This window comes from Anguilla rostrata, chromosome 15 (assembly GCF_018555375.3).
Source record: "Anguilla rostrata isolate EN2019 chromosome 15, ASM1855537v3, whole genome shotgun sequence".
Taxonomy (NCBI): domain Eukaryota; kingdom Metazoa; phylum Chordata; class Actinopteri; order Anguilliformes; family Anguillidae; genus Anguilla; species Anguilla rostrata.
In genome coordinates this window covers 32,682,898-32,803,945 of record NC_057947.1, presented here as the reverse complement: position 1 = coordinate 32,803,945, position 121,048 = coordinate 32,682,898, and the positions used below count along the sequence as shown (strand labels likewise).

The window sequence follows — 121,048 nt, the reverse complement described above, 5'->3', positions numbered from 1 at the left end:
AAATTAGACTTGGGGAGAAAAGACAGACAGAACATATTGTGAAGTGTGTGTATATGTGTATGTGTGAGATAAAAGGTGTCTCCAATTACTAGCCAGTACTGGTTATTTGGTAAGGAGTTATTTGTCATTAGGTCCTAGACTTGAGCTGTTGTTGTTCATCATTGGTAACTGTGTCTGTAACAGAATACAGGCTCATATACCTTAGTCTCTCACTGTAAGGACTGCATTGCTTTGCTAATTACACATGATTGGTAGCCTTTGGTTAGCCCTGGTTCCTGAAGGCAATAATCATTTTGTAAGATAAGTTTTTTTTTTTTTTTTTTTTACAATTAAATTTGGTAAAAGGTACAGGCAAGTACTTCAAAAGCAATATACTGTAATGGCCAGACACAGTACCCTTACCACAACTCTTCTTCGCAAAGACAGATTCACTGTTTTGGCACTGCATTGACTGTATATTTTGTTAATGAGGCACTGAGCTCATGTCCAAAGTTGGTAATGAATTGATCATCATCACAATGCGTCCTTCACTGAAACCATCAGCATGGCAACACGCTGGATGGGAGAAGCCTGCTTCTCTTCCACTGCTCCCAGTGTCTGCTCTTATCTCATCTCTAATCACTGCATGCTTTTTATCATACATTAGCATGTATTATCACTAAGTAAGCATAATAAGCATACAGTCAGAGTATGAATAGGCTTAACCCCCCCGCCCCCCCCCCCACCACCCTCCCCCCACCCCCCGCTCTTCAGCAGAATTAAATGTGTGCTTTATGAAAGCATGACCAATATACTCTGATAGCCCATGTGCATGAATATCCTGAATTTCCCTAAGGGAACTTCCCTACGGGATCAATAAAGTTTCTATCTATCTATCTATCTATCCTCCATATATGGCTCTCACTTGAACGCAGTGTTCGCGCGCACCTGTGTTACATGCATTGTGCATAATAATAATAGCATAATAATAATAATAATAATTTTTCAAAATGCACTAATACTGTCTTAGACCCATATGTAATGTCGGGACAGTAAGAATTGAATTAAAATGTGTTTATGTTCTGAATCCAGCGGTTTTAATGGCCAACACATTCGATTAGCATTCAGCACTGTGAATACCGAACACAAGTGCATCAACAGTTAGAAATTCTCACTCATCCAACATAGCAATTATATTTATTTGATTTAATTAAAGATATTCATTATCAATTAATAACAAACCACTGTTTTTTTTTCTCCGAAGATTGTCCCAAGAAAACCACGATCAAAGTTCAAAAAACCAAAAGACATTCCAAAACGTTAAATATTCCAAAATGCCAGGTATGAAAATTCCGGGTGACCTGTAAGACAAAAGCGTCAGACCCTGTGCCCACCAAACACCAAGAAACACCAAGTGCAAGTGTTTGTTTTCTGTCCATAATTACTGTGCATCAAGTTCAGCAATCAAAAGGATCAACGGAAGAAAAAAACAAAAAAAAAAACAATTTTGAGTAGTTCATTCATTTTTAGGTCAAAGTTAGGGGATGAATGTGTGATTGAGCCCGGGGGGGGGGGGGCACACATGGTGGGGCTACAGCACGAAGGTGAGGCCAACCTGACTGTTGGTTGGATGACAGATTGCTCCCTCCTTTCTTCATTGTTGCCCCGAGGTCAGAATGCGTTTCCGGTTCGGTCTGGGAACGGGGGGGGGGTCTGCAATGGTTCAAGGGGGTGGGAAGCAGCCATGTCGCTGTGTGGTGGGGTGCGGTTGACTGATGACCCCCCCAAGGCTTGGGGAGAGGGGGTCTGGTGTTGGACTAAATGTGCCGACCTATGACAGGACACTTCATCAACAAACCTTGTTCAAAGACTGTTTCCCTAGAGACGTCTGGCTGAGGGGGTAATGGGAGGGGGGGTTATTTTTGTGGGGTGTTGGTGTTCCTGTGACCATGTGGCTTTTGGGGGGCAGGGTGGGGGCTAATGTGTGTCTGTGGGTAGATTTTGACGGCCACAGAGGTGGTCTGCGCAGAGGGAAAATGAAAGAGAAAATTTCATAACTTGAGGGAGGAATTGTTTTAGTGCTCGGGGCTGTAATGAATTTATATCTGTCATATGATTTTTTTTCCCAGATGAAATTGGTTTTCGTACCCAGCTCGATATCATTCAACCCATATTGCCCAGCAAAGCCCTCCGACAGGTAAGAAAGAAAAACAAAAGCAATGCTAGTGCTACGGTCTTTGCTGTTTTCTCTGTTTTGATTAAGCCTTTGCTAAAGCTAAATAGCTGACATCTTATTTTAGGGATAAATACCTGTAATTAGGCAGAGCTTCCCAGGTATAGTTTGAACCTGCACAAACCAGCCACCCACCCACCCATCACAAAGACAGAGGGGCTGCGTGGACATCAGCGAGAGATGTTTAACCTTTGACCCACAGCGACGTTAGTCTGACGCGCGATGACGGCAGAGAAGAGGCGCTATTAGGTCATCTAACTCCTCCTCCCATTACCACCTCCCATTACCACCTCCGCCCCCAACGCTGCGTTTCAGAGCTCATCCTGGCCCCAAAATGGCCGTTTCTGTTTCGCTGGGTTCCTTCATGTCCGAAACTCACCTCTCCCTCTCCACAAAAGGTGTTGGGATGTCAGGACTGGGTTTAAGCAGAGTGGAGGTGATCGGGGACTGATTGCTCCTGGGATATGTCAGACATCCCAACTGCAGGCTGTCATGCTCCAGCTCTCAGTGAGATGCAAGTTTGAGACACTCAGACAGTTCAGCAATCTGCTCTATATGGTTTCCATGATCATTTCAGCATATATTATATATTTTTTTATAATGTATCTCAACAATTCCAAAGTTCATATGAAGCTGTAAGGGTTTCAATTGAAATCCAAAAATTGTTGACTTAAAAAACGTTATGTCACATTATATGAACTATAAAGTAAGATGCTTTATAAAAGGTGTTCATCTGCTTTAAGTGCATCCAGTATATCTTGATCTAGAATCAAGATGCTATATTATGGAAGCCATATGTGTTTGCTTGTGTAATTCAGTTTTTCCTTGTCTAAATATAGGTTATCTGTCTTTGTCCTGCAACATTAAATATAGATGTGATTTCTCTTATTAGTACAACATCAAATCCAGCCAGTTTACGAAGTAGAAACGCCTATTTCAGACCAGCCATGTTTGATGTTGTAATAATTTTCCAGGATATTAACTTAGAGCCCTTTCCGAGGCAGTGGTCAGAATGGTGGGACTGGCTTGACTAACTTGTCAAAATTCTCAGCCTCCAGCAAGCCACAGTGGTTTCCCTTAATGATGGTCACTGCCCCGCTGTCCTCCTGCTTCTGTGTGGTCAAGGCGCCATTGTAAAAAAAGAGCCCTGTTCTCAACCGGCCTTCCCCGATTAAATAAATAAAGGTAATTGAATATGTTAAAAATATATCATCATAAAAAGTAGCAGACAGGAATGTAATTGAACGTTAAAACTTGCGGCCAAAGGCAATATGATATTACCCCGCTGATGACATATGGCAAAACAAAGGATGTGGGTTTTAAAAAGTGTTTTTTTGTTGCCTTGCGATGTGTGTGCTCCTCTCTCACGCCAAATAAAATACAGCAAGTTCTCTCCGGCATCGTGATGTCATTTCAGGAATTTATTAAATTATATTTTACCCAGCGTGAACCCACTCCACTCGAAAGGGTTAAATTAGCCCATGTCACTGCTCTGGTTATATATGCTCTCAAAGCTCCCAGCAGTTGTGAACATTACTCATCTTTTTCTTTTTTCTTTTGTTTTGGTGGGGAGATGGGGCTGGCCTGTATAATTCATCTGAGAATTAGGAGTCAGGTATAGGTTTGGGATGTTACAGAATGCTGTCCGTCTAGCATGTCTGCTTCTTCTGAGTAGCAGAAGAGACGAAACCCTGAAAGCTGCAAGCATGGTTTTCTTTCATTTTATATCCACAATCTCTGCGTAGCCCCAATGGGAACTCATAAATCATCATACATTTGAATGTTTAATATAATCTCAATTTCCATTTTGCATAAAAAGCAGCTTCCAGTATTCCATCTCATTTTATGTGTCCCAAAAGCCTCATTAGAAAATGCATCATAATACAGGGAGCCATTATACACAGAGTGTACCCGAGCCTGTGCCAGACAAGCATAGCGTTAAAATTTAAAAAAATTAAACAGCCAGTAAACAGTCCATATGTCTGCCATTAATATTTCACATTTCAATGCGTGCATCGTAGGGAGCCAAAAAAAATTAATGTAAAACAGATAATCCAATCAATTATTAATATTTTCTAATGCGCGAGGGAGAGGAAAGCTATCCCCGCGTATCCCGCATTTGAGTTAAAGCCGAATATGAAATTCATATGCCCTCGGGGAAATTTCCTGGCAAGCCCTTCCCTCTCTGGGTGTAGCCTGCGGCCTGTCACGCATTGATTTGCTCATTTAAAAAAAAAAAAAAACTCTGCCAAAGAGGTTCGAAAGAATCCGCCCGGATCTGTTCGCAATTTTTCTCCGCGGGAGTCGCGGATAGGACTGTAGGTCACGCGCCCTGTACATTTTCACGCGGTCTTTTTGGGCTATAAATCAACCCCAATGTACGTTTTTGCAGCCCGGACATCAAAGGCTCGCATGGAATGCTGCATTCCTAAAAACCACCGGAAAGAATATCTTGCTGTGCTAAAATCTGATGCAATGCACTGTCGCAATAAATTTCTGAATTTATTATGCATATGGCCAGATTGACTAAATGGACTAGATAATTTACTTTTGGTTCAGATAATGTTAAAATAATTTTGCTTCATATAATTTCTGTGTTCTGAGGTAGGGATATTGATTGTAGTATTGAGTGACATATGGGAAACCCCAAGAGGGTTGGTGTAGATCTAATTCATCTCAGTCGTGTTGGGCAGTCGTGTTATGAATCTGTGTCTGCCTTAGACCCACAATTGCCATTGAGCCAAGCAGCCAGTTAAATCACATCTGTTAAATGGCATTAATGTAATGTTATATTGCCTGCATGTCAGGATCATACAAATACTTATACACACATACACACACACATACATGCGCTCACACACACACACACACACACTCGTAATTATACAACCGCTTTACGTTTCTAGTGCACTACATTTAATACATTTTTGCATGTTTAAACTTGAATTTTGGGCCTTTTGTGCACACCAGTATCATAAGTGGGAACTGTTCATTTTCCTTTGATTTACCGTCACCTGAAACTGTAGCTGGGTTTGTTTACAATCAGGAGGAAAAAAAATTAAAAGACATCTGAAGCACTGCAGAATTCCAGTTCTGTGCCAGCTCCCCCAGCTACCTGCAGAACATTCCGTCTATTTCACAAAGCATGTTTGACCTCCTCAGTGACATAATATTCCTGGAGTTTAAACTGAAAGGGAGTGTTTTTCTCCACCACCCTGAGCTGGAGCCTCCATATTAGTTATGGCTGTTATTGAGCACCTCACCCAGGCCTGGCTGCTGTTTCAGGTCCCTCAGGCTGGAAGTTGAAAAATTGAATTTTTTGTGCCCTGGACCTCTGAAACATGCCCTGGACCTCTGAAACGCGTTCGTCATGCTGATATTAATGTTAAAAACCATTGCTATGGTTAGTCCTGTGCACACGATAGATGAAAACAATCACCTGCATTGATTAGGGGGAAGAAGCGCACATATCCGAGTTTGCGCAAATTATTGTTTCATAAATAATATATTTAATTTTTACATTTTTCTTTTTTGTGGATTTTCACATTCCTCATGCAAAAACATCCGGGTCTGTAAATATTAGTAAATAAACACTGGTGTTTGCATTTGGGCGTGATGATGATGAGTCATGGATTCTTTCAGACGATTCCATATCCCAGAATGCTTTGCCCACCCTTCTGTGAAAAACAAATCCTCCCTTCGGCAGCCCCAGTGCTCTGAGATAATTCGGCTGCTGTACTGAACCGTCTGTCTGGCGCATATTTTAGTTCACTGGGTTTATCCTTCATAAATGTGAATTGCTAGTTGAGACTGTGTGCATCTCACCACCCATATACCACCTGATATGTGATCATTCAAATTCATCTTACAGTTATTGTGTTCATTGTCACTATACTAATTGCCACATGTATCATGCTCAGTCTCCATTTTTTAATTAAAAAACAATTTGGACCGAGTTATATTCAAATTCATCTTACAGTGCATGTGTTCATTGCCACAAACCAGGTGTTACACCATATGAGTGGCCCAAAGTGATTTACCCCTTTAAATGATGTCCTGAATATGTATGACTATACTAATTGCCATATTTATCATGCTCAGTCTCCATTTTGAAAATCAATTTGGGGCAGGCTATGTTCAAGTTTATCTTACGGTGCATGTGCTCATTGTCACATATCAGATGGTATATGGGTGGCCCAATGTGAGTTAAGTTCTCACAACAGCAACGAGCATTTAAAACAGACACTGCTGTCTAATAATCATTTTAAACAGACTGAGCAAAAATGGGATTATCTCTTTAGACGATGCCCTGAATGGACATGTTCAACTGTACTTAGTCTCCATTTTGAAATGGAAAGTCAAGCTGGGCTATGCTAAATTCAAATGTCATCCTCAAATAATAAGTAATAATAGTGGCCCAAAGGTGAGAATTAGTCTGTTTACAAATGAAAACAGGAAACCTGCGTCAGCTACAGTGGTTTAAGGTGGAACCAGAATTGTGACCGTCAAGCTGTGAATATCAAACCAGCTTCAGCCTTGTGGTGTTCTGGACAATTCTAGCAAAAAGACTTTAAATTACCTTCGCCCTTTTAATAAGTCCTGGATCAAATACTGTACATTCCTGTTGTATTTCTGTTATTATACAGTTGGCCATCTGGCTGAGCAGCTAGCCCATAAATCAGAGCAGAGCTGTTTGTAAAAGCGCTATATGGAGAGAAACTGCAGGGACCTAGCCCAACCCGCCCTCCTCCCCTCCCCCCCTATCACATTCCACTGGAATGGGTGCCGTGGAGATAAATAATGATCAATTTGAAAGATTTGAAATAATCATTACAAAATTATCACTAGCGTCTGTAGCTAGCCGTTACTCAAGAGCTACAGTAATGGCGAATCAAGTTGTAATCATTTTGATTTAGCTGTGCTCGTGTTCACATTATTTATCTTCAAGCGCGTCTGGTTTCCACAGAGGGGAAGATTGTGTTTCCCAACACTAGATACATCACTTTAAAACTTGCAAGCACCCCCATTTTTGCTTGTTACGTGCAAAAAAATCCATCAGGATATGGAAGAATTTTGAGCTGTGTAACCCCATTCCCGTAAAGAAGACTGATTTATGGTGCTTGTGTAGTACTCCCTGACAGGGTGAGCATTAGCCTATCCTTAGCGAGTTCTTCGTCCTCACAGTAACTTTTCAACTGACTGGCTGTGACTCCATCATAACCCCTACAGTGAACCCAACTGAACCTCAATGTGACAGACAGATGAATTACATTACATAAATTATATTTCAGGCTTATTACCAGACCTGGGTCAAGTATGTATTTGTTTTGGATTCAAATACTTTTCTGTGCTCTGTTGATCTTGCCTTGTGTAATTGAGTGAAGCAACCGATCATTGATGATCAGCTGAACTGGTTCAACAGTATTTGTAAAAATAATTCTGGCCTCAGTAGCATCATTTGAATGTCAGACTAATTTGTCCACTGTCTTCTCCTGGTTGAATGGCCACAATTGTGTTATTAAACAAGAACTAAGAAAAGCTGAACACAAATGGAAAACCTTTTTTATGAGATGATGAGAGATCTGCTCAGAAATGACAATACTGTAATTTCTGAGCAGATCCCTTAAAGATCCAAGAGTGGAATATTTCTCCACCCTGGTCACTGAAAACAGTCACAACTCATCTGTTTAACATTATCAAGCATGGTATCAGTGCCCCCATAACCTTGGCATGCTATTGGATTATATGCATTATAACAGAAACCGGTGGAGGGCGCCCTTTTTTACTCGGTGTGCCTTTCTAGCGAATGGCTTCTGTCTATGTGTGTGGAAACGAGGGGCGTGTACAACTTTTTCAAAGTAAGGTGATTGGTTCACGCGCTGCTATATAAGTGGAAAACCTGCTTTTTCTGAAGCAGATTGAGATTATGTGTTGGTGGATGTGCGCTGACGTCTATTCGCTGTCTCGTTTGACTTTGGAGCCGCTGTCCTGAATTTTTCGTTTTGGTTGTGCGTGTCTTTTTGAAGTCACTGCTCGGATTGCTCAAAAACAAAAATCAATGAAGGAGAGAAGAGCCAGTGAGAAATTAGTACTTAAATCCAGGATGGATCCCAATCAGAGTATGAAATGCAAAATAGTGGTCGTGGGGGACAGTCAATGTGGCAAAACAGCTTTGTTGCACGTATTTGCTAAGGACTGCTTTCCAGAGGTACGTTCATTGATTTCGGCAAATGTCGTGAGGGTTGATAGCCGAAGAAACCGGAGTGTGTTCGTGAGCTAGCAATATGAGATTTACATGAATTAGCAGAAAGGCGTATAGATTTTAGTGGAGGTTATAATTGGTGGTATAACCGAGCTGTTTTTTTGAGAAACTTCGTTCAGCTGTCTAATTTTTGCCTGTCACCGGGGAACCAAATCTAATTCAGAACAAACTTTGTGCGTTGCGTTTATAACCTGCCGCCCAGCCTAGCCTGCTTTTTTTTACTTGACTGTAAGGGATTTTCTAGTTCTTGCTGCGTTATGTTTGTTACCACCGCCAGCAGATGTTGTAACACGTTTTGCTGTTTCTGTTTAGAACTACGTCCCCACCGTCTTTGAAAATTACACGGCCAGTTTTGAAATCGACACGCAAAGAATCGAACTCAGTTTGTGGGATACTTCAGGTAAGACGATATGATAAGTTAACCATTCATTTAAAATAGCCTTGTGTCACTGTGCTGTACAATTGCATCAGATGGTACAATATCTGATTGTTTTTATTTCGAACTTTTTGGTCTCAGTTGTATCACTTAGTCTGTTCATGGCAAAGTAGAAACGAGGAGTTGTGTCGTTCTTGGGCAATGTACATCTGCTTTGCATTTTTTTTTTTTTGATTTCCAAAGTGCTTAAATATGTTTTATTATCATAATAACCTGTGCAGAATTTCACGAACAATATGGGCTTGTTGCGCGAGTGCTTATAGTTGGTCTGCACACATAATCACCTATATTTTTGTCCATAGACTGTTAACAATATAGCTAAATAAGGCTAATATAGTTTTCCCCCCTCTATCTGCCTGTGGAACGTCCGTTATGCTGTGACCGACATCCTAGGGAATTTGCTGGTTAGGCGTGCAATCTAAATCTGAGGGGGGCCGCCCAGTTTTAAGCGAGTCCTTCCCTCGCCGTGTACGAAGAAACGGTCCGGGTTTGGCGAAGGGGTTGGCTTTGCCTCTACGGAATGTTAGGAACGAGCCGGCTGGACGAGCAGGCGGACGGGTATTAAATCTTTGTGCGCACCACCCGGGGCCCCCACCAGTCATCCACCCTCCTCAAAGCATGGAGTAAGGAGTATAAATAAACAATTTCGCACGCTAGTAGGGATGGGTCTGGTTATGGATTACACTGGGAGAGCGAAGGCATTTCACCAGATGTGTGAAATTGGCCATACGGTATGCACACTTTGATGCAGGCCTGCTTTTTCTTTTTTTTTTAACCGTTTTTCTCTCTCAACGGCCACATTACTAAACACATTTTCAGTTCTCACAAGTGATTGATTGTCCCCGTTTCCAATGGAAAAACAACCCAACAGAATCCCGTGTAGCGTACCTTACCCGCACTTCGAGTGCAGAGATGCATCGTCTTTGTATTTGGTTGGAAGGAGGTCGTTTCTTTTTTTGGAACACGGCCAAAGAAATGTTCCACACGCATTGCGCGGCACAGCTTTGCCTGTCTTACCTGTTTCATGTAAAGATTGTTTACAAGTGTGGCAGGAAAACCCCAGGGACTCCCAGTCTGGAGTCTGGAAGTAATTATGCACTGTTGCCAAACTCTTCCCCCAACCCTGTGATTGGGCACAGCTCTCCAGCAGCCTGCTGCCTTGCATTTGTTTGTAGCTTCCCTGGGGGGTGGGGGTGCTCCTGGGGGCTGTCTGCGTGACTGCCAGCTGATTTTAGGGGATTTGAGCCTTTCCAGGTTTAGCAGTGATTCTCTTCCCCCCCACCCCCACCCCCCACCCCCTTCCGCCAGCTCTGAAAACCACCAGCTTCACCTTAAAATGTGCCTCTCAACAAGCAGGCTATTCCTACCAATAGCCCTTTTATACCATTGGATGCCTTGGACTTGGGAGCCTGTATTTAAGCATGTACGCACAAGCTTTGAGACATTTGGTCTAATCAATTAATACTTAGCATTTTCTGTTTGAAGCGAGAGACGTTGAAATTGTGCCGTTTGAATGTTTTGCTAACGCGTTGCATTGTGGGATGTTAGTTGGGAAGGCTGTAGCCGACCCTATACCTGGCTCGAAGGGTTTCTGGGGTGGAGCGTGGTGGTCTTTGCGCTCTGGGTAGAGACAGCTGCCGCCTTCTTGGCATTGTGCTCATTCTACAGAGAGCAGTGGTCCGGTGGCAGCAAATCTGCTGCCCAATCAATCACTGCCCTGGCTCTGGCTGCCACGGCGACCGTGGTGCGGCGGGTCCTAATGATGCAGCTGTTGAAGGCTGTGATTACTGAAAGGCTGAGGAATTTCTGAAATGCGGAGTGGAACTCGCTGGTGTAAGTTGCTGGGCACAGGATAGAAACTGGCTGATCGAGAGGAGGGGGGCGTATAGGAGGCATAGGCTTGGATTTGTTTTGGTTTTTTAAAATAAAATTAATAAACCCCAGCAGACTGACTGTACCAGCATTAGCTGGTATATGTTGGTCGGATTTCACTAATACTCCATACCGTGGAGTCTGTTTTAATAGCTAAATTGTTTTTTTTGTGTTTTTTTATTAAAGCACCCCTCAATTACTATCAGGGGCTTGTCTTTGTCTGTTAAAGCAAGCAGACCACTTACCCATTGTAACCTCTGTTTGTCTGTGGTTTCAACTGTGAGCCAAACACCTGGAGCCTTTTACCTCTCAGATCTCCTGGCTGAATCCAGAGGGGGCATTAAATACCCCCCCAACATTTTCACCCCCCTCCAGCGCCAGTGTAATTACTATGGGACTGCCTGCAGGTCTGCAGCTGTTGGATTGGCTCCCTCTTTGAAGGCTCCCCGAAAAGCTGCATGGTCCAAATCGATATCTGTCCCCCAGATCTCAGCCTCGGAGGTGTAGGGGAAGGTGTCTGGGGAGACCTACTCTCACCCCCCCCCCCCCCCACCCCCCTGCTGCCCCCTCCCCTGCTGGGCCAGTCCCCCCCTCCCACCCCCCTGCTGCCCCCTTCCCTGCTGGGACAGTCTCTTTTGTTCTCTGATTATCTCTGAAGGAGTTAATGAGCCTGCTCCATCAGTCAGCGGCTAATGACAAAATGAAGGTAATTAAGGAAATGCCTGGATGTCACGAGCTTCCGTTCACTCCGATTTAAACTAGCTGGTCACTGATTGGGGGGGAGGTTAAACTAGCTGGTGACTGATTGGGGGGGAGGGGGTGGCACAATTCAGTCCCTTTAATCTGTCTTGTTTTTTTATTTTTTGTTTTATTTAAGGCCCCTTAAAATTTTAGGTCTGTGTACAGGTCGTAAGCTACAGGCTTCAATGGAGATGGGTTTTTACAAACTTCTATATGGAAAACTCTTGTAGGCTTGAGATTGCAAGGCCCTGTGTGTTTCAGCAAAATCTGGTCTCTGGTAAACAGTATGAATTCCTCCCTCCCATTAATCAAATATGAAACAATATGAGTCCTTTCTCTGGGCCGTTCAGGAGAGGGTGACTGGTTTCTTTCGGTGGCTTACTGGACAGTAGCTGTACTCCTGACCAGATGCAGATAGTTACTGCCTGGCATCTGAGACTCGCAAGATCAGGGTTCTCCTGTGGCATTGAGCTTGCAGGATCAGGGTTCTCCTGTGGCATCGGGCTTGCACGATCAGGGTTCTCCTGTGGCATCAGACTTGCACGATCAGGGTTCTCCTGTGGCATCAGATTCGCAGGATCAGGGTTCTCCTGTGGCATTGGACTTGCAGGATCAGGGTTCTCCTGTGGCATCAGACCTACAGGATCAGGGTTCTCCTGTGGCATCAGACCTGCAGGAACCAGGGTTCTCCTCTGGCATCAGACCTGCAGGATCAGGGTTCTCCTCTGGCATCAGACTTGCAGGATCAGGGTTCTCCTGTGGCATTGGGCTTGCAGGATCAGGGTTCTCCTCTGGCATCAGACCTGCAGGATCAGGGTTCTCCTCTGGCATCAGACCTGCAGGATCAGGGTTCTCCTGTGGCATTGGCCTTGCAGGATCAGGGTTCTCCTGTGGCATTGGGCTTGCAGGATCAGGGTTCTCCTGTGGCATCAGGCCTGCAGGATCAGGGTTCTCCTGTGGCATTGGGCTTGCACGATCAGGGTTCTCCTGTGGCATTGGGCTTGCAGGATCAGGGTTCTCCTGTGGCGTTGGGCTTGCAGGATCAGGGTTCTCCTGTGGCATCGGCGGCCATTGTTGCTGGACTGTGTTTGTGCACGGAGTGAACTGGAGCCGCATGTTTCACATTCCTCCAATGAGAAGTCAAAGCTCTTTCTGCAGAAAGGATCTATTGTGAGCTTGTCTGGCTGTTGGAATGAATGAATGCACCTTTTTTTTCCCCCAACCCCCCCAAGGAATTTTTATTTTGTTAGTACTGATGGAAATTAAATTAGAAATTTGACTTGATGCAGGATCAGTGACCTGTTGGTACAGGACTGTGCAGTGGCCTGTGACTGCCTCCACAAGTTCTGCTTCCACAAGGTGCATTCGATTCATCAATGGCTGTTTTTGTATTTGCTTTAGCTGCTGGTTTCCTAAAGCCCGGAAGGATAATTTTTTTTTCCCCTCATAAGTGGATCCGTTTCCTTCAGACAGTTTAATTGAATTTGTAATTGTGGAGAGACCATTCCAGTTGGCCATAGTAGCCCAACCTTAATGCTGTGAGGGAATTCTGGTTCAGCTGAATGCTTTCCAAGTCTACAATCGTCCAGTAATGCCTGGATAATTATGGATGCTGAGATTCTGGCTACGCTTGCACAGTGATGAGGATTGCTTATTAAGGACAAAGTTTGGGCTGTATCTCTAGGTATGCCTGGGTCGCATGTAATGGTCAAGTGCAGGTCATGGATCATCTACGACCTGTATTTAATACACAAGTGCAGGTCATGGATCATCTATGACCTGTATTTAATACACAAGTGCAGGTCATGGATCATCTACGACCTGTATTTAACACAAGTGCAGGTCATGGATCATTTATGACCTGAATTTGATATACAAGTGCAGGTCATGGATCATCTGTAGAGGGATCTCGGAGGGATTCTTACCCGCTGAGGGATCCCTCTGTGAAGTATGAGTGTCTGTGACACTGGGCCTCCTTAAGGCAGGGTGGGGACCCACTGCGCGTGCTTTAAATGCTCCTTGCAGTTGTGTTTGTGCAGGTGCCTCCAGACAAGGCTAGCCCTCGTAAATCACACCTGTCTGGAGGTGGTGGTGGTGGGGTGGGGTGGGGTGGTGTTGGGGGGGGGGGTGTGAGCTGCTTTCACTGGGCTTGTAGTTAGACCTGCCTACTTCCTGTCAGACTGAAGGGAGCAACTGCCTCGTCTGCCCTGTCATTTATGGGGCTCCGGTTTGTTTACATACAGACTGAGAGACTGAGGGTGAGTGGGGGTGGGGCAGTAGGCAGGTGTTTTTGGTGTGAAGGAATGAAGAAGTTCACCCTACAAAGGGGAGGGGGGGGAACCCATCCCATTTACATGTTTCATCTAAGATTCAGTAAAATATTAGTCTTCAGATTTGATTTGCGAATAATGTTGCACAGTTTTATTGTAACAAAGGTTTTAATTGACCTTTAATTATGATTCAACATTAAAGAAACTTTTATTCAGATGGACAGTGCGGCTTCTGTGGGAGGTTAGTTAAATTCTTATTATGTTGATATGCACACAGGGCTGCTGTGACTGGCAACGGACATCAATAAGTTTATTGCTTGATTATGGAAATGATCACACTTACAAAAGTATGAGAACAGTGAGCACTGCCAACCAGACCCGAAAGCATTCAATCTTTGTTTGGTATTTATAATGGATTGTTGCCAGAGGGATTAGGGAAGTTTGTCGCAATATTCTGTGAGAATAAAAAAAGGTTTTGTCTGGAAGTATGACCCAAATTCTGACACAATGGCCATGGGTTTGAAGCTCTTTTGTCCTAGTTGATTTATTCTTATTATCATTATTATTGCTTTTTTATTATTAATGCTCATTTTATTAAACATATTGTATGTTCGCTTTAAGACTGAATTGTCTCAGAGGGGTGAATCCACTGGAGGGTGGCAGTAGCTAATTGTGTGCTCATTCAACCATTGCAAGTAGCAGAAAAGGTTCTGTGCATTTCATAATGCACATGCAGTGGGTGGAGTCTGTGCACATCTGCACCAGCAGGGAAATCTGCATACATTTACATTGAAATAAATGGCAGTGCCAAAATGAAAATCTTGACACAGGGTGTGTCTGATTGGACATGCAATAAGCATGGATTTTAAAAAACAACCTGAAACCTTGTGCAGTATTTTTCAGTGCCATGGTATTCAGTGACCACGTCAAAGACAAACTATGACCTGTCAGAGTTGCCAAAGGAAGATGGCATGAGCATGGCAAGAGAGCAGATCCTCAGTACAAGGGTATCCCAGTTTGGATTAATGGGGGGAAATTGATTCTTACATGGAGAGTCATTTTATACTTTGATTTCTTGATGCGGAAGATGGCACTGAACTTCCCACCTGAAATTTCTTTTCTGACAGTTTCCGCAGGCTCTTTCAATGTATGGATAAAAATTATATGGGTGGAGATTTTAATTTTATTTAATTTCTTAACTTTTTTTGGTAATTTTTTCAATGAATATTTTGCAGGTCAATTTTTCTGGATAGTCATCAAGTTTCACACGTAAATTCATTTGGAAAGTGCAATTTGCCGTTTAATGGAATGGTAGAACCAACACGGCAGTGGAATGTGGGTAGAGCTCAGTTTCAGACAGCTTCTGTGAACCCTGTCTGAACACAGTGGCAATGGAATTCTCAGCTAGGCGTGTGCTGCTTTTGTGCTTTTGTGCAGTTGAATTTATTTGCATGAAAGTACTCCACTGAATTAGTCATTTTGTCTGGCACAGAGGACGTTCGCAACATGTTGAGCAACACTTTTTTTCTTTTTCTTTCTTCTTAGCGGATCTATCCCTGTTTGATTCTAGTTATTAGCATTAGCGAGACTTCCAGTTAGTATGTGATGTAGAATGCTTGTGGTTGCGCAGTTGTTCCTGTTTGCTATCTATCCTTGTTTGATTCTAGTTATGAGCGTCAGTGAGATTTCCAAGTAAGTGTGTGTTATAAAATGCTTGGTTGCTCAGTCATTCCTGTTGATTGAGCTCACTTCCCGCCAGGTTTTAGTACTGTAAATGACACTGACTTTTGTGTTCAGAAGAACGGTTTACTTGCCCGTGATAGGGCAGTGTTCCTGTAAAGATGCTGGGTCTTTGTGCTCAGCGCAGTGTTGGCCCTGGGACCTCTGAAGGCCAGGCTGCGTGTGTCGCCTGTTCAAGATGAAACGCAGCTCGCTTACAGTTTTGATTACATTTGCACAGTTATGAAGGGTTTGGGCGGGGGGTAGCCAGAGACTTCTCACTCCGAATGTTCCGAGCTGAGCTTGCAAAAAAAAAAAAAAAAAAAGGCCTCCCGGAGGTAACGTAATTGTTGGGAAAACAAACTTCCCGGGATTCCGAGCAGCGCGGGGGGGAGGCTAACGTGCGGAAAGTTCGGGTTTTCCACAGCCCCACACCGCGGCCTGTGCACCTTGTAACTCTTTACTCCCGCCACACCTTTGGGAACGTTGTTTTTGTTGGAATGATCCACCACCTATTCCCGCACAAAAACATGCTATGTGCCATCTTGGATTGCTGCCACTGTGTTCTTTTGCTGTTCAAACATTTGATAGCACTTTGTTGACATTAAACCAGGCACCTCTAACTTCGTTCCTGGAGTGCTGCAGTTCCTACTGGTTTTTTTTTTTGGTTTTTTTTGTGTGACTTCCTTTTGGTATTCGTGACCAGTTTAGGCCCTTGGAAACCAGGTCTGCAGACTTAAATTAAGCATTTAGCCTGAGTGCTGAAATGCATCACATTCCAGCAGGCACAGTGGCCCTACATGATTTGAGTACGATAATCCCTGCTTTCAACCAGTGACCATCAGCCTTAAAGTGTGTGACATTGTATTAACATAATTGCAGGATTCCCTGATCACGAAGGCTTTCCTCCATGCAAATTTCAATCTGTTGTATACCGCTGATTGGACATGGGCCAATCAGAGGTAGTTTAGCAGATGCTATCCATCCCACTCCCCCCCCCCCCCCAACATTTAAACGGTTTAATCTCAATAATGTTTTCACCTCTAAAGTGCTTTCATTTATGCACGCTCAGGACTTTGGCTGTCAGTGAAGAGGGATTGTAATCCTGAAACTAATAGAGTGCCCGATTCATTATTCTTTTGTGTCATGATGTTCCCAGCTGGAGTTCGACTTTACTGTGCATTGCTTTATTATCATGCACTTGTAGCTCACTTTCTGCAGTTTTACCCCAGGCAGGTTTTGCATGCAGTAATATTATGTGCAGGCTCTGGAAACATGACATTACTGTACAAGCTGCTTTGAACGTGGAAGTGTACAGTATTCTGTTTCTGTTTCTAAAATATCATTCATTGCATCTGGGCCAATCGAAAACATGGTGACTGAAAGTGAGCCTGAAAGTCAGTACTCAGGCTGCTTGTGGGTATTGTATAATTATATAAAGGACATGTATTGTTGCAATCCTTTAAAAAATGAAATAAATCTGGTGCAAAGCTGGTGGAAATTCTTTTGTCCCAGAACACAAATCTGAATTCAGAATAAAGTCTATATTAACAAAAGGTTGTTATTTTTTTTTTAAATGAGACGAGAGATGAAGGGGTGTTCCGAGTGTATCTCTGCTTGCTCTCTGTTCTGGGGTCCAGATGTGCACTCGCGTCTGCCATTGCAGGCAGTTGTGGGCATTTAGTAAACAGAGCTTTGCACATCTTTTCATTATCAAATTTTTTGAAGATATGCAGAGGCCTGCTTTAATGCATTTGCCAACTTTTTGTATCACTTTTTTTTCTCCCCTCAGTGATTAAAATGGATTTTCCAATTCTGTTGTAGAGCTTTATAAGCTTTTAATTCCTACAGTTGGTTTGATAAGATGCGTATAAGAATTGTTCTGTGGGCATGTCCTGTTTATCAGTATGATTTTTTTTTTTTAAAAGAGAATGCTTCATGTTGAAGTGACATTGCTTTTTGGCTGGCTCGCAACAGCATGAATGTCTGTGACTGAGTGACTGACTGATGAAGTTACACCATTGGTCGGCCGGTTCGGTCCAGCCGTATACTAGGTTTTGACCTGGTCTTGTTTTGTTTTTTTTGTGTTCAGGGTCACCGTATTATGACAACGTCAGGCCGCTCTCCTACCCCGACTGCGACGCCGTTCTCATCTGCTTCGACATCAGCCGGCCAGAGACCTTGGACAGCATCCTGAAGAAGGTTAAAGACCCTTTCATTCCCCCAGTTTCCTTTTCTCTTCTCCCGCTGTTCTCATTACCATTTCTGTGAAATCCTGCCATCAGTTTGAGAGGCTGTACACTGGCAGTTTTCCCCATTCCACAATTTTTTTTTTCTTTCAGAAGATTGTGCTTAAATAAAAATATATTTTTAGACGAGAAATTTTTTAATTTAACTGGTTCCAACTTGTTGTGTACAGCATTGTATTGGTATGATTGACAGCAACAGCAGACGTTGACTGTGTGCAGCTGTGATAAAGACTGATCCCCCTCCCTCCCTCTCTCCCTCTTCCGTACAGTGGAAAGGGGAGATCCAGGAGTTCTGTCCCAACACCAAGATGCTGCTGGTGGGGTGCAAGTCAGACCTGCGCACGGACCTCTCAACGCTGGTGGGACTGTCCAATCACAGGCAGGCACCGGTGTCATATGATCAGGTTGGCCTCACGCTCGCTTTTCCCAGCAGCCTTTGCTCTTCAGCATGTAAGGGTTGAGGTTTATTGTGATTAACCCAAAATTGGGTGGAGCTAACACATACGATCAATGACAGAACTATTGCTTGATGCAAAGTGATTGACACCTCAATGTAGCTCCACTCACTATGGGGTTTAAAACTCTCATTCTCCTGTTACTTGTTAAAGCGATGTTGACAAGCTTCCTTAAACACATATATGTTCTTTGAAACCTTGCTTGTGTACAACACTTGTGTACAACACAAGAAAAAAACTTGTTCCATTGTTGAAGGAATACTTAATGTATAAAACTGATGATTGGAGGGGAAGATTTGTTTCATTTAAGGGTTTAATTCTGGCAGTTAAAACAGGCTTCATATTGGATATGCTGTAAGCTTTCTTGAGGATTTTTCTTTTTTTAAATCACTAAATCTTTATAAAAGAACATTTTTAAGCCTTTCTCATTAACATAGCCTACATTACCCTGGCAGTCATTTTTACAATCAGTTTATAATCTTTCTATATAGTCCATATTAATATTTCATTCACGCTATTGGCTGACTTGTTTGCAGGACCATTAAGTTTCTGAATTGGTAATTTAATTAGTTCCATACCCATTACTGTTCCTCTTGCATCAGCACCTTAATATGAAATGATCAAGTGCAATGTCTTCATTAAGCTCACTATGGATTACACGTCAAAGAACATTGCCTGGCTCTTGCTTTTACGTCCAGTGCAAAATAGCTGATTGAGCATTGACCTTCCACATAAAGGTTCAGTCATTTTATTTCTGCACTTTATAATTGCTGCTTGTGTGGCTGTATGCAGCCTGTTGCCCTGGTCCTAGAGAGATGAACAGTGTTATGGGTCTTGTTTTTACTCCGCGCTTCCTTGATCAGTTGAAGCGGCTATTTTCTATGATAGAATTTGCCTGTCTTTGGTCTGAATTTGTTGCTGAAAAGTCGACCCATGCCTCTAATAAAAAATTCAGGAATGTAAATGTATCCAGGAATATCATCGTACACAAATATCTTTGCCTTCTGTTGATCGAGCTGTGTCCTGTAAAAAGCAATTCGAACATTGTCAGTTTAGAAAATGGCTGCCATCACTCTGATGTGGGCACCTCTGAATATGATTGGCTGAAATCTGGGGTGGGGCGAGTGGGGCGACATAGCTCAGGAGGTAAGACCGATTGTCTGGCAGTCGGAGGGTTGCCGGTTCAAACCTGGGTGTGTCGAAGTGTCCTTGAGCAAGACACCTAACCCCTAACCCCTAACTGCTCTGGCGAATGAGAGGCATCAATTGTAAAGCGCTTTGGATAAAAGCGCTATATAAATGCAGTCCATTTACAAATCTCCCAGTTTGGACTAAGGACCGCGATGCCTCTGCCCCGACAGGGTTCGCACATGGCCAAGCAGATCTCCGCCCCCTACATCGAGTGCTCGGCCCTGCAGTCGGAGAACAGCGTGCGCGACATCTTCCACCTGGCCACGCTGGCCTGCGTCAGCAAGGGCAAGAAGACCGTCAAGCGCCACAAGTCCTCCCGCTCCACCGCCAAGCGCATCTCGCACATGTGCAGTCGCCCCGACCTGACGTCCGTGGGGACGGACCTGCGCAAGGACAAGGCCAAGAGCTGCTCGGTCATGTGACGCGGGAACGCCCCGCCGACGCTTTGGGTTTTTGCGGACGCCCGGGGGAGACCGAGCGAGATGTTGAGGGGAACCCCCCTCAACGCACTCGAAGATGTGCTCAGCGGCAGTGACTGTGGCGGTGATTGGGGGGGGTGGGGGCGGGGTGCAGGGATGGGGATTTGGATTTGGATTTGGGGGGGGCGGGGGGGTGTCGTTTCTGCACTTTAAAAGCATTTGTGCTTCGCGTTGGGTTTGGGTTTACACACGCTGCGCAACCGGAAATGTGAGCCACTACACTGTGCCATGGGAAAAATATGAAGAAATGCGTAGAAGTGCCATGTCATGTTTGAGGTCCCAAGGGGGGGACCTCAAAGGCTTGTGAAACGGTTTGTCATGTGTCTGACTTGGGTCTCGCCTTCCTCCCCCACAACCTCGTGAGCGGTGGGGTGGGGTGGGGGGGGTTTGAAGCCATCTGTCAGTGTGTCCAAGTGGTCTGGAGGAAGTCAAGGTCACGTGTGTGGAATACAAGGCAAGGAAACTGTCACCAAAAGTTTTATTTATAATATCTTCAGAGAAAATGTTAAAAAAAAAAAAAAAAAAAAAACATTAAAAAAATGGCAGTGGCCTCCCCCCCCCGCCTTTTAAGGCTTGCTTTTTGGCGGGAGTGATGCTCTCTTCCTGGAAATGCTACAGCAGCTGATTTCTTGCAGTGAACCCCTGGCCCTTGCACTTCAGACGGGAGCGATGGATGGAAGTTTAACACAAAAAAAAACAAGCAAATCACTGTGGTTTTAAATCAGAAATTTTCTGGCTTTCCATTCACATGCCCTGTTGTTGTTGCTGCCAAAAACAATTTTGTCAGACAGAATTGGGGAGCTTCTCCTTTGCAACCAAAGCTGTTTGTGCAAGTCTGAAAGCCTTTTCATGTTTCTGAGCTTCTGCCGTTTTTCATGTACTGCTACAGCATCAAAGCATATCCTTCCCTCCTGATTTGTAACCAAAGAAAATCCTGACGGTGTTGTTGAAACCCCAGGACTTTGGCCGCTCTATGTTCGCATCTTCTATGGTTGCAGGGATCTTAAACAGGGTATTCTTTAATCACTTGGATTGTTCCCGTGTGTCGCCCCCCCCACACCCCGCCTGTCCCTGGGCATTTTTCGGCAGTGCTGTCGACACCAGTGCCTGACTAAACGCAGTTAACCTGTGCGCTCAGTCTTACCTTAGTTTAGGAGGTCAAAGGGGACGCCTGTACATAGAATGTGACGCACCTCATAGACGGTATGGACCCGAAGGCCCCCTGTCACATGATCGCTCGTGCTCCTTTGCGAGGATGGCTATGCAACGCATTCATTTTTTTTCCTTCTCTCCTGACAACCCCAGCAAGGGAATCAGAGGGAGAGAGAAAACCCAGGTCAGCTTAATTTACATTTCTATTTTTTTTTTTTTTTTTTCCCCCGATGGAACCACATCATCATGCTGCACTGCTTTTTACAAACTGGTTTATTTAAAAAAAAAAAAAAAAGAAAAAAAAAAAAAAAAAACCTTGCAAGTTGAATGGGCTGGGTACTGAAATGCAAGAACAGGTTGTGCAGTTGGCCTTTGCAGGTGGTTTACTCCACGCTGCAGGAGATGTTTCTGCTCTGCTTTCAGAACGGCGTATTGGTGTCCTCAAGGGCAGCATTATCAGCTAGCTGGCGCATGCATCTGTATTTATTTTTTATCCATTAGAAATTTGTTACGACAACAGTGTTAACTGTAGAACGTCGCCCCTTTTGAATGTTGAAGGCGTTTGTAAGTCTGTTCTGTTGATTTTTTTTTTCAGCAGTATTTATTGAACAGTGTATATATATATTTTTTTCTCTTTTTTGGAATAAATGCAGAATAAAACTTCATTGTCTTGGCACTTCAGTCTCTTGGACGGTTTATTTATTTTTGTTGAATAAGATTTGAGATTCACGCATCACCATAACATAGGACATCAGCACTTGTCACAGGGTTCTGCTCTGCAATTAAATGTAAAAAAAAATAAATAAATAATAGGGCTGTAATTTGTACACAATTCACCCACTACGGATGGAAATATCTTGTTCAAATACTTATGGACTGGATATAGTTAACACCCTCATCAAAAAAGTACTGCGTATGGTTTTAATTTTAATTGCAGGAAAGAGCATCTGGCTTTGTTTTGGCACTTGGAGGTCAGTCTAAAAGTATGTGGCATACATTGACAAAATCAAAATGAATGGATGGAAATTAATCATTAAAAAAAATCTTATTTCAGACCGCATTGGGGACAGCAGAATGTGAGAAATGGCACAGAAGGAACTACGTCTCGGCCCGGCAGGTATTCTCCATAGCTGATTAATTGGCCTCTTTTTTTAAAATCTGGTTTACACCCAAGAGGGATCCATTCTTTTTCGCCCACAATCCCCTTTTTTAATGCCACCCGAGGAGATGAATCACCAACGGTGACTGTACAAGTAGGGAGTAAAGACGTCATCCATTGCCAAGGCATAGAAATTTCTTTTTCGGTCTGAACCATTCGGCGAGAGAACATATGGAATGGTAACAATGACAACGGACTGCCCTTTCAGGGCCAATGTAGCATTCTGATCTGTGTGATGCAACGGCAAACACACACACACGGTACATTACAGGCATTAAGCAGACGCTCTTATACAACATTATACATAGCATCCATTCATACAGCTGGATACATGAAGCAATGCAGGTTAGGTACCTTGGCTCAAGGGTACAACAACAGTGTCCAACCTGGGAATTGACCCTGTGACCATTAGGTGACAAGACCAGTTCCTTACCCATTATAGTACACTGCCAGTTGAAAAGCAGCCAGCCTCCTGTCCACCCGAAAAATTATCAGTGAAAACAAGCCGCCTGCCCCCTTTCCCCGCACTGCTGGCATCTCCCAAAGAAAGAAAGAAAATTTTTTTTTCCCAGTACACCCTCTAATTTCCATAAGAAGTGCACGATATGGGGCCAAGTATCTTCCACAACAGTAAATCCATTCACCACAGATGTACTGTAGTGAATGCCTGAAAAAAGTAAATGTCATTAAATCAATCTACCCTCTTGCATTTTACAAGGTAACATCAATGGAAGTAGACCAAGGGTCTAATTAGAAGTTTGTTTGCCTTGCTCTGTGAGACAATTAAGTGTGTGGATAAAATGTGGATAAAAAATGTGCATGCACACTCCCCCGCCCCCCCTTTCCCAAACTGCATAGCACAGGCTTAATGAAGGATCACCGGCTTTTGGGAATCTTTCAGGGAGAAGGAATATCTTTTTTAACTTTGGAAGAGAAGTGGGCTGGTCTTTCAGAGTTCTTTCATGAGAAATAGTACGAATGGATTACGACAAATTAATTCCCCCCCCTATTAAAACAAGGAATATCACAAGCAACATGAGAAAACATGCTGGGGAAAAGAGAAAAGGAAAATTAATCTGAAAAGAAACTCCTGAAATTTCTAGGCCTTGCAATAACACGCGACTGCGCGGGAGTCAGAGTTTCAAGAATGCTTGAAATCCATCGAGGGAAAAACAACAAAGAAGAGGCTTGTACTGTATTATCTTCAGGTATTAAGTCAGAGAATGTTACGTGTAAGAAAAGTATTTTTATGAAAAAAGAAACAGACATATTTATTAATAAATATATTATAAATATCTTATAAAATCTATTGTAAATTTATTATACAGTAGCAAGGACAGTAGCTGTTTTATAACAGATTTTTGGAGGTATTTGTGCAGTTGGGAGTCCAGCTTCATACATTTGAGAACGGGATCTGTGTTCCTCGGTGAATTCCTGTGAGAAAAGGCTCTTGCGCCAACGCCCAAGGGCGTGTTACTGAATGCAGATTGGGATGTCGGGTATGCCATCCCGCCAAGGCACGGCTTGGCGAGGCAGCATGCCGCATACCTATACAGCACCGAGGGTTCGGCGCTTCCCGAGGTTTTCTACAGAAGCAACCGCAATGACGACAGACTCTCAGCCCTTAAGGACATTGACCTCTGTACCTTCTGACCTCATGTAAACAGACAGAGTTCACAAACAGCTGCACACGTTCACACAACAAAGCCCCAAACTTACGGGATTTTGTATTGTTTTCTTTCTTCTTTTCCCTGCCGATTGCATCATCGAAAACATTCCGGTACCACGATCAATAATTCTCCCCATTGGGCATTTAGCTGCATCTGCCAATTACAAAATCTGATGAAAGTAGCCAATTGCAGAGCACTAATACACAGGCAAAAGGACGTTGTAAAACGTTGTAGTTGCTGTTTTGGTTCTGTGTGGAATGGAAGTTAGTTTGCTGGCTAACTAATAATAATTGCCCAAAAATTAAAAATGTTGCTTTTGCAGTCACATAATCTTTGTTGGAAACTCATTTATATTTAATTCAAGTGCATTCTCTATCGTTTCTTGTGCAAACCCCACAGCACTGACATATGGCATCAATGACGGACTAGACGGCTAACTATCCGCCTGCTTCACTAGCTACCTAGCTATTATTTGGATGTTTACAACAGTGCACTAACTAGCAACCTTCTGTGCTGGCAATTTATCATTGAAACTAAAAATACTGAACAATAGCTAGCTAGCTAGTGACATGAACTATAGCTGTTTTTATTTATTTATTTTGAGTTTCTGCCGCTACATTCTAATGCTACTACGAGCGATTCCACTTCTGCTGGCTTTCCAATTAGTAGGCCTACACCAAACACAATGGGACAGCAATGCCTTTATATCGACGGACAAGTCGGATCTTGTCAGGAAGCTGGAATTCGAGTACAGCCTGTGTGACAGGTGACGCTTCTGGTAGGAGGAAGAAGACCTTCGAGGGTAAGACACATTTTATTTATATCATGGTGGTGGTATATTTTGCATAGTCTAATATGCTAGTGGTGATGCTTTGCTGTGCCTTCGGTTTTGTCGGTGAAAATGAGTAGGCCAGTCAGTGCATGTTTTAAGCAAGTCACCATGCTGTTGCTCGATTGGATAAAAATTAAGCTGGGCGGATCTGAGTGGATTTGTTGGTGCAAACCGCGCTAATTACTATCTCTCAATGTGGAGGCAGTCGTGGTTAATACATCAGTCAAAAGGAATGTGCATCTCAGAGAATGACTACTGCACAACTAAAAAAAAAAAACTGTTCACTTTACCCATGTTTATTATTATTTTCGAAATGAACACGGTCACAAATAGGTTTTGAGACAGGCTACTAGTCTGGTTTCGATGTTCGCCAGGTGGGAGAAAATTGATCTTTTTTTTTTTTTTTTCGTTCCGGTCAGCAGGTCAGTTTCTCACCGTTCCTCTTTTTCCACTTTAATGTCTATTTTCTACCCCGCCTCCCCAACCTGACCAACAATAGCAGCACACCGCTTGTGACAGAAATGGGAATAAGGTATCCATTAAGTCCAGTGCCCTACAATGCCAATGCCCGTCAGTGCGTCAGTAGGTCAGACACCAGAGTCAGTAAAATGATGGGAGTTTTAGAGAGAGAGAGAGAGAGTGGGGAGTTAGAGGGCAGGCCTGTGTCAGTGTCACATCCCCAGACGCCGCAGTCAGTAAATTCTGGGAATTTTAGAGAGAGTGGGGTGTAAGAGGGCAGTGGTGAGGGCAGGCCTACTACAGCAGTGTCACATCCCAGAGGCCAGTCAACTCTGACACGCGTGACAGTCATGGAATGTAGTTTGGGCTTTTTCCATGCCGCAACAATGCGATTCGTGGTGCTGTGGAGGACAATGCAGGGAAAATCACCCATTCAATGGAGGACAAAGACACAGCCAATGGGCTGGGAGGGGAATACGGCGAATATGGAGGCGGGGCGACACAAAACATTCCTGCGCTCATCAGGTAGTCAAACAAGGATGCTAATTAAAAAAAAAAAAAAAAGAAAGATGAATTCCTTACGCTACAAATATTTTGAAAGATAGAATGACAAGCTGGGCTATACGGTAGGTTTTGGTATCCTGGAATTCTGAAGACTTCAAGCTCAGTCTGCTTTGCACTAATAAACTGCACGAGGAGAAAAAAAATGTTTTAAAGTCCAGGAATAAATGGTGTTTCTTAGCAACAGAATGATTATGAACAACTAAGAAGAAGAAGAAGAAAAAAATACGTTCATAGTCAGGAGGACCCTGACCTGTGAGAAACACGATTGTTAATTTACAAGCAGAAGCTTCCCCCTGGTCATTGTGTATTGATCTGCAGAAGAAAGAATAGGTTTCCAAATTCCACTTGTGCTCTTGGGAAATTAAAGCTGGTTGTCTTTGTTGATAGCCAAATAGACCTACTGAAGACCAGAAACTACACAAATGAGCTGTATAGAAGAACAGAGAACAATGTGTCTGTGTCATTTAAAAAAGAGTGCATTTCATTTGATCATAAATAACTTTCATAAATCAGTTACCCAGCTAGTACAAAAGCTACAACTGTCCAGCTATGTTGTCAATGGGTCCAGATAATACATACGTATACCTTTATACTTCTTTTCTTTTTTCTTTTTTCTAGGAACATATCATATTGTCAACAGCACTTACAATTTTGAGTATTTTCCAAAACAAAAAGCATTTTAAACTCCTTTTTGGTGATTTCAAGTTATTTAATTGCACAAAAATACAGCACAGCTCCCCGCTGAACATCTACCAGTCATGGCAAGAACAGAATCTTTGAAAGATACCGTCTTACTTCAGTAACTGTCTTACATTCCTCCTCCATGTCAATTTCATTCCTGAAAGTAACACGATGTAGTTTCGGTGTGATGCAACAGACCTGTTTAAGCAAGCTGAACTCCGGCTCACATGCATTCTTTGTGCTTCTGTGAATGCAGGTCATGAGTAATGCTCTCTCTGTGCAATAGGCAAGCCTCAACATAGAAACATTCGGAGGCTATCAACAAACACAGATACTGTATGATGGAGAATAATTGTTTAAATCAATCATTACGTACTAAAAGCAGAATATATATATATAATTTAAAAAAAAAATATTCTGCTGTTAATATGTAATGAGTGAATTAAACAATGATTCTCCATCATATATATATATATATATATATATAGTCATAATGATTTTATTTGATAGATTCCATATGTGTTGGTAGAGGGTTTGGATGGGTGGAAAGGTGGATAGGAGGGAAGGTGGTGCTGAGGTGTAGAGCAGTGAAGAAGAGCTTCCTCAGTCTTGTTCAGTTGGCATTCCTCAGCTGCACCCAGTACTCTCTGTAAAACACATTTACTGCACATTTATTATCATGTGCATTTAGTTATGTGTCTAAAAACAGAACGTCTGTGATGTATTTAATTCAGGCAGTTCAATTATTTACAAGGGTTAATAAGAGTTGCATACGGTTTAATTAAGTTGATTAGACATGATACTTTCATTCTTGTGCCCTCTTGAGGGTGACTAGGAGATATCTTGAATACATACAGAATAGAGAAACAACAAAGCCAGCTCTCGCAGGTGAGAATGAATGAGGCTAACATGTTTCTGCATCTTCAATGCAAATAGCTGGCTCTGGTGGAACCAATTAACTTTTACAGTATAATATTTATTGTGTGGGCAGGCTGGGGTAGTGGCTGGGGAGCAAATGTGATGTTTCCTTCAAGTGTGAAATTATGATTACTGAAATATTAAACTGATTTATTACCTTTATTTCTATCACAATATTTTCCTCAGAATGTCTTGCACTTGTTTCAGAATCGACAGCACGGGCTCTTGGGTGCAATTTCAAGCATCATTTGTTCCTACATTCACCTCAGGTTAATACTCTGTAGAACTGGTTAATGGGCCCTTGGCATCTCAGCTATAAAATTCCATCCATCCGTCATCTATACCAGCTTAACCTGAGCAGGGTCACCTGGGGGTGCCGGGGCCTATCCCAGCATGCATTGGGCGAGAGGCAGGAATACACCCTGGACAGGCCGCCAGTCTATCGCAGGGCACATGCACCATTCGCTCACCGTTCACTTACGCAAGAGTCGGAGTCTCCAGTTAGCCTACCTGCATGTCTTTGGTCTGTGGGAGGGGACCAGAGTACCCGGAGAAAACTCACACAGACACGGGGAGAACTTGCAAACTCCACACAGAAAGGCCCAGGCCCGGGATTTGAACCCGGGACAGTGCTACCCACTGCACCACAGTGCCGCCCTCTGTAAAAGTCCTTATATAATAAAGCAGCAACGTAAAAACAACAACAACAAAGGCTCAAATACACTGCTATTAGTCTTGGCTTTGGAAAATTGTACACACATCCGTACGTACAGTTCTCCACCCGGTCGTACTCTGTCCAAAAACTCCCTATCCGATTACCACAAAGCAAAACAGTTGTAAATTATTTGTGCTCTTGCGGCGTTTTAATTGGAGGACTCGGGGGAGTACTCTGTATGGCCAGCATGGGATCAGTACGTCAGTTACTGTTACCGTGAAGTTTTCGGGAACCCACCTGCCGTTTTTAAGGGTTAAAGCTGCTGCTGTGTGTGATGCCAGCCCTCGCCTCAAGGCCTGTGGCAGTCTTCAGCACGCTCAGTCTCCACAGCTGCACACCACTCTCGTTAGCTTATTAGCTTATTAGCACTGCCTTTCATAACGCAATCCCAGGGTGTAGGACATCCGTGTGACACATTCCGAGTCTCTTCCAAAAAAAAAATCCTACCTCAGTTTATCTCGGGCCAAGGGGCCCGCCCGTTCCCAGAAGCACATTTCGTGGTTTTTCGCTTGGCGAAAGGACAGCTGCGAGCCGGAATTCACGTTTTATTTTTTAAAAAGAAAGATCGAGTGTTTTTGTGGAATTCCTTGATTGCCCAGACTGTCTGGGAAGTCAGTGTGTGAAGCTGATTCACTTTGAAGGACTTTAACCTCAGTAAATATTAACTCAGTTAATATGGGGAAAACAGCAAACCGTAAATAGAATATATTATTCAGATTAGACTGGAAATGCACACTTTGTTTGACCCTTGAGTGTCAGAGTGCCAAATGCAGTGCCTTCACGTACTGAAAGAGGTGGCATGTTTAAACAGAATTTAGGACATAGCAGAGAGCAAATATATGTATTAACTCAACTGTTTTAAAAATGTAAAAATAGGAATTTCTCACAATGACCTTAAATCATTGGCTGTTGAAATTTCAGTTACAGATCATGATTTCTCCCAGCATGCAAAGCACGGGGATACATTGATTGCCATTGCCTTGACCACCACTGCGTGCTTCAACTGATGTTCAGTCGTGCGATGACACACAAGGCCTACAGTGTTCGCAGAGACAAGTGATATTTACCTCTCAGTCAGGTCCTACGGTTATGATCCTGTTACAGCTCTGTTCCGGTCTGTTCTGGTCTAGTATCAAATCCAGATCGTGCCGGTTCTGATACGTAAGTGGCAGCCACACTGCAGGGGATTGCCCGCAGTGCGCTTGCTCATGTCGAGGGAGAAGTGTTCTCCTGCAGTTCATGTCTGTATTGAGCCCGGCTTTGCTGACTGCAGTATGAAAAAGAAGCAATGTCATGACATCATATGTTTCCATGGAGATCATGCCTGCGCAGTTGATATTGTTCACTGCAGCAATGGGTGGATACAGTTGGACTGCAATTGGGCAATCCAAATTGGGAGCAATAAAAATTAAATTAAAATAAAATGATGCCCCATGGTGACGCATGGTAATGGTAATGTGTAAAACACAATAAGCAAAACTCAATTTCACTGCCTGTCCCAGGACCCTGGATCACACAACTGAAGTGTGAAGTAGGCAGCAGCAGGAGTCGCGGGTACCACACTCACAAAGATTGATCGCCAAGCGGATTTTTCAATTTATTTCAGGTTTTACTCGACCGCGCCAAGTCGTCGCTCACCGACGTCAGGAGTCCCACCTCAACAAAATGAGCCTTTAGATCGTTCGCGTCAACGTCAAAGCGGCACGTCCTCTGCTCCTCCTTGCCCGTTTCGGCTACGTCGTAGCATAAAAACACGGGAAATACCCATTTCTGATTTGTTCAGTGCCATTAACTCCGCGCGCTCCCAGGACGGTGTCTGGAATCTGGGCTCAGCTGTGCATTTGCCGGGGCGAGCACAGAGGCACGGGCAAAAGCGTGTCAGTCATGTGCCATCAGTCCCGTCGTCCATGTTTAACGGGGCTCGGGGGACAAAGCAGAGCTCGGTTAAGAGGCTCTGTTTGAATCCGTTTCTGATTTACGCACACGCGTGGTCTCCATGTTGTTCTGGGGTTACACTGAGACGGGGCATTGCAGTCCCGTTGGCATCCGGAAGAGTGCGGCTGTGCAGCCGTGTGTACGCACCCATTTATTTACAGCGGACTCCAGCTTCACTGTCGCCGTGGTTACTGCTACATGCTAACACGCTAACTCCCTCTGCCGGGTCACTGAGAAGCCACGGCTTTCAGCTTCGGCTCAGATTTCACACTTAGACTGCAGACTCCATGACAGCGGTGGTCAGTGTATTATTTTATGGTTAGGGCATGGTGGGCTAAGGAAGGGCCTTGTCATGGCTTGGCTCACTGTAACAATCCCCTCACCCCCCCCGCCCTCCCTCCCCCCATCAAAAAAAGCAATATTGAATATGACTGTCTGCTTCCTTAGGATCAAAGGTCCATATCCAAATGATTACTGCAACATGTCACTTTACCATGGCCTTAACGTTCAAAGTGCTTATTAATGTGCATGTAACAATAACGTTAGGATGGAGTGTAGCACAGTGGGTAAGGAACTGGGCTTGTAACCGAAAGGTCGCAGGTTCGATTCCCGGGTAAGGGCACTGCCGTTGTACCCTTGAGCAAGGTACCTAACCTGCATTGCTTCAGTACATATCCAGCTGTATAAATGGATACAATGTAAAAATGCTATGTAAAAGTTGTGTAAGTCGCTCTGGATAAGAGCGTCTGCTAAATGCCTGTAATATAATATATAATATACTAAACACATGAAACATTTTTATGTACTGTAGGTGTGATTGTTTCATTGCAAGAGCATCAGAGAGCTGAGAATGTGGAAGTTGCAGATGGTTTCTATGGAGATTTTGAGGCGTGGGATATGCACAGTATGACTACCATCCTACCGCAGGCTAGCCAGTACAAATCTTGAAGGAACTTCAGCGAAAGCCAAAATTCTCCACTGCTGAACGTAAGAGTTTAACAAAGGTGTGGGCGGACGCTTACTCAGTACATTTGGGAGAAATAAATCCAGCAGAGCCTCTGTTTCTGAAACCGAGTTCCATCACGAATACATCGAACGTTGTTATGGGTCGGCAAGAAGAGAAAACGTCTTCTCAGTGTGAGCAGCTCCGAGCTCTGTTCTAAAGCAATGCCACCCAGTGTTTCCTAAATTATTTTCCAGCAATGAGCTGCTGTGTGTTCAGATGGGGCCTCAGTGAACAGCAGTGTTTGACTGTGTGAGAACAGAGCACACCTAGATCAATGGAAATGGCCGGTGGGACTCTGTTCCTCTAAATCCTCGTGCTTGTGGGGAACCAGTCATGCACAGCTGTGCTCCTGAGAGGAGCTGTGAAATGGGCTGTTTTTGGACAAACCCTTGAGCCCTTTTGCCAAAAAAAAGACATATTTAAAAAAATGTTCTTCCAGTACTTTTGTGGCTTGTTGATGGAGTGGAGTGACAGGACTTAAAAGCTGTGGCAGGATTTGTGGGGGGGCGACACAGCTCAGGAGGTAAGAGCGGTTGTCTGGCAGTCGGAGGGTTGCTGGTTCGATTCCCCGCCTTGGGCCTGTCGAAGTGTCCCTGAGCAAGACACCTAACCCCTAATTGCGCCCAATGAGCTGATTGGTACCTTGCATGGTAGCATTTCAACGTGAATGTGTGTGTGAATGGGTGAATTGAGAGGCATCAATTGTAAAGCGCTTTGGATAAAAAATAAATGTAGTCCATTTACCATTTTATTTTGATCTTATGCAGATGCATTGTACAGCATGCATACCATGCATTCTTGGTACGTGGCGGATAAGGGCTACCTTTGTGTAACATGTCAATCAAAACACCAGCGTGTAACTGGCAATTCTCTCATCGTCTTATTCACACACAACTGGTGTAAGTTATTGTATTCAGCTAGGAAACAGGACATATGTTTTATGCAATGTTTTGGCGCATAGGTTCGGGCCCCTGTGGTGTAGTATCTTAGCAACCGGTTGTGATCTGATTAGACATGCTTCGCTAGGGAAAACGGTATAAAAGTACATTTGTATGGAACAGTATATATATATATATGGGTGACAGTATCAGTATGTAGATATTAGCATTTTTTAAAATGTTTCAGCTACATTATTTTATTTATTTGTTGTTTTGCTGTAAAGATGTCGTAAAACATGTCGTTAAAAACAGTAGGCTTAGTTATGGATGTAGCCTACAGGATGGGGTTCTTGTTTTTCATTAAAAGACACAGGCCACCGGGGAGAAGCGGTCTTCAAGTGGCATACAGTAGCAGTGGCTTACGACAACCCAGCTGAGCTGCTCCTAGCGCTGTTAATTAATAAACGCGTCTGCCGGTCTGTCGAGAAATGCGTTAAAACGCGCGTTTCATTGTGCGCGAGAAATAACCCTTCATTGTGCTCCTCCGTTGGATCCCGCCGATTTTAAGTGGGACCCGGTTGGCGGTTATACCGTGAGGCAAGTATTTCCAGTTTTTCAACACTGGGAGGTGTGACTCATTCCTGTTTAATTTAATGCTCAACTTTTGGCAACGAACCACCAGCTTTTCCCTGTATTAACCTGGGGTTTTCCATGACATACCAACAACTGAAAAAAGAATCTTCTGAATATTATATTATCAACTTCAAGACAGATACATTTTTGTATACAATACAGTTATGCGTGGATTTCCAAATAGGGTATTTGGTTTTTTTTTGTATTTTTTTAAAACCCATAAATATAGGTTGTTAATCTAATGAATGGACTCTCCTTACTGCATGGCAGTAGATCTTCTTAAAAAGATGAGGATTGATGTTCCTTTTATATGAAGCTGCAGCCTATCCCAGCATTCACTGGGCGAGAGGCAGGAATACACCGTGGACCACTCCCAGTAAAGCACACTTGAATTTGAATTTGATGGTGAGAAAAGAATTATGTTTCTGACCTGCCGTTTCTCGGAGGTGAACCTGCATTTAAAATAACTCCAGTGCCAGGCTCCCCGTGGGTAGCAATGCCAATTTGCTGAGCAGGGGGCCCCCCAATGCTGCCACTCTCCACTCTTACCCCCCCCCCCATCTCCTGTCACCATATGCTGTGCTCCTGTGCCGGCTCAGCCTGGCCCCTGGGCCCCGCTCCTCCACTGGCCATCTGGCCCCCAAGCATCGCCGCCGTCCCGCGGCACTCCTGTGCTAAGTAAAGGGGCACCAGCTCGTACCCTGTGTCTCCGGCAGCCCCTCAGACGGCCTTAGACTTGGCCAGGCCTCTGGCCCCTAAAACAGAGCCAGACCCGTCAGCTCTTATCCACAGGGGCCCTTTTGTCTGTTTGTTTTGATGGCGCCACTGGAGAGGGAACACTGCTTGCCAATGGCAGGAGATCCCCCTCAAGCCAAAAATCAAATTAGCCCACGGGCAGGTTGGACCAAAGCCATGGCCCCAAAAGCTGGCCCTATCACACCCCCCACCCCCCACCTAATTTCTTTCATATTAGGAGCAATCCCCTTTACTACCTATCTGCAATTGAGATGGGAAGGACACAGTGACACCTAGAGGCTTGTACATCTTCCTGTAGGTTCTCCCCCCCCCCCCCCCATAGCCTGAAGCTACTTCTTTTTTGTAATAAATATGTGATTTTCATAATTTTCAAATTTAAAAAAAATGTTTTAGAAGACATTTAAAAATGAACGACCTGCTTATTTCACATTGTCTGAAAACGAAAACACGTTCCTCACTTTTCTGTGCTGTAATTAATTAAAAATGAATCTGGGAGGACAAACAAACCTCAGGACCCCCCTCCCCCACCCCCCATAGCTGTAGCTATTGTAGGGGCCAGACCCTGCCGGGGCAGAGACACTGTACAATGAGGAAGGAGCAAGAGGTGGAACTGGGAGGACAGTATGTGATGTCTCCTCTTCTCCCTCAGCCTGTTGGGGAACACACAGGAATAATTATCTCTCCCACAGGCTTGCTGTATTTAAATCACTGACAATAAACGACAAGCTCTATTGTATAAATCGCCATCTCTTATTTAACAGCGTGGGCCAGTCAGCTTAAACGAAGAATTTATAAAACAGGTCTTGTGTACTGTGTACTGTGTACTGTGTACTGTGTACTGTTTGGGGTCATTTTGTGCCCTCGTTTTGAGAACGGAAAGAGATGCGGACATTGAGGAGTCCTTTCTGACTGATAATATAAAGAATAGACTCCCTATACATCCCTATACACTGGGTAAAAGTGTGTGGCAATAGGCACAGGGATTAAATGGCCTTTGCTTCACCCCTTGTGGAGAAAGAATATCATTTTATTTTTCTGCAATGAATAAACTATTGCATTTATTTCATGTTGGATAAACAGCCTGTTGTTAAGAGCCGAGGAAATAATTAGATGTTATTCTGAGCACATTTTGTAGCTGACATTTGACATTTTTTTGCGACCGTTTTATGTCAGTACTCTCCTGTATCGACCTATTATCCTCTGTAGTTAGTTCGTGTTTTAAAATGATTAATTTCGGCGAGGTCGCGAAAATGAATGGAAGTGAACTGGGAACCGGAGAACCGTGGGAGGAACGACACTGCGGTTAACAGTCAACCGAGACGTCTGATGTTGCTAGTATTCATGCTACGCAAACGCAATGGGGGAAGCTCCACAAAATGACTCGTGTTATACCAAAGTAAAATATCCCTCTAATGAGTCATTATGATCATGAAGTGGCTAATTTCAATATGTTGTCATTTTCATTTGGCCCTAGTTGCATTATAAAATTTTGTTTGGTTTATTTATTTATTTATTTATTTTAAAGACAATGAAAAAATGTATTAAAAAGTTTATCACATACAGTGCCCTCCAAAATTATTGTCTTAATGAACGAAGAAGGCTGAAGTAATTGAAGAAGGATGAAGTAATTTAAAATATTACTAGTACTGCGCCATATTGTAATTCTTAAATGTGGAATATATTTATACTTTAATAATAATTCAAAAGGAATCAACTAAAATGAGAGGTTTCTCAAACTATAAATGTGTTTCCCCAGAAAGTTAACATCCCTGCTTTGTGTACCCTCTTTTACAAGGACCCTTCTTCTAGAGATTCTAGATTCTTACTGCACGGAACACTGAGGGTGCGACAATGGTGCGGTTCTCTCATGTTAGCATTCCACTACTAGTTCATATCATTTGCTTACTCTGTCAGTTGTCAGGTCCTGTCACATTCGAAGACCTTCCATAGCCCTTGGTAGCCTCTAGTCCTGTATTGGTCCATAATTACATTTATTTGTATTTGTTTATTTAGATTTTTAAGGCCTTTAGACTGGAACATTTGCCCTCCTTGTTTTCTCCAATTATTTAATGTGTATGAGGAAACATGTGGGTGTGAGTTCTTAGCAGGAAGTTGTTCTGTAAATCAAAATATTAAATTAACCGAGCAATTAAGCAAATTGACTTGCTCTTTTGATTGCTTTTTTTTGTTTTGTTTGGATATTAATGAGGTATGAAAGAGCAGATGTTGTCCGACGGAAATTATAGCAATCGAGGTAATGCAGCATTAGGAGGAAATTATCAAATGATCTGCTTATTTCTGTTCATCTCATGCAACAAAAAATATTTCATTGTGAGTGAGAGAGTGCAACATGAAAACACCTGAGTGTCCAGTAGAAATGCAGTGTAGTGTAATGGCTACAGAGTTGGGCTTGTAACCTAAACGTTGCAAGTTCAATTCCCCGGTAGGACACTGCTGTTATACCCTTGAGCAAGATACTTATCCTGCATTGCTCCAGTATATATCCAGCTGTATAATTACAATGTATCTTGCTCGGGATAAGAGCGTCTGCTAAATGCCTGTAATGTAAATTAACAATATTTTTATTTTGTGCATTTCTATTGGTTTAACATTTCTATTGATGAATGCTTCAGAGGCTTTAGTTATTGTGATAACTAGTCTATGCTATTCATGGTGACTTTGTTCCCTCCAACTTGACATCTGAGGGATGAATAGGTCTTTTATTGGTGTTGCAACCCGTAGTCTGATTGGAATTGCATCAGATTTGCATGATTCAGAATTCAATTCACTTCTGGTTTTGTCCAATCAGGACAGTCAGTGAAGGAGGACAGATAGTTATGTTGGGGTTTTTTTGAATGGGAAAATGTTCCTCTAGCCCAGGGGTCCTCAATCTTATCCAGAAAGGGCCGGTGTGGGTGCAGGCTTTTGTTCCAACTGAGCAGTTACACACCTGATTCTACTAATCAACCACTAGAGTAGTCTTTGCTAAGGACCTTGATTAGTGGAATCAAGTGTGTCACTGCTTGGCCGGAACAAAAGCCTGCACCCACACCGGCCCTTTCTGGGTAAGATTGAGGACCACTGCTCTAGCCTGTCCAGGCTGTCTAAGTTTGCTAGCCAGGCACATAGACTAGGCTGTCATTTTCTAGGATGGCAGCTGGCTGGGCTGCCTGGTTAGTTAGTTATGTGTCTAGTTGGCTATCTCAACATCTGTTTAAACATCTGGCAACCAAGGGTAGGGTAATGTAACATGGAAGGGCATTGTCGATAATCTGATAATGATAATTTCCAAATACAGGGTTTAGAGAGGGATGTAGGGCCAGCTCATGAGTACAGGGGGAGAAGGATGGAGGCTTGGCTGCCCAGAAACACAGACAGGTTGTGAATCCAATGTAAGTAGTATTAGTAAGCCAGTGAAAGGTGACAAAGAGTGGCACCCTTCTGCGTGCAGCTCTGGGACCCCAGGCATGCAGGAACAATGCGGCAGCAGGGCGGCGTAATGTGTAAAGAACTGGTCTTGTAACCTGAAGGTCACGGGTTCGATTCCTGAGTTAGGACCCTTTTTTTTTTTTTTTAGTTTTTTTGTTTGTTTGTACTCTTGAGCAAGGTACTTAACCTGCATTGCTATTCTTCAGTATATATCCAGCTGTATAAATAGATTCAATGTTAAATGCTATGTAAAAAGTTGTGTAAGTCGCTCAGGGTAAGAGCGTCATCTAAATGGTTGTAATGTGATGTAATGAACCTAAATGTGGGCTACTTACAGGGGCACAGGCCAGGAACTGGGAGGAAATTATTTGTATAATGTTGTTGAACAGCAAAAAAAAAGGACCATGTCACCACTGTGATGCTCTATACTATAGACTGCCCTTTACTGTAAATGGAAGGTTGTCATGTAATGGCAAAATTGTTTTATAGAACTTTGGTGACATCAAGTGGACAAAAGCCAGTGCACCATGCTTGAAGCATGATTATTCAAATAAAGGTTTTCATTGTTATTTCAATAACTCTATTTTGTACATGAGGAATCTTCTACAGTCTGATGTCCAAAATGTGAAAAAAATGGGAAAATTCCAATTATGATATTTCTTCATTGATATTGTGTCAGGAATTCAGCCTGATTCTCTTCGTTTATTTCTTATTTTTTATTTTTTTATTTTCGGTTTACTTTGTTTCGTTTGCGTTTGTGTTTTCTGTGTTCGTGTGCGTTGGTTATTTTTTCCCCCTTAGGTTCCTGGTTCCTGCCCACGCCCCGCCCCAGTCCCGCCTGTTACCTCATCATCAATCAAGCCTCCACAAGCCATCTTCACCTGCGTCCCATCATCCACTCATTACTGTTGCTATTTAGTTTCTGTTAGCACTTTAGTTTTTGGGCCAGATCGTGCCTCTGTTCTTCTGAGTAGCCTTTCGAGCCTTTCTAGTGTGTTGTCTTTCCCCGGTTTCGACTTTTTGCCAGTTCTGTTTTTGACTACGAGATTAGCCTGCCTGCTCTGCCCGTAGATTTGGATTTTCGACTCTCGCCTGTATTTTCTGACCTGTTCCCGGCTCCTGTTTTGTACCTCTGCCTGATTGTGTTGATTTCCTGGATTTTGACCCTTGCCTGTACCCTGACTTCGAGACTGCCTCTGATTCTGTACTTTGGAAATAAATCGCCACGTCTTTTTAGCTCTGGTCTGCTTCTGAGTCCTACCCCAGACCCTGACATATTGAAGCACAATCATATTAATTCAAAGACCCTGCTGCAATAAATCAGTAAAAATGTATTTGAAGACATTTATGATGAAAAACATTTTATATGGAGAATCATAAAAATATATAAGACTATAGTCTTATGTCCAAAATGTGAAAAAAATGGGAAAATTCCAAATATGATATTTTTTCATTGATATTGAAGCACAATCATGTTTATTCAAAGACCCTGCTGCTATAAATCAGTAAAAATGCATTTGCAGGCATTTATAACAATAAAACATTTTATATGGAGAATCATAAAAATACATAAGACTATAGTCTTATGTCCAAAATGTGAAAAAAATGGGAAAATTCCAAATATGATATTTCTTCATTGATATTGAAGCACAATCATGTTTATTCAAAGACCCTGCTGCTATAAATCAGTAAAAATGTATTTGAAGACATTTATGATGAAAAACATTTTATATGGAGAATCATAAAAATACATAAGACTATAGTCTTATGTCCAAAATGTAAAAAAAATGGGAAAATTCCAAATATGATATTTTTTCATTGATATTGAAGCACAATCATGTTTATTCAAAGACCCTGCTAGCTGCTATAAATCAGTAAAAATGCATTTGCAGGCATTTATAACAATAAAACATTTTATATGGAGAATCATATAAATACATAAGACTATAGTCTTATGTCCAAAATGTGAAAAAAATGGGAAAATTCCAATTAAGATATTTTTTCATTGATATTGAACCACAATCATGTTTATTCAAAGACCCTGCTGCTATAAATCAGTAAAAATGTATTTGAAGACATTTATGATGAAAAACATTTTATATGGAGAATCATAAAAATACATAAGACTATAGTCTTATGTCCAAAATGTGAAAAAAAGGGAAAATTCCAAATATGATATTTTTTTATTGATATTGAAGCACAATCATGTTTATTCAAAGACCCTGCTGCTATAAATCAGTAAAAATGTATTTGAAGACATTTATGATGAAAAACATTTTATATGGAGAATTATAAACGTACATAAGACTATAGTCTTATGTCCAAAATGTAAAAAAAAATGGGAAAATTCAAAATATGATATTTTTTCATTGATATTGAAGCAAAATCATGTTTATTCAAAGACCCTGCTGCAATAAATCAGTAAAAATGTATTTGAAGACATTTATGATGAAAAACATTTTATATGGAGAATCATAAAAATACATAAGACTATAGTCTTATGTCCAAAATGTGAAAAAAATGGGAAAATTCCAAATATGATATTTTTTCATTGATATTGAAGCACAATCATGTTTATTCAAAGACCCTGCTGCAATAAATCAGTAAAAATGCATTTGCAGGCATTTATAACAATAAAACATTTTATATGGAGAATCATATAAATACATAAGATTATAGTCTTCTGTCCAAAATGTGAAAAAATGGGAAAATTCCAAATATGATATTTTTTCATTGATCTTGAAGGACAATCATGTTTATTCAAAGACCCTGCTGCTATAAATCAGTAAAATTGTATTTGAAGACATTTATGATGAAAAACATTTTATATGGAGAATCATAAAAATACATGACTATAGTCTTATGTCCAAAATGTGAAAAAAATGGGAAAATTCCAAATATGATATTTTTTCATTGATATTGAAGCACAATCATGTTTATTCAAAGACCCTGCTGCAATAAATCAGTAAAAATGTATTTGAAGACATTTATGATGAAAAACATTTCATATGGAGAAACATAAAAATACATAAGACTATAGTCTTATGTCCAAAATGTGAAAAAAATGGGAAAATTCCAAATATGATATTTCTTCATTGATATTGAAGCACAATCATGTTTATTCAAAGACCCTGCTGCTATAAATCAGTAAAAATGCATTTGCAGGCATTTATAACAATAAAACATTTTATATGGAGAATCATAAAAATACATAAGACTATAGCCTTATGTCTAAAATGTGAAAAAAATGGGAAAATTCCAAATATGATATTTTTTCATTGATATTGAAGCACAATCATGTTTATTCAAAGACCCTGCTGCTATAAATCAGTAAAAATGTATTTGAAGACATTTATGATGAAAAACATTTCATATGGAGAAACATAAAAATACATAAGACTATAGTCTTATGTCCAAAATGTGAAAAAAATGGGAAAATTCCAAATATGATATTTCTTCATTGATATTGAAGCACAATCATGTCTATTCAAAGACCCTGCTGCTATAAATCAGTAAAAATGTATTTGAAGACATTTATGATGAAAAACATTTCATATGGAGAATCATAAAAATACATAAGACTATAGTCTTATGTCCAAAATGTGAAAAAAATGGGAAAATTCCAAATATTATATTTTTTCATTGATATTGAAGCACAATCATGTTATCAAAGACCCTGCTGCTATAAATCAGTAAAAAGTATTGAAGACATTTATGATGAAAAACATTTATATGGAGAATCATAAAAATACATAAGACTATAGTCTTATGTCCAAATGTGAAAAAATGGGAAAATTCCAAATATGATATTTTTCATTGATATGAAGCACAATCATGTTATTCAAAGACCCTGCTGCTATAAATCATAAAAATGCATTTGCAGCATTATACAATAAAACATTTTATATGGAGAATCATAAAATAATAAGACTATAGCTTATGTCAAATGTGAAAAAATGGAAAATTCCAAATATGTATTTTTCATGATATTGAAGCACATCATGTTATTCAAAGACCCTGCTGCATAAATCAGTAAAAATGTATTTGAGACATTTATGATGAAAAACATTTATATGGAGAATCATAAAAATACATAAGACTATAGTCTTATGTCCAAAATGAAAAAAAATGGGAAAATTCCAAATATGATATTTTTCATTGATATTGAAGCACAATCATGTTTATCAAGACCTGCTGCATAATCAGTAAAATGTATTTGAAGACATTTATGATGAAAAACATTTATAGGAGATCATAAAAATACATAAGACTATAGTCTTATGTCCAAAATGTGAAAAAATGGGAAAATTCCAAATATGATATTTTTCATTGATATGAAGCACAATCATGTTTATTCAAGACCTGCTGCATAAATCAGTAAAAATGATTGAAGGCATTTATAACAAAAACATTTATATGGAGAATCATAAAATACATAAGACTATAGTCTTATGTCCAAAATGTGAAAAAAATGGGAAAATTCCAAATATATTTTTCATTGATATTGAAGCACAATCATGTTATTCAAAGACCTGTGCAAAATCAGTAAAATGATTGAACATTTATGATGAAAAATTTATATGGAGAATCATAAAATACTAAACTATAGTCTTAGTCCAAAATGTGAAAAAAATGGAAAATTCCAAATGAAAGTTGATATTGAAGCACAATCATGATTATTCAAAGACCCTGCTGCTATAAATCAGTAAAAATGCATTTGCAGGCATTTATAACAATAAAACATTTCATATGGAGAATCATAAAAATACATAAGACTATAGCCTTATGTCTATAATGGGAAAAAAATTGGAAAATTCCAAATATGATATTTCTTCATTGATATTGAAGCACAATCATGTCTATTCAAAGACCCTGCTGCTATAAATCAGTAAAAATGTATTTGAAGACATTTATGATGAAAAACATTTATATGGATAACATAAAATACATAAGACTATAGTCTTATGTCAAAATGTGAAAAAATGGGAAAATTCCAAATATATTTCTTCATTGATATTGAACACAATCAATGTTATTCAAAGACCCTGCTGCTATAAATAAGTAAAAATGTATTTGAAGACATTTATGATGAAAAACATTTATATGGAGAATCATAAAAATACATAAGACTATAGCTTATGTCCAAAATGTAAAAAAATGGGAAAATTCCAAATATGATATTTTTCATTAATATTGAAGCACAATCATGTTATTCAAAGACCCTGCTGCTATAATCATTAAAAATGCATTTGCAGGCATTTATAACATAAATTATATGAGAATCATAAAATATAAGACTATAGCTTAGTCAAATTGAAAAAATGAAATTCAAATGATACTTTTCATTGTCTTGAAGCACAATCAGTTAAATTCAAATTGTGAAATAATCAAAATATGCATTTCATTATATAAAAACATTTATATGGAATATAAAATTAGACCCTGCTGCAATAAATCAGTAAAAATGTATTTGAAGTATTTGAATAATGGGTTCCTACCATGCACATGTCAGTATAACCAAACAGCAGACATCTTACCCTTCATCGTATGCATGCAGAAGGCCTATAATTTTTATCTGGCTACATGGTTATTGTTTCACCATTTCTACAGATGATCGGCAACTCTGATGGTCTCTTCACTGAGCCAAATTGCTCAGCTTAAGTTTGATTTTTGTTTTGGTCCTTTTTGTTCCGCTGGTATTGCTGCCAAATTCACAATGAAAATACTATTTAAAAAAAAAAAAAAATTTGTGGAAGAGCACAGTACTAATTGCAGAATAGGACTAACTTAGGCATTTATGTGCCTATCAATCGATTCCCAGGCTACACACCTCATGCTTATTAATTACTGGTGTTTCCTTTTTTGTATTCATAGACTTGGAATTTTCACTCTAGAACTCCAGAATAAAACAACCGTAAAAACATTTCTTTTGCCATTTCACTCTGATCGAATGTTTCAATCGACATTAAGTAACACGTGCTGTTTAAGTAGTCCATGAACTTAATTGCCCAAATCTGTCTCTCATCAGGCTTGAATTAGCTTCAGGTCTTGAGCCACAATCTAGCTTTGTGAAACTGACCTGATCTAGGGTATGTAATCTGGCTAATTCTAGTCAAGTTCATTTCAGTAAGCCCGGATTTTCTTATCCAGCTTTGCGAAATACCCCAATGTGTCTCCAGAAATCCAAATCCAAGGTCACCTACCCCAGGTACAGTAACACAGCTTCTCAATTATTACCATCCTCCTGTGACTCAATAAAAAAAGTTTAAGTATAATAATTTTTTTTTTTTTTACACAATCTTGGATAAAAGAACATTGCAGTGAAAATATATTTTTTTAGATATTTTCTTTTTATTGAATGTCCCTTGAATAACAGGTTTCAGCATAGTAGAACACATGGTTCATGAGATTAAGACCGGAGACATACCCCGTACGGGAGATGCTGGGTCTCATGAGGTTATAGAGAAGAAAAGGAAGAGAAGGTACTAACGTGAAGGTCCAGTAACTAATGTGCGAAATACTGCAACACAGCTTTTAAAATATACTTTATTTACATAAAGTATAAATTCCAAAAAAAAGAAATGGCAACATTTGGCAAATATAATATAATATGGCTACGCATTCAGGGGTGTGGCCTCTGAATTGAGGACATGTGAACATGATCTATGTACATGGAAAAATTCCTGCTCACAATTACAGTCTTTCCCTCAAACTTATTTCTGAACGTCAAATTAAGGTAGGTAATCTATCCTGGTCCCGGCTATATTTTACTTTGAAGTGAAACAGATTAGAAGTAAAATATTTTATACCTGTCAAAATATGGATTGAATCCCCCCCGACCAAAAAAAAAAAAAAAAAAATCTTCAATTTCAATTTTAGCATAGATTAGTATGTTGCACATAACTAAAATGCCCATTCAGATATTTGGAAAATTAAAAAAAAAAAAAAAACAGCTTTTTGTTGCAGTTTTTTTGATCAAATCATTTCAATGACAGGTTCTAAGTTAATGTGTATTTTTTTTGTAAATAACTGAATATCAGAAATGACTTCAAGTATAATATTGAACAGTGTATCTTGCATATAGTTAGTTAAAAGGGGTTCATTTCTCATGGCATATATGTTCAGACCATATACATTTTTTAAAGTACAAAAATACATGAGGAGTGGGAAAAACCATAAATAAAATTTAAAAAAACAAGGCATCTATGAATCTCCATGTCCCCTTACTGTCACTGTAATTCTGCCAAGCTATTTCCAAATAGAGAAAATTAAAATAGCGTAGTTATAGATCACACACATAAATACTAGTCATAAGAACACCCTTGCACCCGTCCTCCTTACTTTAAGATGCAAAAGATATGAAAGTGTTCAGATTTTTTATTTTATTTATTTTTTTAATCATGCCACTCTCAATGAGAATCTACAAATGTGCAAAATTATTACTGCATACAACAGCAAAATGGCAATGACCAAGAAATTATACTGTCAGTTGGAAGGGGAAAAAAAGGCAATAAGGGAGTACTGTTCGCATTAAGTCACCAGGAAAGCCTTGTTTTGGTTCTGCTGGAACAAAAAAAGAACCATTAATTACAATACTGATCAAATTTTCATATACGTTTAATTTAAAGGAGTGCTCCACTTAATTGATACTGTAAGTACATTATTCATTACCTTTAATAAGCTTTTTTTTAATATATATATTATTCTTGAATCACCGACTGTAATCCTCAGCAAAAATAAATACTCGGTATCTACAGTACAGGAAAAAGAAAAGAAAACCACCTCAGCACACTGCGATGATGGAACTGGATGCGAGATGCATTCTGGGATATGATAACTGAGCAGAAACGTTTCAAATATTTCAAACTGCCAATCTGCTTCTGTTGAGAAAAAGGATTCTGAATGCAATTATATTGAATTATAATACTTACACCCATTTTTCCCTGTAAGCATGAGTGTCATTAATCTGAATATTTAATAATACGGAAAAGGGTAGATGTTCCAAGATTAGGGCTAGTCATTTTGAGATGAATATCTGCTGAGACATTAAATAATATGCACCAATGTGTAAGTACAGGATAACCTTTACTGTAGAAACGTTCCTTTACAAAAAGAAATGATATCAGTTGTTGCAACCTCTTGTTTTTTGGACTGAAAAAAAAAAGAAGTGAATTTTGGCACCTTAGAGCTTTCCTTGACCAAAATCAAATACAGTAAACTGCAGTGCTTCCTTGCGTTGCTAATAGCTAACAAGTTTGTATCAAATGGCCCTGTGAATTTTAAAATCAAGTGATAGTGTTAGAAAAGACTGATTTTCATGGGTTTGAAAACAAAACAAAAAAACCTAAAAAAAAAATAAAAATAAAAAAAAACTTGATTTTGGATAGTTTTACAAACAGGCAAACACAGAGAATACAAAGCCTTTTTGACTATGTTGTTATTAAAGAAAGCCATCTTATTTCCTACAGTAAAAATAAAAGTTGGCAAACAACTTTAATCCTCCACAATGTACACCACAAATCCATCTGAATCATCCCCCCCCCCCGCCCCGCCCCGCCACTCATCCGGACTTGACCGCAGCAGGTTTGGAGTGCTAAATCACATGCTCACTCTTCCGGCCCTTATCGACAAGCAAAAATGTTAAATTTGGATGCTACTCAACTACAAGCCCCTCCCCACAAGCCAATTCCATGAGGGGAGTCTAACCTCCTGACTCAGGTTCTCACAACCTTTGGTTCCTCCTTGAATTTTTCAAAAATTAAAAACTCAATTTAAAAAGGTACTAAATAATCATACTGTGGCACAACACTAGTGACAAAGACAAAGTCTGTCAAACGAAGCGGATGTCAAAGGACCTGCAGTCAAGAACTATTCTCTGCAAGCTTTTTTTTTTTTGAAGAAGATAAATCTTTTCAAGATTCTACAAATAATTGTTATTGTTACTATAATTTTGTTTGTTTTGTTTTTTTTGTTTTTTCATTAGAAAAAGAAAAAGGGGGGCCATTGCTGGAAGCTCGGCAGGGCGGGCCTACGAGGCCGGCTTCTTCAGGTCCCGGATCTGTTTGATCAGGTACGTCTTCTCGTCGTTGAACTGCTCGTCGTCCGTGCGGTCCTTCTGGAAGTTGCTGAGGAAGTCGATCAGTTTGGTCTGGTTCTTCAGGAGGATGTCCACAATCGGCTGGGTCTTGTTGGGATTGGCCACAAACACCTGGCAAATTTTTTGGTCAGAGAAAGAAAATGCGTCACCAAACCCATTTACTTCTCAGCCGGAGATGATGACTCATTTCTGCGACCAATTTACCGAGGAAAACAAAAAACTGCGTTGTTCGACTAAAAGTATTTCACGTTTAAAGGGAACAGAGAGACGAGTTGTTCTACGGGAGCCTTGTGTGCCCAAAAAAGTAGACACCGCAAAACACTTAATTTTGTCATGGCAAAATAAATATTTTTTTTGTACGGTCTCTCAAACACACTAGCAATTAATAAAAACTGTAAATCGTCAGCATTGTCACCATTTACATTCACTAAGAAATATATAGTGGTATTAATGATCACCTCACACTACACACACTGATATGGGCTGTCAATCAAGAGGTATTACGCAGTATTAAGACTACATTACGTTATTTTAGGTTGCAGTTGTGTTCAGCTAATGCAGAATTTTCTTTGCTCAAGAGTTTTATTATGCATTTTACGTTATTCTTTTTTTATTGATTTATTGTGCTTTGAACATGTGGCCATGGAAGAACTCTCTAAAAGCAGATTATCGGTATATTTACATCTATCCATCACAGCGGGGGAAAAAAGGTTTTAAGCTAAAGAGACAGCAAGAACAGGACTCTACCTTGAAAACGTGGAAGGCCTCAAACTGGATGTTTTGACTCTTGTCCCTCAGCAGGTTCATCATGAGTTTGAGGTTCTCGGGCTTGCTGATGTACCGCGTCATTACCGTGAAGTTGTGTCTGTCCAGCAGCAGTTCTCCCAGCAGCTGTGCCACAAAAACACAAACTCCCAATGTTAGTGGATGGGGGTTGCCTGTTCCAATCCCTGGACTCAGGAGCTACATTTTTCTCCAAAAAGTCAATTAAAAAAAAAACCTTCCTACACTCAGTGTGTGACAGGAGTGGAATTATTACTGATTTGCAGCTGAAACGCTTGTTGCACTAGGACTGGCAGTAAAAATCTCAGGAGGAACACATTTAATGTACACTTGAACAAACTGAAGAAAGAAACACTGAAATGTACGAGCCACAGACACAGGACATATGTGAAGAAAACAAGTGAATGATACATGGTGCTCAGACCATCTAAGCTTGTCAGTTGGCGTACACTCAAGATCAAGATCTGGACAAACTGTTATGAATACAGCTATATGTGATGCAAGTTTAAATGTACTCAATGATTATGACATGAGAACCAGTATCATTTATAATCTTGCACAGATATAAATAAGAAACGGTCTTCACATGTACACTGGATTACTTCCCACTACACCTCTAATGACTGTATTATCTGGATTTGGAATGCATGCGCAATCAATTCACAATCAATCATTCGGGTAAAAAAGGCTGACTGCACTAACCCTGCAAACAGATTTCTCAACAAAACACTGAGCTGTTTGGTCTAACCGCAGCATAAAGGCTATATTTAATTTAACGATAGCAGAGCCAAAAGGAGAAAGGGTTACCTTCAGTGACTGCCTCTTTGTGACATAGTTCTCAGAGTGGAGCAGCTTCTCATAGTCTGCAAAAACCTAAGGAGACGAAGCGGAGAATGAGAGGCCGCCATCATCCCCACGCAGAATGACATTCTGAGCAGATTAGCTGAGGCAGAGGTTCATTCGATCATTTTTATTTTACTGGATGGAACTCTCCAATGAACTTGAGGCTTCGTTGCCCCCTGAAAACAGCACCCCTCATGAGTGTTTGGGACATCGTAGTTCTGTTTTAAAGCAGTACGAGGAATCACGGAACTTAAAGCATCATAGTTCTGTTCTAAAGCATACCTATGAATCAAGGAATTTACCGCATCATAGATCTGTTCTAAAGCAGTACTAGGAACCAAAGAACTTACAGCATCATAGTTCTGTTCTAAAGTAGTACTATGAAATAAGCAACTTACAGCATCATAGTTCTGTTCTAAAGCAGTACTAGGAACCAAAGAACTTACAGAATCGTAGTTCTGTACTAAAGCACTACTAGGAACCAAACAACTTACAGCATCGTAGTTCTGTTCTAAAGCAGTACTAGGAACCAAGGAACTTACAGCATCGTAGTTTTCTGAAGCAGTACTAGGAACTAAGGAACTTACAACATCGTAGTTCTGTTCTAAAGCAGTACTAGGAACTATGGAACTTACCGCATCGTAGTTCTGTTCTAAAGCAGTACTAGGAACCAAGGAACTTACAGCATCGTAGTTTTCTGAAGCAGTACTAGGAACTAAGGAACTTACAACATCGTAGTTCTGTTCTAAAGCAGTACTAGGAACTATGGAACTTACCGCATCGTAGTTCTGTTCTAAAAATTCCGCCACCAGAATCTTGTGCCTCGTGAGCAAGTCCTGTCAAAGAAAAGTAAATATTTTACAATTATTTATGCTCTGCAAGTGATTTTAAAATTGTGAAAATTATGACTTCCCCCTACGATACATCAGTATGGGGTAAAATAAAACCACTTGCTGTTTACAGTACAAATTCTGTATTTTTGAACCCAAGCCCTATTTTGGATAGGCTTAGATGATCGTGAAGAGTACAGAAAAATATTTTGATGCATCGTCAGACACAGCTCCAAACGGAATATACTGAAGCAAATTTTGCAGACTTCAAAAATCATGACAAAAGTCAGAAAAAGAAAAAAGAGTATCTGTACTACAAACTAAATATTTCAACAAAATTATTTCAAAAGCCCAATCAGTTTAGCTAACTAGGTTACTGCAGCAAGGTGCAAACTGGCTGCTAGCCACAGCTGCAGCTTTGTAAACAAACAAGCTACCTTAGTTTCAACCACACCCCTTAACAAGCACAAAGTCCAGCATGGATGTAGCAAGACGAAAGTAACTGCACACGCCCACAACTTTTCATAGAATGCGGTTTGTGGTCATTTTTTCAGTAGAACACGGTAAGACAGGTATGAATACACTGTGAGCTTTCACTGACAGTAAAAATCCATTTATCACGGTTTTGGAAGGCTGCAGAATTTGCCCCAGTATATTCCTACAGCAGCCTTGTCTGAACATGCAGCAACTAGGCATCAAACTCAAGTTCTACGTGAGCAGCAAACTTTTGCTATTCACGATCATCCAAAGAGGGGTCTGGGTCCAAAAACACCAAACTGATCCTGGTTCCTCCCTAAACAGCAGTCAAGGGGGGGGGGGACCTTGAAGGTGGCGAAGGCGTCGGATGCGATGTCGAAGGTGGACATCTCCACGTAGCCGAAGAAGTCGCGGAACCTGTCGGAGTGGAGCAGGGCCTTGGCCAGGGGCTCGTGCCGAATGCACTCCCTCAGCATGATGCCGCAGTTCAGCGCCACCTGGGCGGTCTCGTACCTGCAGGGCAGAGCGGGGGGGGGGGCAGGGTTACACACGGCACACACCGACATATAGCCGTACACGCATGTACGCGCATAAACACGCATGTACTGGCGCACACAGTCACACACACACACAGTCATACACGCATGTACGCAGCATAAACACGCATGTACAGGCCCACACAGACACATTGACAAAAACAAGCACATACACGCACAAGTGCACGCATGGGCATGCACGTGCATACAAGCACACATGTACACACACACACACAGGCACACACATGCATGTGCACACAACACACACACATGTGCATACAAGCACACACACACACAGACATGTGCACACAAAGCTCAGCTGTCTTGGAGGCAAACCGAGCATGACAGGGGAAGTACACAGCACACTAGGGAAAGTCTAAAACTAAAACCCTGCATGGTGAGGAGGGCCTCAATCCCTAGTAACACTGGGGGGGATTGAAACAGGCACTGTGGGGGCTGCTCACCCTTTCAGCAGGATGAACAGCACCTCCTGGTGGGAGCAGAAGTACTCCACGGTCGGGCTGCGGGTGCCGATCTGTCGCCGCAGGATGTTGTTGAAGATCTGACACACGTCCTTCTTCCCCTGCGGACCCAGATTCCAGAACCTGTCACTGCAGCTCCGAGGCTTTCTGGGCCAATCATACGTCAGCCACCATGGCAACCACTACCGCTCTCCAATATTCCTCTCTCTCTCTCCGTCTCTCTCTCAGCCTGCTTCTCCCTTTCTCTCTCTCTCCCTCCCTCTGTCTCTCTCTCTGTCCCTCCCTCTCCCTCTCTCTATACATCTATCTACACATATATATATTAGAGTCGGACGGCTGATCGAGGATCAGATTTGACTTTAAGCTAACATGGCTGAGGTTAGGATAAGGACAGGGGGACTCCCGACCCCCAGGATCAGCCCTCCCAACTCTGAAATACGTTTACGAACACGGGGCGCTGACCTGCACCCCCTCTCTGAAGCGCCCGGAGGCGGGCTGGGGTCTCACCTCGAAGTCGATGACCTGCAGGTTCTCCACCAGCTGGATGAGCAGGCCGCTGTTGTACAGCTCCTGGGACAGCTGGGCCACCGTCTCCGTGTGCGGCTCCTTGTCGTTGGTCCCGTACAGGATCTCCTTCATCGCCACCAGACACTTGGACACCTCCTCGGAGGCCTTGGGGGGAAACATCCAGAGACACGGAGACGGAGACACAGACACAGACACAGAGACAGAGACACAGACACAGACACAGACGGAGACAGACACCCAGGGACACACACACACACACGGAGACGGAGACACAGACAGAGACAGACACCCAGGGACACACACACAGAGACAGAGACAGAGACAGAGACAGAGACAGAGACAGAGACAGAGACAGAGACACAGACGGAGACATGCACACGCACACAACAGTTGAATATAAATTAATTCCTGCCACTTTAAACGGATGTCTGCACCATCAGCTGTACAGGACCATTACCAGCTTGGTTCTGGATCCTAATCGCTATGGATACGCACTAAAGTGTTTCGACTGCCAATCAGTCAAGACCAGAATGCACTCCAGCCCTCCCTGACGGTGAGTATTTACTGAGTGGGCTAACCACCGCAGGACGCAGAGAAGGAGAGAGGATGCTGCTCCTTTCAGGGGCGAGCAAAGCGTCGTGTGTATTTTTACCGCACCTTCTCGGTCTTCTTGTCCTGCTTGACCAAGACGGCCATGTTCTCCTTCAGGGTCCGCACGATGTCGGCGGGGGTCTTGTGTGATTTCCCGAAAAGCGGCATTGCGGAAGGTCTTCCCCAGGTCTCAGGCCAGAGCCAAGCCTGTGGGGGGGGGGGCAGCCAAAAAAGCAGGGTATAAGACCACGTATTTCATATGCAAGCAGGCTCTCTCTTGGCTCTCTTTTTGGTTAATACCTCAGTGTCACCTGAAAACAAACACCACACCTTCACCACATTGACTGAACTTTCTAGATGTTTTTAGATGTTTCATTGCTGGTATTCCTCTGTGTGCACTTCGGGAAGCAAAACATTGTATGAAAGGTTGTATAAATGGTCATTTTTATTACTATTATTGTTATTATGATATAACTTCTTACTGAATTGTACATATACACACATATTGGTATAGAGATTAATATATAACAGGGTGTGTTATTTGTACCGTTAACCCAGAAAGGAATGTGTTTATATATATTGTGTATATATTGTGTATGTGTATATAAATATATATATACATATATTATTTTTATATACACAAACAAAATGGTACCTTCTTTATAAATTGTGAAATGCTGTGTTAAGTATGCGTTTTTAAAAGTAGTAGTAATGTATGCGTGATGACAAAGCAATTCAGCATTTTTTTAACAAAATGAATTAGATTGTTATTGCTATTTGTACCAATACCCAGGAGTATTACACAACAGTGAATAACCCATAAACGTGTCGCATTCAGTGCTTGCTGGGTTTATGGGTTAGGGTAAGGATTGTGCAATATTGGGAGGAGTGCCACCTGTATTGTCCTAATCGCTCACATATGGACCTTTCTGTGGGGGTACGTGGAAAAACAGGAGGTTCCTGCATATTTGTGCAAAAACCTCCAATTCCAGATCAGCTCCTCCCTCTCTCACCCACAAACTTCCCAAATGTGTAAGAATGGTTCAGTGCCCCACAGTCTGGGTGTATTTTGTCAGAGGGGAGAGACATTTCAGAGTTAGAGATTTTTTTTTAGAGTGACATAAGCCTATTGTTAATAATGGAAGGTTCACTTAAGACATCTGTTGGATCATTTCCAACATCACACCCCATGGAATGTGTGGTGTGTGATTTGCCCCGATTTACCTGCCCTAAAATAGCCAATTTCTTAGTTTGGAGTGGTAGCGACCATATTGGAGGCACATCAACTGTAACTCAAGCTGAACCACCTAAAGGAGGCATAACAGAGCTCCAAAAATATATCTCAGTGTTTAAAAGTTCAAGATAAATTAATGAAGTTAGAAGGTCCACACATGAGTGAGCACATAGTGCTATTTATTAAGTGTGCTAAGGTAGCAAATCCTCTTATGCAAGGCAGCCATGAAAAGAACTCATACTAATAATCATACTCATATTATGACTAGTTATAAGAATAACAATGTACAATGAGCTGGGGGGGGGGGGGCTATATAATGCTCTTTTAATATGGCCCAATAAATGAAAATGAAACTTTGAAACTTGAATCATTTAAATATATTGTCGCAAAGTACTCTCATTTACCAAGTATGCAAGAGGAAATGGGGTAATGGTCAATATGACTGCATTATGCTCATGAAACACACAACACATTTCCATTCATTTTGAATATGATTACAGTCATCTCATCATCATCATTATGACAACTCAACACCGTTTATGAATAGAATCAGTCGGAGAGGGTTTTAAGAATAGGCTACATTGCATTAATATTCAAAAACTGTCAAGACTGTTTACAGTCAAGTGCTGAGAGCTAAGAGTCACTCATTTCAATTGATGACTGCTGTGAAGCGTAATGACAGGTACTGACCAGAAGATGTCACTAGAGAGGCAGCTGTCAAATGCTTCATGACACAGGCACGTCAACAAACACAATCGCTTCAACCGTGTCATTACTACAGAAAGCTTCGCCCTTCCCATCACTAGCTGGGCTTATAAACACTTATCCTCCATCGGCCCGACAACTAAAGTAATGAAAATCACGACTAGAGAGTCCCACAAGACCAGCCGAGTTCACAACCAAAATAAAGCTTCTGACCTTAAGGAGTGCAGTAAGAGATGGCCGGACCAGAAAACCAGAACATGCCATTTCCTGTCTCTCTTAATGCCAAGAGGAAGCGTTTCGTCACACCATCACTGAACAAGAGAACATGCCCCACAGCTGCTCTCAATGACCAATTAACTGCCAGTCTCCAAAACACTGATCAACAGCTGATCCACATTTATTTATTTATTTAGTTTATTTAAACAGGGACAGTGTACAAAGAACATTAACCTTATATAAAACAAGGAAAGATGTAATGTACCGGGTTATAGCAGTTTGCTCATTTCCACCCGTAGTCCCTGGGCAGGTAAGTAAGACAGTAAAATAGAAAGGACATTAAAAAACAAAGTACAAAATACAAAAATAGTAAAAACATACAAAACACAGCGATCCCCACATCCCAACCCTAAAACAAAGCGCCACCCCCCCCCCTGCCCACAATACATAACAAACATAAAGCCACATGTAATCTAGTGCTGAGTCAAAGGAATCTCGAATCGAGTGAAATACAAGATTGAGATTACAAAATCGAGACAAAATAAATCAAGCGAAAATGTGAGCATGCACCGAAGGAAACTAGCAAGCACTACAGGCCAGGTGACTGATACAAAAGGTAGCCCACGGTTTCACAAGCACAGTTTGTAAAGCGCATCCTGCCAAGTGGATACACTCAGAATTCTAAGTTCCATAAACGCAACAAGAGGCGTCAGCTGTGGCCCGAATTCTAATCTCTTAAACAGCCAAACAATAACCTGCTTATACCAGTGTTTCCCATATATTGACTTTACTTCGCCCCCGCCCAAAAAGATTATTATTTCTTCTTTCTTTTGTACTTAACTTGGGACTCTTGGCATTGCCGACACAAAGTTTGCAGTGTTTGCAACACCGTGAGGTAATATGGCTTTTCAAACGCACGGAGAGGTACCGGCCCAGTTCACATCAAAGTGTTTTAGTGTATTGGCGAGCCAATAAGCGACCACAGACAAACCTCATTCGTCAGGAGAAGAACTGAATGTCCACTGAATGGACGTCAACGGCTGCATGAGGAGGCCGCCTCCCCGTGCATTGTTCAGAACATTGGGAGTCTGTTGTTTATTTCTGGAAGCAACACACTATACTTTTGTATTTATTGCATTTTCTGTCAAAGGTCGAAGTGACGTACAGGTGACTCACTTTGCTGTGCAAACTGCCCATCCCTCCTGTGTCGCCAAGCCCCACATGAGTGATGTGGGTTTCTTTTTTTTCTTTTTTAAAGTCGCTGTTAAATTTTATAAAGAGTTGCAGGTCCAAATTCTTTTGGGCTTGTTTTAGTTTGAGTGTGTGTATTTTTGGGCCTTTTTTTTTTTCATTGTTTGGTTATTTGGGATCAAATTAAATCTATACTGCTGTAAGCGATATGCTATTTAGCCATTGTCTTTTTGAAAGAAGCCTGCCCTTCCCATCCCCCCCCCCCCACCCCCCGCCCCCCTCCCTCCCTGAGCCAAAGAGCTCCACGGCTTGTTCAAATTTGCCAATAGCGCAAGACACAAAGAGAAATTTTCAGGTAGGGGAGGGGGGTGAGAGACTTGCGTATGTACTTGCGTTGCATTATCACAGCAACCAAACTTGCACACCGTGTTGCACAGAATTCCCACCCACCCCCTTGAATTAGCAGACCCCCCCCCCAAAACATACACGCGGAGTCGCCAATCACAAATAAATTGTCAACCCAGTGGGAAACACTGCATATACTTTTGCAGAAAATAGTTTGAAAATACCTGATAACTGATATATGCAGCCTAAAAGCACAAGTCTTACTGTGGCTTACTGTCACGGCAGGATGTCTGTCACGAACATTATAGGCTGAAGTCACAGAGCACAAAGGGAAAAGCTACTGAAAATCGTGGAAAAAAACTGAAGAAAGCAGTCAAAGTCACAAAGTATTTTTAAAACATTACTTTATCACATTAATTAATAGATCTCATGGGCGGCAGTGGGGAAATGATTGAAATAACATGCGCTACCGCAGCAACGGTAACTCGAGCTTTAAGCTGAAAATGACAATCACCAGCAGGCAGTTCCCACAAGGAACACACGACTAAAATGCAGGGCTGGGACGGTAAGAAAATTTGAGGAATCGGTAAATCAGGACAAAAATCATGTTCCCAGCCCTAGTAAAATGCATTGATAGGCTGGTACCCCTTTGGTCCATCAGGAGAAAAAAAAGATCATGCTTGCTTTGCCTTTGACAGAACACTGCGAGAAACAGTTAAATTGCATTACTAAAGGAATAAAACAGGATTACCGTGAGTCCGTCTTAATTTCATTAAAGTTTGTTTTGGTACAACATGTCGTACATTGTGACGTTTGAGTCTTTGATGGAGCGCTTGTCGGGACTGGCAACGTTACAGTGATTGGGGGGGGGGGGAGGAGAAGTGTACATTGCACTTTGTTTTCGGAGAGGGGGCTGACCCCCGGGGGTTCAATTCCCAGGTAGGACGCTACAGTTGAACCCTTGAGCAAGGTACTTAACCTGCATTGCTCTGGTATATATCCAGCTGTATAAATGGGTGCAGTGTAAATGTTTTTTAAAAATTGTGTAAGTCGCTCTGGATAAGAGCATCTGCTACTCAGCCTACCCGTAATGTAATCAGACCTGGGTCAAATACGTATTTGTTTTGGATTCAAATACTTTTCTGTGCTCTATTGATCTTGCCTGGTGTAATTTAGCCTGCCAATATGACCATAAGGTGGGGTTTGCACTTTCTGAGAGTATTTCATTGGTTCCAATTACACCAGACAAAATCAGCAAAGCGTAGAAAAGTATTTTAATCCAAAACAAATACGTATTTGACCCTGGTCTGGATGTAATGTAGTGATTTTTTTCTCAGGGAGGGACGGTTCAGTGTCCAGATTCCTCGCCGACAGAGAGACTGACACTGCGGTGCTATGTAGGCCAAGCAGTGGGAGTAACATTAACCACAAGAACCTTTTTTTTTTTTTTTTTTTTTTTAAACCCAAGTGATAGCAGGTTAAGAGAGTCATGTGAAGAGGATTCATTCAGGAGCCACAGAGAAGAGGGAAACCCCCCCCCCACTTAAAATTCAGCCCTCTTAACTGCACAAAACCCTGACTCTTGGGTATGGTAAGGGTGAAACTATAGTGCAACTCTTGAGGGGGGAAGAAACCTGGGATGGCTGAGTTCAAACAGCAAACGACACAAATCTGATTTCCTGGAGCCAATTCAACCTCTCCCCCTTCGTGGAAAAAAAAAAAAAAAAAGTTATTTATAAAACGGGACAAAAACTTGTGACCGCTAATCCTGGTTCATGAACAGGCCTGATGCTTTTTTCTTTTTTTTTTTCCCACGTCACCATGGATCCAGCAGGGCTTGTGATTCTTTTTTTCCCCTGATTAATCAGGATTTAATCAGCCCTTCTGAATTAACTACTGATTTTCAGATACTCCACCACAGAGAGGGGGCTTGGATATATCGAGCATAGGCTAAATACCTCAAGAGATTATCACCATTATTTGACAGACAATAGGCAGGAGAGAATGTTCAGTGATAATACCCAATTCTACTGACCCAGGACCAGGAATACTAGTGAAGATGATGTCACACAAGTTTCTCCATGACATGGCACAGCATCAATAGGACCACCCCAAAATTATTTCAGGCCAATGGGAAAATCACTGACAAAGTGCACTACTCAACTGCTAGCACTACCAGCTAGGCACAGACCATGCATGAGATCAGCTTTCTTTTTAAATATACTTCCTAATACCAAACCCTAAACAAGGCTCACACTACTGTCCAAACTGTGTTTTCTACATTACATTACCTTACATTGCAGGCATTTAGCAGACGCTCATATACAGAGCGACTTACACAACATAGGCACAACACAGGATTCTAGACATAGGATCAATGTTCCCAGTACTTGGCAGCATGAGCTGTTCCAGGTTTTCCCCTGATACAGGTAAGAATTCCAGGTGAGTGGAGGCCACACTGCACTAACCTGCTTCTAGTAAATGGAACTGCAGTCTCCATGACTAATATTGTCAGTAGCTCTGCTGAAGTACTCATGTTTTGGGTGTGGCCTCTTTGAAGCGAATGTGACCTGCACTCATCGCAGTACCAAAGACAACAGGTGATACGGTCAGGCAAAGCACAGGTGTGCCCAACTATTCACTGCTCATCATTAGCGCTCCTACCCACAACCCCAGTATCTTATCACCACTGCTGTGTACTGCAGCATCAACGCACTGTCATAGCTACAAATCAACACCACCACTGCTGATACAATCGACACCATCACTGTTTCTCACTGCTCTTAATCACCACTATGCGTGGAAGGGCTGCCACAACAAACTGAATTTTAATGTCAAAGAATCCGTTTCATTCAAATGGAAAATGTTCCAAGGTGTTAATACGCACAGCCAGTTTTAATCTGTGCACTTTCAAACTTGTTTAGCTTGTTTAGCTCACCTTTCTGCTACATCATCACCGTCTCTGTAGGAGATGTTTGTTTACAACACTAAAACTGCAGCATCATGGCTGAAAATTCGGAACCAGCCATCAGAGATGATCTCTTCTTAACAGAAGGGATGTTGGGAACGTCTCTGAATTCCAAGCAGCTCATGGACAGATTTAACACGACACAGGATCTTGCAGAATTTCCCAAACGGAGCTCAGATATTACATGACAACTAGCACCCTAAAGCCCACTTGAAAAACTCTGCATCCAACAAAGTTTTTAGAAATAACTGAGTCAGAGGCACCTATATGCTAAGACCCATTCGTGGCCACATTTTTCCTCCCCTAATCCACTAGTGCATTACCGTAATACATAAAAATTCCTTGAAAATAAACTGGCTGATGATGTTGGCATTTAATTATATGAAAATATATTTTCAAACACATTTCATTGGTTATATTTTTAAGGAAAGAATATCCGAAAGACATTTTTTTTGGGACAACTGACAGTCGTAACTCATAGATACAACTCCAAATTAGCACTGACACCTACAGCGAGGTCTCCACCACATTAAAGGCTTACCGCGTGAACCAGCGGCAGCCACACGGCCCCAGCTGCTTTCAAGTAACAATGACAACCAACACATTTTTGCCTCTGATGTGTCTACTCCCCTTCCCCCCCAAAAAAAAGTTAAATAATTTCAGGCGTGCCCCTACAGAGGACGTGCAACGGCAAACATGTAGCACGGGCCTGTCAACTCCCCATACCACCCAGAGGTTAGGCGATCTCAATGTGAAACAGTGCAACTCCCTTCATATTGACCCACTGTGTTTATAACTATGGCTAATCCCTGATGGAGCTGTGAAGCCAAGACAACAGAAAACGTCTGTCAGAACACGCATTTCTCAAAACATTCTGCATGAAGGACTACAGCAAGTCTCAGAATATATATATTTTTTAAATCACAATGAGCAGAGACACAAGTCAGCGAAATCTGTTCGTGAAATCCGTCACAGTGATCACAGAACGCAAAGCAACGGCGGCGCGGAGTAACGCAGGCCTGCTATCTGCTAGGCCTCAATAAAAGTTAATGAAAGACTGCACCCACCTTATACGCCGTCTAATAAGAAATGCCGTGTCTCATTTAAAGGAAAACTTCCTCTTTGAAACCCTGTTCCTCCGCCAGATTTCGCTTGGCACTTTGATTTGCGACTCTCAGCAGTAAAAGCCCAGTGCAAGTCGACAGAAAATGTAAAAATCAAAACAGATCAATAAACGAAGCGTTCAATTGCGAGAAAACCCCTTATAAACGCATTTAAGTTTAAAATGTACACTTGGTAGGCATGTTGTTGGCGATCGTACATCAACGCCCGTAGATGCACATTCTCCTGTATGTAGGTACAGCTTTGATCAGCAGGCTGGCTGTAGCCTAATCGAAAGCCAGCTACTTAGCCCAGCTAAAGGGACTTGGAAGGCCCAACCGAGAATTACTTCATGTTGAACTCAACGCCAGAAAAAAAAGAAACATCATAAATAATCTACAACAGGAAAAATGAAAATTAGCTTCGCAGGGAAGAAATTCTGTACGGCATGTTTACAATGTTACGCGTTGGTTATAATGCCACAGCGGGTTACACTGCTAGTCTGTTTGTAAACGTGCTAGCTCCTGTAGGGAGAGCAACGCAGAGCAAAACAAATAGCTACGCGAACAAAAGGCATACAATCAATTCATAACACAAAGCCTTGCTAGCTAAGCGTAATTGTTCAACTATGTAAACAACATCTGTGCGTAACCGCATTCATCTTCTAACTGATCAGCTTGCATTTAAGTTATGAAACGCCGCTAATTTTAGCTGAAAATAAACGCCATTTAGCTAGCGTAGGCTAGCACGAGCACAATCCAGCGTCCGGAGCAAAACTGTTTGATTCCCTTTCTTTGACATGGCTGAAGCCGGACATGCTCTCAGAACACAGACGGTCGAGCAGGTCGATAACCAGCTCGCTTGTTTGGATCACGGCTCATAGCTAACATAGCATAGCTACCTCGCTACGTGTAGCGAAATGTATCCTTTCAGGGGAAGTTTGAAACTCAGAGGCAGCGTCAATTTAACCACCAAACATCCGACCGAGTATGGATATCGTCGGCCCCGTTTAAATCAGAAACGAGTGGTAGTCTACTTACAGAACACGGCTGTGCTGTATCTGCTGTTTCAGCGATGTCGCGTACTGCTTGGCTTGAGCGTGCAACCGAACTGCTTTTAGGAACGCCACCGATGTGTACACTGGGCTAAACGTCAGAGGAATGTGTATATAGCGAACTTAACATTGCGGACTTTTTAAAGAGGGCAGTACATAATTTTTCGCTGGGGGTTATCCGCGGTTTACTCAACAGCGCCCCCAGCTCCAAGCAAGCTTGTACTCAGAGTACTATGTGCATGCAATACCTTCACAGATGGACTGTGCCTGAGTTAGACAGACCAAACTGGTAGTGCGCGCTGTATTTTGTACTAGATTCATTTTAAAGGAATGAGTAAAATATGCGCGATGCGCGAGCAAAGAGAATCATTATCAACTGTGGCTTTACATTAAACTACCGTCACGCCATGTAAATACGAATTTGTTCTTAATTGATCTGCCTAGTTAAATAAAATAGACATTCTTTACAAGGGTAGCTAGCTACCTTGTATATACACTTTGACTCTTATAAAATTATATATATATATATATATATATATATATGTGTGTATATATATATATATACTATATATATATATATATTATATATTATATATATTGTGTGTATTGCGCTTTTATCTTCTTTTGATGCAATGGCTGGTTTGGCACCTGCAAACCCTAAATAACATATAGCCACAAGCATCGTTACAGGGGGTCCAAGCACACAGCCAATTATATGCCACTTAACGCCAAAATTACGCAGTAACCAAAATGAAGTACCCTTTAGGGAGGTACTGCAGTAAGTTTTATAGATCTCACCCCATTTATCTGAGAAAAGGTTAGAAAAAGCTTGGCTCAAATACAAAGCCAATCAAATTGTTTTTTTTGGGGTTTTTTTTTTTTTTTTGAGCATGCATGAGGGTGGGAGAGACAACGATAGAGGGGATGGGGAAATGGAGACCGCCATTTTGTGGTGCAGATAAAATGACGGCACAAATGATGTTAAGGACTGAAAGAAATTATGGAAATTATGGGTGGGGACAATTTAATCTCTACACAATGGTTGAGATGTATACCCCTTCTGCGTACCCACCTATATCTACACCCAGTGGCGTACTAGTAGCTTAAAATTCATGGACAATGCAGTCACTATTTGCACAATATTTACACAACAAGCAATGACACTGTTTGGAAATGATACACAAACTTTGTAAATTTCAGTGGAATTTATTCAACTTGCTTATTTTCACTCTCCATACAGTTCAGGATATACAGTCCATATATATACAGTATACATACATATATATATATATATATATATATATATATATATAATTATAATTTATTATTCATAATTCAGTTACCATAGAACGTGCGGCAATGTGCTGCATAAAGTGCCACAGTCACATCAGTGTCATATCGACTTGGGAGTGCAAATCAAAAGGAAAAAGTATATTTCATATAATACTTCTTCACAGCAAAAAAAAAAAAAAAAAAACAATAAATCTTTTTTTCAGTACGTTGACTGAAACAAAAAAAAAAGTGTTCAAGGAGATACTGAACTCTGTATCAGACAAAATCCTACAATACACTGGGACTAGCCAATAGTGGTGATGATGACGGGTCAGCTGACAAGTCCAATAATTATAACATTCACAGTTCATCTGTAAACAGATGAGCTGAATAGGAAAAAAAAAAACATAAATGTATCGGATGCATAAGCGACAATCACTGTACACCGTATTTACACACACTTCTATCATTGACATCCACAAATATAAACTTTAATATGTTTCCTTCTCTCTCTTATCACAATAGGAATCATCACCCATGCAAGCAGCTCAGCTGTTGAAACAGACACAGGAACAGGGGAGCTACTCCAGGTGTGTTTCCCCATTAATGACAAATACGCTATAACCTGTGGGGGGGGGCCTGGACATGCAAGCATTAACCTGCGGAACCCTGGCCAAGATGAACCCACTGCACCCCACTGGGACAGACCGAAATGTGTCCCACACCATTGTGCAAACTTTAAAAAAATAAAAAAACTGAACTGGCCAAAGCTGGTGAAGATCACATGATTTCCTGGGCTCAAGCTTGTGATCTGCACAATGAAAGGGCCTGCCCTGATTCACAAAATCATAAATTAAGAGAGAAACATTTAATTATAATGGGAATATGGCAAGCCTATTCTTGTCATTTAAGTACTTTTAATTTTCCAGTTTTATGAAAGACCACAAGGTAAATTGTTTAAATATGAACGATCAGTGGATCAAATATACAACCATGACAAAATAACATTTTGTATCCAAATGCCAAAATACAACACGGAGAAATCTATATCAAGTTTCGACAAAATTTCTAAGAGGAATTTAAGACAATGATCCATGATTACCTGGAATATCAGCTTTATGTGCTATACTGTAAACATTTACTGAAACAAAATATGAGGTAATAGGTAAGAACTATAAAAAATTTAAATTATATAGCAGTTTCTGACTCACACAAGAAAAACCTGCTCATCTCAACTGCAAATTCACAATAAGCAGAGTGAGAAAGACAGAGAGAGAGAGAGAGAGAGAGAGACAGACCCTATGCAAATCTGATACTTCTGAACTTTTCACAATACTCATCTTCTGCACACATCATATCTGGAGAGGAATTTGGGATCATACACATGTTTTTGTTGTTTTCCGTAAAACGTCGAAAACAGGAGTGGCTAATTGTTGTGGCTACCTGCTGGTCACAAGGTTCAGTCACACCTTGTGATTATGCCCAATGGTCCACAGGTGGAGCCCTTGGCACAGGTGTACATACAGTGCCAGCAAGGCCCTCCTGGAAAAAAAACTCTAAAGATAAAGCCACACATCCTCCAACAAGAAGCGACTTTGTAATCATCTCCATTCGTTTCAATGGGAGCAGTTTTTTTTTTTTTGCATCCGCAAGGCATGCTGGGATAGCTGGCGACAAAAAAATTTTATTCCCACATTCCACATAGTTTTGTTAAGGAGGACTCCTTAATTATTGCTGTGGGGATATCCAAAATATACAAAATCAATATACATTTCAGGAACTTTATTTTTTTTTAAAATAGAAAACATGCCCACAGGCAAGATTGTGGGAGGTGAAAAAACAATTCCAGGCAAATCTCATCGGAGGGTGTGTGGCTTTACCCTAAAACCTCAACAGCCTGTAAAGAAAGCATCCTAGTAATATGAATGTATCGCTGAAGAATAAAGTTACGTGCGCATTTTAAAAAGCCCAATAGATAAAAAGTTTTATTTAACTGTAACTACAGAAAACTTGAATGACCCCAAAAAATTCTGGAAAGTTGTTAATACCTTATCTCCTTGTGATAACTCAACTGACCCACCATCCCATATAAGTCAAGTGTGCTATGGCTGTAACTGATAGGTTTGAAATGTTCAACTGTTTTAATGAGCCCTCCTGATGTGGAATGTGTAAATGATGACAATACTGTTGGTGTTGAACACAATTTCTTTTTTGCCCCTTCATCTGTTGATTCACAAAGCCTTAAAGCAATTGAACCCTAGAAAACCAACTGGTCCAGATCGTTTGGACTATAATTTCTTAAAATTTGCAGCAGATTTTACAGCTGAACTCAATTAATTATTTCCTTACTAAAAGGAGGGGATCCAATAGTGCTTAATAAGTACATACTAATCTCAAATCTCTGTAATTCAGGAATCCCTGGTTAGTGAACAGGTGAAACAGCATTTCTAAATTACTGTCTGAACATCTGTCAGGGTTCATAGCATTGTTACTGCTGCCACGAAAGTTGTAAAAGACATCACTGAAGCTTTAGATAATAAGCAACACTGTCTGTCTTTTTTATCAACTTGCCTAAGGCCTTTGACACAGTGGATCACGATATCCTGATAATACTTATTAACACTGGTTTGACTGATCATGCTGTAGGTTGCTTTGTCAACTTCCTCATGGAGAGGAATCAGGCTACTCAGTTTCACATCTGATATACTGGAGTCCCACAGGGTTCAGTTCTGGGACCACTATATTTTTTTTTACTGTATACCGCTTCGGACGGGATGTCCCAAACACAGCCTTCCAGTAAGGCTTTTGAGTATCAAAATGCTTTTAAGGTAAAAAAAATAAATAAATAAATAATTGAGGCCATCTCCACTTAAAAATACATTTCAATTTTTGATGACCACTCTTCTAAGCCTCATATACAAAATCTGGTGAAAATGTTAAAATGTTGAATGTTTTTGCTTAAGGGACAAGTCTTGTTTTTCTCAGACAAAGACTGGTCGGAGCTACATTTTTAACTGTTCTTGATTATGGTGATCAGTTGTACATGAATGCATCAGTACTGTACTCCAAAGTAAACTGACCTGCTCTTTCCACATGTCAGCTCAGTCAATGGTTTGTTTATTTCTATCTATGAGGCCATACTAAGCAGACACCCCTGTTATATATCTTTCTTTATGTTCCAAAAATGGTCTCAGGACAGAGAGCGTATCCCTGTTCCTAAAACTCGGACTGAGTTGGGAAAGATAATGTTTTCTGCACCCTCTCCCTGGAATAGCCTGCAAAAGGAGCTTAAGCTTCAGGACCCTAGTTACTCTCAGCGAATTTAAAGCCATTGAAAAAGTCTGTGGGATCAGAGTCTATTGATAACTGTTAACTGTTTTAATTGATAATTAGATTTCATTTTTCCTCTGCACTTTCGTTGTACTGTACTTCTAGCTTGACTGTTCAGGTGGGATTTATTTTTGCGTGTCACACCACATGGACTGCTGCCATTCTTGGCCAGGCCTCTCTCAGTGGGACTAACCTGCTTAAATAAAGGCTAATAAAATAATAAAAATATATAAAGGAAAACATCTTTTCTTATTCATCGACCTCTTATATACATATAAAATCTATATCCAAACGCCCCTCACGAAGAAACGCCGGATGGTTCCAGGAGAGGCATTGGGCGCATGAATAAACATGAACGCTGCTGACTACAGCAAATATCCAGGAAGGTGAAGGTGCATTGCAGAGTGTTGCTGTGGCAACCCAGAATGCGGTACCCAGGATGTGGGTACGCGGCCAGGAAGTGTGCCAGGCCCTGGAGCTGACACAGCCCAATCTACTGGCGGGCGGGAGGTACCATTTTGCCCCCCGTGTGCGTCCCATGTCTCACTGCACCACGGAGGGGGCCGGAGTCTGACACCCTTTACCCCGGCCCCCACCCCCCCAACACCCACACCCTCCCCAAACACTAAAACATGTTAATGTTCCTAGGAAGGGGAGAAGACAGTTCCTTCCACGGGGTCTGAAATCCGATGGGGCGGAGAGGGATGGAGAAGAAGAAGAGGCGGCATCCAACAGGAAGAACCAGCAGACGAGCAGACGAGCAGACGTCGCCGGAGGGCCACACAGCCGGACGGGGGCCCCCCTCTCAGGCCTTGATGTCAGAGAAGCTGGCGTAGGTCTCGCTGCAGCTGGACGAGCTGCTCAGGTTGCCTGTGCCACTGCCCTCTGAAGGACAAAAACACACACATCCAGGAGCGCTTAGCAACAGCAGTCAATCAATCAATCTGGAAACAGGTGGGCACAGTGAATGGGGACAAGCAGGAAGTGCCACTGAGACACCATTGAGACAAGGGGTCATAACGTAAGGGAGATAGACAAGATAATGTGACAGACAGAATAACAGAGTGGGGTACAGGCAGGTACAGAGTGGGGTACAGGCAGGTACAGAGTGGGGTACAGGCAGGTACAGCGTGGGGTACAGGCAGGTACAGAGTCGAGTACAGGCAGGTACAGAGTGGGGTACAGGCAGGTACAGTGTGGGGTACAGACAGGTACAGAGTGGGGTACAGGCAGGTACAGAGTGGGGTACAGACAGGTACAGAGTGGGGTACAGGCAGGTACAGAGTGGGGTACAGGCAGGTATAGAGTGGGGTACAGGCAGGTACAGAGTCGAGTACAGGCAGGTACAGAGTGGGGTACAGGCAGGTACAGTGTGGGGTATAGGCAGGTACAGAGTGGGGTATAGGCAAGTTAGGTACAGACAGACAGGGTAACGGAGTGAGAGATTTTTACCTGAGCTGCTGAGGGACTCGGAGGACTTTGACACCCCAATGAGAGTCAGCAGATTCGCAGCTGGGACCCAACCCTCCTTACTGGTCTTGAGGTTCCGGACAAACCTGCAACACAACCACAACACACTAAACACAAAACCAGCTACACAACCACAACGCAAACATGGTGCCCTAAACATAAAACCCGCAACAACACAAACACCATCCCCTTTAACTCAATGCACACGTGAGTATTATCATCAGTCAGCAACTCAGGACCAGGTCAACATGCCCTTGTTTAAACCTCAGCTTCCAAACTCGGAATTCAGAGATACCGGGGAAGTAACCCACAGGTCACGAGGGGCTCCGAGGGCAGAGGGGCCAGGTTGTAAGTACACACTTCATAACGCATTGAATAGCGTGCCGGAAAAGCAAACCCAGTCGACAGGCACAACACCTCTACCTACTTGCCACGTGAGTATTATTATCAGTCAGCAACTCAGGACCAGGTCAACATGCCCTCGTTTAGACCTCAGCTTCCAAACCTGGAATTCAGAGATACTGGGGAAGTAACCCACAGGTCACGAGGGGCTCCGAGGGCAGAGGGGCCAGGTTGTAAGTACACTTTGTAGCGGTTCGTATTAAAGCGTCATTGCTGAATAGCGTGCCGGAGGAGAGAGCAACCCAGTCGCACCTGGCTATCAGCACCTCTTACCTATTGTCTGGCAGGGGTTGTTTCGTGAGGAAAATGGCTTTCTTTAATGTGTTTATTTTTTTAAAATTCTAAACAACCCAGTTATTTTTTAGCCCAGCTATTTAGGAAAAGTCGTGGGGGGTTGGGGGAGGGAGGTGTATGGCATTTGTGGTGTTGGGCGTAATTCGCATTTCAAAGTCCAAACGCCCGATGGCGTCGGCTCTGGCCTTTCTAGCGTTAGCGTTTAAGCGCAGCTTAACGGATTCCCCCGGGGGTGAGGCCAGGGGGCGGGGCTCACCACTGTCCGTCCTCTCCTTCCTTTATCAGCTGAACCGTGTCGCCGCTCTTCACCGCCACTTCCTGCGGGCCTCCCCCTCTCTCGTAGTCCGCCACCACCGTGTACTTCCCCGGAGCCTGGGGGGGGGACACGGGAGACCTGGTCAGCACACGGTGGGTGTGGGCAACACTATATGGGTGTGGTCAGCATAATGATGGGTGTAGGTTACACTATGGGTGTGGTCAGCATACTGATGGATGTGGGTTACACTATGGGTGTGGTCAGCATACTGATGGATGTGGGTTACACTATGGGTGTGGTCAGCATAATGATTGGTGTGGGTTACACTATGGGTGTGGTCAGCATAATGATTGGTGTGGGTTACACTATGGGTGTGGTCAGCATAATGACGAGTGTAGGTTACAATATGGGTGTGGTCAGCATACTGATGGATGTGGGTTACACTATGAGTGTGGTCAGCATAATGATGGGTGTAGGCAACACTATGGGTGTGGTCAGCATACGGTCAGTGTAGACGGAATATAGTGGGCACAGTCATGCCACATCTGGTGAAACATTATAGCATCCAAACACTGGACACTGCGCTGGCATGAGATTCCCACAGTGCATTGCGATAGATCACAACCCAAGCAACCAGACATCAACTGATAATGGCGGAGGGCCAAAGCGACAAAAGAACTGAACAATTTAAATGCATTACCTTTCACTTCGCTTTAACAGAATGTAGTTAAAACCAGTGGTTATAGTTACATTTTAAATCTTTTTCAGTTTGCCTTGCGCAAAGTCACATCAACTAGCTAGTTTTTACTGTCACGTACACAGCAGAATTACTGTTATGCAACATTGGCTGGTAGCTAACGTTAGCTAACCGCAAGATGAAATATGTCACAACATCTCAGACGCAACCACACTCAACAGCTCACCAGCTTCTTCCCTGCTTCATCTTCGGGGTCAGAGTTCAGGGGGTCCTCAGAGCTGGAGTACCCATCATTCTCTTCAGATGGATCCAAGGAGAGTGAGGCCTTGCCCCAGCCTGGAGGGGGGGGGGGGCAAAGAGAGGGAGGGGTCTAGTCAATACTGTTCCTCATTGGGTACAGCCGGATGGAGACGGGACAAACAGAGGTGAAATCACACGCTGCGGTCCAGGCCGATAGCTTAAACCCAGCTTGCTTAAGCCCCACCCACCAGCCCTGGCCCAAGCAGGAGCGTAGTGACGCAAGCAAGTGGTACTTAACCGTGGCCTTCAGCATCATGGTGTTTTGTTTTTTCCTTCAAAAAGAATAAATCACTTGGTGACAGACGTTGCGTTCATAGAAATGTGCCGTTTAGGTACCGTGTGACCACCAGAAAAAAAGAAAGCACTGGGTTTTATAGTGCTATAAAAATATGCCTTGCTTTGCAAGCTAGTCTCCTGCTATAAATGAACAGTTCAATTCAAGATTAATTGGGGATAAAATGTTGGCATGGTTAATAAGATGCTAATAAAATGCTATAATTTTAATAACTGAGGAAGGGTTTATATGACTGTTGATGCAACTGCTAGCTCCCAACTCATCATCATGATCGTGGCCATCAGGCCATCTGCAGAAAATAAATCCAGCTGTTTCTGGATCAGGTCTGTCTGGCTCAAATGTGGCACAGAACACAGAACGGTCTGAAAACATATATTTCCTGATTAATTGAGGAACAAATCGCATCCTGGATGTGGAACTGAGGCAGAGTGGGTGAGAGGTGCAGTGGGTGACTGGGGCGAAGTGGGAGTGGGTGACAGGCGGAGTGGGTGACTGGGGCGGAGTGGGAGTGGGTGAAAGGCAGAGTGGGTGACTGGGGCGGAGTGGGAGTGGGTGACAGGCGGAGTGGGTGACTGGGGCGGAGTGGGTAACAGGCGGAGTGGGAGTGGGTGACAGGCGGAGTGGGAGTGGGTGACAGGCGGAGAGGGTGACTGGGGCGGAGTGGGAGTGGGTGACAGGCGGAGTGGGTGACTGGGGCAGAGTGGGAGTGGGTGACAGGCGGAGTGGGTGACTGGAGCGGAGTGGGAGTGGGTGACAGGCGGAGTGGGTGATTGAGGAAGAGGACAGGCTATCGCAGTGGTGTAAGCCTTGAGGAGCTCCTGGAGCTGAAGCACCAGCCACAACCGCATCAGAGACAGAGCAGCAGGTCCAGCGCGGGCCAATAGAAATGCAGGAACAAGAGACTGAGCAGCAGGTCCAGCGCGGGCCAATAGAAATGCAGGAACAAGAGACTGAGCAGCAGGTCCAGCGCGGGCCAATACAAAAGCAGGGACGAGAGCCGACTGAGACTGACCAGCTCATGGGTCCCGGCAGGAGACTGAGCCCTTTCTCCCATTTTAAAACTCAAAAAACACAAAAAACACGTAACATTTAGACGGAGAGGACTTGGAAGAGAGACGGGGGGGGTTTCTCTGAGAATCGAGCAGGACCATCGGTACAGTGTGCACCCAGGGCTACTTTTGGATTGTGCGAATTTAACCCTCACAGGAGGGAAACTCGCACAATACAGCCTTTATCATCTGGGTTTTTACCAAAAAAACTGATACGGCATAGTATTGCGATACTTTCATCTGCGATACAGCGTTGATATTTTGAGACTAATAGACTAATAACTGGAAAACAACCACCACCATAATAAACATTAGTGTACAATACAATGGAAACGACTGACTACTTTCAGCAAATAGCCCAAACCATAGATACTGCCTAGCAACCAGACACACATTCTAGTCCCTCTTGTTCTAGTCAAGCAGCAAGGCAGCCTTATGCCAGGTTCTCTGTAACTCACATAACTTATCATTAAGATAAAAAATTGGGTCGAAATGGTCTCACGGTATGTTTCCCATCATGGATAGCTAGCTAGTCACCTACTCCATTTGCTTCAAAACTGCAGCTATGCTGTCATGGCAACCCTGCAGCAAAATTTTGTCTTCATTCAACTGAGAGCCTGTGTAATGTGTATCGCAAAAAAATGCAAAGAATCGCAATACTATCGTACCGTGACCCGATTATCGGGATAATATCACACTGTGAGGTCCCGGGTGATTCTGACCCCTATTCATTTTTTACCTCTCTTCTTAGCCGGCAACAGGTGAGAAGTACTGAACCATGTGACTCTGGTGAGGTTGATGGGAGGACCTGTGTTAGTCAGGGGGTGAGGGGGGGGGGGGAGGAGGAAGATGCAGCGGTCAGTTTCCATGGCTTCTTATTACCGGCTCCACGCCACATTCTTAACGAGATGCAGATCTTCTCCGGGGCCAGAATGTGCAACAGAAAGCTTACTGTCAAATGAGTAATTACGAAAACATTTTTGTAATATAATTTTTAAAAATATTTTCTTGCCCATGATTGGAATCACACTTCCTAACTGAGATCCACTGACAGAGACCGCTGCATCAATATTCTCCATCAGTTTGGTAAGGGGACCTGCACACGGTGTGTACAACCGGCCAGGCCTTTATTTCCTGGGTGCAGTACCCCAGCTGAGCAGCCAGGGGGCATCCCACAGATCACAGGCACGTGGTGGACCAGAATTCCTGTTGTCAGGACTGTGATTTTCCCTGATTAAACAGGCAGTTTTTCAGATTTTCAGACTTGGGGGTTTCATAAACTCAGTTCTGCTGCTCTTTGACAGCTAATCAAGGAAAGAATGTTCAGCAGTAAAGCCAATTACTTGTGTCCTCATAATGCAATTAAGGTATGAAAATCAGGTTTTCCTATTTAATCAGGAAAAAAAAATCACACTCCAGTGGAATGAAGAAGGGAATCAAAAATACACCACCAGGCAATGCTAACCAGTGCTAGCCATTACACCACCGTGGTGGCACGGTGGTGGCACCCATGGTGGCATGCATGGTGGTGGCACAGTGGTGTAGTGGTTAGCCCAAGAGGGATTCGAGTCCCGGCTGGCCGGATCCTTTCTGTGTGGAGTTTGCACGTTCTCTCCCTGTGTTTGTCCTTGAATTTTCTCCGGGTACTCCAGTTTTCATCCCACAGACCAAAAAACATGTAGCTCACTTCCAAAAGAGATGTCAAGCTTAATGTGACTACCCAGAAATGAAAACAATTTTTAAAAAAATTTAAAATATGCTGTAAGCTAGTACTGGCACAGGCAGAATTTGGTTGTGGACTGTGGGGGGGGCGGGGGCATCACTGTATTGTGAATTAGTGCAGTGTAACAGGTAATGCCACCCAGGAGCAAGATGTGCTGGATAACCATCGCATGACAAGGTGCGTTTACGGAGTGGACACAAATGCGAAACACAGACACGTTTCCTGCCACGAGCAGCAGTGTCAATGTTGAAAACTGACATAATTTGGCATTGCAGCAACAGTGTTGGAAACGGACATAATTTGGCATTGCAGCAACAGTGTTGGTAACGGACATAATTTGGCATTGCAGCAACAGTGTTGGAAACGGACACAATTTGGCATTGCAGCAACAGCGTTGGCAACGGACATAATTTGGCATTGCTGCAACAGTGTTGGCAACGGACATAATTTGGCACTGCAGCAACAGTGTTGGAAACGGTCATAATTTGGCATTGTAGCAAGCTCTTGGTTCTCTGGCATCTAACATCAGACTTCAGGGGAAGGCTACTGGTTTGATGACTTCAGACACACAAAATGGCGTCTTCAACGTGTGCCCCCCTGTTCACATTCCCCATGAACACGACACATGCGGACGGGGACAAGGCAAGAGGCTTAAAGGGATAGAGTACCTCTAAAACCAAACGGAGTTGGGTCACTCTTGACCTCATGCCGCTTGGTTTTGCGGTCAGGGCTCGGAGGAGATCCTGGCAGCATTGCAAGAAGAGGAAGAGGAAGAGGAAGAAGACACAAAGATGAGATAGGGAGTAAAAAGGCAGACAGAATAAAAAATTAAAAGTAAAATGTGAAAATCTGAGAAAAGTAGTCTACACCGGCTACATGGGGCTGGACGCTGAACTGAATGATCGTGACTAAAAAAACAGAGCCATGTATATACAGTATGACTCTAGCTGAGCAATACAAAGGTTTGTGCTTTGAGCTATGAGAGCTATGGTGTCAAAGGTGACAGGGAGAGTCCTGAGGTGTGCATACTACGCTTTGAGGTCGTCTGAGGCTAACAGCCAGGTACCTGGTGGAGAGAGGTGGGCCATGGGTAATGTTAGGCTTTTAACATCAGGAAGTGCTGGCTCTGCAGAGGGAAGCATGCCAAATTTCACCTGATGGTAATTCAATGCTTAACTACACCTGAGATTTTTAATAAGGAAAAAATAAATCTTTTAAATCTCTTCAAAGGGCAACGTTACAAGCCAAATACAATAGAAGACTATCCATGCAATATATAGCTAGAGCTCAGAGTGCCCATGGCAGCAGTGAGAGATGGTAGACAGGGGGCTTGCAGGTAAAACTGTGTTGTCACCTGAGAGACAGGGTGGAGTTTTACCTTTCTGACTCTTGAGGTTGCTGAACCCCTGTAAGGAAAAGCGTTTTTTGGCCACCATGGCCCTCTCTGTGGTGGGACTGGTGGCTGTATCATCTACAGCAGCAGAGAAGAAGGGAAAACAACAGGAGGGAGAGGGAGAGAGAGAGGGAAAGAGAGAGAGGGAGGGAGAGAGACAGTGAGAGAGACAGGGAGAGAGGGAGAGAGAATGGGAGCAGAGGCAGAGAGAGGGAGAGAGAAAGAGAGACAGAGAAAGACAGAGAGGGAGCAGAGGCATAGAGGGAGAGAGAGAGAGAGAGAGAGAGAGAAGGAGAAACAACAAGAACGAGGGGAAAGAGAGAGAAAAAGGAGAGAGAAATTACACAAGCAGGAAGAGAGAAAGAAAAGGGCTATAATTAGGACAAGCAGTGAGAGACCAAAGGGCAAGAGAACAGGGTTGCCAGCAAAGCTCAGTGTAAGCATGGTGTGCAGGGCCTGCATGGGGAACAACAGTGAGCACTCAGCCCTGTTCCCCCTCTGTCCAAAACAGCTCAGCTCTGAGGCTGCAGCCTGCACCTTAGAGGCAGGGGGGTTATAGTGGACGCCATGTCTTTTTAGGGAGGCCTGGTACTGGTGCTGTGGCATTGCTGACCTTTGGCCTTTTCTGGGGTTTTTGGACTGGTGACGGGCTCCGGGCTGCCGGGCTCTGTCCTCTTCTCTTCGCCCTTCTTGTTGCTCTTCTGCCCACTTCTGAAGGGACTGCAGAGAGAAAAGGGCAATGCAATGAAGGACAAGAGCCCAGCTGGAGAAGGGCGAACAGAAGCACATAGAGAGCTGTGGGCTTCCTCATTTCCTCTATATTTTACACACTGAATGGTTTCAGATCTTTAGACAAACTGTAATACTAGACAAAGGGAACCTGAGTAAACACAAAACACTTTTATCTATTTTAATAATAATACTTTGAATTAGTATTTCATTTATTTTTCAAGTGCCCATGCACACACTCACTCCGACACACAGGCTTGCCTCAGAAGACTCTCTCTCCATTGGCAGATAACTATCTCAGTTCTCATGGGGCTTGCATTGGCCACCGCAACCCTGTGACCCCCCAACATGTCTGCTCTGTATCAGGTCACTGCCTCCTCCGACTGCTCTGTGTATGTAATTTTTCTGTCACGCAAGTCATCACAGGTAACTCACCTGAGCCCGGTAGGTGGGGAGTTGCCCGAAGGGAACTGGAATACCTGATCCGTCGCCCTCTGCTGGCTGGCTTCTGGAACAGGTCAGATTGGAATAAATCACACAAAACGAGACCAAAGACAGACACAGAACTACCCACAATCCTCCACTGCGACTGGCACAGCACCCAATCACACAGCCTGTTACATGTGTCCTGGGGTTGCAAGTTGTGTGCAGCAGCGTGATTTGTGCAAAGACCCCAGCAATGGCAGCCTTCCCCCCCCACCTCCCCCAATCCAGGCATTAACACGGGAGACGCTGCACCTCCGCAAACATCAAATAAAAGTCAATAAAACCTCAGGCTCAGATCTCCAAGGAAGGAGGAAAAAAAAAAAAGCACAGTGGTGTTACTTATCAAAACTGGCATCGTGTAGCTCTACCATGTGAATACAGAGTAGTGTAGTACAGCAGTAGTGTAGTACAATGGGTAAGGAGCCGAAAAGGTCACAGATTCGATTCCCGGGTAGGACACTGCTGTTGTACCCTTGAGCAAATGTACGTAACCTGCATCGCTTCAGTATATACCCAGCTGTATAAATAGATGCAATGCTATGCTATGGAATGCTATGAAAAAGAAAAGTTGTATAACGTTGCATATCGCGCTGCCCACTTCAGAATACCTCTAATGTACCCTTCAAGTACAACAGAACAGATGGAGAACAGGTAGCTCCATCCGCTAAGCAAGCTCTTATCAAAGCTACTACAGTCGGACCTGGAATCCATCTTACCCCTGAAAGCCTGCAACTGCTCTGTCAGAACCTTCCGGATCTCCTTCACCCAGGCAGTTTTTATTTCAGGTGTGGGGGCCTGAATGTCAAAATGAATTAAAAAAAAGATTATAAACGAAAACAAGTGTATTTAAAAATGAGATGTGTCTTGCCACCTACACAAGCACACCTGTCTTAAAAATGCTAACTGAGGGTTACAATTACTTTTGAAATCACAAATATAACATTATTATAACAAAATATTTGCTTCGTGTTTTCTGTTTACTGTGTGTAGGTAATACATTAAGATTTGCTTTCACTGGAACTAAGGGGCCAAGCCCAAACCATGAAAAACAGCATCAGACCAAGGGCTGTCCAGATCTTTTGGGTCATATAGAGTATTTTCTTTGTGTTTTTTTGTTTATGCAGGTAATAAGTATGCGATAAGGGTGTCTTTACCCACCTGCACTATATACACTTCCTCTCTGGAATTGCACCAAATCTCAAACTTCTTGTTGTCGCCCTTTGCGTTCTCCGTGATTCCCACGGCACTCATCTGAAGGCGAGAAGAGAGGAGAGAGCGAGAGAACGAGAGAGGGACAGAAGGAGGAAGGCAGAGAATGAGAGAGTGCTTCAGGGTCACAGACCTGCACAGATAATAAAGGCTTCAGAGTAACTGATCTGTACGGTGTACATAGGGGTCCATCCGCACATTTATCACACCACACCTACCCCAATAATCCACGTTCATAAGTCAGTTGCAACTTGCAACACTGATTGACAGCAATGTTCCCGCAATGTCATGTGCCATATTCAGTGTGGTTATTAAAACCATCCAACATGTGGCAATAGCACCCTTTAATTGTTTTGCACTATATCTTTGCTTTTTTAATCTGTGGAAAGTAGCCCACACACATAAATGCAGCCCTATCACCTGCACAAAAAAATGACAATAATTATGAAGATTCATAATAATGAAATGGTTTCCATTTCTGTGGGCAAATGTAGTTGTGCTTTCTGTGCGACATTTGGAAAGATTCTCACTCTTGGCCCCAGAACTCCCCCAGGGCTTGTGAAAATAATCTGGATTTAATAAAGTTCTTGCTTGGGCCTGCTTGGTGTGAAAAACCCTAACAACCTCAAGGAATCTGTGAATTGGTTGAAATAAGCATGGCTTCTTTTGGAGTGCATCTGGGCTGTGACACGTTGTCTCTGCAGATTCACTGAATATTTCGATAAATTAACAGATATGTATTATTCTGACTGCGCAGGGTGTGCGCTAAGCCAGTGTTTGGTATTCATTTTTCAGTCCGCAGAAAATATATTGAATCTGCAGGGTACCCGGTACATACTGATGCACTCAGTCACTCAAATACATTTTCTGTTCGATATTCCACCCATGTTCATTTTCCTTCCTCACAATTAACCAACTGTATGATTAGTCATGTGACTAAGTCATGCTAATCCAGTGCCTTTGAGGACCCCAACAAGGATATCAACTGCAGTGCAAGTTTACTGTAAATCCCTGTGGGTCACATGCTTAAGAAAAACTGCTGATGTCGGCCGTAACATCATGAGAGGTGCTTTGAGGCACACGAGAGGCACACCGTTCAGCAGCCAAACCGTTACTGGAACTAAAGACCAGGTCTGACGAGGACACAAGCTTATAGGATCACCTACCAGAGTCGGAACTGAGGAACGCCAAACAGATTCCAAACTTTTAGCTAAACCCCCCCACCACCCCCCCCCCCATCTTTGTAATAATCAAGGGCATTTGATTCCCCCCCAGGTTTTGTAATAATCAAGGCATTTGATCCCCCACCCCCACCCCTCTTAACAAGGATTTGTCACCATTTTATAATGAAGGACATTTGATCGCACCCCACCTCCAAGAGTACAATGAGACATTCTCCCCCCAGCCCCCCAGCTTGTATAATGAAGGACATTTCGTGCCCCCCCATGCCCCCCCCCCCGAGACTCACGCTGAGCGAGTGTTTGAAGCTGTAGGAGGGGGCTTTCTCGTACCCCTCCCCGTTCTCCTCCCGCCGCTTGCAGAACAGCAGGGCCTTCTGGTGCAGGAAGAGGTGGCGCTGCATGGGCTTGAACCGCGCCAGGTCCTTCACCTTCGCGTGGCCCTTCTTGTGCTCCGTCCACACGCTGAAGGAGCCCTGCATGAGCAGCCTGCCCAGGTCGCCAAGGTTAGCCTAAAGGGGGGAGGAGGAGGAGGGGGGGTGGGGGTGTTAAGGTTTCCAAAGGCTTCCCCTTCTGGGCTTGACATAAAAAAATGCCACCTTTTGGTAGTATTTTCTATGGAAAAAAAATCATTGTAGTTCACAAAAGGAATCTGAAATAATTAAGTCAATATAAGGTGATACTACATGAAACTACAACTCCCATGAGCGCTGGGTGCACACTGTGTGCTCATCCCATTGGTCCATCCAGTTTGTGTTCTCTCGTGTCTTGCCTCCTCAGTTGAGCTAGGAGCACAATTAATAAGAGGGAGGACCCAGCCAAAATCAAACCACTGGCAAACACAGTGCCGCGTACAAACTGTGTATACACATTGTGGCTTTAAACTCTTCGTTTTGTGACACATTCAACCAGAGACTATGAGGCTCATCCGTGCACCACAGCGTGGTGGCCTTTACCAAATGCACCACCCAGCAGCCCTGAGTTTTAAAGCAATACGTGGAAAAGAATGCAGTGACGACAGAGCTATGTAAGTCCCACTGTGCGGATAGGCGGCACTGACGCTAACCTCACCTCATAACCGGTGATGGCGATCAGGTGCATGGAGTCGTTAACCGCCTTCAGAATGCCTAGGATTGAGGACAGCGCCTCCTGCAGGTCCGCCGCACCATCACAGGCCTTACTGTACTTCAGCAGCTCCTGGATACAGAAACACACAAATTAGCCTACTGTCCCCTTCTGCCAGCAAACAAATCTGTAATCTGAATATCTTTAGAATAATGATCTTCAGTAACAGCCTGTAGAATTCCCGTATTTTCAGTATAATAATTGCGTGGAAGAATTGGGATTACAGCTTTGGTCACAACCTGAAGCTGTCAGTGACAAAGCTTACCTTCAGTAAGAGCTGGTACTTGGTTATCCTCTGCACAGGTTTGAGAAGATATGAGTCCAAGCCCAGTTTATGCTCCAGCTTTCTCTGGCACTCCTGTACGAGTCACACAGTCAGACCAAGAACACACAAAATATACAATCTTATACTTAAGATTTATTTATTAACCTTTATTTAAACAGGGTAGGACAAGGAGAACCAAGTTCTCTTTCACATACAGTATCTGCCCAGTGAACAAAACATAAAAATATGACTATATCAAATAAAACTATATAACTACAAAGCAATAAATTAAATGCAGTACTCCATTAAATATCATTTCTGACAAGTACAAGACACAATTAAATAGGGCTTTATTAAGGTCCTGTCCTCATACAGAGAAACCAAACAGTTCAGTTCATTACATTTAATTGGTGCATTTGAAAGCCTTTCTTCCTGGTACAGAAATGAACGGAAGAACCGCTAAGGTGAGTCACTGTTGGGATCTTGTACAGCAGACTCTGAACTGTGGCAGTGATGAGAGCTTTAATGGAAGTTTTCCTAGCAAGGCCTTGTAAATTAAAAGCGGGCGCTGTTAGCATAATTTCTCCAGTCTGTGAGGGAGGGCCAGCCAGCTTTCAGACACAAGTCACAATTATGTGTCAAAAATGTTTCATCAGTAATGAATCTTAAGGCACTATGATACACGGCGTCTAGTGACTTCAAAGTGGAGTCTGCCGCACGCATGAAAATAGCATCACCATAGTATCTCCAAAACTGACATCAAGGTTGACTGAACAATTAGCATTTTATCAGTCTCAGAGAAACATGCCTTGCTTCTGTAGAAGAAGCCAAACTTAAGTTAAAATTTTTTAGTAAGCTCTTCAATATGCAATTTTAATGACATTTTATCATCCACCGAAAACCAAGGTATTTATAAGATGATACCCCTTACAATCTGTGACCCACATGTCAGGTCTTCATGCCTGAATCTATATAATATCAAGGTCTGTATGCTTCATAAAGGGGGTTTCCTTAGAGGAGTGTGAGGTCATAGAGGAGGTTACTTGGAGGACTGTGAGGTCATAGACGGGGTTACCTAGGGAAGTGTGACATCATAGATGGGGGTTGCTTTGCAGTGTATGGGTCACAGTGGGGGTTACTAGGGGGATATGAGGTCACAGTGGGGGTTACTATGGGAATATGAGGTCACAGTGGGGGTTACTATGGGAATATGAGGTCACAGTAGGGGTTACTAGGGGAATATGAGGTCACAGAGGGGGTTGCTAGGGGAATATGAGGTCACAGAGGGGGTTACCTGGAAGAAGGCACAGTCAGAACACTGTCTCCACAAGCTCTCGGAGCGCGGTTTGTTCTGACAGTACTTCTCGTAGATCTGCAGATCATTCATCTGCGTCGGAGAGAGAGGAAGCGCCGTTAAACACACAAGCGGGTCATAACATGCAGATCACAAAGCAGTTACGGCACATAGCTCATACTTTTACGGCGTACACAAATACCTGTTGCCATGTGAACACCACTGTATCACTGCCACATATGAATCACGGATTGTTTATGCGACACAGATAAAATATTCAGTTTACTATTCATCAGAGGAAAAGGAACAATGCATTTTTACGCAAGGTCCTCCACCTAAACGATCGCAAAAAGCGCTTTGCAGTGAAGGGGAAACTCGCCTCAATTACCACCAATGAATAACAGCCACCTGGCACACGACATTCACATTGCACCAGGACACTGACCACAGGTCAGCTGAGCTGGAGAGGACGGGAGGGGAGGGGAGGGGGAGGAGGAGGAGGGGAGCAGTGCCGTGTCCAATGTTCTGGCTAGCAGAGCACCTCTCGGTTAATGCCACACACACCCGCCATCGGTGATTTAATCAAGTATTTTCCATGCTGTGAGCTCACCCGCTGCAGGAAGCACCGGCCAACCAGCTCAGGGCAGTCTGTGAACGCCTCCAGCTCTCTGAGAAAGGTCCTGTGAGAGAGAGAGAGACAAAGAAAGAGAGAGAGAGAGAGGGAGGGAGAGGGAGAGAGAGAGAGAGAGAGAGAGAGAGAGAGAGAGAGAGGGGGGGAGAGAGGGAGGGAGAGGGAGAGAGAGTCCAACAGGAGTAGAGGGTAAAAATACAAACGGGCATTCATTCTCTCCCCGAAGTTAGAACGTAAACCAAAGTAAAGTCCCCTGTCCCAGAGCCACAGACTAGGCCCCGCAGACAAAAGAGGCAGCAGTATTTTTTGGTTCTTTTTAGTATAGTCTTTTTTTAAATAGCTGACTATTTTGATGTTTGAGCCAAGTGGCCCTCTCTGGTACGTATTGTTACAGGAACTCGGTAATTAAGGGGCTCGAGACTCCCATGAATATCACAACTGCTGAAGTCAGAAACAAATAAGCCCACGCACAGTGTAATTTTAATCTCAGTACATCTGCTAAATCTGCGCTGCCCAATCAGTGCATCACAACTGAAAGCAGGCAGCGTGGATTTCAGTGTGTTCCACGGCCAGGAGGGAGGACCGTACCTCTTGTGGAACTGGTAAATCTCAGCCATGTTTCCAAACAGGATGTCCTTCTTGTTCTGCAGCACGCTCGGGATGAGGTGCATCATGGCCGGGTTGTCCATCTCAGCAGCGTACCCCTGCAAGGCATGGAAATCAGGGTTTGCGCCGCCCCAAGGGAATTATGGGAAGGATTCAGTCGGCAGGGACAGTAGTGTTCATCGCTCAAGGGACCCATTGGCTGCACAGGCGCCAGCCAATGGGTCAGACGCATATGATTGGGTCTCCTCCACCCCCCGCTCTGCGTGTGTGTAGCTTATGGCTGTGCGTGGTGTGAAATGAAGCAGCTGGCTGACTCCGCGTGTTTTGGAAGAGAAGCGTGAGCTGTCTTCACTCTCCCAAGCCGGGAGCGGGGTGGTGTACATGAGCATGCTGGTACATGGCTTGCAAATTGGACATTCCAAATTCACACGGGACTGGAGATGTCAAATGTATTTATTTTTGTTTCAAAATGGTCATCGACAGGGATTTTAATGAGGTGTGAAGTGTGCTGTCTCTGTTCTGCAGGTCCTGGGGCTGTTTGGGGGTGAGAGAGCAGAGTCTCACTCACCTGAAGCACACAGAGCAGCTCCTCCACGTACGCTCTCTCCGTCTCCAGCAGCTCATTCATCACATGCCTGGGACGAAAAGGACAGAGCACCTTAACCACACACCGCAAACCCCTTAATCCTATACCCCAAACCCCTTAACCCTGCATCCCAAACCCCATAATCCTATACCCCAAACCCCTTAACCCCACATCCCAAACCCCTTAATCCTATACCCCAAACCCCTTAACTCCACATCGCAAACCCCTTAATCCTACACCCCAAACCCCTTAATCCTATATAGCACATCCCAAAGCCCTTAATCCTATACTCCAAATGCCTTAATCCTATACAGCACATCCCAAACCCCTTAATCCTATACCCCAAGCCTCTGAACCCCAGACCCCAATCCGCTTTGCCCCACACCTCTTTACCACATGCCCCAAACCCCTTAACTCCATACCCCAAACATCTTAACCCCACGTCACAAACCCCTGAACTTCACATTGCAAACCCCTTAATTCTATACCCCAAACCCCTTAACCCGAAATCCTTTTATAGAGCTATTGTGACAAATGCAATCTAACTACAATCTAACTGCAAGTTGACGTCCAGCCACTGGTAGCTCAAGAGGAAAAACAGTGCTTAGCACTGGGCAATCTCACTTATAACATAATTATTATTTACAGTCTCACCGTCTCAGGATGGCCAGGTTCTCCTCTTCCTCGGAGAGCGATCCCTGCCGGCTGCCGCTGTCCTGCAGCTGGAGAGGCAGGGAGAGACTCGCATGAAAAACACTGAAACACAATGGATGCCTACGGGAAACGGGCCATTGCTCAAAGAACTACTAATGAGACACAGTCGGGTTTACTGAGAACAATAACCATGTGGCAAATCAGCGCAAGCTTTGTGAGAACTGGATGAACATTCAGTGACGTATGACAATAAATGTGATAGGCCACACCCAATCCAAAACTCAGTGGCTCACTGCTCCAGCATAACTGATTTATAGTTCCCAAAAATGGTTAGGTGCACCCATGCCACTGCATGTGCCACGTTTGGCGCAACGTGAACAAAAAAACAAAAAAAGCCTTAGCAAAAAAAAAAAACTGTTTTACTGTGCAAATTACCTATTTAGCTCATTATGGTGGACTTTCATGCTCTTCACCCATGTTCCATGTATAACAATATGTATCCATCCATGAATAATAATAATAAAACTATAGGAAAATAATAGGGGTTAATAATAATTATTTTTTGGGTGGTACAAGAACTGGCAATACTTCAAAATGAATGTTCTTAGCCAGATGCATTCTGGGACATCTCTCAGCATGCTGGAGCGTGTTTAAATCCCTGCTTACTTTTCTGCAGCTCACGCCAGTCTCCACCTCGCCTCCACCGCACGTCTTCTCTATTCCCCGGTGCCCTGGGAGATATCGCGAGAGAGAGAGAGAGAGAGAGAGAGAGAGAGAGAGCGTGAAAGTGAAAGAGTGCAAGTGGAGGGGGGGGGGTACTGAAAAAGTCTTGCCCTTATAGATATGTTATAATGATCAAAGGCAAAGATAACTGTGAGAATGAGTTCACTGTCACTACTCAGAACATTTGACACACTGCATATGGAAACCTCACAGCAACTGCAAATCAGCCACTAGGGGGCACCAAAACCATTTTCAATCTTTAAGACCTCATTTGAAAGGTCACTGATGCCATAAATCTAAATGACCTGGCTTTTGTGGGTATTGCTGATCCGTGCAGATAATCCTCTGTGAACGCTCACAGTCAGACTACAAACCTAAATCACCATAAAAATAATTATCTAATTTACCCAAGACGTGCTTGTGGAAACTGTACATCAAAAACAAGTAATATTTTAGACCATTTTGAAACTAATGGTGCAATCATTTTCAAAGCAATCAAGTTCCCCAAGTAATATTCAACACATGATGAACTAATATTATCATCCTGGATGTTTTTTTTTTATTTCAGTGGAGAGTGATGTCATCAGCTGTTTTTTTCTCATCCTAAATAACATAACAAGCTCAGACCCAGGGGATGTAACTTAATCCACTGTTTCACACTTTTTCAGTAAAATCGACAAATAACAACAAATACCTGCTTCTCCAGAATGAGGGTTTAAATTAATAATAAGGGTTCAGCCAATTGGACTGAAGAATGAAGGAATCTGCACTTTTCGGCTGGGGGGGGGGTGTATATAGTCACCTGGAGATGACAGAGGGGACTTGACGAAGGCCTCGGGCCGGGGGGCGACGGGCTGGACGGGGCGGGACTGCTTGGCGGCCAGCTTCTTCAGGCTGACCCGCCTCTTCTCAAACATCTCCTGCATGGAGGTGTGCTTCCGGAACACTCTCTCCACGTGATCCTGCGGCGGCCAATGAGGAGAGCCGAGGTCAATTAACCACACCCCCTTCACCCAACAAAATATCAAACCGCAAACTCCACTCAAATCCCATCTGCAGGGCAATGCAACACAGTTAATTAACAGGCAGGTAACAGAGAGAGGAGCAGCAGCAATCGCTCCAGCAAGTCAGGGAATGGGTTAAGTGAAGTCAAAAACTATAAAAATCCCTAAGTGAATAAGTAAAAAATATTAAAATCCCTAAGTGAATAAGTAAAAAATATTTAAATCCCTAAGTGAATAAATAAAAAATATAAATGTCCCTATGTGAATTAGTAGAAAATACAAAAATCCCTATGTGAATTAGTAAAAAAAAAAAACAAACAAATTCTTATATAAATTAGTTTTTTAAAAATTCCTATGTGAATACATAAAAAATTAAAGTGCTTATGAGAATAAGTATAAACACAAAAATCCCTGTGTGAATCAGTGAAACATAAGTGAATGAGCTCGCCCATTTTTCGCAGGTGAGCGCCTCACCCTGAACTCGTCGTTGAGCACGGACGCGTAGTCCCGGAAGATGCTGTCCATGTCCGAGAGCTGGCTGAGCTGGCCTCTCGTCTCCAGGTAACGCTCGATCTCCTGCAGGGCCGACTCCGCCCCATCCTGGGTCTGGCACTTGTCCACCGGCTGCGACGCCAGCAGGTAGATGCCCTCTTCGCACCACTTGGCAGTCTGGGTAAAAGGACGAGCGATTAGTCATGTCTGAAAATCTGTAAAAGATAGCTAACTCAAGTGATTGGTCGTGCCTGAAAACCCATGACGACAGACACTAAGTGACTAATCATGTCCGAAAAAAGACAGCAATTCGAGTGACTAGTCATGAAAACCCAGGACATTCTAGTCAAATATGTGTTCTAAATACTTTAAGACTCGATAAAATTTGAAACTACTCCTGCAGATCCCTGAGAATTTTCCATGAAACATGTTACTAAACAAAGCTAAAAGTGTCCATATGGTAAAAATATTTCCCCCAAATACATGACTCTGTGTGGGCAGGGCAGGGCAGGGCAGGGTAGCTGGGTGGTGTGTGGATGACGGGGCAGGTAGGTACAGTGGGCGGATCGAGGTGTGTCGTGGGAGGGGCGGGGCAGGTAGGTGCAGTGGGCGGGGCATGTGGTTGGAGGGGCAGGCCAGGTGGGTGCAGTGGGCGGGGCATGTGGTTGGAGGGGCAGGCCAGGTGGGTGCAGTGGGCGGGGCATGTGGTTGGAGGGGCGGGGCAGGTAGGTCCAGTGGGCGGGGCGGGGCAGGTAGGTGCAGTCGGCAGGGCGGGGCGGGGTGGGGTCACCTGCTCCAGGCTTTGGTGCAGCTCCATGGCCCTGAGCAGGTGGGCCTTCCTGGCCTGCAGGCAGGCGGTCAGCCCCTCGCTGACGGAGCGCAGCTCGCTGCATTTGGGCTGGATGGAGTCCTGGGCGTAGTGCGAGCTCTGGATCAGCGAGGCCCCCTCAGCCGCTAGCGCCCGCGCCCGGTCCAGGACGTCCTGTCCAAAAGAGAGAGAGAGAGAGAGAGAGAGGGTGCTCGATTCATTTACCAATCACGCTAATAAACTCATTCCTTATATGTTCTATTAAAATAGTTATCTCTTAATGTAGGTGAGGTCATTTCCGTTGCTGATTTCTATTTTTAGGTAAACGACTGAGAGAAAGAGCACACACTACTCAGCCAGCTGCTAGACAAACTCATACTGTACACTGAATGCCACACTAATAATTATTTTCAAAACTGATGGCATATATTTTCTGTGACAGAAATGAATAAATATGTGCAATCTCTCTGTAAAAGCTGGAAATAGTTTATCCTTTGCAGTAAGGTTATGGATTTCCCCCTGGCCTGGTATTTTACAGGAGAGAGAGAACTACCTTTGAGCTGACTGCAGTCAGAACCCACCACTGCAGTATGACAGCTTTCTGACCAATCAGGGGCTCGTTTCTCCCCCCACACCCCCTTCTCTCAGTCTCTCTCTCACGCTCTGTCTCTACATATCTCTCTCTCTCTCTCTCTCTCTCATACTTGCTCTCTCTATATCTATCTCCCTCTTCCACTCTCTCTCCCCCTCCCTCGCTCTCTTCCTCTAGCTGATTGGCTTCACTTTGGTCCACATCCCGCCACCACACACAGAGTTTTAGCGAAAAGCCAGAACAGCTCCTGCAAGGCCCCCACTGCATGCGGATGAGCGAAAGCACAGAGCATTCAGCCACGTCCAGCCCTCCAGTGACACGCTTATAACAGTGTTATAAGGCCTTATAACGTTGACGCAAACTGAACTAACAAAGTGTTTCATGTTGGCATATTTAAGTATTCACCTCACCTTCCATCTCTGCTGTTCTCTCTAACCCTGAATTAGAATATTGTCCAAACTCCCATAATTCACCTGGACATGCCCACATCTGTGCTTCTCTGATCTGTAATAGGAATTTGAGCCTCTTGCTCACAATACCATGTGACTGGACTGGCTCGGCTCATATTTCAGTTTGGCAGGCTTTTAATAAAGCTCAGCCAATAAACACCCCTGAAGTCCCGTTAACCTTTTGACCTCTATGACCTTCACTGACCTCCCATAGTGACATCATCCGCTGAGTCATGAGGTAAAAACTCCCCTGTGTTTTAAGTGAAAATAGGCCTATATCCATACAGCATATATAATGAATCACAAAAAACTATGTTTCAAGTGAAATGTTTTTTTGCGTTTGCAAAAAGCCTCAAAAGACAGGAAAAGAAAATGGTCAGCCCTAATGCTAACAACAGCCAGCTCTCCATCAAGGTGAATCAGCACAGATATTTAACAACCGCTACAGCTCTGTATACGTCTACTGTTCTTGGGTGTTGCAGGGATTAAGACTGAATGCTTCGGGGGTGCAGGGATAAGTCTGAAATGCTTTGGTGCTGCAAGGATAAGGCTGAAATGCTTAGCACGTTAGCACGTTAGCATTCCTGATGAGCCTCTTACACAGATTCTCTCCTCCTGGCCACTCAGGTCTCTCAGCAGGTGCTCCACGTGGGCGGGGCTAATCCCCACCTCCGAGAAGATTGACAGACGCTCCGCCCACAGATCCTGCTGGGCCCTGACCTGGAGAGAGACAGGCATGTGAATATTAAATACAACACAATACAATACACACACACACACACACACACGCATGCACGCACACACACGTGTACTCAAACACAGACACATGCACACACACACACACACACACACAGACACACGCGCGTACACAAATGCACACACACAAACACACATAAATAACACGCACACACTATAGACAGTCAAACAGCCCGAGCAGGGTGATCCAGACACGCTTTGCTCAGACTGAGGCCTGACGCCGGAGCGAGCGTTGGACCCACACACCTCCCGGTAGTTGTGCTCAAAGTGGCGCAGCTGCAGGCACTGCTCCAGCTTGGTGTGGTGCCGATCCCAGAACTCATCGAACGCGCTCTCCGTCTCACCCAGCTGGGACAGCAGCCTGCGCGGGGAAGGAGAGGGAAGAAGGGAAAGAGGGAGAACGTGGGAGAGAGGAAAAGAGGGAGGCATCGAGATGTAAACCAAAAGTGGAAAGAGAGACTGGGAGTGCAAAAGCACTCAAAAATCAATGCAAGCAAGGTGTTTGATTTACACCTAAACTGAGCCTCAATAAATCACTTAAATTAGAAAATACAACTGCTCCTCCTTCCTCCTTTTTACTTTTTTCCCTCTCAAACACAGCAAAGTTCAGTTAACGGCTTTGCTGTTATGGGTGAGTTTGGAACCAACACCCTTGTGGTTGCCTCGGTCTCAGCACCTCTGCACAGTGGCCAGGTTCTCCAGCTCGTCCTGGTTCATGGAGTATTCCGGATCCTTCTCCAGCGGCTCATTGATGCTCTCCAAAAGACGGTCTCCTTGGTTCAGGGCTATCCTCAAGTCGTCCTGCGAGGAGACGAGGCACGTGATTGGACATGGCCTAGCTAAAAAACCAACTGCCAGTTCAGAGCAGGCAGGGGAATGCACGTTCCCCTGAAGGCCCAGATCTGTTTCTCCACTTCTGCTCTAAATAAATTAATATACCCAGCCATTTGCGTGATCTGATATTTCAGCTACATTAGCCGACATGACCATGAATCGCAGCTAAATGCTGTTCTTCTGCGTCTCACTGTGAGTCCGTTTACTGGGGACTCATCTGCAAGGGAATCCACAATGGTGTACACAGAAAATTGGTTAATTTGAAAACACATGCGGCCCCTAGATTCGAGCATGCGTCACAGAGATCTGCTAATGTGTACACTGCGTAAACGCATTCCTCCGGTCGTTTGTGTCCACTGTCAGCCACCATCCGCCAGATGATGCCAGTAGCGTTGGATCTGCCAGGCAGGAGCCACCAGCATCACAGACTCGTTAGACCAGTGGTCTCCCGCCCTGGTCCTGGAGCGCTACAGGGTTCTGCTGGTTTTTGTTTTCACCTTAAAATCAGCGCCCAATTGAGACCCAAGACACCAGGTGAGTTGAGTTAACGGTGTAATCAATTGCTCTAATTGATTCGTGAAGTGCAGAGTCACCATGAAAACCAGCAGACCCTGTAGCTCTCCAGGACCAGGGTTGGAGACCACTGCTTTAGATCCACTCAGCTCTGGGACAGTAAAGTATAATGGCCAGCATAATGGGTAAGGAACTGGTCATGTAACCTGAAGGTCACCGGTTTGATTCTTGGGTAGGGACACTGCCTTTTTACCCTTGGGCAAGGTACTTAACCTGCATTGCTTCAGTATATATCCAGCTGTATAAATGGATGTAAAAATGCTCTGGATAAGAGCGTCTGCTAAATGGCTGTAATGTAATGCAATGCAATGCAGGAGCCACCAGTATCACAGGCCCACTCAGGTCCTGGACAGTAATGAAATTACTACAGTCATTTCATCAGCCTTCAGTCATCCCTGCTTCATAACTATCGGAGGCTCCGGTTGGTTGGCAACAGCAGTTTTGGATGCTGTGCTACAGCACAACTCATCCACCAGCCCAGCATCGTCCTTGCTGATATGCCCTATAATGCATTTTCAGAAGATGCACAATGCAGGAATGCTTTAGAGCAGTGGTAAGCAACCCTGCTCCTGGAGATCTACCATCCCTGTAAGTTTTCATTCTAACCCTAACAAAGCACACCTCATTCAACAGCTAGAGATCTTGTTGAGCTGCTAATTAGTAGCAGAGTCAGGTGGGCAAAAATTAGGGAACAGGGTTGGTTTACCACTGTTTTAGAGGGAGGGAGAGGGATGGGGTAAGAGTACTCTGGAGCAGAGCACCGTATCTGGGCGAGCCTTCCGGCTCACGCACCTTCATCATGTCCTTCTTCTCGGTGTGAGCCTCCAGGAGGCTGGTGGTGGCCTGGACGTCGTTGGGAAGCTCCGTCTCGGCCAGCTCCGCCCCGAAGGACTGCAGGACCTGCGCCGTCTTCTTCACCATCAGAGCAAAGCCCTCGATGGCCTGGACGTGAAAAGAAACACACCAGGTCCCAACCGACTACTTATTATTTTTTCATACTTTTCCCCCATACTTTTCTCTCCGATATGGAATGCCAGCAGCTTTTTTTCCCACACACCACAGCCCACAAGCTGAGTAGCACGGTCAGGGGGAAGACACTTAAAATACATCTTAAGAGACCATGCAGCAGGTGCCGAACCCTAACCACACTGATCCAGGTACATGCTAACGTGCTACCATGCTAACGCGATAACTGCCGGACCCTCCCCCTCTGTCACTGCACACAAGGTAATGATTCCATATTCAAAAAGGATTTATTAAGGTTGACTGCAAGCAGAGACAGCTCTAAATTGGGCGTGTCTGGCTCCCCCCCCCCCCTCACTCACGGTGCGGTGCGAGATCCACTTCTCGTGGCAGTACTCCTGGGTCCCCCCGAACTCCACGGTCAGTTGGGTGGGGTCGATGTAGGCGTGGAGCTCAGTCACCGAACTGAGCATAATCACCTGGGCAGGGTCAGGTGAGTGTAGGTTAGAAAAACACAGCATCAGGACCACAGACTACACCAACAGAAGCCCTACCCCTACAGTACTCAGCCTGGCATTGTAGATTCATAAAGCACCACTGCAATACACGCACATCAAAGCACACCGTTTAAGTTTAAGCCATTCTAGGTCCTAAGAACCACATTAGCATAATTAGCATAACCACTAGCAGGTGCCTTCTCTTAGAAGTCCCTGTCCTGTTTCAGACGAGCAATGGTTGAAACCCCTACACACTGTGATTGCCATTTCCACTCCTGTTAAATATGTCATTATTCAACATTGTTTAGCATGACATTATTTAATATTCATTACAGAGTTGCAGTGTCTCTTTCTCTATCTCTGTGTCTTTATGCCACAGTAACTCAGACACACGGACAACATTCGGGAGGGGGACACCTTTCTTCACCGGTTCTGAGAAGACAAAGCGGACAAAGTGTCCTTTGAGAACGTGCGTTCAGTCTGCGGCTTGCGACGGGGGGCTTGTCACGGGGGGGTTTCCCACCTCTGCCACTTACCGGCACCTTCATTTTGAACTCATCTCTGTTGAACCTGAAGTAGAGGTCCGACAGCGCGCGCTGGAGCAGGGCAGTGGGACGCAGCACCAGAACCAGCTGCAGGTTTCCTGGGAATGAGCCCTGCCGCACGACAGAGAAACAGCCAATCACAGTCTGCGCGTGACCGAGAAACAGCCAATCACAGCTGCGCATGACAGAGAAACAGCCAACCACAGCTGTGTATGAGAGAGAAACAACCAATCACAGCTGCACATGAAAGAGAAACAGCAAAGCAAAGCAGCATATGACTGAGAAACAACCAATCACAGCTGCACATGACAGAGAAACAGCCAACCACAGCTGCGCATGAGAGAGAAACAGCCAACCACAGCTGTGCATGAGAGAGAAACAACCAATCACAGCTGCACATGAAAGAGAAACAGCAAAGCAAAGCAGCATATGACTGAGAAACATCCAATTACAGCTGTGCATGGCTGAGAAACAGCCAATCACAGCAGCACATGACAGAGAACCAGCCAATCACAGCACTGATTCCACTAGCACCAATTTGAACCAGAGCTCCAGAGAGTGAGACAGTCATCTATGGACAGCGTAGTGCGGTGGTAACCAATCCTGTTCCCGGAGATTTAGCGTCAATTAGGTTTTCACTCCAACCCTAACAAAGCACACCTCAGTCAACAGCTAGAGGTCTTTGTTGAGCTGCTAATTAGTAGTAGAGTCAGGTGTGCCAAATTAGGGTTGAAATGAAGCATACAGAATGGTAGATCTCCAGGAACAGGGTTGGGTACCACTGGCTTAGTGAGTCTCAGCAACCCTTTGGCAACAAGTTTATACATGAAACTGAGAAGTCCAATGAGACAATTTATTTTAGGGAATGCATGCTACATATCAACAGCAGCCCCAAACTGCTACCTTTCCAGTCTGTCCAAAATATGAAGTACAACCACAGCACTGCAATACATTTATTAAATGTAATCTAACAAAATATGTATCATATTTATTCACATATAGAATTGTAAACTCCTCCATCTTCAACCTTTCAAACATGAAATTAGAATTTACTGTTTATTTACTTATTGTACAAATGAGTAATTACTTTCCCTTTTTAAATTATTGTCAAGCTTGTAGGCTTGTAAAAAAATAAAATAAATTTAAAATTTCATCATGTCAAAAATTATTTTTCTCCCTTTCAATCAATCAAGCAAGCAAGCAATCTATCAATCAATCCTCATTTTAAATAGTGCAATTTCTAAACAGTTTGTAAATGGCATTCTACATGGCCTCTTTCCAGGAGTTCATTCCAGCTTTAAGAGGACATTCCTCAGACTGCAGGCGTGGGATGGACTTCGCTCTGAACGAATCCCACCTTCCCGAACAGGTCTGACCCATTTGGCGAGTTCAGCCCACCTCCCTCGTCTTTCACAGGTAGCCTACACGGTGTACAGCATTTAAAATAATAAGGCTCGATCACACCGCACTGCCGTCCATTGCGATGGATTCGAGCGTGTTGGCCAGCGGCTCGGATTGCTGAACACGTGTAGAATGTACTATAGCGCTAAAAACAACCTCGAGCCAACAGCTTACACCCAGGTCGTCGTAAAAACCGCGCGGCAACCGACGCACTGCAGACGAAATTCTCCGGCTCCGGTTTCCATTTCTGATATTCACTCGAACACAGAAGCTCTTAATTTGTCAAATGTTCCTTCACATGGTGCAAAAAAACGTCATTTCGAACAAACGGCACCTCAGTCGGCATGCACAGACACGAGACGTGGGTCAGCCTACCTGACATGATCACAGCGTAGAATTTGTTGGCTATCGCACGAACAGAATTGCGATTTGACCATGGGCCTGCATATTCAGATTCCAAGACCCCAGATCCCGTCTTGCATTTTCGCCAACAACGCTTTTAATCCATCCTGTTCCGTCTATTCCCGTCGTATTCCCACCACACAGCAATCTTTATCCTGTTGCCATGGAAACCCTGCTCCATGGCCAGTGGGGCTTCTGACGTTCTGACATAAATATTTATTTCAGGTGGATGCGAATACATATCTCACTTAACACAAGACAGCCTATCAGAGGCAAAAAAGAAAACAAACAAGGCATTTAAATATTCCTCCCGTCCCGAGTAAAATGGATTTCATTAAATATTCACCGCAGAATCGATGCTCTTGAGTAACGCCCAATGCCCTGGGCTCACGCGCTAAAACCGCGAAGTAGACAGAGGCTATTAATAAGCGGCTGTATCCATATCGACCGCGCTGTTTTTTAAGCGGTCAGGAAGACCACGAGCGCAGCGTGGCCAGTGCTGCTCACACAAGCCTGCCAGAAGGTCTGGGGTGAGGGAAGATGGGGCCCGAAGCTGGTCAGGGCTCTCGTTATAAACGCGGGTTTTCTGCACATTCAGGCATCTGCATGAAGGTCATTGTGTTCAACAGACGTAAATATATCAAATCCATTTTAGATTTGAGGGCAATCTTCTGTTTGGATGTAAGTGCATGGAGCAAATTGTATATTAAATATTAGATTAAATGTTTCCCACAGAATCCATGAACCACCTTTGGGCAACTGGCCCATAACAGTGCAGTATGTACATTTTTTTTAGGCTCACCCAAAGACGGAAGGTAGGAAGATTTAAACCAGATAAAACGTCGCTATTCCTTCAAACATGCAAATAAATAAAACCAGCGCTGTGCCGCCAGCGCAATCAGTACGGTTTACTCGATTGTGATTGGCTCAGCTATATGATTATAAGCCTTCCACTCCATAGCTGGAAAGCGCTTCAAAATCAACTGCAGCACTGAAAGAAGGCTGTGCATCTTAAATCACACAAAATCCATACTTCAATTATCCAAGAGACTTAAAAGTTTAACCAGTTTCTCATATGTCCTTGACCTTAGCTGTGAACTCACTTTACTTAACTTTTAAGTGTTATTCCCAAATAGCTTACATTTTATCAGAAACATGGCATGAGAAAAACAGTTAGGGTATACTGTGCACCATAAAATATTTTTATTAAATATTTTCTCAGAATGAAACCGTGACATATAATCCCATTTATAATGTGCCTAATTTTGAAGTCCATGCCATAAAATAAACCAATGTTTAAGGTTGGCAAGTAATTCAGCTTGGAAAATGGAGTCTGCACATCAAGAAATGCTGAATTTTCAAATTAATGTTTAAAGAGGTGAATGATTGAGTTCAATTACTGACATCACTGATGTCAGCAGTGAATCAAGCCAGGTATTCTGCTCGTTTAATAAAAGGAGATGGATTTGGGATTTAAGATTACTAAATTAATTATTTTCTCTCTCCAGCATCCACTGTACTCAAAAACCATCTGGTCCCTGACCTTTGACCCAGAATTTACATGACAACAGCCAATCACATTCAGTCAGATGCATCATGCATCTTATGCTGAAAATAATGGCTTTTGAGATAACACAACAGACTGGATTAATTCTCAGTAAATTCTTGTCATGTTTCTTTTGTCTTTGTTTCCTGTTAAAAACACACATTTTTTACATGCAATGATTATCGGCAAATGTTCCAAACATCCAGGAGTAAGGAATTCCTCTCCCCCTTTCACACACACACACTCATGTATGCATGCACACATATGCACATGTACATACACACACACATATACACACATATACACAGGTACACACACAAACACATAAAAATGTTGTAATATTGTAACAAAGTGCACAATATCAGTTTTTTTATACAAAGAAATATGTTTAGTCTCTGAGGTTGCTGTACCAGTGCAAAAGCAAAACAATTAGGTAGACTGACTTGTATACACTCACCTTAATGCACCAACCCCCACCCCCAACTCATCTTCCATTAAATTCATTTTAAGCAAATGAAACTCTGAGTCTGTCAAATAAAAGATAGAGCTTGACACTGTGACTTTCCAATAATATAAATCCTCCAGGGAGCTTCACAAAGCTTTTTAAAATGAAACAAACACAGCCAGCTGCTCTCCGGTCAGCTGTGGTCAGGGAGCAGTGAGTAGTGTCTCTCTCTTTCATCACTCTGTCTAATCATACAGTCTCTGTCCCCATAAGCCCCCCTTTCCCTCTGTCTCTCTCTCTCTCTCTCTGTCTTCTCTTATCTCTCCTCTTTCTGCTCCCTCTCTCCCACTCTCTGGATGTGGAAAGAGTAATTATTTTTAATCATTCCAGATGCATGCCCCCCTCCACATACACACGCGCACACACACACGCACACACACACACACACACATGCACACACGCACACATACACGCACGCACACACACACACACACACACGTGTTCACGCACCCATACTCACACACATACACACGTACACACACGTGTTCACATACCCATACTCACACACAAACACACGCACACACACGCATTCACACACCCATACTCACACACAAACACACACACACACACACACACACGTATTCACGCACCCATACTCACACACATACACACACCTAATGAATAGCTAAAACTAAAATTCAAATTTAAAAAAACAGAACCAATCTGATGAGCTAGTCGCCACGGACACAGCTGAGAACGCTACCTGTTTGGTCTGTCAGAAAGGCAACCTAAAACCCTTCTGTATCGGTACAGTAAAAATGTGAACCCCAGGCACAAAGTGAAATCAGCCTTACTCTGCTCCTGTGTGTCCAAGTACACACGTTGCTTTAGCATTAGAAGACTTCCAATGAAGTTCCAACTCCGTTTCATTATAAATATCACGGTAGATGTCATTTTTACAGAGACGGCGCTGAGACTGTTTGGTGACCCTCTCAGAACTCAACCCTGCTGTGTAAAAGTGCTGAGCTTTTACGACCGTACATGCCCCTCACAGCCCGACAAGTACAAATAAAATGCATCGCAGCACCGCAGCTGTGGCAGTGTCATAAAGAGGAAATGCATCGAAAGACTTTTAAAACACATGGGGCTGCAGGACACTGCTGCTGTACCGTGGTGGACAAGAGCTTGGGATGGATCAGCTGGACCTGTTTGAGGGACCTGATGTGCACCCCAAGGCCCCCCCCCCCCAACCTTTCATTTATGGGAAAGCCATAACCTTGGTCAGATCTATTGCCTCAAAATCCGAATGAAATTGGAATGGAATTTGAAAGGAATTGGAATGGCAATTAGTATGTACGAGAGTATGGAAGCATGGGAGCTGTCCACGAGACTGCGGTGCTGAAACCTCAAAATATATTCCTCGGGATTCCAGTTTGCATTGGAAATAGATCAAAATTGAGCAACGTTCAGGGCTATATTTCTGAGCGAGGTGACCGTATTAACTCCTGTGTCTTTGAATGACATCACATGTTGAGTTAAAAATTAAGGCCAGTGCAATTCAGCCGGTCAAATACAAACGCTAGCTCTGTCGCCGATGATTTACCCACAATGCAAACTACACACATTCACCACCGACACATCCGACCAATGTGCCGATGCAGACATATGCTGAGGTTGTGCTGCTTTATCTACACTTTGCAGACACAAAGAAAAAGGCTATGGGGCAGTATTAATATGGCAATGCGTTTGTACAGGGAAAGGCAGAAGCGTTCGCCAGCTTTCAGGGTGCCATGTGTGTCAGTTAGCTCTGCGACCTATATGCATGTGCACACACAGAAACACACACAAACACACACTTAAGCACACACACACTTACAGCTACCTTTGTGTACACATACACACAGAAACCCATGCACACACATACACGCACACAGAAACACACACACATACAGGAACAAACAGACACACACCCACAGAGCTACCTTTGTGTACACACACAGAAACACACCCACACAGAAACACACCCCCCCACACACACACAAATCCACATATAGACACACACACACACACACACACACAAATACAGACACACACACGCACACACACACACACATGTATACAGACACACACACACACACACACGCACACATACACACACACGCGCACACACACACACACACACACTCACACATATATACACACACGCACACACACACTCACACATGCACACATACACACGCACACACACACTCACACACGCACACATACACACGCACATACACGCGCGCGCACACACGCACACGCACGCGTGCACACACACTCACACTCACACACGCACACTCACACACACACACTCACACATGCGCGCGCACACACACACGCAGGGTCAGGGGCAGCAGACTCACCGCGATGCGCAGCAGGGTTCCCCTCACGGACGTCCATTTGTCCTCCCGTCGGTCGATGACCAGGACGAAGCCCACGTCCGCCACCGCCAGGCTACGAGAGAACAGGCCACAGTCACCCGCGGCGTGGGGCCAGGGCGAGACCCCCAAACCCAGAGCGCCCCTCGGCTACAAAAACAGCCTGCTTCTGCAGCTTTAACAGAGCCTGTCTGGTCTTCAGTACATCCTCAGGAGCAGAGGGGGAGAGAGAGAGAGGGAGAGGATCGGAGGAGAGAGAGGGAGAGAGAGAGGGAGAGGATTGGGGGAGAGAGAGGGAGAGGGAGAAAGAGAGGAATGGGGGAGAGAGAAAGAGGAGAGGGGGAGAGGAGCAGGAGAGGGAAAGGGAACGGAGCAGGGAAGAGAGAAAGAGAGGCACGGAGAGAGTGTGAGCCGCAGAGGAGGGAGAGATAGAGAAGCAGGGGAGGAAGAGCAGCAGAAGAGAGAGGGGGGGGAGGAGCGGAGAAGAGAGGGAGAGGAGCGAAGGAGAGAGGGTCCTGATGAAGCACACGTGTGGTGTCAGTCCATCGCTCTACGGGCCCAGCACGATGCACAGAGCCCTCTGATCCATGCAGCACTCAAATCCGCCATCAGACTCCCAAACGCAGAGCGAGGGGGGAAAAAACACGCTCTCTTCAGGGGAAAAAATATCCGAGAGGAAGAATAAAAAGGGGGGAAAAAAACGACGACCTTCAGTTTGTAGCGCCAACGCAGCTGGAGAGAGTGCAGGGGACGGCGAGCGCGAAAAGCATCCGCTCAGATCCCGCCCCTCGACCACTCAGTCTACGGGGGCCGCTGATGCCGGCCAATCGCAGCTCAGCAGCGAGATGACGGACAGGATCTCTAGCAGCTTGTCTGAACGAGCTACACTCAGGGGCTGAGAGGGGGAGCGGTGGGGGGGGGCTCTGAATCAGTACCGCGTAAGGAGTGGTGGGTGGAGAAGAGGAACGGCTACCGTCATATATCAGCCACCATGACAGCCACTATCTCTCTCTCCACTATCTCCTCTCTCTTCTCTGCCTGCCTCCACCCTTTCACTCCCCCTCATTCCCTCTCTCTCTGTCTCTCTGTCTCTCTCTCAAGGTACCAGCATTTTCCACATCCCAATTTCTCTCCATTTCTCTCCCTCCTATCTCTCTCCCTCTCTCTTTCTCTGTCTCTCGCTCTCGCTCTCTTCTCTCTCTCTCTCTCTTCGTGTTTTTGTCTTCGGAGCACAGCGAAGCCCTCAGCCTCATCTCAGTGGAGAAGCAGAGGATGGGAGGAGGGCGGAGGAGGGAGAGAGATAAGGGGGGGGCAGGGGAGCAGAAGGGGGGGAGGGGCGATGACTGCGGTACGCCGCCTTGCGACCCAGCGCTCTGTTTGTGTCTGAAATGGCGGGATGATTAATGTGGCCCAAACAGAAAGCGCCGTGCGCTGGAAATGCGACGCAAGCGATTAACCTGCGGTAATTATTCACGGAGCCGTGCGACGCATAAATATTCCCGCCGCTGACGGTCCGCGCGGGGGGGGGGGGCGGGGGCAGGTATAATCGCCATGGAAACGGGGGTTGCTTTCGAAGAGAAAGATCAGCATCATTTCTTCAGCTGGCCAGAAGGAAAGGTCAATTTTATTTGTTTGTTGATTTTTTTTTTTTTGCAATACGTTGGTTTATCGGGACTCACAAAGGGGTGGGAGGAACACGAGTAGAGCAATGGCGGCAAATTTCATCAAGAGCCTCGCAAATAACGACCGCTCCGGATCGCCCGACCCCCGCGTCCCTGACGTAGTTTAGCGCCTCCGTCTCCGCGTTCTCACCCCTCCCTCGTTCAGTCTGCTCTTGTTCAGCCTGACGGAGGGAGCGATTAAAAATCCCCCGAGCTCCGGGTTCCTGCGTCCTCTAACGATCGCTTACAACAATCGCAACTGCCCCAGCACACGGACAGCACACACTGTTGCTGGCACTACGGGTAGGCAAGAGATAGGCTGTCCTGTTTTGTTTGCATTTTGCATCTAGCGTAAGATGGACATCCATTTGTTCAGATGTTTGTTCTCATACTCCTACACTCATTATATTACAAATGCTGGCAGGCTTTGTGAATCAAGACAGACATTTCGCAACTCAAAACAAAACAGCGTCTGTTGACGGCTGGCGAACTGGATAGAGAAAGATGGACTTCCCTTAACTTCTTTATTTACACAGGATTACGCCTTCAGGGGATTCTATGAACTGGTGTGGTGATGCTTAATGATATGTGTGTGAACTGGGTGTGTAAGTGGCTGTGAGCTGCTGTATTTTCTCTTCCAAGAATCCTTATGGGGAGGTAAAGCCAGCAATACTTAAGGTGTGACAATCAGCTTGGGGAGAGATGTTGGTGAGTAAGAAATATTACATTACAGGCATTTAGCAGACGCTAACATCTTTTTGCATAGCATTTACATTGCATCCATTTATACACCTGGATATATACTGAAGCAGTGCAGGTTAAGCACCTTGCTCGAGGGTACAACCGCGGCGTCCTACCCGGGAATCGAACCTGCAACCTTTAGGTTATGAAGACCAGTTCCTTCCCCATTATACTACAGTGCCAGCCAAGTTAGCCAAGCCTCGCGCCATTAACTTTCCCGCCAAAAACCGGAACGAACTGACAATCGCCAACAATGGCGGCTGGTCGCCAAGCGAGATCGGCGTTGCTTGTGCTAGCCGAAGTACCGCAGTAGAAGCTAAGCCCATGTTCATCGCAGACCTCAGTTTCACGTCACTAACCACCAGTCTGAGATGCTTAAGTGTGGATCATAACTCCCCGACATAACACATTTAGGACAGCCACAATCAATAAATCTGCCTTTTCAGAAAAAGGACATTTTTTCTCACCTGGGGACGCTGGTCAGGTACGTCAGCACGTCGTGGAATTCCTGCTCCTGGAGCTCATTGAACCCTGGGAACTCTGGGAAAATGATGATAGGGCTGCCATTCTCCCCTCGGCCGCCTGAAACAACAAGCACAACGCACACTGTATTACCCCTGAAAAAACAGTCAAAGCACACACTGTATTACCCCTGAACCAACAGTCACAACACTCACTGTATTACACCTGAACCTAGTCACAACACTCACTGTATTACACCTGAACCTAGTCACAACACTCACTGTATTACACCTGAAACAGTCACAACACACGCTGTATTACACCTGAAACAGTCACAACACAGACTGTATTACACCTGAACCAACAGCCACAACACAGATTGTATTACACCTGAAACAGTCACAACACACGCTGTATTACACCTGAAACAGTCACAACACATGCTGTATTACACCCAAACCAACAGTCACAACACAGATTGTATTACACCTGAACCAACAGCCACAACACAGACTGTATTACACCTGAACCAACAGCCACAACACAGACTGTATTACACCTGAACCAACAGCCACAACACAGACTGTATTACACCTGAACCAACAGCCACAACACAGACTGTATTACACCTGAAACAACAGCCACAACACACGCTGTATTACCCCTGAAAAAACAGCCCCAACACACTGCATTACACCTGAAACAATAAGCACAGCACACACTGCATTACACCTGAACCAACAGTCACAACACTCACTGTATTACCCCTGAACCAACAGTCACAACACACACTGTATTATACCTGAAACAACAACCACAGCACACAGTGTATTACACCTGAAACAACAACCACAGCACACACTGTATTAATCAATACATGAGTAGGATATGTTTAGGATTGACTTAGAAAATATTTCACATTAAAAATAGCCTGAGAAATGTCTTGAGAAATGTTCCACGCTGTTTGGCAGTCTGTTTGTGCCAAATCCCATACTGCAATCACTTTCAAATGTATAATTTATCAAGATAATCAATGCCTAATCACTATCATGATGATGTATTTCAATCATGAAAAAATAAAAATTCAAGCCCTCTTTGTGTGGCTTGCTGCAGAATTACCTATTAACACGCAGTCCTATCCTTCACCACTAGAGGGCACTTACAGGTTTTATAATGGAGATAAAATTCTTCCGCGCCAGTAAATTCGATGACCAGACGCGTCTGAGTCTGACTTGCGAGGCGACATCGCCTGAACAATTTTACAGTGAAGCAATTGGGAGGGGCATCATCTTTAGACGAAGAAAGATGATGCAACCCCAATCAAAAATCCAGTCTGCTGTTGTAAGGGCTTGCTTTCTAAATTTAGTCGCACAGTTATAAAATATTCTTGAATTCCTTTGAATGTATTTGGATCGTTGATCACTTTGTTTAAGGCCCACAGGCAGTGATTGAATTTAGTCCCCCATATTAACGTAGGGGGGATGACGCTACCTGCCCATCATGCTGCTCGTACATTAGACACGGCATAAGCAGCTTCAAGCTCATCGTTCTGTGTGGCCTAAAAGCAAAGTCTAAATAAAGCCAAGTGTATTAACAGAGAGTGGTACAGGTCTAGTTCGGTGATGTTCGTGAATGAAAGGAAAACGTCCACGCGACATAACTACTGAAACCGCACACACCAACGGTCGCAGCCTCGGAGCACAGCTTTTCAGATTTATATATTTATTTTGTAATTTCACGGTTTCTATTTGGTCGGTTGCAAGATCCACAGAGGGAAAAAACGGCAATATTATCAGTCAACGTAGTATAATATCATCCTGACTCCCCGTTGGTTTTCCATCATCACCATGGAAACAGTGCGGCGACTAGTGTGTGGATGCATCCGATGGGGCATCGTGCAGCAGCGACAAAGTGACCTTGCCAAGAGGAGCGGAGGACTCGGATACCCGTGAAGGACTACGACGCAGAAAAGTAAAATTCAGACGTCGTCCTTTTTCCTGTCGGTCCAGGGGAAACCGAATCAAAAACATAAGTGATCGTTATATTTCATACAAGAGAAAATGGGGAAAGGCACCTTCATCGTCCCATTCAAACAAATGATTTTGTAAACGAAAATTTAACAAGTGCGGGAAATAACAAACCGTTTTTAAAGATACTCCAGACGAGAACAATTCTTTTCTTTTCTTTTTTAGGAACAGGCCGAGTGGACTTTGCCCATTGGCCACGACAAACAGTCACAGAACATTTGGCAAGGGCGGAGAAAACAGCTGTCAGAATAAGTCATTGAATGAAGATAAATACCCCTGCTTCAGGGCACAGTGTAAACAGTGCCTGAGAAAAAGACGGAAATAATCACAGTTTTACGGTGACGCAGGAGCACCATGAGTTAGCGTTGCCGCGATTAACTGTAAGGTACTGCAGCCTAATTTTAATGACGGCAAAAAATCACGGATTTTCCTGCAAGAACGGGTGTTAACCCTCTCGTTTCCCCCTGACGATGATTATGTGTGGTCAATACCGCTCGGAGTCCCTTTATTTTTGGACATTCCCGTTCTATAATAAAGACTTTTGCTCAATCTCCTGCTCTGTGCAAGGGTGCCCGAATCCAGCCGTGTTCGGCTTTTTTTCCCCCTCATTCAGAAATAAATTGTACTTAGTTGCACACCCTACTTACAGTGTTATTGACTGCTCTTGACATAACTGCATACACATCAAATAAACACACTACACCCCAAGAAGCCAAATAACAACTACACTACAAACACATAACGTTTACAGCCATGGAGTAAACAAACTATAGAAATTGGCTAAATAAATGTAAATAACAGAAATAAACAACCAGAGGTGACTAAAAAAATCCAAAATACGAAGATAAAAACACAACTTATAGAAACTGGATTAACATAACAACTAAACACCAAATATATACGCGGCAAAGAGCAGCCCAGCGAATTCAGACACACAAACTAGACACGGATACAGACTCTAGATCACAACGATTGCAGGCGAAGGGGAGACGAGGTGGAGGCTGTCCTGGTTGTGGGAGACACACCCAGCTAATCAGTCATGCCACGCGGACGTGCCAGGCGGTGCCCTGCGGCAAATCAGAGAGTCGGTGAGCCCGTCGCCCGCCCGGCCGCGGCATTGTCTGGCGTAACCGGACCCAAGGGCCGAATCTGGGTCACGATTGGTAGTGTGACGGAGACGCTTTCCCGGGGACGGGGGGGCTCTCGAATTTCTTCTGCTCCGTAACGTGAGCGGGGGCGCAGTATCACAGTCACTGTCCGGGCACCCGAAACAGCGTGCCCCCGCATCTTTGTGCGAATGGACCGCGTGGAGAATGGTCATGCGGCCCTCGTGCCACACTGCAGAGTAATGGTGTGTGTCCCCCGTTTGAACTGTTCACCTTACAACAATTAGCACCTGTTTCAGTTCAGGGTCAAGCGTCACATCTGCATTTGCACAGTGAAATATTCAGCGTTGCATCAACCTTTTCAGAGTACGTATGGGTCCTAGTGTACTCTTTTAGCGTTGAATTAACACTGGACATTTCACTGCGCTAACATTAGCCAGACGCTGTTATCTCGTGACACATATTCTTCTGCCCTTCAGTGATACAATGACAGTGCCCCACCTGAGAATCAAACCTGCAACCTCAGCATCACAAGCCCCATGGACTACCACGCTACTACAGCACTGCCCTAATGATGCGATGCACACACTCTTTCTCTGCTTTCTGCTCTCCCCCCCCCCCCCCCCCCCCTTTGGGTCAATGCAAGTACAGCCTCATTTTGGCTCAGCGGCCATTTCCACTTCCCCCTCCAGCCGCGTGGTGGGAAGGACAGACGGGCAGCGGAGAGGCAGAAGGAGGAAGGGAAGAAGGGGAAGCGGGGTTCGGAGCGGAATAGGGGGGACCGAGAGGGCGACGGACTCACCTGACAGGAAGGCAAACCGCTTCCTGAGGTCGGGCTCGATGTCTGCAGCGCTGAGCGGGCTGCTGTCCTTCTGCATGATCTCATCTGTGAGAGAGAGAGAGAGAGAGAGAGAGAGAGAGAGGGGAGAGAGAGAGAGAGAGGAGAGAAAGAGAGAGAGAAAGACATCAGAGAGAGAGAGAGACATCAGAGAGAGAGAGTGAGAGAGAGAGATAAAGAGACAGAGAGAGAGAGAGAGAGGAGAGAGAGAAAGAGAGAGGGAGAGAGAGAGAGAGAGAGATGGGAGATAGAGAGAAGGAGAGCGAGAGAGAGGGGAGAGAGAGAGACATCAGAGAGAGAGAGAGAGAGAGAGAGAGAACAGTCAACAGAGACATCAAAGTATCAGAGTCAGAGAATGTGGTCAATATGTGCATCACAGGAGGAGGCCAAGGGGTCAGTGTAACCATCGGATAACCCAGGGAGCACATCAGAGAAGGAAGCGCTTTCGCACTTCTGTCGAGGGGCACACACACACACACGCACACACGCAGCTGACCCACTTCTGAGACACTACTACCCAAGGCATTAATCATACCATGAGCCAGAAAATTTGACCTTGTTCATTTCCAGAGATAGAAACATATGAAGAAAGAATGAAGAGCATTGTTTATTTCCACCAGGGGCTCAGTGAGCAGAGTAAACAGCATCAGAGTAGTGTGTATAGAGTCACATGCTGGGAAGCACCAGGAAGGGGGGTATCCCGATTATTGAGAGGTACCATGGGGCGATATAGCTCAGGAGGTAAGAGTGGTTGTCTGGCAGTCGGAGGGTTGCTGGTTTGATCCCCCGCCTTGGGCTTGTAGAAGTGTCTCTGAGCAAGACACCTAACCCCTAACTGCTCCCAACGAGCTGATTGGTACCTTGCATGGCAGCCTTTCACCGTTGGTGTGTGAGTGTGAGTGTGTGTGCGAACGGGTGAATGAGAGGCATCAATTGTAAAGCGATTTGGATAAAAGCGCTATATAAATGCAATCCATTTACCATTTACCATGTTCTCAAGCAGCTCTGGGCAGACCAGGCCGCAGCTGGACTGAGGGGGTACCATGGAGGGGGGCGGGGGGGGGGTTACCTCAAGTGCCTTTGCTCAACAATTTGGCTGATATACCACAACAAAAGCATTATGTCATTTGGAACGTGGTCCTGTGTATGTCTATATACATACTGCATTGCATTGTCTATATACATTGTCTATGTGCATATTATATACAATCCGTATGTCCACAGCTACAAACGTGAACCACGAACAAACATAACGACTATAATATCAATTAAATGCCCCTGCAATATTCAAGGTTTTAATATCCTGCTCTGTGCATGCTTTTCGTGTAAAGAATTCTGAACTGTACCGTTGAAAAGGACTATTTTTCTAAAGGAAGTTCATGTATAGAAATACAGTACAGCTCGCTGTGTGAGGGAGACAGGAAGTGGAGAAAGTTCAAATTGCATTTAGGCTCCTCCCTCAGGACAAACAGAACCCACCGACAGTACGCCCCCTTACCCACCGACAGTACGCCCCCTTACCCAGCGACAGTACACCCCCTTACCCCCCGTGACGTTCAGTACAGGAGGCCAATGCGCACAAAGGCACACATTTTATACTTATGTTATCAAACGATTTCTCTGTGCAGTTTATTCTTTCAACAAACAACGGCCTGTCCTCACTGGTGATTGGGTTGGGGATTCAAACCAAGAACTCCACTCTTAAACAGAACTAGGTCACGAAGAACTGAAATGAAAATGAATTCAGACAATTACAAAAAAATAGAACATTGTACAGTGCAGTCATTTATACCAATGCTCTTATTCAGAGTGACCTACGGGAAGCGAACTGAACTAAGCTGGGTGTGACTGATGTGTCAATCACTGGAGAGAAACCTTTCCTTTAAATAGCTGCTATCAGCAAGCAAATTGCCAATAGAATTCAAAGGGAGGCGGAGGTGCTAGGGTAAGGCTGGGTGCAGGTGCTGGGAGATAGCACTGGGATGTGGCTGGGAGGAGGTGCTGAGTGAATGTGCTAGGAGGAGGTGCTGGTAGATGGCACTGGGTGAAAGCTAGGAGGAGGTGCTGGGAGGAGGTGCTGGGAGAGGTGCTGAGAGGAGGAGGGTGCTGGGATGGATGGATAGGCTGGAGGAGGAGTGGCTGGGAGGAGGTGCTGAGGAGGGAGGATGCTGGAGATGGCAGGTGGCTGGGGAGTGCTGAGCAAATGTACTGTGAGGATATGCTATGAGATGGCTGGGAGGGTTAAGGTTAGGGTTAGGGTTAGGGTTAGGGATAAGTGGGAGGTTGTAAGTGCTGGGATAAGGTTGGGAGGTTGTGCTGTGAGGAGGTATTGGGATAAGGCTGGAAGTGGGTCAGCCAAGGTGTAGCTAACTTCCCTCTTCTCTGACTGCATGTTGATGTCACTCAGGGGGTCACAATGACACAAAACATGAAAATGGCCAAGAACCAATCATTTTGTTGAGTCAAACCCCCCTTGTTGAGTTCAGTGAGTCACCGTCAGGACAGAGGCAGATAAGTACAAGACCAACATTCCGTCTTCTGAAAAGATGTGATGCATGGACTTCACAATAGTCCCAGGGTACTGGTGAAGTTGCGTCATCCCACTGAAGCAGAACAATCCACTTTGATTTTGCAATAAGGGAGAGTTGTTGACCAGACAGGAAGAGCACAGAGCGCGTGTTTGGACGGAGGAAGAAGGAGCTGAAGCCGCTCTCTGACTGCAGGCTTGCTGATCTAAAGAACAGCCTCACGGAAACGCGAGTGCAGTGGGGAACTACAGCACTCAGACTTCTCAGATGATCGAACTTCTCAGAAACACACCGGGAACAGAAAGGTCAAAGTGCAATTGTGCAAAGGGATTAAAAGCCCCATGAGCCTCCACCAGCACTAAGGCAGTTAATCATGAAATTAAATAAATGTGTTCCATTCAGTTTCAATCTGGTCTCCTTCCCCTCTTTAGAACAACACTCCCAAAAGAAGCACCCCGGTACGGTTATGCAACCGAAACACGCAAACATAAAGTATACATAAGGTAAAATGACTCCAGTAAACTCTGGAAGGAGGCACCTGTAGGCTATTGCTGGCCCCTATGTCAGTAAGCTCCAGGGTTAAGGTCCAATCCTGAAGCAGTCCCAGGGGGCTCGTATGCCACCTCAATGAAGTCCATCTTCATTTGTTTAGTGCACACACAGACACATAGACCCACACACACACACACACACAGACCCACACATGAACACATGCACACACCCACACCCTCAGAACCACACCCCCACACACACAGACCCACACATGAACACATGCACACACCCACACCCTCAAAACCACACCCACACCCACATACACACACACAGACCCACACATGAACACATGCACACATCCACACCCACAGACCCACACATGCACATACACGCACACACACATGCGCACATGCGCACACATTCACACATTCACACATACACCCACAGACCCACGCCCACACATGCACACACACACACGAGCGCACACGCACACACACTCATGCACGCACGCACGCAGCCCAGGTGACATGACTCTCCTTCCTGCTGAAATAGCTTAATCTGACCGCCCCCCCCCCCCCCCCTCGTCTTTTGACAGTGCCTGAACTCAAACAGGAAGCAAGCCCTCCCAGAATAATCTTTGACCACACTAGTCCTCCCAGTCTGAATACTCTATGCCATGACCATGTAAACCGACCTTCTCTGAAACTCCACAAGTGGTGAAGCTGGAGAGAATTATAAAATTGGATGCTAGCTTCATGGACATTCCAGGAGACGGCTAAACTTCCAGCAGGTTTTGGGCCATGGAACTGCATTTTCCTCACAGTTTTGGGAACCCCCCCCCCTTGCCCCCCAAGCTAAAGCAGCATTGAAAAGCACTTGACAAGTGTGTTGCTGGAGTTGGCTGCAGACCCAAAGAGCCCCTGTGCCTTTGCAAAGTATACACTGTGCATGCACATCTTAATCTGCAAACTCATACACTGTGCATGCACATATTAAACTGCAAATTCACACACTGTGCATACACACATTAAACTGCAAACTCATACACTGTGCATGCACAGATTAAACTGCAAATTCACACACTGTGCATACACACATTAAACTGCAAACTCATACACTGTGCATGCAAGTATTGCACATATTAAAATTCGAACTCATACACTGTGCATGCACATATTACACTGTAAACTCATACACTGCAAGTGTTAAACAGCAAAGTCATATACTGCACATTAAACTGTGAACTCATACATTGCAGATCTGCACATTAAACTCTATGCAAACTAATGCACTGCACACACACATTAACATGCAAACTCTGACAGTGCACATAAGCACATTAAACTGCAAACTTATACACTGCACATGCACACATTAAACTGAGGCATTACATGTCTACATATTAAAATTCAAATGTATACACTGCACATTAAACTGTAAACTCATACACTGCACGTCAGCACTTTAAACTGCAAACTAATTCACTGCTTGTCCACATATTAAACTGCCAAAGCATACACAGCACATCTACACATTAAACTGTAAAATAATGCACTGCACATCCACACATTAAACTGTAAACTCATACATTACACATTAAACTGTAAACTCATACATTACACATCTACACATTAAACTGTAAAATAATGCACTGCACATCCACACATTAAACTGTAAACTCATACATCACACATCTACACATTAAACTGCAAAATCATACATTACACATCTACACATTAAACTGTAAACTCATACATCACACATCTACACATTAAACTGCAAACTCATACATTACACATCTACACATTAAACTGTAAACTCATACATTACACATCTACACATTAAACTGTAAAATAATGCACTGCACATCCACACATTAAACTGCAAACTCATACATTACACATCTACACATTAAACTGCAAACTCATACATTACACATCTACACATTAAACTGCTAATACAATCACATTGACTGCAACCATACATACACATCCACATTAAACTGCAAACTCATACATTACACATCTACACATTAAACTGCAAACTCATACATTACACATCTACACATTAAACTGTAAAATAATGCACTGCACATCCACACATTAAACTGTAAACTCATACATCACACATCTACACATTAAACTGTAAAATAATGCACTGCACATCCACACATTAAACTGTAAACTCATACATCACACATCTACACATTAAACTGTAAAATAATGCACTGCACATCCACACATTAAATTGCAAACTCATACATTACACATCTACACATTAAACTGCAAACTCATATACTACAGAAGCACACACTAAACTCACAGTTAGCCAATAGCAGGAGATCAGCTATCAAGCCACAGTAGCAGCTCCTGAGACATTACTCAGTTAAATTCAGATAAGACAAGAAATGGCTCCACATGCAGGTCATGAAGAGGAGCATGTCTACACGCCAGGGTAACCATGCGTGACATCGTCTACGTACTACCGTGCCTGTTTTCGTGTGGTCTCTGTCCCCGGCCGAGTCGGGTCCGGTCATGGTCGGCGTCCCAAGTGCAGAAGCGCTCTGCTCACGTAGCCCGTCCCGTCAACTGAACTGACTCAATTTCCATAGCAAACTATAAATACAGGATGTGCCACTGATGAGAATCACACAAACACACGCCCAGAAAGGACACACACACACGCACACGCGCACACGCGCGCTGTGGCCACTGTTGAACATTCCCACCGAGTAGAGCAAATAAACTCCTGAGGGAGGGAGCGGGGGGGAGAGAGAGAGAGAGAGAGAGAGATAATGTGTGTGAGAGGAGGAGAGAGAGATAATGTGTGTGGAGAGAGGAGAGAGGAGGAGAGAGCGAGATAATGTGTGTGTGAGAGAGAGAGAGGGGAGAGAGAGGAGAGAGAGAGAGGGAGGGAGAGGAGGGAGAGGAGGGATTGGGAGAAAGTGAGAGAGAGTTTGCTTTATTTGTTTGCTTTTACTATGAGCCCTGCGCAGAGCCCCGAGGCGCTTCGTGGAGAGCAAACAGCGCGGACCTGCACCGAAACGAAACAGAGTGGAGCAGCGTGCTGCTCTTACATCTCTTAACCAGACAAACAACACTGTCACCGAAACTGCCGTTCGCACAGGACAAGGCAAAGGCAGGCAAAACGGAGGACCGCTATACAGGTTTTTTTTTTTTTTTTTAAACGCAGATGCATCTGTCCCGTTCTGTCGCACAGGAAACAGACTGCTTCTGTTCGGCACCTCAGAGTTCGGCACCTCTTACATCACCGTCTCCAACGACACCAACCAACCACAGCACACAGATGCAAATGCAGTCCTCTTAGTATTCAGCTGAAATATATTCAGGCTCACTCACATTCACCGTCTGAAAAATTTAAGCCTCACCTTTGCTTTTGTAATGTTCAGGCATACACACACACACACACACAAATACACATACACACACATTCAATGATGCACACGCATACACACACACACATGCACACACACACACACTTCTGTGTCCTGAAAGCTGTGCAGTATAGCCAGAGTAAGGGGGCATCATGTAGGGCTTACCTCTCATTCTTACCTGGCTACACACCCCCCCCCCTTTCTCTCAGACCCCCCTCCCGCTAGGCCCCTCAGGAGGATAGCAGGACTCCCTGACACAGGTACAAGGCAGAATGTTCCAGAAACCGTCAGGTAGATAGAGCCGGTTCAGGCAGGCGAGTGGACTGAGGAGCCACACACGCACGCACACACACACACACACACACACACACACACACACACACACACAGTCACATGCAAACACACAAACACACACACACACACACAAACAAAAAGCGGTGCTGACCGGTACGCTGTGTCTTGTGCCAGTGATCGGAGGGAGATGAAGGAGTCCAATCCTGTTGTCCCTCACAAAGCCCCAGCAGGGGCCCTTTTCCATACAGGCAGCCTATCAGGTGACAGGCTGAGCCCTGGGGGTGCTGTTACTGCACCCGCAAAAAAACCCAACACCAACCACTTCAAATCGCCATCATCCCCCCCCCAGCCCCTGATACGTCTGTGAAGCACGTTCCCTTTCCTGTCCCAGAATGAAGCAGCTCATAATGGGGGGGGGGGTGGGAGGGGGCACAACAGTAGCATTCTCACACGCCGAGGTGCGATTCCCAGCCTCTGAATACAGGGATGCATTACTGCAACCGAAAAGTCAACACCACACCCACAGTGCCGTGCAGGAGGGACACATATCAAGTAGTAAGGAGGGAAACGGAGGAGCCAAAATGGAGACTCCGCATTTCACGCCAGTGCTCTGTGTAAGATCAACACATTTAATATTTAATCTTCAGGTATATGTAATCTTCAGGTACAGCAAACAGATTTGGCGCCTTGAATGGTTTCATACTTGAATTCATGAACTTGAACTCTATTCATATTAATGATTAATATAAAAAAAATTAATATTTTACATAAAATTCCCAGGGAGGGGAAGTGAAACATTGGCTGGGGTCTGGGAGAACATTTCCTAATCTGATCCACACATCACTTGATCTTTCACATGCCAAGCTAAACATTCTGTTTCTCTATGATAAACACGTCTTCCATTGCATACGTTCTATTTGTGTATGAAAATAGGGAAGCATACAGTCGCCTCCCTTTCAGTGAAACAGAAACTCCCAAACAAGGGGCTTATTGTACTCTTCTTTATGAAAGTGTGAAAATAAGAGTCTTTCCATCGGTTGCAGGGGTGTTTTTGGGGTGCTGACCATCCCTGCTCTTTTACCAAAGACCTCACGATGGGCTAGTTATCGTAGGGGTACTTAGGGGTCCCATTTGACCAAAAGCCAGGGAGTAACTGTGCTCCCTCAACAACATGCAGGCACCCAAAATGCCACTGAACACCAACAGCATCTCAAACAACAGTCTCAGTTTCAGTGACTGCAAACTGGCTCACAGGAGGGAAAAAAAAATCAAGAGTGCGCAATTCTGTACTGATTGAGATCTGTACTCTACAGTTTGAAATTCCCCATTCCCCAGCTATAAAATCTGCCCAATGATTTTTTGACATAAAATGAAAATACGGTATTCTGTTCCATGTTGACAAATTTCCCTTAGCACTGGTCTGAAACGGAAACAAAATGTGTTTTTAACCGATTGAGCATTTGCAATGCAGTGCATTCGTATGAAGGAGAAGCCAGGGGAAAGAGAGAAGTCTGGGGAGGGTGATGCCCCATCTCACACCAGTGAAGCACCTGTCTGTCCGTTTCTAACACAAATCCATTAAAGCTATACTATTAAAGCTAAAGCTAGACTATAGTGAACAGTGACTATGATAAATGTTGTGAATATATATATATATATATATATATAGTGTGTTTCTTTTGCACCTCTGCACCTTGAACTAATGGACTTGTTGTACGTCGCTCTGGATAAGAGCGTCTGCTAAATGCCTGTAATGTAATGTAATGTAATATATATATATATATATATATATATATATTCAATTTCAATCCAATCTAACTTTATTTCAGACACATAGGTCCATAGCAGTAAGAAAAATAATAGAAGTAAAAGTAATAAAATAAAACACATAAGACAACAATACATACATATGTACAAAATCATGGCAGTACACAAGTCCACAGTGATTAAAACACATACAGACATTTGTTCCAGTGTTTCCAATAACAAGAGGAAGACCTTGTGTCACTTTGCGTAGGCTCAGTTAAAGCCATTATGATTACATTTTTTGAATCGATTAACCGACACATACATTTGTACATGAAATTCCTCAACACAGCATGAAAGGTAGGAACATTACTAGTCATAAATTATTTTTTATGAATTTTTAAATCATCCACTAAAAACTGGGGCTGGATTTACAGAAATTAAGAGAATGTTTGTGCGATTCAGACGCCGGCAGTTAAAAGTCAGTCAGTGACTGGTGAATAATACCCATAAGCCCTCCGTGCGACAGGGTGGGAGAGTATCACGAGCAACACCACAGATAGAGAGAGACATCCTTTGTTAATCCACACGTTTATCATGACCTGAGTTTCAGGTGCTGATATTGGTCGTGCCCGGAGTGCACAAGTCCACTGACCAATCAAAAGCATTCTTGGGTTTTGGTTTTGGAAGACTTCTGGAATTTTCACACGGTATCCATGGTGACAGGTTCCCATTGTGTGTGTTGTCGGGGGGAGGGTGGGGGAGGGGGGGGGTGGGTTTCAAGCAGGTCTCTATTCCAATCTCTTTGTGTAGGGGATCAATGGCTCCTTTTCATGGCTACTTATCCCACCCCACCCGACCACCACCGCCCCCCCACCCTCCCCCCCCCCCCCGACTCCCCCCCATGTTAGATACATTCATAAAGTCTACTTTGAGGTGGGTGGGATTGGATATCAGGCGGGGTGTTTTCGGTGGGATGGGCGGAGACCAAAGAGGGCCTTCCCACAGCTTGTTGACACCACAAGGCTTTACCGCTCACAGAGAATCTTTCCATCGAACGCCTGGGTACAGACCCCCCAACTGCCAAGGCACAGGCAAACCAGCATGAGGCCAAGCTGCACGCCTCCAGATTTCAGGCCTGAGTCAGCTGACAAGTGGCACTGAGGCCACGGTCGTCCCAAACAAACAAAAAAAAACAAACCTCCAATAGGAAACAACTTGGGTCATATGCAAAAAGATCCCCTAAGCCGGCAGTTTCATTTTTGCATGATCTAACTTCCCGTAGTTTTAATCCCTTCTGTATTGCCCCTTTCTTTTAAACAATCAAAATGGCATACCCAAAATAAAATGGTTACTATTTCTTGAACCCTTTTGACTACAGGCATAATCCTGGTCTCTTCTGAAAGGTAACCCTTGGGAGTTTGCAGAAAATAACTACATTAGCTAGCTAGTCTATGATACCATTTATTGAGGTCCATTCAAAAATAGGCCTACTTCTTATTTGTAAGCATACAGAATAGTAATAGATATATTTTGAGAATGTATTTAGATGCTCACTAATATAAAATGGGATCACAAAGGAGATAATAACATTATATTATATGCACAGTACCTTTGGCATGTTTATAACACAACAACAAAGATAATTTCTTGGACTACAAATTACAGTGGATTTTGTTTGTATGATCCTAACCGTGATAAAAACACAGACTTTACAGTGATTCATGTCGTCAGTGGATTTCCAAAACACATCTAAAGTGAGGACCCCCCCCCCCCAAGCGTGTTTTGCCACCACACGTTATCACTAAAACACTGACACCACAAAATAGTTTATAGAGATTGAACTGTGAGTTTTAACACTTTCAAACGGTATCTTGTGCAACCAGACTGATTTAAAAAAACGGAATGAACGCAAATTAACCCAATATGACAGTGAAGGGGCTAAAGAAGGAAACTGTAACACTTCCTTCGCAGAAGTACAGCAGTATTTTACTTCAGTAAAAACGTCCAGTCGTAAAAAAATACATGTAATGTTCACAAGCTGTGCATAAGAGCATCTTGTAAATAAGCAGAATAAGAGCTAAATTCTAAATGGTTAGATATCATTCAATTCTGGAATTCAAGCAGAATCCTCCTTATTATTGCCCAAAACAGTTAAAAGAAAGAGTGCCATTTCAGAGACTAAAATCCAAAAGTAAATACAAATGCTGCCTTGGTGGAAGATTGCTAGACTCTGGACTATGATCATTTCCTGTGACAGACACGTGTCACATCATAGAATGCAAGACATTAGGCATGAACTGTCCCAAGCCACACACTCCCCCTTTAAAAATGTTACCCTGTGTTATATTCTTTGAACAAGAAAATTCTTCTACTATGTATTTACCAGGTAAACACGTGGTAATAATAGCACATAATTGGGTAACTACCACTGGTTAAAAAAATAAATACTAAGGAACAGCCATTTGAATTGATAGGCAGCAGAAGATGTCTTTCTAAACATTTCAGCTTTAGTTTCTTAGTATTTACCCATCTTATTAGTGGTAATTATTCGGCTATGTGCTGTCCTTACAACGTATTTATCTGACAAATGCGTAGTAGGGGAACGTAAACGGAAGTGTTACCAAAAAATCTATCTGCAAACACACAAACACCGTTTCTGTTTTCACAGTCTGTTCCAGCCTGAGATTAAATAGCCTGTTTTTACTGTGTGCGACTTCTCATTTCCTCTTAACTGCAGACAGCATCACTGTTTGCAGAGAGGAGTGCCCCTACGCCCGCCCGCCACCTTCCACACACAGCTGGCAAGAGGGAAACGTCTCTGGCTGCTGCTTTGCCCATTTTTAATGCTGGGAGGAGCAGCCAGAAGACAGGTCTCGGGGTAAGCGTGTAGCCATCTGGGTGACCATGCCAGGGGAACTCTGCCATGCCAAGGGAAATCTACTATGCCAAGGGAAATCTATCATGCCATGTGAACTCCACAATGCTAGGGGAACTCCACCATGTTAGATCATCTCCACAATGCTAGGGGAAGTCCACCATGTTAGATCATCTCCACAATGCTAGGGGAAGTCCATCGTGTTAGATGAACTCTACAGTGCTAGGGGAACTCGGACGGAGTGTAGCACAGTGGGTAAGGAACTGGGCTTGTAACCGAAAGGTCACACGTTCGATTCCCGGGTAGGACACTGCCGTTGTACCCTTGAGCAAGGTACTTAACCGAAATTGCTTCAGTATATATCCAGCTGTATAAATGGATACAATGTAAAATGCTATGTAAAAGTTGTGTAAGTCGCTCTGGATAAGAGCGTCTGCTAAATGCCTGTAATGTAATGTAATGTAACTCTACAATGCCAGAGGAACTCCACCATGCTAGGGAATCTCTTATGCAGGAAAGAGGACCTTGTCCTAGTTCTGGGTCAAGACTAAGGAGTTCAGTCATCACCTCAGTGTTGATGAATCCCAAATGATTACAATTACACGGATGTAATTTTGCTTCTGGAGTTTATAAGAAGGAAAACATATGTACTCTGCAGATCTGTAAGTGACACGTTCACAGAAAAAACACATCCTAGCAGGTCCCATATGCATGTAAATTATGTCAAATATCTTTCGTCGGTTTTGAAAATAACATCGGCAAACACTTTATTACCAGCATCACATCTGAACAAATTCATTATCATTTCAAATGTTTTTTCCCACTCTGAGAACAACAAGCTTCTGGATACCGAAGAGTACAGAAATATCTCTTTAGTGTCCTGCATGCCAAGCAATAGATGATAAGGACAAAAATAACCGTTGTACTGGATACCAACAGAGGCTCAATAAAGCGCTCGGCTGAAATACAGGCTGATTCACATTTGCTTCCAGAGAGCTTCACCAACACCATCAGCGATTCAGCACAGCACCCCAGCACAGTTACACAGTTATACTAGACCAGTCACACTAGCACAGTTACACTAGCACAGTTATACTAGACCAGTCACACTAGCACAGTTACACTAGACCCAGTTATACTAGACCAGTCACACTAGCACAGTTACACTAGACCCAGTTACACTAGACCAGTCACACTAGCACAGTTACACTCAACCTAGTTATACTAGACCAGTTACACTGGCACAGTCACACTGGCAGTTACACTAGACCAGTCACACTAGCACAGTTATACTAGACCAGTCACACTAGCACAGTTACACTAGACCCAGTTATACTAGACCAGTCACACTAGCACAGTTACACTAGCACAGTTATACTAGACCAGTCACACTAGCACAGTTACACTAGACCAGTCACACTAGCACAGTTACACTAGACCCAGTTATACTAGACCAGTCACACTAGCACAGTTACACTAGACCAGTCACACTAGCACAGTTACACTAGACCCAGTTATACTAGACCAGTCACACTAGCACAGTTACACTAGACCCAGTTATACTAGACCAGTCACACTAGCACAGTTACACTAGACCCAGTTATACTAGACCAGTCACACTAGCACAGTTATACTAGACCAGTCACACTAGCACAGTTACACTCAACACAGTTATACTAGACCAGTCACACTGGCACAGTTACACTCACTTACTAGACAGTCACACTAGCACAGTTACACTAGACCAGTGCAACTAGCACAGTTACACTAGACCCATTATACTAGACCAGTCACACTAGCACAGTTACACTAGACCAGTTACACTAGACCAGTCACACTAGCACAGTTACACTAGACCCGTATATTAGACAGTTACATTAGCACAGTTACACAACCCGTACACTAGACCAGTCACACTGGCACAGTCACACTAGACCCAGTTATACTAGACCAGTTACACTAGCACAGTTACACTCAACCCAGTTATACTAGACCAGTTACACTGGCACTGGGAGTTACACTAAACCAGTTACGCTAGCACAGTTACACTAAACCCAGTTATACTAGACCAGTCACACTAACACAGTTACACTAAACCAGTTACACACAGCCCAGTTACACTGGTACAGTTACACTGGACCAGTTCACTGGCACAGTTACACAAAACCCAGTTACACTAAACCAGTTACACTGGACCACTCATCAAACTCTACTCACACTGATGTCCACTTGCAGCGTTTTTTAAAAGCTTTAGCAGTCCCCAGCAGTGTGCTTTGGTAAACTGGGCACATCACACACACACACACACACACACACACACACACACCTTGCGCACGGACACACTTCCACTGAGACTGAGCACATCGTTGCAGGTACAGCAGATCAAACTGATTTGCCTTGGAAATGTGAGGGACTGAAGAATCTAATTTCCCTACAACCGCGTGCAAGCACAACGTGCTCAGTGAGAATCCCCCACTGTGGGAAAATGCATTGCATGAAGTGCATGACGCCTGCAGTTTCCAAACCCTGAAATGAATAGCAATGCTGAAAAATAGAAAAACACAGTCTCCTAGACAGACAGATTAAAAACACAGACACAGACACACACACACACGTACTCACTCTGTAGACACTGGCACTGCTTGGAGAATCTGTAATAGCTCTTCACCTCCTCCAGAGGAATCCGGACATGCCCCCAGCCACCCGCCATGGGCTGTAAGCACCCCTCATCCCTCCATCTCGTCTCCATTTCTCCACACCTCCCTACTGCGCTCTACCTTTTATTCCCTCTCTCTCTGCATCTCTATCTTTCTCTCTCTGTGTCCCGCTCTCCTTCTGTACCTCTACCTCCAACCGTCTCTCTCTCTCTCTCTCTCTCTCTCTCTTTCTCTCAGCACACAACCTGCTCCTCCTACAACCTGCAGTTTTATCTCCGAGGGATTACTTCCTGTCTAAGGGATCATTTCCTGTTTCTGGCTCAGGTAACGGCTCCTGAGCACAGGTGTGCCCCCCTGTTCCTCTCCCCTCCAGGCAGCCCCCAGCTACCTGCCCACCCTCTCAGGTAACCGGACTCTGCTTCTCCCCCCTGTTTGATCTCATTTACCTGTCAGGCTCCACAGCTGCCCTGTCTGCCAATCTCCAAAATGAGCACAAAGACACCATTTGTATCCGGCCATTAAAAAGCAACTTTTCTATCTGATCTTCACCGTAAATGACAGCGCATTCCTGTGCACTTCTCTCTTTGTTTGGATTCGGCTTGCCTCTCCTCCTCCTCCTCCTCCAATGACCTTTGAGTTCCTGGGGCATGTGCTGATAACGGCCGCTATCGAACCAACCGGCAGCACGTTTGAGGTTATAAACTTGTGGGGTGGGGGGGGGGGGGGGTTATGGTACTGGCAGTTCACGTGCTCTGTTATTTCAGAAGCATAATTAGGTGCTCAGTATCTGTGAGTGCAAAAAGCATGAATGTAAAACCTTGACACCTGTCAATATTTTCAGGGTGAAGAGCTTTACAGACCTGTTTAAAAGTCCCCTAATATAGTAACTTTCAGCTATTTTATATTATTCCACGGTCAACAAAAATGTTGATAAGGGTTTTAAAGGGAAAATATGGCAATACAGTTCTTAAATACATAAACCCAGTGAGTTTCTTACACTTCGAGCCGAATAGGCCATTTTGGGAAGGCGTTACACTTCCTTTTATCCCTGCATCCTCTGCTTTGATTGGTTGACTGCATTGATTGGTTAAATTACACAAATGTACCTCCCATCTACTGCTCGCACTCTCACGCCCGAAAAAAGCAAACAAACAATTATGGCGTCCATAAATAAACCAGCACACCGTATTCAGTATATCCGAGTCGGATGGTGAATAATCTACATGACCTATGATCACGATTGTTGATTGTAATCATGATCTACAACCTCCCCAGGCTCAGCTGTGACCTCGTCACCTCCCTCCACTGGCCTCCACATCAGCTATCATCCAAGTCTAGTCTCGGTGCAAGCCTATTGAATTTAGAAATCAGAAAGCTAACGAGACAGTAGACACACATCTCAGGATCTCCCACACGGATGTGAAGTGTGGCATTGTGCAAAGACACCACTGAGGTCACATGACATCGTGAAACTGTTTGGAAAGGCGAGGGGAAACGTGAGCAAAGACCTGGACCTGGAGCGAGCCTCCCCTCTGCAGCCAGACTGAGAGTAATCGCTCATTAAAGCGATGTCCCACATTCCTCCTATTTTATTTATAGCTCATATCTGAAGGCGGCTGGGAAGCAGACGGGCGGGGAGGGGGGGCGGATCAGCACAGCAATGCATTCGTGCAGTAGTGCATCAGGACAGCAGTGCAGCAATGCATCAATGCAGCAAAAGCCAGGGGGCCAGTAGCAAAAAGCGCTTTAGTTTCAGATTTTCCTGAAAATGACTTCCTACCTTAAGGAAATATTTACCTTAAGGGTCTTATCCTTAGGAAACATGTTTAAATACTTTTTACAGTTTTACACCTGTAAAAATCTTTTTAATTACCAAGGAACACCTTAAAATCGGTTATGTGTCGCCGAAACAGACTTTGCAAAGAAAAATTAGAAACAATTAAGGTACCGGTAAAAGCAGCTTTATTTAAGAATTGAGAGTGATGGCTGAGTTTATATTCACTGAGGAGCATTAGAATATCTCGAACTAAAGTATTTGCAACAAAGAAAACCCTATGGGCACTGTAACAAACCCATAGCTAATTAAACATTATAGATTTGACTGGCTGTCCATTTATTCCTCGCCCGACAAACTGGACCTGGATCATTCCCACGCAGCACTGCTTCACTCTTCCAGCCAATATAGAGCTGCTGATGGGCCTGCACTTCCTCTCCACAGACTCCATCCAGTCTGTGATCAGAGGGTTCACAGATCCACAGAGTTGAGGGTTCACAGATCCATAGGGTGGAGAGTTCACAGGTCCACAGTGTGGAGAGTTCACAGATCCACAGAGTGGAGAATTCACAGATCCACAGGGTGGAGAGTTGAGGAACCACGGAGTGGAGAATTCACAGATCCACCGAGTGGAGAATTCACAGATCCACAGTGTGGGGAGTTCACAGATCCACAGAGTTTAAAGTTGACAGATCCACAGTGTGGAGAGATGAGAGATCCACAGAGCCACTTCCTCCAGAGGGATCCGGAAGTGCCCCTGAATGTGTGGTGTTATAAATGTGACCCATGTGTATATCCAAGCCCCAGAACACCAGGAGCAGTATGATAACAGGAAAAAATGATCACTTCATTAATGTAATTTATTTTCCTAGCCACATCAATATGCCCACAGAGCACTATGTTTTTGCTAGTGATAGGCTAAATAGACTGATTTATCAGTTTATTAATCAACCTATTCACAGAAGAGGTATAATCACAGCCTAATAAAGACCAGGGTGTTTCTTTAGTTTGTTCAATGGCAAAATTGCAAGAGTTTATTGTGTCCAAACTTTTTGCCACGTTTTCTGTTTCAGATTGGATGTTATTTTGGGGTTGTACATACTTAAAATATGTTTCCATAGGGAAAACTTGTCTACGAGGACAAGCTTTTGCTCTTCAGTCCAGTTAGGCCCACCGTCGTATATTACTGAGTCGATTTCGATCTGAACTGGACGCAGCCCAGTAGTCTAACTGGACGTTCCGTTTCAGTCATCCCGTTGCCTCGGCAACCGCCGGTGACACATTCTAATCATGTCCTCTGCTGGGTTGTGGCGAATGACTCGAGTATTTTTTCCTTACCAAAGGAATCTATTTGAGAACGTCTGATGCGACGTTCAGAAGCGCGATGCTAAGGGTGAGGGGAAAGTACACATTACAGTAAGATCGCAAGTGGAAGCGCTTCATACGCAATGTTTTTGGGTGTTTTGTGGAACTGGCCTCGGGCCTCGAAATAAACGCCTTCGCGATCGCATGCGAGCATTTGTCAGCAATGGCAAGAAAGGAAGCAAGACGAGCGTGAGTGAGTGAGTGTGTGTGTGTGAGTGAGTGTGCGTGTGTGAGTGAGTGTGTCTGTGTGTGTCTGTGTGTGTAATTGAACGGTAACCGTGGCAGGAATCAGTTTTTAGATTACTAAAAAAAACGGGTAAAAGGCAGAGAAGACACGCAGTGGTGAATGTTGGCTTGAAGCACGGACACGGATGCACACCGGCACTGCGCTGCACAGAGGCATCGCTGCAGTGCCGGGACATTTACTGACCAGAGCGCCTCGCAAAGCCAGGACCAACCAGCCGCGTCTGTAATTAAACACGCAGCGGGGGGTAATGCCGTGATCCCAGGGCAGGCTGATCACGCTAACGATGCGTTTGAGTCGATTCAGCCGCGGCTTAATTAGGGGAGGGGGGACCGTGTGTCAACCTGACAGAACAAGACAAATTTGACCCCCTATTTTCTGAATTACAGATTACCCCGCAGATTACGACCCACGGACCCGCACATCATTCCGACAACAAAAATCCCTGACGCATTCAACATTCCGGTCCACCTCAGCGCACATGAAAAAGGCACCGTTAATGTCCCAAAATCAGGATATCAGGCATCGGATGGTTACAGATCAGACGGGCTGCTTAATGACACGAACGGAACCCCTGGCTGGGCGCTTTTTAACGAAGTCTAACGGAACCCTGGCAGGGTTCTCCTCTAATGAAATCTAACGGAACCCTGGCAGGGTGCCTTTCCAAGGGCATGCGGTGCTATAACACGCAGTGTTTTTGTCGCGAGGAAAAAAAAAAAGAAAAGGAAAAAAAAAAGAAAAAAAAAAAGCCGGCAGTTCGTCCTACCGACACGGCGGCCGACGATCCCCAGCCTCTGTTTCAGCCGCTCCAGAGACATCTCCTCCGCCCGCGTCCAGAGCATCGTCCTGCAGGGGAGCGAGGAAGAGGAAGGGAGCGACGCCGCTGCCGCTGCCGCTGCTGATGCTGCTGCTGCCGTGGCGATGGACGCAGGAACCTCACTGCTGATGCTGCTGCTGCTGCTGCCGTGGCGATGGACGCAGGAACCTCGCTGCTGATGCTGCTGCTGCCGTGGCGACGGACACAGGCACAACACACGGCACTGCAGAGCACTGGCTTCCCGCTGACAGACCGATGTATGGAGGAACAGGAGGAGGAGGAGCAGGAGCAGGAGGAGGAGGAGGTAGGGCTGCTAACACACGTACAGAGCGCAGACAGTCACACACACACACGCACACGCCAGCGTGGACAACTGCACGAATGCACACTCTCCCGGTGAGAAAAGATGAGACAGAGAGAGAGGCAGAGAGGGAGAGAGAGAGAGAGGCAGAGAGAGAGAGAGAGAGAGAGAGAGAGACAAATGCATATAAAACACACACTTTAGTACGAAAACCCACAAGCTCATATTCCACACAGGCGAGGGAGTTTAACGCTGAAGCAGGGTTAAAGTGGGCAATCACACGAGCTTCATTAACCCTAAGCCTCACCACCCAGGCACTGTCAGTCAGGAGGATAAGCTAGTGGCTTGAGGTTAGAGGTCAAGGTTCATTAGAGG

The 121,048-nt window shown here is 44.0% G+C and overlaps 3 protein-coding genes across 14 annotated transcripts; 1 reads left to right on the top strand and 2 right to left on the bottom strand.

Moving 5' to 3' along the window:
* The first annotated feature begins 8,120 nt into the window (after positions 1-8,120).
* LOC135240713 (rho-related GTP-binding protein RhoE-like) lies at positions 8,121-21,714 on the top strand. The gene is made up of 5 exons (XM_064310588.1): positions 8,121-8,420; positions 8,787-8,874; positions 17,605-17,714; positions 18,031-18,165; positions 19,578-21,714. The coding sequence occupies exons 1-5, from the start codon at positions 8,271-8,273 to the stop codon at positions 19,827-19,829; spliced, it is 735 nt and encodes a 244-aa protein (XP_064166658.1). The 5' UTR covers positions 8,121-8,270; the 3' UTR covers positions 19,830-21,714.
* Positions 21,715-43,201: 21,487 nt separating this feature from the next.
* cab39l (calcium binding protein 39-like) lies at positions 43,202-59,806 on the bottom strand. Of its 3 annotated transcripts, none has more exons than XM_064309975.1 (9): positions 59,641-59,806; positions 50,907-51,047; positions 50,229-50,393; positions 49,704-49,822; positions 49,048-49,216; positions 48,173-48,232; positions 47,361-47,426; positions 46,518-46,661; positions 43,202-45,881 (listed from the first exon to the last, which is right to left on the bottom strand). In XM_064309975.1, the coding sequence occupies exons 2-9, from the start codon at positions 51,006-51,008 to the stop codon at positions 45,702-45,704; spliced, it is 1,005 nt and encodes a 334-aa protein (XP_064166045.1). In that variant the 5' UTR covers positions 51,009-51,047; positions 59,641-59,806; the 3' UTR covers positions 43,202-45,701. The 3 variants fall into 3 exon arrangements, with proteins under 3 accessions (XP_064166045.1, XP_064166047.1, XP_064166046.1); XM_064309977.1 differs by lacking the exon at positions 59,641-59,806 and adding an exon at positions 59,502-59,520; XM_064309976.1 differs by lacking the exon at positions 59,641-59,806 and adding an exon at positions 58,567-59,369.
* Positions 59,807-64,433: 4,627 nt separating this feature from the next.
* On the bottom strand, positions 64,434-120,752 carry mcf2la (mcf.2 cell line derived transforming sequence-like a). Of its 10 annotated transcripts, none has more exons than XM_064309910.1 (34): positions 120,322-120,752; positions 102,148-102,231; positions 98,218-98,332; positions 95,334-95,424; positions 89,126-89,245; positions 88,455-88,571; positions 87,922-88,071; positions 86,399-86,523; positions 85,969-86,083; positions 85,567-85,686; positions 83,908-84,099; positions 83,100-83,294; positions 82,424-82,583; positions 81,565-81,629; positions 80,899-80,966; positions 80,227-80,293; positions 79,641-79,756; positions 79,032-79,101; positions 78,422-78,514; positions 77,128-77,220; positions 76,809-76,934; positions 76,028-76,249; positions 74,509-74,601; positions 74,067-74,145; positions 73,300-73,372; positions 72,749-72,855; positions 72,121-72,213; positions 71,809-71,868; positions 71,411-71,485; positions 69,759-69,827; positions 67,602-67,711; positions 66,679-66,794; positions 65,709-65,812; positions 64,434-65,141 (listed from the first exon to the last, which is right to left on the bottom strand). In XM_064309910.1, the coding sequence occupies exons 1-34, from the start codon at positions 120,395-120,397 to the stop codon at positions 65,062-65,064; spliced, it is 3,639 nt and encodes a 1,212-aa protein (XP_064165980.1). In that variant the 5' UTR covers positions 120,398-120,752; the 3' UTR covers positions 64,434-65,061. The 10 variants fall into 10 exon arrangements, with proteins under 10 accessions (XP_064165980.1, XP_064165979.1, XP_064165978.1 ...); XM_064309909.1 differs by lacking the exon at positions 120,322-120,752 and adding an exon at positions 116,138-116,766 and having other exon boundaries at positions 73,300-73,369; XM_064309908.1 differs by lacking the exon at positions 120,322-120,752 and adding an exon at positions 116,138-116,765.
* Positions 120,753-121,048: the final 296 nt, after the last annotated feature.

Bases quoted from the DNA above. Each gene is read 5' to 3' on its own strand.
- LOC135240713 (XM_064310588.1), top strand. From the start codon at position 8,271: ATGAAGGAGAGAAGAGCCAGTGAGAAATTAGTACTTAAATCCAGGATG. The intron at 8,421-8,786 runs GTACGTTCATTG...GTTTCTGTTTAG, and splicing joins CTAAGGACTGCTTTCCAGAG to AACTACGTCCCCACCGTCTT. The intron at 8,875-17,604 runs GTAAGACGATAT...TTTTGTGTTCAG, and splicing joins CAGTTTGTGGGATACTTCAG to GGTCACCGTATTATGACAAC.
- cab39l (XM_064309975.1), bottom strand. From the start codon at position 51,008: ATGCCGCTTTTCGGGAAATCACACAAGACCCCCGCCGACATCGTGCGG. The intron at 49,217-49,703 runs GTGAGCAGCCCC...TCTGCCCTGCAG, and splicing joins CTGTTCATCCTGCTGAAAGG to GTACGAGACCGCCCAGGTGG. The intron at 46,662-47,360 runs GTAACCCTTTCT...TTTGTGGCACAG, and splicing joins CAAAGAGGCAGTCACTGAAG to CTGCTGGGAGAACTGCTGCT.
- mcf2la (XM_064309908.1), bottom strand. From the start codon at position 116,264: ATGGAGACGAGATGGAGGGATGAGGGGTGCTTACAGCCCATGGCGGGT. The intron at 95,425-98,217 runs GTGAGAAAAAAT...GTTCTCTCGTAG, and splicing joins TACCTGACCAGCGTCCCCAG to CCTGGCGGTGGCGGACGTGG. The intron at 88,572-89,125 runs GTAAGTGGCAGA...GACCCTGCCCAG, and splicing joins AGTTCAAAATGAAGGTGCCG to GTGATTATGCTCAGTTCGGT.